This window comes from Amborella trichopoda, chromosome 2 (genome assembly GCF_054954075.1).
Source record: "Amborella trichopoda isolate Santa Cruz 75 chromosome 2, AtrichopodaSantaCruz75HAP2 v2.0, whole genome shotgun sequence".
Taxonomy (NCBI): domain Eukaryota; kingdom Viridiplantae; phylum Streptophyta; class Magnoliopsida; order Amborellales; family Amborellaceae; genus Amborella; species Amborella trichopoda.
Genome location: NC_142337.1, coordinates 13318997 through 13447720, shown reverse-complemented (window position 1 = coordinate 13447720; position 128724 = coordinate 13318997). Strand labels below are relative to the sequence as shown.

Genomic DNA, 128724 nt, shown 5'->3' with positions numbered 1-128724 from the left:
AAATAATTTGAATAATAAAATAACCAAATTACCCTTATGAATATTTTAGGGGTATATTTCATCATTCTATTTTTTTAATGATTATTTAGGTACGAGATGGTTAATAGCTACACATGCCCCAATTTCAAATAAATCAAATATCTAAAAAAATATTAAAAACAAAATATTTTTAGATAATCATGGTTGCCTAATAATATTTGGATGGTGATGAGCCGTGAATGAAATGCCTTCGATGGTGATGAGCCTTGAATGAAATGCCGTAGAAATTCACTTTATCTATATATATATATATATATATATATGGATGAGCCTACTAGCTCATGGAATAGTATAAGCCCAATGGCCCAGATTGAATCTGGGCTAATTTGACGAACACGGATATCTAGTTGGGTAGCTATAATGAATAGTAATATAGGTAGAATCCCAACCGTCAGATCTTTATCATATGGTTCAGAATGCATATCACTATATATATATATATATATATATATATATATATATATATATATATATATATATATATATATATAGAAAAAAGCTAGGGTTAGCCCACTAGCCAATATGAACTTATAAGCCCAACAGCCCAGAATGAATCTGGGCCGATTTGAAAATCACGGATGTCCGTTAGTGCTTGAATTTTATTTATTTTTCTACAAATCCAAATCACTTGAAATTTTAGGTGTGTATTCTTCTCATCAAGACGCACCTAATAAAAATATAAAAAAAAATTTATTTCACAAAAATAACCAAAATACCCCCCAAAACATTTCGGGGGTATTTTGATCAATTTATTTCATGTAAAATATTTTTTTGATATTTTTTGAAAGATTCACCTATTTTTGATGAACACCACCTAAACTTTCAAGTGATTTGGATTTCTAGAAAAAAATAAAATTCAAACACTACCGGATATCCGTGATCGTCAGATCGGCCTAGATTCAATCTGAGCTGTTGAGCTCATATGTTCATATGAGCTAGTGGGTTAACCCCAGCTTTTTTCAGTGTTGAAAAGATTTTTCCTATATATATATATATATATATATATATATATATATATATATATATATATATATATATATATATATATATATATATATATATGAAGATGTTAGGTGAGCCCATTAGCTCATGGAATTGTATAAGCCCAATGGCCCATATTGAATCTGGGCCGATCTGACGGTCATGACCAGTGTTCGCAAAATCGAATTGGAACGGTTCATCGAACATGGGGCTGAGAGAGGTTTGAATCGGAACCGGACTAATAGGAGCGGTTAACCGGACTAACCGGTCAAGTAGATTTTTTTTAAAAAAAATGGGTAAAACACTCTCAAAAATAAAAAATAAAAATAGAAATACTTAGATTAAGTGTATAATAACTTAAATATATTTATCTTACAAAAAACAATTTGAAACAAGTTTTTATAAATTAATATTCGAATATTATAGTCCGTACATGAAAATATCATAGAATATTTTTTGAAGATATTTTTGTCATGTAACATTTTCCAAGAATTAACATATTTATCCCAAACTTTACATGAAAAACTTTCTTTTTTTTTGTTTTTCTTTACAAAAATTGCTCACATTAGGAATGAAAGTTTATGCACTTTTTGTTTTTTTGCAAATAACAAAAGTAGCTTGATGCTATTAAATCAAATAAAAATGCCAATTAATTAAGACAAGAAATAGAAAGGACCTCTTCCACATAGTTAGATAAAGCATAATTCATACAATACTTTTTCGATGAAGTTAAATAAGGCATACTTTACAAAAAGTACATCTCATGATATGCAACAAAATGAAAAATCAATGCACATCACTCTGTTCTACTGGTCTTATATGTTCTTATATGTATCTACCATATCCATCTCAATGTGTTATGCGTCGAGTTTATCAAAAAATAAGAACAGTAGAACAAATAATTTGATCATAGAAAAACACTTTTCATATTTATCATAAAACAAAATTTTATTAAAAAACCATAATTTTATCAAAAAATAAGTTTACTAAGCAAAATGAAAAACCACTTCCCATATTCATCATAAAACATAATTTTATTAAAAACCCATAATTTGATCAAAGAAATATTTTCATTGAGCAAAATAGAAAAACGGTTCACATATTCATCAAAAAACATAATTTTGTTCGAAAGATGATTTTATTAAGCAATATAGAAAAAAACTTCCCATATTGATAAAAAACATAATTTTACTAAGCAAAATGAATTTTTTTTAGAAAAATCAATTTCTCAAATTAGGGATGATTTGAAATTAAGATCACATTTGTAAAACTCTTTATCTCTCTTTGGAATCGGGCCACATCGGGATTAGCCAGTGACTGATCTCGAGTTAGTCGGTCGATTTTTAAAAAATTGGCTGATATTTTAAAGACTCTTTCCATTACATTCTAAAAACCTTGATAGAAAATGGAAAAAAAAAAAAAAAAAAAAGAAAAAAAAAAAAGAAAAAAAAAGAGAAGAACCAAGTACATACAAGAAGGTGTAGTATTTTATTGAACATAAGGCAACCAAATTTTTTACATGCACTTAAAAAAGCAAAATATCCCATTTCCATCATTACAAATATAACTATATTAACTTAAAAAAATATATTTAAAAAAATCGAGCGACATTATCATGCACTTATCAAAAAGAAGAATCAATTTCATAAAAAAATAAATTTATCAAAAGAATAATTTTATTAAGCAAAATAGAAAAAGAATTCCCATATTCATCAAAAAACATAATCATATTAAAAAAATATAATTCTATTAAAAATAATTTTATTAAGCAAAATAGAAAAACACTTCCCAATTTCATAAAAAAACATAATTTTCTTAAACAAAATATCTTTTTAGAAAATTGAATTTTAAAGAACCCAAAAAATGAAGCAACATTTTGGGCAAGAAACGCTTAATGTTTGGATAATCGAACAAATGAACATACATACATTGTAAAGGCTTCGATCATCTTTCAAACGCATCAAATATCATAAAAAAATATTCGTTAATTTTAATTTAATTGAAGAAAAGACAGAAATTTCAGATCTACGAATTTTCATGATATGATGCAACGAAAAAATTCATATAAAAAAATTTATTCAATCATAAATAAACATGCCAATTTTTTTTGAGATATAAAGCCCCAATGATCAAAATTGACAACTGAATTTAATAAAAAAACATCAAATAAATGGACAAAAAATCTGCGTTTTTGGGTAGAACACAAGTTCTCGGAGCAGCAGCTTTTCGGGCAAGAATAAACCCTTGATTTTTTTGTTTTCTGAACAAATTAAAATTTGAATCTAGTAAATACTTTGAATATCAATCCAACCCCTCAAATTTCTTCAAAAACCATTGGGTATTGAGGAGATTATTGAAAGAATGACGGAAATTTTTAAAAACCTAAAAAATCCGCCATTTCAATCCAAAAACTTTTTTTTTTTTCAATGTTTAAATCCAAATTATTTGTTTTATATCCATTATATAGTGATTTAAACCATTAAAACACGAAAAGAAACCAAAAACATTGCCTCAAACTGAATATAAAAGGTGAAAAATTAGATTCACAGTTAACCTGCTGCTTATAACGGTCTATATTTCAAAATAATGCCATTATCTATAAATTACTGTTATTTACTCTAAAACGCCGTTATATCGATGAACCGGTCCGGTTAGCTGAAAACCGACAGGTATTGATAAAATATTACCTGTTTGACATCGAAATGACCAGTTTTGGTACCAGTTTTTTTTGGAGAGGGGCGTCTATTGAGTAGTACCACAAAACCGGCCTTAACCAGAGTCGGTATCGATTTAACCGGTCGGTTTCGGTTCGGACCGAACGGTTTTGTGAACACTGGTCAGGATTGTATGTCAGTAATATAATTTTAATATTTTTATATAAATCCAAATAGCATGAAAGTTTGAGCATAAACTCTTCTCATCAAGGTGCACCTAATAGAAATATTAAAAAAAATAATTTATATAAAATAAATTGATCAAAATACCCCTGGAATATTTCAGGGATATTTTGGTTAATTTAATTTATACGAATTATTGTTTTGATATTTTTATTAGATTTTACTATTCTTAAAGAACATACGCTCCAAATTTCAAGTAATTTGGATTTGTAGAAAAAAAAAATTAAAATTGAATTATAAAATACAATTGTGATAATTGGATCGGTCCATGATAATTGGATCGGTTTAGATTAAATCTGGGTCGTTGGGCTTACGCTGTTACATGAGCCCACGGGCTGACAGGAACTTTCCCCAAACACACACACACACACACACACATACACACACACACACACACACACACACACACACACATATATATATATATATATATATATATATATATATAAGCAATGATTTCATGCAACCGTTGTATACTAATATGATGCAACAACCTTAATAAACCATCTTTGATTTCATGCAACCGTTGTATACTAATATGATGCAACAACCTTAATAAACCATCTTATGGCCATTTGTTTAACCCAAATTTCAAAATATACACTCTTTTCATTCTAATGAACAATCACAAAAAAAGAAAAAAAAATGAAAACACAACTTAGAAAATATTTTTTTAGCTCAATTAACATAGGCCGTTCATTTTGGTGAGATGCTTAGATGTAGGCCTTAGAAGGATTTTTTCATTTCCAATTTTTTTGGATGGATTTATTATCATTAGATGAACAATGTTAAAAGAGGAAAAAATGATTTTGAGTTTATAGATGCTTAGATATTGAAATTCACACAATGAATGGTGTAGATTCGTTTTTGGAGAAGACTCATTTTGACCATATCTAGGGTTTAAATTGAACTTTTTTTTATTTAGGGTTTGATTATTGAGATGAAGAGAGAGAGTGTGTAAAATTTAAAGTCATACAAATATCACAAACATAGTTTTCTAGAAGTGTCGTTGCATTATACTATGATACAACCGTTGCATTGGATCATTGCTCATATATATATATATATATATATATGATTATGTTAGGGTGATCACACTATAGAGTAATTTGTTATTGTATTCAACAAAAATTAGATACAAATATATCCTTGTTTTGTATATAGAGTTTTTTTTTTAGTAAGGGTATTTTTGGTAATTAAGAATGGTGTGATGTCATCTACATAGGGTGTGAGCATTAAATGTATGTATATATATATATATATATATATATATATATATATATATATATATCTATATATATATATATATATATATATATATGGCAATGATCCTATGAGACCCTCCCACACCCATGTGTGTAGGACCCCAATGGATAACCATTAAATTTAGCACAGATCTCTAGAAAAGTTATCACATGGGTGTGGGATTTGACTTTTTTAGAGATCTATGTCAAATTTAATGGTGATCCTTTGGGGTCCTACACACATGAGTGTGGGAGGGTCTCACAAGGTCATTTCTTATATATATATATATATATATATATATATATATATATATATATATATATATATATATATATATATATATATATATATATAGGGAAAATAGCAGCCATCAGATCTTCATTGGGTGGTTCAAAATACATATCAAATTTTGAATTTTAATATATATTTTTTTAGAATTTGATTATAATGAAATTTTATAAGTGTATAATAAAAAAATAGGGTGCACAATAAATAAAATATAAAACAAATAATTTTCAAAATATAAAATGATCGAAATACCCCTGAAAAATGATGGGGGTAATTTGGTCATTTTAAATTATTGGAAGTTATGTTTTTATATAGTGCGCAATAGTGTTAGGTATATACACCCAAAATATCATCTTCGTATGATTTATAGAAAAAGGATTAAAATTTAAAAAGTGATTTGTATTTTGTACCATTCGATGAAGATCTGACTGTTGAGATTCTACCTATTTTGAACCATTCGATGAAGATCTAACGGCTGAAATTCTAACTATATTACTATTCATTATAGCTGCCGGTATTTGGAAGGTTTATATATATATATATATATATATATATATATATATATATATATATATATATGTATGTGGAAAAAGCTAACAATAATAGTTCGACAGTTATAATGAATAGTAATATTGGTGGAATATCAGCCGTCAGATCTTCATCGAGTGGTTCAAAATATATATTACTATCGTAATTTTAATTGTTAATTGTTTTTCTATAAATCTAACTAAGATGAAAATTTAGATGTATATACTATAACACTATAGCGCACCATACAAAAATATGAAAACATTATTTTCAATATTTTAAAATGACTAAATTACCCCCATCATTTTTTAGGGCTATTTTGGTTATTTTATATTTTGAAAAATATTTTTTATATATCTTTTAATTGTATGCCCTATATTTTAGTATGCACGTCTAAAATTTCATTATAATCCGATTTCTAGAAAAAAATATTAAAATTCATATAATGATGTAAATTTTGAACCACATGACGAAGATCTGACGGCTCGCATTCCACCTATATTACTATTCATTATAACTGCCCTGCTATTGTAAGGTTTACTCATATATATATATATATATATCTTTTGAATGCAAAAGATAAACATCTATTACCAGAACCTTCGAAATATTCCAATTTTGGATTTGTTTTTCGATATTGTCAATAATAACCTTTTCTTTCTTGCTTACTCGAAGAGTGTTAGAAGAAGTTGTCCCATTAGATAGTGTCCTAGTAAAATTTGCCATTTTGACTTTATAACCGTTAACCGAGTCAACTGGAAACAGTCCACATTTCTATAGTGGTGAACTATTGTTACTGATCCTATTTCCATAAGGATAGCTTCATAAAATTCTTGGCACTTTTATCCTTTATTTGGGTACATATGGTTTTTTAGGTATATCGATGCTATTTCAGCGGGATCTTTTGTTTTATGATCATCTTCGATCACCATAAGAGGTATAAATGTTGTTTCAATAAACTATTAGGACTTAGACTTGGGCTATAAGCCCTTAAGGAGTTTGGCTGGTGATATATATCAATATATTTGATCTGCTTTTCTATTAAAGCATTGGGCGATTTGGATGTTGTAGTCAGACTCTTATTTGGACTTAGAACTATATCCATTTGGCTTTTTAGATTCTGGTTCATTGGGCTTTTTTTTATCATGGTTCTGGCTATCATCTGCCCTCCTTGCAAAAATTCTCGAGTCAAAAAGTCCGGAAGGAAATTAAAGTCTCCGTTGATATGTTCGATAGTAAATTCAAAAGCTGAAAGTATTCCTTGCCATCGGGCAAAAATTTGTTTTGAAACGAGATTTTTTACATCTTTTTCGATAATATCTTTTGCTGATTTACAATCAGTTCATATAAGAAATTTTTGATTAAATAGATCACTTTGGAACTTGGTTACACAATGAACTAAAGCAAGAATTTATTTTTTAACTGTAGAATAATTTTGTTGTGCTGGGTTCTAAGTTTTGGAAGTAAACCTGACTATATGTTCTTTTTGATGAATTATTTGTTTAATAATACCTCCAAATCCTTGTCTTGAAGCGTCATTTTCAATAATTTTAAAACCGTCAGGATTAGAAAGTGCTAAACAAGGTAATTCTTTAGCTTTGATTTTAATTTTTCAAACGGCTTTGGTATGAACATCAGTTCAATCTAGAGGGTTCCTTTTAAGCCGTTGAAAAAAAGGTTTTGCATCTAGGGCAAAGTCTTTATAAAAATCAGAAATATAATTTAAACATTCAAGGAATCTTTGGAGCTCGTTCTTATCTTTTATGATATCAGGAAACTTATTTGCATACTGAATTGCCCTATCAATAGGGACAATTCTTCCCTGGTAGATGTTGTGGCCAAGAAATCTTATTTTTTTTTGGAAAAAGTTAAGCTTTTGTTGAGACTACTAAGCCAACATTTTTAATAGCTTTATGTAAAACCTTTAAATGCTTCCAAGGTTGTTCAATAGACTTGGAGAAGACAAGCACATCATCAATAGAGACTATCATAAACTTAGTGAAAGGATTAAATATTTCATTCATAGCGATTTGAAATTCGGATGGTGAATATATATATATATATATATATATATATATATATATATATATATATATATATATATATATATATATATATATATATATATATATATATTCATGCCAACGTTTTTTTTTTACCAATGTTCAAAACTTTATTGAAAGGTTAAAAGGAAATTACATCAAAAGAAACTAATAAGAGAATCAAACCCAACACCCCCCTTAGCCAAAGCATCAGCAACCCCATTAGCCTCGCAAAAAACATGGGAGAAGGTAATAGTTAAAGAAGCTGAAATATCCAAGATTTGTAGCCACAGAGATTAAATTTCCCAAGAAACAGACTGCTCCTTTCTACACCACTTTATAACACTTAAAAAATCCCCTTCAACAATACAATTGTTGCCCAAGTTACAATGTATGAAAATAAACAACCCTCTAAGTAAAGCTTTCATTTATGCAAGATTCGAAGTTGCCATATCAATTGGTTCTGCGTAGGAAAAAATAGTGTTCCCAAAACAATCTCAAATAACACCCCCAATACCCGCAGGACTTAGGTTACCAAATAAGCTACCATCAAAGTTAATCTTAAGACAGCCGAAAGGGGGAGCATACCACAAAGCCTTGGGCCGAGACTTTCTCACTCCAAATGAAAAAAGACTGGAAAGATTGGCCATGACGTCCACTTTTGTAATTCCCCATCCCTTCTTAGTCATAGAAAGACATGACCAAATTGACTTCTGAATTAATAGAATGACCTTTTGGTAGGGTAAAACAATACCTTCAAAAGTTCTTATATTCTTTTCTTTCCAAATTTCCCACAACAACATGCCTACTGCAATCTTCCAAACAACTCTCCTTGTCTTAGGGAGAAAGGGCAGAGAGGACTGAGAGAGCATCTCAGATAACGTTATGCGGCATTCCCATAGAAACACCAACCAAACTAAATAGCCAGTGCCAGATCCGAGAAGAGAAAGGGCAATGCATCATCAATTGTGCAACAGATTCATCGTCTTGTTTGCAAAGTAAGCAAACATTAGGCAGGATTTTGTCCCGTTTCATAAGGTTGTCAATAGTCAAGATCTTATGTTGTCCTGCTAACCAAATGAAGAGCTGAACTTTATGAGGAATCGGCCATTTCCAGATATGGACAATCTCAGGAAATGACCATCTATAGCGGCCATGGAAGAACAAATTGTAGCAAGACTTAACTGAGAAAATACCATTACTCTCAATCTCCCACACCATCTCATCTTCAGCATCTTGTGAGATATAAACTTTTTATAACAATTCCATCAAAGCACACCACTGGGAGAAAATAACATTACTAGGCTGTCTGTATCTGAGATTGATATTCCAATAAAACTGTCCCCTCTTCTCTCTACCATTTCTCCAACAAACAAATCTGGTTCATAGACTACACAGAAAAGATCAGGGAAAGCGACTTTTAGGGGAAACTCTCCAAACCACTTATGGTGCTAAAACAAGACCTGCCGACCACAACCAATATTCCATTTAAAATACCCAGAGATCATAGGCCCACAATTATAAATGGCTTTCCATGTAAAAGAAATCTCCTTCCCTCTACCTCCATTGAGCCATAAATTGTGATTGTCTACCCCATATTTTGAGAGCAGCACCTTGTACCAAAGATGATCTTTAAAATAGGCACTACACCACCATCATTTACACAGGAGAGCCTCATTAAATTTCCTAATATTTCGGATTCTAAGACCACCTTCACGTTTAGGAGTATATATCCTATCCCATCTGACCAAATGGAACTTCATATGCTCTTCTCTTGTACCCAAAAGGAAATCTCTTATCATTTTCTCCATCCTCCTCCCCACCGAGACAGAAATTTGTATCAAGGACATTTGGTATACAGGTAGGTTGGCTAAGCAAGATCGGAGCAAAGTGACCCTCCCCCTTAGAGAAAAGTATTTGTGCTTCCATAAATCTAACTTAACTTGTATTCTTTAAATTATCTTATCCCACACAACAATAGGGAATTTAGAATCCGAAATTGGTAGGCCTAAATAGAATATAGGAAAAGAACCCACTTTACAACCCACCACTCTTGCAAGGTTCTTAGCCACCCTTACCCCAGAGTTAATAGTCAGTTGTGCAGACTTGTGGATGTTTACTTTCATCCCCATAACTACTTTGTAAATTTCTAAGAATCTGGCGATATTTTCCAACTGCACTGCTTTAGCATAAAAAAAAATAAGTGTATCATTCGCATATTGAAGATGAGACACGGTGTTATCAAAATTTGCAATTTGAAATCTTGAGAAGACCCCACTCCTCTCAACATTACTCAGCATGAGACTAAAACAGTCTGCATAAGTTGTATAAAAAAAAGGCGGTAGTGGATCACCTTGGTGAAGTCCCCTAGAGACATTGAAAAAACCAATAGGACTCCCTTTGAACAGTATGGAGAAATGAGCAGAAGAGAGGCACCTATATATCCAGCTCCTCCATCGGTCACCAAAACTCATCAATTTCATAATTTCTAACAAGACCCCCCATTCCATCCTATCATAAGCCTTCTCCATGTACAATTTCAACATAGCACCTTTCATCTTGTTGAGAACCCGAGAGTGAATGTATTCATGCGCAACCAAAACACTATCATTAATCTGCCTATCTTTAATGAAAGCTGACCGAGACTTTGAGATGATGAAGGATAGAACTTCTTTAAGTCACTCACTGATATTTTATTTTTTGGGAATTAAGGCAAAAAAGGTAGAGTTGATACCCTTAAAGACTTGACTCTTAATAAAGAACTCTCGGACCAGAATGAGTAAGTCCTCTTTCAAAATATCCCAACACTTGTGAAAAAACAGCATAAGGAAAGCATCTAGACCCGGTGCATTATCCCCAGCCAAGGTAAAAGCAACATTTTTTAATTCCTCCAAACAAATAGGTCTATCCAGGTGGTGAGCTTGATCCCCTTGTAGACCCTTAAAGGGTACATTGGGAAAATTAGGACTCAAGAACACCTCCTTGAAAAAAGCCTTCTTAAAATGGTTCACAACACCCTCTTCCATGGCCAAAGTGTTCTCAGGATCTATTCCAGGGATAGTCAATCCTGAGATATCATTTTGCCTTCGTCTAAATGAGGCAATAACATGAAAAAATTTGGTATTGAGATCTCATTCTTTCAACCATTTATTCCTAGATCTTTGGTTCCAAAAGACTTTTTTATTCCTACGTAACTCCTCAAGCTCCTTCAATTTCAGACTCCGCTCAATAATTAAGGTCTCAGACATTTCACCACTATTCTGATGGTCAGACTCTAAGCCTTCAATATCCGCAATGACCACATCAATCTTAGCCTTAATATCCACCTTATTCACTCTTTTCCAGTCTAACAACTCATGTTTAACATACTGCAACTTTTTATGAATTTGAAAATCCATCTGGCCAACCATCACCGTATTCAGCTGGGTTCTTTTCATGATCTCCACAGCCTCTTTTTCCCCCAACCATTCCACCTTGTCTGAAAGGCTTTGGCTCTCCCCTCCGGCTTATTGTATTAAGAAGTTTTGGGACATGGTCTGAGGAGAGTCGTACCATAGATTTCACAGAGGCAAGTGGAAAAGCTTCTAACCAATTTGCAGGCACCAAAAATCTGTCCAATTTGAACATAGCAAGATTACTTACACTATTATTAGACCAAATAAACTTAGCAACAAGATTATGTAAGTCGAGAAAGGCATTGGCTTCAATGAAATTGTTAAACTTTCGCATAAAAACATTTATTGGGTGGCCTGCTAGACATTCATCATGCCACCTAATAAGGTTAAAATCCCCCTAATAACAACAAGATAAGGCACAGACTGAACTACATAATACATGTCACAAATAAAACCATATTTCAAGGAGGAAACATTTGGCCCATAGACATTCATAAATATTTCGGGATATTTTGGTCAATTTATTTTTTGTAAATCATTTTTTTGATATTTTTATTGGATTCTTCTAGTTTTGAAGAACACACACCTAAAATTTCAAGCTATTTAGATTTATAGAAAAAAAATTAAAATTCAAACACAAAATGAGGTTGTGACCGTCAGATCAGCCCAGATTCAATCTGGGCCATTGGGCTCATTTTTTCTTATGAGCCCACTGGCTCACATGATCATTTTCCATATATATATATATACAATGAGACCATTTATCTTTGATACAAGGTGGTCATAATTCCTTACAACTATTTGATGTAGAACTTGATAGTTTGGATGTATCACAAAGTTTGAGAAAAATTCTTTTGAAGTTTGAGCTTAGTTAGTGGAATAATTGTATCCACCCAATTTCACCTCTGCCATTGAATTTCACATCCAATGGTCAAGATTAATGTGACCATCTTGTCTCAAAGGTAAATGGTCTCTTTCTATACTTTCTATATAGAGGAATGATTTCATGCAACGGTTGTATAGTAGTACAATGCAACTATCTTCCAAAAACCATGTTAGAGACATTTGTTTGACATAAATTTATAAATGTACACTCTTTTCATTATGAAGAACAATCAAGAAAAGAAAATTTTAAAAAAATTCTCTAGAAATTTTTCATTCTAGAATTAATATAAGCCGTCCATTTTATTGAGATGGTTAGATATAGGCCTCAGAAGGATTTTTTATGCCCAAAATTTTTATATAGCGTTATCATCATTAGATTAATAATGCTAAAAAAGAAAAAAATAATTTTGAATTTGTTAAGGCCTAGATCTTGAAATTCACCAAATGGATGGTTGAGATTAATTGTTGGATGGGTACTATATTTTACCATATCTAGGGTACAAATTGAATTTTTTTTGTAAAATTAATTATGAGGAAGAAGAGAATGTGTGTGCAAAATTTGGGGTCATAAAAATGCCAAAAATATGGTTTTCTTGAGGTGTGATTACATTATACTACTACAACCGTTGCATTTCGCATATATATATATATATATATATATATATATATATATATATATATATATATATATATATCGCCTGGGCTCTAAACAATCAAATTAGAGCCTACCTTCAAATAGTATAAAAAAATGTGGTTTCAATATTTGAAATCTTTGTAATAGCCTTAAAATATATTTTCATATTTATTTATAAAGTTTAAACTTTAAAGCTTAAAAAATAGTGTAGATTGACTGATCTATGAAAACTTGAAAATTGACGGTCCAAAAACGTGTTACAAAATACACTATGTCCAAAACTTGAAATCTATTTTTTTCTCATGTCCATGCTTCTTGATGTCGTGATGATCAATTTGAGGATATTTGGGCATCAAAACAACCTCTTCTAGTGAAAGTTTTGAGGTAGGCTTGAATTTGATTGTTTAGAGCCTCGGCTCTATATAAACTTTTCCTATATATATATATATATATATATATATAGGAAAAAGTTTATATAAGGATGCTACCTTATAATGTAGAACTACGGATGACCCTCATAAATCCATCGAAAAATATAAGTTTTAATGTTGAAAAACCCTTTGATTGATCATCTCGACATCAAGATGTATGACTATAAAAAATAAAATGATTTTAACTATTAGAAATAGTGCATTTTACAACATATTATCTACACCGTCCATTTTCAATATTTTCATATGTTTATAGATCTACTTGATTTTAACCATTTTTGAAAATTTTAAAATTTTATAATTAGATATAAAAATAGATTTTGAGATAATCCTCAGAACATTTTACATCAAAATTATGTACCATGATAAAATTTGAAGGTGCACCTTACCTCTACACCTACGGAAGCGTCCGTATGCAAGCTGCACCTATATATATATATATATAAACAATCAGATTCGAGCCTACCTCAAACTTTCACTAGAAGAGGTTGTTTTGATGCCCAAATATCCTCAAATTGATCATCTCGACATCAAGATGAATGGACATGAGAAAAAAATGGATTTCCAGATTTGGAAATAGTGTATTTTGTAACCTATTTTTTTAACATCAATTTTAAAGATTTTCAAGTTTTCATAGATCTCTCGATCTACACTATTTTTTAAGTTTTAAAATTTATAAATAAATATGACAATATATTTTAAAGCTCTCAAAAAGATTTCTAGTATTGAAACCACATTCCTTGACACTGTTTGATGGTAGGCTCTAATAGGATTGTTTAGAGCCTAAGCTCTATACAAACTGCACCCCAGCTCTCTCTCTCTCTCTCTCTCTCTCTCTCTCTCTCTCTTTCTCTCTCTCTCTCTCTCTCTCTCTATATATATATATATATATATATATATATATGTGAAAAATACTGAGATTACTCCACTAACTCATATGAACATATGAGCTCAATGGCCCTGATTGAATCTGGGCCGGGCAAATAGTCGTTCAAAAGGAGAGCATCCAAACAAAATAACATAAGGCATAATATTAATGGAAAAGTTTATATAGAGCCGAGGCTCTAAACAATCAAATTTGAGTCTACCTAAAAAATTTCACTAGAAGAAGTTGTTTTGATGCCCAAATATCCTCAAATTGATCATCTCGACATTAATATACATGAATATGAAAAAAATAGATTTCAAGTTTTAGAAATAGTATATTATGTAACGCATTTTTAGACCGTCAATTTTCAAGATTTCATAGATCTGTCAATCTACACTATTTTTTAAGCTTTAAACTTTATAAATAAAGGTTAAAATACATTTTAAAGGCATCACAAAGATGTCCAATATTGAAACCACATTTCTCCATACTATTTGAAGGCATGTTCCAATTGGATTGTTTAGAGCTTAAGCTCTATACAAACTGCACCCTAATAGTAATTAAATAAACAATTGTGCAACAACTTTTGCCCAAAAAAACTTCGGAACCGAGGCTGACAAGAGAATAACTTGCGTAGTTTCTAAGATGTGGTGATTTTTGTGTTCAATAATATTTATTTTGCTCAGGAGTTTATGGACAATATTTTTTATGTTAAAATATTTTTATTATAAAGAAATTTTTGAAACATCCCACTAATATAATCCCCACCAGAATCTGATCATAGGGCTTTGATTTAGCAGAATCCAAGTTTCAATATATGAATAAAATCTTACAAATATGTCATATAGTTCACTGTAGTTATTCATAAAAAAAACCCAAATATATCTGGTGTGATCATGAATAAAATTGATATAATATTGTGACCCCCTCCTTGATGCAAAGGGAGCTGGTCCTCAGACATCAGTATGGACTAGATCAAAAAGCATAAATTGAATTGCTTCGATTGAATGGTAATGCATGCATTTTAGCGAGTTTGCACGACTTACAATCTTTAATAGTAGAGAGAGTTTTAGAAGAAATAGAACCGATAACACCACGAGAAAACAAAAATTCTAACCAAAAGGTAGAAATATGGCCCAGATGTTGATGCCGCAAAGGTCCTTTATCAGGTATTGCTGCATATGCAGAAGTTTCAATAAGATTTTTTAAATAAAGATGGTCCAGAAAGTAGAGGTCACCAACGTTATGCCCAGTCCCAACTGGTTTCCTTGATTATCGTTCCTGTATATGACATCCAAAAGGAGTGAACATTACAATTAGAATGGGTAATCTGACCAATGGAAAGCATATTCAAAGCGATGGAGGGAACATGACAAACACTAGAAACATTCAATTTACCAGAAGGATCAAATGATGTTGTAATTGAGACCACCTTAGAAATTTTCATAGCAATACCAACAACAGTACGAATAATATCAACACGTGGTTTACAATCAACAATAATAGATGCATGGGCCATCATATGGAAAGAAGCACCAGAGTCCAATAACCAAGAAGCTGGAACGATTTTACCGGAAAAAAACAGATGTCGATTTGTTGGACAATCAGGATTGTGAAAGCAACGACTAAAGTTGTTTAAGAGTGATTGATGAGGAAGCAGCACCATCTACATGTAGTGTTGCACCAATTGCTGAGTAACAAATTGATTAAGAATGCATCCCTCTTAAAAGGTAATATGACTTGACAACTTTCGAGCCAATGAATTTTTTTTTTTTTTTTTCGAAATTGGGAATCCCTTTGCTCTATTGATGAGCTCCTCAAGCAAACCAAATCATCAACACCCAAATCTCTGTCAAATCTAGACATCATAAACCTTGGTTTTGAATATTCAACGACTAAGTTTCTCGAATCAAAATGCTAATCTTTACGATCTAAACTCATTGTAACCGTGTTAGGACTGCAATATCCTCAAATAAACCTAATCTCAATTATCTACTATGACGCAAAGCTTTCCCAAATATAATCATTTCATGTCCGATATTCCCAACACACTCAAAACTTTACCATCCATCAAGCATCTCAATGCACTAGTTCCAATCAACACCAAATAAGTTGACAAAAATTCCCTGCAAAAGGTTACCCTTTAATTAAGAAACCATAAAAATATCTTAATTGGCATGGACGACCCTTAAATCATCATGAATTCAACCAATGCATGAAATTTATCAAAAAAAATTGTTTTTTTTTTTGTTTTTTGACAAACATTCCAAATTTTATTAGATCATACTAAATAAAAGAGATTACATCGTTAGAGACCACAAGAGAAGGCAAAGACGAATATGCAAGAACATTTGCTTCTCGAAAAACATGAAAGAAAGAAACAAACAGAGGGACAACATTACAAAAAAAAAAAAGGTTCTAAAAAAGAGGTGATTTAAATGTGCAGAAAATAATGTAATACACAAAAAAGAAAGAAGATATCTTCATACAACCTACATAATCAAGGAAAGATCATCCTATCTAGTAAAAAAAGAAAGAAAATAAATAAAATATATACACAGTTTCAAGTTCCTAGAATTCAGGGGCAAGCTTCATGACCCTGCCATTTAGATATTGCTGACTCCTGGCCATTTGCAGCAGTAAACTTCACCTCGTTTGTGAGGATCTAGGTGAGAGAGGTAGAGAGAGGAGGTCCATTTTGAGGAGAAGGAGCCTTACAATGGGCACTTGTTTCTCTCTGTATTTTTTTGGAACATTAACACAACATGCCCACTTGTTTCTCTCTCTTGAAGCTCTAGTGGCTCAGAAGAGCTTTTCCTCTTAGATGTTAGTGCTCCAATAGACACCAAAAAAACATATGCTTTTCTTGATCGCCATTTTCATGAGCTCTCCTCACATGGAGAAAGCATTCATAGTGGTATCTCTTGTGACAAAATACTTCTTCCAAAGGCTAGAGCTCTCTGGTTCTATAACTAAAATGAGAAGCTCTCCCTCAACCCCTCCCCTCTCCGGGGCACATGCGGTTTTAATTTTCTTTTTAATTTTTGAGAAATTTTCAAAAAATGATTGATACCCCTAGCTATATCTGTCAAAAGATTACGAATTATGCTTAAAAAAGGCATTCATGTTCGTTCTAAAACCAGTTCTGGGTAGAGGGCAACAGAAAAATGAAAAGTATATAAAGAGACTATTTACTTTTAATATAAAGAAGGAGGTCACAATCACTCTTTCACAAATGGATTTCAAATTGGGTATGTCAAAGATGAAGTTTTTATAACGCCTAGGTTTTTATGAAAACAAAATAAAGCTCCACCTCAAATCCTCAACCGAAAAGCACTTTCATCAAAGAAAATATATGTGATGGCTCTAAAATGAGTTACTAACACCGACAGCAACTTTTAAAACTCAAAAATTATTAAGTCTTGTGGATATGTGAAAACTTATATGGAGGGCGAAATGAATGGTCTAGATAATTTGTTATAATATACATTATTTTTAGATCTTGAAATCTTAAGTTTTTTTAACTAACCATAATGTTCAACCTGAGAAGATCGATGTAAACGTTTTCCAGTGCTTGAATTGCAATTTTTAATGAGTTATGAAGTAAGGCTTTACTTATTTAGATAAAGCTTTAGCCCTATCAAACTATTTCCCAAAGTTATGTTTTTTGTTTTTTTTCTTTTTTTTTCTGAAAGGTGCTTCATCATAAGCTGTCAAATTTGAAATGCCATAGCTTGCGGTGTTTGTAAATACTCGTACAAACGTAGATATGTACAATCCCAGGTGACAGGAAGTATACAGTGGAAAAAGAGGGTAAAGAGAGAGAGAGAAAAAAAAAATCTAGAGTGAGAGGAAGTGGGTTAAAAAGAGTGAGATGATTTGATGGTGAGAAAAGGGGAGGCAGGTGACAATTTGACATTGCCATTGTCGTAGCTTGCTTCACAAGTCCCAGAGAAAGCAGGGAGAAGTCATCTGCTCATAAAGTCTCAAACAAAAAATGGAAAAATAAAAGACAAAAGGAAGAAATTCTCCCTTCAAAATGTCTAAATTCTAAAAGCAAAAAAGAAGAACAAAAGAAAGAAACTCGATCATGGATAGCCTGCTTCTATTTATTTCTTCCTTCTTTGGCTGCCTTTCTTTCTGCCCTCCGTTTTCGGGAGCTGAGTGATGACCTGAATTCCGACGATTCGTCTTCCGACTCCTCTAAATTTCTGAAAGATTTCTGTAGAACGAACCATGGAAATTTAAGAGTCAGAGAGAGAGAGAGGGGTATTCCGAAAAAAAAAATGGAAATTTGAGAGAGAGAGAGAGAGAGGTATTCTGCAAAAAAAAAAAAAAAAAGGAAATTGTAGAGAGAGAGAGAGAGGGGGGACAATAGTACCTCTCTGATTTCAGAGAAGCTGACAGCGTAGAAGGTAACAGCAGCGGCTCCAAGGATACCCAGGATAGGAAGGGCAGCTTGCATGGCCTCCATTTTCCCCCCCTTTTTTTTTTTTTTATCCTTTTTCTTTCTTTTTTTTTTCTTCCTTAATAGCATTAGTATTTCTCGCTCTTGCTCTTGATTCTTGAATAAATAGTGATAAATAGTAGGGGGGTAAGAGCCATTGGATTTCTCCTTTGATCGTGGGGTGGGAGTATGGTTCCTCAAACGAGTGGCACACAATGCATATCCAATCTCTCTCTTCATATATATTCGATCGTCGGGTGCGGTTTCTGTAAGGTAGCAACCTCAAACAACCCAAGGGCGCCTACAAATTTTATCAAAACATATAATTTTGGTATAAAAAATTCTTATGATTATTTGTTTTCATATCTAATTATAAAATTTTAAACTTCAAAAATAGTTATAATCCAATAGATCTATAAATATATGAAAATATTGAAAATGGATGGTTTAGATAATGTGCTGCAAGATACACTATTTATGGGACTCAAAATCTTTTCGTTTTTATATTCATACTTCTCGATGTCGAGATGATCAATTAGAAAAGTTTTCAACGTTAAAACAACATTTTTTTTATGGATTTTATATATATATATATATATATATATATATATATATATATATATAGATAGATATGGGTGCCGTTTGTATGGAGCCTAGGCTCTAAACAATCAAATTAGAGCCTACCTTCAAATAGTATCAAGAAATGTAGTTTCAATATTGGAAATCTTTGTAATAGCCTTAAAATATATTTTTTATATTTATTTAGAAAGTTTAAAGCTTCAAAAATAGTGTAGATCCACAGATCTATGAAAGTCTTGAAATTTGACAATCAAAAAATTCATTACAAAATATACTATTTCCTGCACTTGAAATCCATTTTTTTCTCATATCCATGCATATTGATGTCGAGATGATCAATTTGAGGACATGGACCTAGTTTTTATGCGGCCAAGCCTGCATATGTAGAAATGCGGGCCTCTAAATAATCTATTTTTGAGATGGATTTTAGGACTAAATTTTTAAAGGCATGTAATATCTAACATAGAGATCATGAATATGAAAAATAAATGAATTTTAAAAACTAGAAATAATAATTCTAGTAAGAAAACATTTGGACCATTAGTTTCTATTGTTTTTAAATGGAACACCTACTTGCATCCATCTTTAAGATGGATGCTTTACACTTTTTGGACTTCATATGTAGAAATGTGATCTAGTCCGCATGAAACAATTTTCACACATACACACACACACACATACATACACACACACACACACACACACACACCTATATATATATATATATATATATATATATATATATATATATATATATAAAAGAAAATATTTCACACGCGTGCACCACATTTCTATATAGTCCATGAGGCATAAATCATCCAGTTTAAAGATGGATGCAAGTAGATAGTCTATCTAAAACAAGTTGAATCTAATGGTCTAAATGTTTTTTAACAAAAAAATATATTATTTTAATATTTATTTCTTTTTTCATATTCATGATCCCCATATTAGAGATTATATGCCCTTAAAAATTAGGTTAAAAAATCCATCTTAAGAATAGATTTTTAGGTGGTGACTCATTTCTACATGGACTCACAGAAATCATGTTTATATATATAAAGTAATGATCCTATGAGACTTTTCCACACCTATGTGTGTAGAAATTTAAAAGATCATCATTAAATTTGGTATTTGGCATAAATTTTTAGAAAAATCAAGTACCATATCCATATGATAATTTTTTTAAAGATCTATACCAAATTTAACAGTGATCCTTTTGGATCTTACACGCGTAGGTATAGAAGAATCTCATAGGATCATTACTCATTCATATATATATATATATATATATATATATATATATATATATATATATATATATATATATATATATATATAATTGAGGCTTTTAATAAAAATTTTCCTTTTAAGTATATATGGCAGTTTAAAGTCACCCTCCACTGACAACTGTACCCCTTTACTCACCAAAATGACAAGACTGTCCTTTCAACGTGGTTATTCATGTCAGTTTTTTAAAACGCCCATCAATGCCGTGGCCCATTCACCATATATATATATATATATATATATATATATATATATATATATGAAAAATATATATATATAAAAAGATTATATAAGATATAGACGTAAGTGAAAACGTAAAGAAAAATTACAAAAATCCCTCAATATATATTATTTATTCAATTTACCCCATCCAATTTTATACTCTCATTTTTTTTTCCATTAAAAACTTATCTTCATAAACACTCCCCCAACCCAAAAAGAACTAAAACAAAGTCTAAAATACCTTTTTTCATACTCATTTTCTCTCTATCTTTTCGGCAATGAAGACACCGTGTTTCGGCGATACGAAAACATGCTCCGGCAGTAGACTTTATGGAAGCAGGGCACTCCGGCGGTTGATTACATCGCTCTGGTGGTACAAAAATGCCCTCCGGTAATACAGACATTCGCTCTGACAGTACACCTTTTGGAGCCACAGCGCTCCGGTAGAGTGGTACTTCGCTCCGACAGTAGATGAATTTGCTCTCGCATTACGTCATCTCGCTCCGATAGTACACCTTTTGGAGACATTTCGCTCCGACACTCTATGAATAGGCTCTGGTGGTAGGGTCGCTGGAGCCACAACGCTCCGACAATAGATGAAGGCGCTCCTGCGGTGCACCTTCTGGAGCCACAACGCTCCGGCAGTACCTATTTCGATCCGGCAATCATTACAAAGCACTTTGGCAGTGTTATTCTACGCTCTAACAATACGTAACTTGAGACTATCAGTTGAATTTTTTTGTATGAGAAGGGCATTTTCGTCCAAAAAATAATAACTTTTTGAAGGGGTTTTGCGAGAAAAAGTTGTTGTGGGGAAAAAAATGAGAGGAAAAGTTAGCTGGGTGTAAGTTATGTAAATAATATGTTTTGGGGGGTTTTTTGTAATTTTTACAAAATAAAGTGCCTCACTTCCGAAAAGCACTTTCGACAATATGTGCATCTATTAATTAAAGTCCATATTAGAGATGGATGTAAAAAAAGAGGTGCTTTTAATATACATCAAAATAGATGATGGAAAACATATTAAAAATAGATTTTTAGTTTTCAAAAATACATTTCTATATACAAAATCACCGCAATAATTAACATCAACAAATCTAAAAATTTTGGATCTAAAGTCCATCTTTAAAATGGAATTTTAAAGCGCCCTGCACATTTATATGTGACTCGGCAAACTCAAGAAATACGTGTTTTTAAGGGGCCAGTATCTGAAATTCTATTACATGACAATAGATTACAAGGAAATATAACATTAGTATACTTTAATATTTTGAAATGAGTGTGGTATGTATAGAGCCGAGGCTCTAAACAATCAAAGTAGCACACTCACAAACAAATAGTGTCGAAAAATACGGTTTCAATACTAGAAATCTTTGTGATAATCTTAAAATATATTTTTATATTTAATTAAAAAATTTCAACCTTAAAAAGTAAGTAGGTTGAACAAATCTAGAAAATTTACAAGATGCATTATTTCCAAAACTTGAAATCGATTTGTTTTCTCATGTTCATGCATTGTGAGGTCGAGATGATCAATTTGAGCATCAAAGCAAATATTCTAATGAAATTTTCTTGTGAAAATTTTGAGGTGCGCTCTAATTTGATTGTTTAGAGCCTCGGACTTATATAAACTTTCTCCTTTTGAAATTCATCTTCCTAGAATCGCTTATGTGTAAGTCGACGTTTGAGTAAGCCCGAGAGGAAGAATTTGGTCCAGGAGCGGGAGAGGAAAGCATGGCCTATCTCTCTCTCCAACTTTCCCTGCAGCTTGCCCCCAAGACAAACTTCTCACTCAGGGCCATCAACTACACTCAAAACGGTCTCTCTCTCTCTCTCTCTCACTAGCTGCAATGGGTTTGATTGTGCGGATACCAATTCACTCATTTGGGTTTTGCTTTTTACTTTTGGGTGTTAAAATGTGGTGTGTGTCTTATATGTTTGGGGAATATGTATGTAGGAGCGCCATATCAAAATACCAAGTCTGGAGGTCCTCTGATACTTGAAATTCCACTGGAGAAGATACGTAGACCTCTGTCGAGGACGCGTGCCAATGACCCTGTAAAAGTGAAGGATCTCATGGAAAGTATTCAGGAAATTGGACTCCAAGAACCGGTCAGTGTGTTGATATCTGGCCCTGTTAATTTTGATAGAAAAGTCGCTGCTAAATTAGGGTATCATGCTACGAGTGTGATCCAAAATTGGAAAGATAATTATGGTAAAAAAAGAAGAAGAAATGTTTAACATCATTGCCTGAGTGTGGTATATATAATTTGATGATATGAAATTGGTACAACTCAGAAATGTAATTTAGAATTGAAGTAAGTCATTCTGCAGAAGAAGAAAAGGGACAATGAAGATGCATATATGAAGATAGTCTTTTGGAAGAAGAAAATGCATAGGCTTTATGGTTTGTGCTCTCTATGGCCTTTGGTTCTCAAAAGCATCACTAAAACTTGGAAACTAATGAGTATATGCATGTGTTTTCTCTTGGTTGGAACAATTGTCTCTTAAAGTTCCTTTAACCCATATAAAGGAACATAACTCTCTTGTAGTAAACAATTATATAAGTTCCTATGATTTCGAGGAACAAAGATGCGTGAGTGGTTTCCTATTTGTGTGTTTATTTTTTCTCCTGCAATGTTTTGTTGAGGTGTATAATGGGTTGATAAATCTTCATCAAAGGAAAAAAGGGCTGAGATATATTATTTTGAAGAAACTTGCTTTTGCAATGATTGGTGAGAGTCTCTTCTAGGTTTTAGGGCGTCTCAAGCTCTGCAATAATTGGGGTTGAAGGGAACTCTAACTCAGTGTACATGCATGGGATATCTGTTTCTCATGTTAAGGTGATAGAAAAGCTGCTAGTCTGAACAATGGTAGACTGACTCCGAGGGCAAGTCAACCATGGGTTGTGAGAAGAAAAGGGGCAAGTAATGGCTCCGAGTGGGAAACATTGAGTTGAGATTGAGTTAGAGAAGAAAACAGTTGGGTAGTACCTAGAGAGAGAAAGAGAGGAAAGAAAATAAAGATGAAGAAGAAGAAAGGAGAGAGAGATAGAGAGCGAAAGAGAGTGGGGTGGAGGTGTCATGATCTCTACCCCTCTTATTAATATTCAGCAATAATCTAATTACAACTTACGAACAATACTGCCCTTATTTAGCGAAATAAGACCAATAAGGACTAAACAAAAGATAAATGATAGTTCTTCCCATCAAATACAATAAACCCTATTCCTTTTATTTTCACACTCCGTCTTAAGCTGGTGCACAGATATCAATCATGACTAGAGTGCTTGTGATATCATGTAATTTGTCCCATCTAACGTCTTTGGTAAAGATATTTAGTAGTTGATCTTTAGAATTTGTATGAGGAGACTAAATGATCTTGGCAGCCATCTTCTCTCTGATGAACTGACAATCTCCTTTAATGTGTTTACCTTTCATGAAAAAAACGATTTTTTGCGATGTGAATGATTGCTTCATTGTTACAAAATAAAGTTATGGGAATCTTAACTTTAAACCCCAAATAAAAAATAACACTTTTGATCCGCATTACTTCGCATGTACCATGAGCCATTGCCCTCTGTATTCTGCTTCAGCACTTGATCTTGCTATGACATTTTATTTCTTACTTTTTCAAGTAACCAAGTTTTCCAAAACGAAGGTACAATGCTAGTTGTGGATCTTCTATCAATTTAGCCGTAAACATTTGTGCAAATTGTAGCATCAAGATGTCCTTGATTAGAGAAAAATATCCCTTCCTTGGTGCAGACTTGACATATGTTAATGTTCTATACATTGAATCAAGGTGTGGTTTTGCATGGTGCATGCATAAATTAGCTGACCATGCTAACCGCATAAGAGATGTCTTGTCAAGTGATTATGAGGTATATAAGCTTGCCCAATATTCATTGTTACTGATTAGGATCTTGGAGTAACTCTCCCCTTTCTCCATAAAGTTTATGATTGACTTTTATTGGAGTATTCATAAGTTTGGATCGCAACATCCTCGTTTGTTGTAACAAGTCGAACACATTTTTTCTCTGAGACTATCCCTTTCTTTAATTTCGCCGCTTCAATGCCCAAAAAATACTTAAGGGTTCTTCAATCTTTAATAGCAGACACCTTACTCGTTGCGTTATCCCCTGTCACAACAATTTCATCAACATACACTATTAGGGCAATAATTCCAACAGTATTCTTCAAGGTTTCGAAAAACCCTAGGGGTCCGGCCTGATGCTCAGAATCTTAGGCGCCCTGTAGTGCAAATTCTTTAGATATGTTCATATATTTTTTGTCTAAATGCGCATATATACATATATATATATTTGTGTCAATTCCATAATTTATTGCATTTGTATGTATTGTAACATACTTTTTCAATACAAACATATTGCATGTTAAAAATAAAGTTGTTCAAATTTCAAAATTCAAATCACATAAAATTTTAAAAAAGTTAAAAGTCTAGTCTATGTGTTAGTAATGGGATTGTATACAATGACACCATTTACCTTTGGTACAGGGAGGTCACAATTACTAACAATCATCCGATGTGAAATCTGATAGCTTGGGTGTGTCACAAAGTATGAGAAATTTTTTTTAAACTTTGAGCTTGGTCAATGAAATAAATACAGCCACCTAATTTCACATCTAATGGTGAAGATTAATTGTGACCACCTTGTACCAAAGGTAAATGGTCTAATTATATACTTTCCCATTAGTAATTGTCTCCAACTCTCCATGTTCCATAATAACATGGACTCCAACTCTCCAACCTCCAATAGTACCCTAAAAATAATTCCAATGAGAAAAGAAAAGTTCAGGATGCTTTTTCAAACCACAAAAAGTACTTTTGATTCTCACAAATAAGTATAGCTAAGAGTTTTAGGGCTTGTGGAAGTGTTCTTTTAATTTTGAGGGGTCGAAAATAACCCCTATAATCTATTTAAACTTTTTTGGGGGTCAAAATTACCCCCTTTTCTTTTGGGCATCTTTAAAAATTAAAGAAAGGCCCACGACCCTAAGTGCCCTCCCAGGTACAGCCGCCCAAAATGTGGCGCCTAGTTCTAGGCATGCAGCTCGAGGTCTCTTAGGTGCCTAGGGACTGGGCGGACCGTTTTGTGAATACCAAGTGCCCAAGCGCCAGGCGGATCGTCTTTTGAAACCTTGGTATTCTTTTTCACACGACTAGTGTATGATCAACTTGACTCGTTGTGAACCCAATTTTTAGTCGTGCATCTTATTGAATTTTTTAAACCATACTTGAAGAGATTGTTTAAGTCCATATATTGCCTTTTTTAACTTGCAAACCTTTCTTGTCTCCCCTTTAATTTGAAAACAGGCATGACCATATAGATTTTTTCTTGGATGTCTCCATGTAAGAATGCATTCTTAACATCTAGCTAATGGAGTAGCTGTGATTTATTCTCAGCTAGTGAAAGAATGATCCTCAGTGTTCAACTTGACCACATGCGTAAAATTATCTAAGTAGTCTATTCTGGGAGTCTGGGGGAAACCTTTTGCAACCAATCTTTCTTTACACCTTTCAATGGTACCATCAGCTTTATATTTTACAATGAATATCTATCAACATCCTATGACCTTCTTCCCTTTAGGAAGGTTGGTGATTTTCCATCTATTATTCTGCTCAAATACTCGCATATCGTCAACCATGGTAGCTTTCCATTGAGGTTGTGAAAGTGCTTCTACAACATTGGAAGGTATTCTAACAGAGGATAGAGCAGATATGAAGGCATGAGGACAGGTAAACACAAAATTGTGGATAAATGACGTTCTCATTGGATGCTGATTGCAAGAACATGTACCCTTGCGAATAGCACTAGTTAATTCCGAATTAGAATTCTCTGAGAGGGTGAAAGAATTACTGGGTCAAGAACAGTTCTTGATTCTGGGTTAGCATTTGAGGTATGGTCTCGTAGAACTTCAAGTTGTACCATTTTCTTTCTCCTGGTATACATCTTCAACTCCTCTAAATGTGCACCATTTCTTTTAGATAAGCCATTAGATAAACCACTTCTCTTAAGATAAACATAGTGTGGAAATATGAAGGGGAACAATTAATGTGCCCTCGTCACTAAACTGTATTTTATTCTCCCCCTGAAGAGAGCACTCATGACCTGTAATGGAAATGTATGAAACATATTCAAAGAAAATGACTTCCATGGACACATGGTGGACCTTGGTAATAAGATTATAAACACTTGTACCCTGAGATGGATACCCCATAAAAATACATTTGGCCGCTTTGGTGTCAAGCTTGTCCCTCTTTGGACCAAGGATATGGACAAACACACAACCAAACACGTTGGGAGGTATAAGGAACATGGGTGAATTAGGATTGGTGATTTAAAAAGCAGATTGCCCAGCTCCTGGGCGGCCACTAGGCAGTTCAGAAATGCCCCGGCCTAGGCAGCCAAATTAGGTGGATATCCCTAGGCATCCGGGAATCTGCCTAGGCAGCTGCCTGAACTCACCTAGGTGGCCGCTCAAGGCCTGTGCCCAGCCCAAGGGCGGAAATTCCCCTCGTTGAGGGCATTTTTTTATCATTTTTTTAATACTAAAGGGGCAAAATTGTTGGTTGTAGGTTCATTGAAACCTAAAACCCATTAGAGCCTATTTTAGAGAGAGAAAAACCCTACAATTTTTTTCTTTCTATTGGGCCGCCCAGGTTTTGGGCACGCCTTGGGCACCCGCCTTGGGCGGCCTGGACCTCCCCAGTCGCCTAGGCCCCGCCTAGCGCTTTTTGAAACACTGCTTACGATGAACAATTTCAGTGGGAGATTTTCCCTCAAGAACACAAGAAGGCATGCTATTCATTTAAAAGGCAGTAGTGAGAACTACACAGGACTAGAAATTTTTTTGGAACCTTTATTCCTAGTAAAAGATCGGGTGACTTCCAACAAGTATCTATTTTTTTCTCTTAGCTATACCATTTGGTTGAGGTGTGCATGGACGTGTTGTTTGGAACTCAATCCCTTGATCAAGAAAATATCTAAGTTGGCTTGAAACATACTCACCCCCATTGTGTGATCGCAAGACTTTAGTTTGTGCATCATATTGAGTTTTAATCATTTTGTGATAGACTTGAAATAGATTAGCAACTTCATCTTTGTGTTTAATGAGATAGACAATTGTAAATCTAGAAGAATCATCTACAAATGTAACAAAGAAATGAAATCCAAACACAAATGAAACTGGTGCGCAGGAACCCACTCATTAGTGTGTATAAGAGAGAAAGGAACATTACTATTTTTATTACTACTAATAGGAAATGAAGTTCTACAATATTTTGACAACTCATAAATTTCACATTGCAGTTGAACTTGATCCAAACACTCAAACATTTTTGGGAAATAAAGAATGCAAAGTAAAGACGATGCATGACCAAGTCGGGTGTGCCACAAATGCACCCTTTCTTTACAATTATTAACAATTGAAGATGTGGCTGCTACAGTTAAGGTGCGATCAAGAGTCTCTAAAAAGTGCAACCCTCCATTTGCACGACCATTCCCAAATGTCTTCCTCACCGTCAAGTAGTAGAATACACAATGAATAGAGAAAAAGGTTATACTGCATTTTAGGGTCTTTGTGAGATTACTAACTAATAGGAGGTTACTAGAAAGATTGGGAACATGCAAGGTGGAGGACAAGTTAATAAGAGTAATAGGTATAGTTCCCTTTCCCTTGATTGGAATAAGAGAACCACCTGTTATGTTAATTGATTCATGACTAGAAAAAGGGATATAGAAGAAGAAAAAAATCAGCTGTACCACTCATATATTCAGTTGCTCTAGGGACAATAATCTAAGGGGTTTAAGAGCTATTTACGGAGATATGATGGGTTGATGCGGATATACGTGATTGTGCAATGTGAGAAGTAGATGAGGAAAAATGGTCTCCTCGAATGGAAGCCTGCTGCTTGAGATCTAGGAGCTCTGTTTTAAGAATGGTCACCAACTTTTCTTGAGGTTCAAAGGAGATAGTTGAGTAACTGGGACAATACTTTCATTGATTGTTGCTGAATTTGCCTTTGGAAAGTTGTCTTGGGGGTCCAACCAAATCCTAACATTTTCCCTCTTGTGTCGAGTCTTCCCACAGTGGGGGTGCATTTTAATTTGTTCTTCTCATCAGATGTGACGTTTCTGCTGCCGCATCCACCACCTTGGCCTCCACCATGACTTCCAAAATGTTCTCCACTTCGATTACCACTAAAACTTGTGAATAGGACAGATCTTTCAATTTCACCCATAAACGCTGACACTATCTTGTAGCGAGTTTTTTCATGCTGAAGACGGGAGAAAATAGTACCAGGTGATGGCAAAGTCTTTCCACCAAGAACATTCTCCTTGATTGTTTCATACTCTCCATTAACTCCCTTCAAAAGATGAAAAATCTTCGTTTGTTACAATTTCTCTCTCCATTCTCTTGCACATGAACACTGTATAGGCTGATGTTAGCTTAATTCATCCCAAAAACCACATAAATGAGCATAGTAGTCTCCCAGTGACAAGTTACCATGTTTAAAGTCATTGATCTGCTGCTCCAATTCATAAACCCTTGCGATATTTTTCTTTTGGGAATAGGACTTAGAGACTGTCTCCCATAATTCCTTTAGAGGTATGGCAGTTCATAAAGGATCGACTCATATTAGGCTGCGTAGAAAATAGTATCCAATTCATAATAGGCCTATCTTTAGCCTCCCAGTCTGTATACTTAACATCCTTTAGGTCTGGTTTTTCCACACGGCCGTCAATGTATCCTAGTTTTTTCTTCCACTCAGAAATAGTCTAACTGACCTGGCCCATTCTATATAGTTCTTGCCATCAAATATGGTTGTGGTAATTTAGGGTGTAGGAGACTCCATATTTGATACCTGTAGAGACATTCTCTACTATAGTTAAGATTTGGTTATACTCATAAATTTTAATCACCAATCAGGATCAAGTTACACCCTTTGATCTCTTCAAACAAAAGCTTTTATAGATCTAGTTACAACCTTAGATCTGATCACACTCCCCTGTTTTCAAGAAAAACATCAAAAAACAACACTAACAATATTTCTTTGATTGAGGTATACAAACCCTAATCCACCCAACAACTAGGTTTTAGTGTTTTAAAATGTGGCCGCATCATGCGGTACGCGGTGGGCAACGCAGCTGCATAGACTGCATTTGCGGTTTTGAGTTATGCGGTCGCATATGCGCCACATCAGACCGCATCGCATCAGAGCCGCATCGCTTTTTACAAAAAAGAAAAGATTGTGCCCCTTGAGGAGGGGCAAAATGGTCTTTTTGACCATCAAAAATTGGGGGAAACAGTTTGGGAGGGTATTAAACCCCCTAAACGATCATTTACAGCCACTTTCGTGGCTTTTTTTGGATCAAATTGAGCAAAAAAAGAAATTTAGGCGGAAATTTTTTTTCATTCAGATCTTGGATTTGGGTAATGTTTGATACTTGGATATTGATTAGAACCTTTTGATTGTTGATTTGGGGAAGTTTAGGTGAATTTGTGACAAGAAATCGGGGGTTTCAGAGGCCGTGAAGTAATTGAGCACTAAAATTGGAGATAGTGGATATAGAATCTCTGACAGCTAATAATTTTGGAGTTAATCATTAAACTAAAATACCTACTATCACATATATCACCTCCATTTTTTTTTCTATGTATTAACCTATTTTTTTAGATTTTTTGTGCATGTATTGACCGCATCGTCGCGATGCACCTACATCCGGACTTCATCGAGCCGCATCACTGCTTTTGGCCGCATCCCGCATTTTAAAACACTGCTAGGTTTTTGAATAAATATTTGATCGGCATCCAAAATCATTAAAAAAACCTCACCTCCATTGGCACAGTTACTATTGGAGAAAAAAGGTTAGGGTTTTAGATAAATGACGACATCATCTAACCCAAAGGATGACATCAGCCGTAAACATAGTTCCTGCACATCTTTTTTGAGATCGACTCCCTTTTTTTCCTCTTCTGGCTTTGATACCAAATTGAAATAAAGTAGAAAGGAAAACAATTAGTTAGGACCTAGAGAGAGAAAGAGAGGAAAGAAAATAAAGATGAAGAAGGGGGAGAGAGAGGCGTGAGAGAGATAAAGAGATAGAAGGAAAGAGAGTGCCGTGGAGGTCTCAAGTGACATCTACCCCTCTTATTAACATTAAGTAACAACCTAATTACAACTTATGGATAATACTGTTTTATTTAGAGAAATAAGACAAATAAGAACAAAACAAAAGGTAAATGACAGTTCTGCCTGTCAAATACAATAAAGCTTATTCCCTTTATTTTCAACACATTATAGTGGGGCATACTGCTAGGGAGAATAATGCAAGACATGATGCCTTGTGTTTTTCAATATTTTCTGTTAAATTTGAAGGACGTGCTTTTGGATTTTTTTAAGTGTTTAATTTAAGGTTTTTTAAGTTTTTTAGGCATGGTTTGCAAAAGTAGTTAGGGTAAAGGGCCTCTTTATTTTATGTAGGGGTAAAACTGTCACGTTGGTGTCCAATTTTAATTAGGAGTCCAATTAATTTGAATTACTTTATTAAGACTTAAAGTTATATTAGAATTATGATTTCTTAAGGTTTAGTTTATAAATAGGTGTTCAGCTTCTAATCTTCCTTTATATTTAATTGAACTTTTAGTTTTTTTATGTCTTTCTGTGGATTCTTGATGTAGGCAGTCTTGTGAGCAGTAAGCATTCAATGATGCATAGCTTTTCACTCGTAGCTCAGAATAGGGTGTGCTACTATTCTGCAGAACCCTGCAATATTCCAACCAGCTCCATGGGTTGTAAAAACTGATTTTGTCAAAGGGGCCTCTAGGGGCCTAAAATGGCCTTCAAAGGCCAAACCATTCATTGGTGTTATTTAAAGTTTGTAATGGATGGTCTGGATTGCGCTTTGGTCAGCGAAGGATATAAATAGGTTATGATGTGATGGTAGACTCAGCTTTTGAGTCCTATCCTTAGGGTTTCCTGGTTTAGCTAGAGGTGTTGCTATGGAGTTTGGCTTGTAAACTTCCCTTACTATTTCGATCCGTTAGCATGTTTCTCTTGTTTTTCTTTGTTTGATCCTTCACAAACTGGTATCAGAGCGGGTTGACTCCCAGAGCATCTTGGATGCTGCAACTGCTCACTGACTGGTAGAGGAGCTCGTGGAGGGCTTGGCTCTGTTTGTGGTTTTGGGCCTACGGGGTAGGATTTTGTTGATCTGTGGGGCAATTTTAGGAGCTGCCTCAGGAAGTGCCAAACTTGTTCCAAATGGGGTTGGGTTAGGCTGTCCATGAGAGTGATGAACTAGAACCTGGAGAAGAGAATCCTTTCCAAAACCAAGGGAAGGATGAAGCTTCTCTTCCTAACTAGGGGAGGGACTTGCCCCTTGAGGAGCTTCTAGTTCAAGCCTTGGAATGAGTAGATAGAGGCATTTGGGTAGATGACTGAGTTCTCCGGTCAGCTACAACCAAGTGACTTCTTAGATTGGCTTGCTAGCGTCGAGACATTTTTTGAGTGGAAGGTGCTACCCGAGTAGAAGGTGAAGTTCGTAGCGACCCAAATGAAGGAGGCTTTCCCTCATCTAGTGGCAGCAATTGTAGGCAAGTCGCTTGCATAAAGGAAAAGTTTGTCCCGGTCAATTACTCCCATGCAAAGGTTCCATCACTTACTCCAGAAGGAGAAGAGCGTGTAAGAATATATAGAGGAATTTTTCTTACTAATGAGCTGAAATGAAATTCAAGGAATTGATGATCAGCTCATAGCTTTCTGAATCAGTGTCTTGAAACTCTAGATTCAAGATGAACCGATCCTACAGCTGCCTATCAATCTCATAGTTGTTAGGATGGGTATCGGAACAATACTGGGATCGGGAGTGGGGGATCGTGAAATGCTAGAAGATTCCTATGGTTGGAAATGCCATCCATACAATGCACATGTTACAGATCGAGATCCCCAAATGTTAGGAATCGAGATTCCAACCTTTTGGGGATCTTGGTGCCGACTTTTGGGGGATCTTATTGTCAACCTTAAAGCTTATGGTAATCTAGGATTATTTATACTCTTTAAAGTGGGGATCTCATTATTTATAGCGAGCAAGGAATGCAACTATAATATAAGCATGGTTGTGCTGCTGGTTGGCTGGCTATAAACAAAGAAAATTATTAGTTTGGTTGTTGTCTTGGTTTTTAAGATTGGGATCGAGATCTCTAATAATAGGAATCAGGATTCCTAACAGGGGGTCGAGCTCCCAAAATTTAAAAATCGAGATCCTTAAGAGATCTGTTCCGGGAGTTGCAGAATAACTATGATTAATCTTGGTGAGGCGTATTGGTATTCCTTAAAGGCTGAGGCAAAGCTGAAGAGAAGCGCTGATGTTCGCTTCTTTCACCTAGGGGTCCTCCTTGGCCACTAAAGGGCAGTATTAATCTACGGCAATGGGAGTCAGCTAACCCGAGTTTTTGATCGTGTGATGGGCTGAAAGTAGGTAAGAACCCTGTCATGAGCAAGGCTTCCCATGCTATGATCATATAGCATTGAGTGTTTCAAATGTGGTGAACAGGGGCACTGCACTTTCAAGTGCCCCAAGAGGCAAATAGTTACATACCTTCATGAGGTGGATGAGGACTGGAGTGGGATATTGAAATGGATCCTATCTGTAATGAGGGGCCTGATGATGAACTAGCAGGCGCAACAGAGCAATATATGGATGAGGGAGAGTTACTCATAATTAGGCAACTATTATGCTCCGTATATAGTCTCCAAGGGAGACTGTTAGCCTATTATGCTGCTATTTCATATTAAATGTTTTCAAGCATAGTCAGAGATCATTTCGCCCTTCCATAGTAAGCCACTGAATTCAGAGACTAAGATCTTACAGGTTTCGTGTAGGAGCTGGTCTCATAGAATCACTACCCTTATAGTTTAATCACTTTCTTTCTTTTTAATTGTTTATAGTTTAATCACCTTACAAGAACCAGACTTGATTTGAGTACTAGTCAGTTGGATTTATCTATGGATCAGTCTCAACAACTGTAAAACTCAGAATATCACGTCCTAGGATCAAATTGGCCATACTAGTGTAATTGACTCTTGCATTGTTGACCATGCTTTTTAGAATTCCATGGATTTAAGTTTCAAGACGTCATATCACACTAATGTCAACTTTTCTATCGTAGATTTCTGTTGTAAAATAAAAATCATATTCTCATATACGATTATTTCTTCTTCAAAAAAAAAGAAAAACATAAATTATAACTGTAAAAAGCAAATATCAAATAGCATGCAGCTATTCATTCATTATCTGTGTGTGTGTGGGATGTATAGGTTCTATTTTACCATTTTTCTTGTTGAACCGTCAATCTTAAATCTGAGTGGGTCCATGCCCCGTATCAGCTATGGGCAATACATGTTTCTTGTTTCTCTAATGATGCTCAACATACTGGGAACTTTCTTAAGATGGAAAATACTGCTAGAGCCAGGGTGTATGGCATTTGAATATCAAAAATGTGCCTCGTGTCTCTTTGAAGCTGAGTTTAGGATGTGTAGAGAGATGGAAAATACTCCTAGAACCAGGGTGCATGCCATTTGAATATCAAAAATGTGCCTCATGTCTCTTTGAAGTTGAGTTTGGGATGTTTCTGAAACTTATGAGTTGCTCTTGATTTAGTTGATATTTTCTTTCGGTAAATGATGTGAAGTATTCAAGCAAACTCTAATGGTTTTTTCTTGATTTGTTCAATGATACCATGAGTTCCTTCGTTTATGCAGCCCTTTCTTTTGAATCCATTTTTTATTTCTTACGATGTTCCGTATGATGCCCAATTGCTATAATTGATCTGTTTTCTGTTTCAGATTGATGTACTCGAGGTTGATGGAGTTTACTATGGTGTGTGCTTTCAAATCGATTTGTGACAATAGTATATTATCTTTAGAGTCGACTGATTTGAAGATTGGAGATGTTCTCAAGGGCATATCTAAATCTCCTGTTTCAGTCCATTATATTGTTTGCTTATGATAAATAACTAGATCCTGGTTTAATTTCATCAGGTTTCTCGGGTTGTCACCGGTTTGAAGCTCACCAACGGCTTGGACTTGCAAGCATACGTTGTAAAGTTCGGCGTGGCACTAAAGAAACTCTCAGGTGAAACAATTATAGCATGTTTCTTTCATTGATAAATTATGTTTATTGATGTTGTTTTGCAATTTTCTGAATTGCCTTATATAGAACCTTCAATGACATGGTGTTTCTAATATTTGTCTCACAGGCATCACCTGCGTTAACAGCAATGCAAATTCAAATTATATATCAAATTAAGGAATTGAGTCTAATACTAAGATATAGTAGACGGAAGCATGGTGATTGGATTGTAGCATGTATACTACATTTGATCCATATTGTATCATAGAAATGTCAATGTTGCGCGTATATGTCGTATTTCAAGAAAAAGAAGTAATTGTTGTGGAAAACATTTAATTAGAAATGCTGATATAAAACTTCAGATCTGTATGGGAAGAATGATAAAATTCAACTTACTCAAAAAAAAAGAATGATTTTAGAAATGTAAGAAAGATATGATTCCTTATGGGCAATAAATTGGAACAGAATATTGTCAGTGCTCGATCTTTGGCTTGCAATGGAAAGGTATAGTATCATTAGCAATATGAACCGTAAGCCGAGGTGTGAACATGGTAAGCATAGTTAAACAACTGTTGATTAATTGGCCATGTCATAGATAAGTTTTGATTTTATTGAGCTTCGTTTTGTTCAAATTCAAATAAAGCTCAATTTCCGAAGATTTGACTTTCTTTTGTACGACCAAAGAAGGTTAGGCATGCCTAGTGTTGTTTAGTGAAAAGACTCCTTTGTCAAATAATTGTAGGAAACTGCCTGTGCATGCATGCGTGTCGGACACACAGAATGCGGGCTCCTTGATCTCTTATGGAAGGACAGCTTCCATGAGTCTATGTAAAAATGAGTCAACACTTACAACTCTGTTTTTGAGATGGATTTTCTGACCAATTTTTAAGGACATGTAATATCTAACATGGAGATCATGAATATAAAAAAATAAATAAATTTTAAGAAATAAAAATAATGAAATAAATAAATTTTAAGAAAGAAAATCATTTGACATGGAGATCATGACTATAACAAATAAATAAATTTTAAGAAATAAAAATAATGAAATAAATAAATTTTAAGAAAGAAAATCATTTAACATGGAGATCATGAATATAAAAAAATAAATATATTTTAAGAAATAAAAATAATGAAATAAATAAATAAATAAATTTTAAGAAAGAAAAATAATGATTTTATGAAGAAAACATTTGGACCTTCAATTTTAATTTTTTTTAGATGGACCACCTATTTGCATCCATCATTAAAATCGATGCTTTGTACCTTGGGACCGTATATTATAGAAACGCGGTCCAGCCAACTTGAAACAATGTTCCCTAATGGAATATTTTGTATATAATCTACAATTTTTTATTTGGTTTCCCAAACTGTTTGCAGTATTACAGATATTTTTATCCATAAAAACTTTAAGATCACCATTATCGCCAAAACTTTTTCCCAAAACTTTTTTCCAAATAATTGGAGTTAGCTACCACACTGATTCCATGGAAAGTTCAAGATCAAAATAAAATGTTAAACCAGTGGGTATTATGTTAACCTTCCCATCTAAGGTCATGTATGCATAGAAAACATACAACTTTTCGGAACCACTAAATAAATAAAAAAAGCATATAACTTTTTGGCAGCTGTATTATAATGGGGAAAGCAACATGTTTTCCAAGACATCCGACATGGCGTCCAGCAGGCTGAAAGTGATCTCAATGTCTGAATAGTTGAAACATCACACCCGCATCATGAATCATTACAAGATACCAGGATGCATATTCTCGCCCATCAGATTTCATGCTGAAGGCATAGTTTGCCATTTTTCTGAAGTCAATAGCCACTTTGGGCATGATGGTAATGCATCTAACTCACTGGAAAATGAACTTTACTCATCTAAGAAGAAAACAACAAAACCACACAAAGACATGGACCCAGTGAGCTCTGCCTAAACCAGCCAAGCTAACTAGCAAACCATCATACATACATTAAGCAATTATATTAAGGGAAGAAGTGGAAAGCACACAGCCACTCATTTGTAAGATATTGGGCCTGATCTTGAAACAGCAAACCTAGGCAACGGGCTAGGGCCTGTGCTCCCTGAATTGGAGCCCTCAACAAATGTTACCTTCCGACTGGAACTATACTCCAAGGGGCCTGAATTCCTCACATGTCGGGGCCTATTCTCGGTGCTCCGTATGCTTGAAGTCTCAACTTCGTGGAGTCTTGATGATGCTTTGAAAGAGGTCGAGCTGCTCCCATTTAGCTCAAGAGTTGCACGCCCAACTCTTGGAGATGTGTACGCTAATGATAAAGGACTTGGTGAATGGCGAGGTGATGGTTGGAGTAAGGATAAAGGACCACCCATTGGATTTCTGCAGTTTCCGTAATATTGGTGGTATAGAGAGCGTAGAATAGAGTATGGCACATGGGACTCGAGTGTGGTCCTTGGAAGGTAGGGAGACATCTCACACAGGTGATCCAGGAAAATGATCTTGGATACAAGATTAGACCTATGTGCATAATAAAGAACAATTACGCAACTAACTTTCAACTTTTGAAAACACACACTACACACTCACACACATAACATATATGGGTTATTCCATAATACACAATACTAATAGTGAACTTAAAATTTTCTACTCCCAAGTTTTTTGACAACAAAATGCCCTTACAGATATAAAAATTACATTACCAATGACTTGTTTGAAAATTTTGAAGAGGATATATTTGTAATTTTAAATTGATTTTAAAATCCAATCATCATTCAAAAAGTCAAAAGGATCTGTTTTCAATTTAAGATCAATTTTTGGAGGGATTTTGAAAAGACGAAAATACTCTTTTAGAATACATTAACTATTTATAGTCAAAAGTCATTTTGAACATATAACCGGATTCTATAGTCAAAAGTTTTGGAGTAAGAAATTCTAAGTTCACCATTAACGTAGTGTGTGAATGTGTAAATACACACACATCGGGGAGATTACGGCCGATAGATTATGACTAACTATAGCTCAGGGTTATTATTATGGTTGGTTGAGGTGACTGAGTGGAGTAAAAGTGGAACCCCTGATGGGTCCCACTCATAATTCACCATCCATTTCAATTAGGTGATGACCGAATGGGACTGATTTTTCAATAGTTTGTTGGATTATAGTATACCTTTCCATATATGCAAACTAAATCAATTTGCAATTATGAATCAGTATACAATCAAGTTATCATGGTTAGTTGAGGTGGCTGAGTGAGATGGGATGAAAGTGGAACCCAATGAGGGGATTATATCCTGTTCCGATGGGTTCCACTCTCTTTATCCATTTGAATGAGGTGATGACCCAATGGATTGGTTTTTCCATAGTATGTTGGATTATAGTATACATCTTTGCATACTAAATTCGGCCATATGAATTGGTATACAATAGAACTAGGCCATAATGAAGACGTTTGCCTTCTTAGTTTCCCTTCAGAACACCTACTACTAGATGTTCCAGCTGTTATTCCATCGAGTAAGATCTATTCATATGCAGTTAGTCCCCAACTTCTCACTTTCCATGACTGTCTCCCCCTCCACTTATTAGAGCCTGATCTAATTAGGCCTTTGACCCTGCTTGCTTCTGACTCCCTTTGAACCATTTTACTACATGAATCATTTGGATTCAGAGGTTGTGGGAGTTTCAAATCGAAATTCAATTGACTTTGTCTGCATTGAATATCAGAATGGTTTACTGCAAATAGTAGACTTAATTGCTCCATGGGAGTGGGGTATGTGAAATTGGATGAAACCTAAAAGCAGTGAACCACTCACCATGCTTCAGCAGTTTGTAGGCAAACCTAATGGAGTATATAATTAGGTCTTCTCATTACCAAAACAAACCTAGATTTCATTTACTTGAGAAACAACTATAACTAACTGTTTGTACGCTAGTCACATGGATTACTGTCAAACAAAATCTGAGCTTTGATATGAACTAGTTGTGGGGGTTTTGTGGCCTTTTAACACTTGTAAGAGTATGCAAATAAAGAATTATAGTGGATTATACACTTCAGTGGGAGTGTATATGATGGTTGACTGACCTAGGGTTAGGTAGTTCATGGCCCTAGTCATGTCAAAAACCATTTACTTCTGGGCATATGGAATTATTGAATAGGGTTTTAAGAGGGCCATCCCTTGTTGAGGTTGGTAGGATGGCCTAGGATAGTTTGCGAGCCCAAAGGGCTTTGTGGTCTCCTGTGTACGGATGTAGGCCTGTGAGAGCGAAGGCTAAATTCTCAACAAACTTCCACGGCATTCATACATGACAACCGCAAAGTACCGAGAAGCAAACATAAAACGGGATATATGTACATGTGCATAGAGAGAGTCCCCCTATTACTACAGTGATGTGTGGGTGACTTGCTCTTAAGGAGAAGACCAGTAATCCACATATTGGAACTGTGGTTTCACTATTTATTTGCCAATTTTGATGAGCAAATCATAAGCCCTTGCATGAGACTATGGGCCATGGGCTTCGTTGGGCCGGCTTGAAAAGATAGTCGAGGATCACAGTTACTATGTTGGGTGGAGTGCCGTGACTTATTTTCCTTGATCCCTTGGTAGCAATCCACTTCTAGAAGTTCTAATTTCAGTTTCAAAAATGATTTTGTATTTTTTAGGAATTTTTAAAATAATTTTCAACAATTAAAAAAACTCTAAAAAGGTGTTTGTGTAATTTCCAAAAATCCCTAGGGCATTATGGAACCCGCATGAGGGGCTCACACGTTGGGGCCCCACATGAGTGTGGGACGGGGCCCACATGTCCTAGCCTAATAAGGACGCTCCATGTCTTTTCATTTTTGGTTGTTACTTTTAATAAGAATGTTTTATTATAGAAGGAAACCTCATGAAATATTTTCAAGTTTTTTTTTTTTTGAAAGTGAGAATATTTTATGTTTTGAAATTATACTTTTACATCTTTTGTTTTAGACCAAATATCATTGACTTTGAATTCCTACGATCTCTTAGTGAGAACAAAGGAAGTTCTAGTCAAGATAGGATACGTTTTGATTCGTTTTATCCTAGGTTGACTAAAAGTGGATGTACGTTAAAGATAAAAGGGATAAGGTTACTAGATTTCTCCCTAAATTATGCTGGCTGATTCATTGGATGGATGACTCAGATTTATTTCTGTCTCACCTCACATATTATTTGGGATTCTTATGGCCAAGATGAATTCTAGATCATATAGGCATGCCTAGACCCACTTGAAGGTCATAAATAGAGGGCAGACCCCCTCATTCTCAACATTTGAAATTTATCTGAATTTCCTTGCCTCTTTCCTCTCTCCTCCACGCGCCTCTTTCTCTCTCTCTCTCTCCTTGTTCTAAAAAGGGGTGGCATGCACCATTCTAGAGAACTTGGGTTGGCATGCTTAGGTTATTCTGAAAAAGGAGGTGCCACTAAGGTGGCACACCCTAAGAGTCTCAAAAGGGTCTAGAAAACTAATTGGTTTTATTCTCTCAAAACCTAGTTCTGAAAAAGCTATTGTCTAAAGGATCTTCCCGACTCAAGAAATTCAGTAGGGCCAATAGGATCAAAATGCATCATTGGTCAGGTAATTGGGTGTGGAATGTACCAAGTCCTAAGTGGGTGACAGTAGGCAAAGACAAGTAAGTCATCCTAGTTGTTTTCAGTTTATTTTCATTTATTATTGTTTAATTTATTGTAATTTTCAGGAACATTATTTGTATTAGAATTCTTTGTTAAAGCTTGTATTCAACCCTTGAATATTTATTTGGTAGTAAGAGGAAAGATCCTAGGTTGTATTTAGGGTTTTATTTCTTGTTTACTTTTATGGCAATTGTAAGTAGAATTCAGATATATTAATAAAAGAGAAGAGAATTTTCTCTTTTTTTTATTCCCTGGAACTCCAATGGCCACTTCTTTCACTAGTCCACTGAACTCTCAACACATTGCACCTTCTGGCTGGTGGTTATCGTATTTTGTTCTTTGAATAGATGAGACCAGAAAAGAATGTTACATGCTGATATGAACTATTTTGCAACTATATTTGCTGATTTTTCTTTCTCCCCCCCCCCCCCCTCGCTCCCCACCCCCCACCCCCACCCCCGCTCTCCTTCCAGTAGAGGATATGTTCAATGAATTAATTGAAAGTTAAATACCTGTTATTCTCACCCCCTGAATCAAGCATAACAGCAGTTGAGCTCTTGACAAAGAGCTGCATCATTGACTTGATGCTTGCCTCAACTGCTACTAGTCCATGAGCTTCAGCCTCAGGTGCTTCATTGGAGACTCTTTCCATTTCCCTCCTTTGAACCCGAACAAACTCACTCCCCGCAATTACTGCATTCATGCACCTGCAACAACAGCCATGTACATAAACTTAGCATGTATGTATGTATGTACTTACATAAATCTGTGTGTGCGTGGAGGGGGGGTGGCAAGGATGACAAACCAAGGGTGACCACTACAGGGTGGGTATTGACTGCTATAGCATCACTCCCCAGGCTCTCTTCCTCTTATGGTTTCGGCTTGTATAGGAAGACAATATTAATGCCAGGCAATGTGCAGTTATATAAAAAAGATAATATTAATGTCATGGCCATGTGCATGTGCTACAGTGTAGATGTGCCATTTCTTTCAAAATTAATGTAAGGTACTTATCTCTTTACTATAATAAATAAATAAATAAATACGACTATAATAAACTCTCTCTCTCTCTCTAAATAAAAGAACCACACTCTCTTTCCCAAAAATTAATAAAGGGTACTTTTTATCTAAAATTCATGAGCAAAAATACAATTACAATAAAAACTTTCTCCCTCTCTCTCACTCTAATAAAAAACCGTGATTTCCCTCTTCCCAAAATTGATAGAGGTACTTCATCTCTCCAAAATGAATGAATTAAAGTACAAATCCAATAAAAAATATCTATAAAGACCAAATTCTCTCTCCCTAAATAAAACAATTATGCTTTATTTCTTTCAAAAATAAAAAAGAGTACTTTTCTTTATCTAAAACATATGAACAAAAGTACAACTATAATAAAACCGTCTAAAGATCAACTTCTCTCTCCAAATACAAAAAATGTTTACTCCCTCTCCCCAGGCAGTTATAGTGTTTTTTTCATTTTTTTTAAGAGAATCTAAGGTGTGCAAAGGTCACCCTGGCAGGCGCAATCTCAAGGCAGGCAACTAGGCACATGGCCACCTAGGATGCCTGCCTAAGCCCATTTGCTTCAGTGGCCTGCTAGGACCTTCCTAGGCAGCCAGGTGGCCGAATTTTGACTATATATATATATATATATATATATATATATATATATATATAGAGAGAGAGAGAGAGAGAGAGAGAGAGGCGGCATGTTACCGTGCCAAGCAGTGTATATTATTGGTGAAACCACCAATATCAACGTTAAAAGTAGTCACACCCCAAAACCCAGACATCATGAATGTGGTAAATAGGTAAGGCAACAGGCTCCAAGAGCCATCTGTGGCTCCTCCCAATTCCATTAGTATTGACCTCACCCATTGTGTGTCACGCTTCCAACCCAACTCAATGCTGCTAGCTACTGCCCTCAACCTTGCAATCTCAGTTCTCTCAGGCATTTCCTCAGGCAAATTCTCAGCCACTAATGTTAACATCGAGAAGACAAGGGGCACATTCTCCTCCATAACCTCCCTTGTTGCCTCAGCTAACAAACCCCCAAATGCAAGAGCTCGACCAGCTTGCACACAAAAACCCACAGTTGTGTCCACATCGACAACTTGCTTCAAGCTCCCCTCCATTTCTCCCACTTCAAAATTGTGCATGGTCGAAGAGAAGGCCTCAAGGGAATCCTTGTTCGACTTTAGGGCAATGTCAATGCAGTTTATAAGTGCGGCCACATGCTCGCTCATCATTCGGTCAAGTTGGTCCACCCCATACATGCCAAAGAGCCTAACAAAGGCTTTAAGCTCTGTTGCATTGGTCACAGATTCTGCAAAGAATCCACCGACTGGCCTTGCGCTCTTGAAGCACTTATGCTTGGGTGCAAACAAGATGCCTGCATTGTTTATGTCTTTGACTATGTTGTCAATGTACCATTCACAGACAGTTGAAACTGCAGGGCCCACAAGTTGGTCTGATGGTTTTTCAGAGGGTTGATGTAGGTTTTGAATGGGGCCTGAGAATGTCTCGGTGAGTAGGGCTTCACGAAGGCCTTCAGTGAGGTCCATGCTCACATGCTGCTCCGTAATATGGACTATGGTCATGTGCCTGCGGACCATGGACTCGAGTACGGAAGGACGCTGAAGGTCAGTGTCTGTTTTCAGCATGGCAAGCAGTCTTCTTTTGAAGTTGCTGAGGATACAATCCCTCATATACTGCGACAAAATTTTAAGAAACAAATTCTTGTCAAATGCTGAGTCAATGGAAACATGTGGAGATTGATTCAGTAATTCAATCATATTGATAAGAGCATCCAGTCTTAACATTAGGAAAGTTTTTAGAAAACATTGCATCAGCAGTATAGAAACTAAAACCATCCAAAACATATTGAAGAAAAAAAATAACGAACACTTGAAACAGAAGACCACCTATTAAATCCTACAATCTAAAGGTTTAGGCGTTAAACTAAGCTGTTTCATAACTTTATATAAAGAGAATAATGCGCTAGTATACAACCTAGAAAAAAGAAAGGTAGATTTAGCTTCATTTGCTCTGGGACAAACTTCAAGGGTTGAACTGCAGGTGTATACCATTAGGTCCCAGGGTATAATGTGCTAGTTTACAACCACAATGCAAATTACCTCACGTAGAACAAAAACATGATTGAGAACACATATTGGTTCCATCTCATTCAAAACTGAGCAAAGATTCGTCAACCTCTGCATTGCAGCCTCTATCCTGTCAATTACATAAATTTCAGAAACAAACCAGCTCCATCAACGGAAAGGCAAGTAAGCCTCTGGTAAATCATAAGAGCTTACATTTTGATAGAATTACTGTTTTCTGGGCAACTTTCATGGCCAGGCAAGGGTAGATCAGATAATCCTTTAACCGGTCTAACTGGAGTGGCTGAGGCTCGTGAAGCATGGTTCAGACGAATTGCTGCTTGCTCTGGAAGAAGCTGACAAATTCTATGCATATGAGTTAACCATAGGCCTACACAGGGCAGATAATATCTCAGTTAAGGTGAAACAAACCTGAAGCTCTACAGAGCCAAGTCCACTGTCTGAGTCTAGAATATTGATTAATCCCTCCAATCCACCCATGATGGATTCTATAAGTGATTCAACATATGCAACTGCATCACGGCCTACTTTAGTGACCTGCATTCAGAAGAAAAGGAGTGGATTTGGTTCAAAAATGCCCCACACTTATTCTCCAAATAATAATGGCAAATATTAGAATTAAATGTATAACCAACTTTATGAATTGATTAGCGCATAGTATAACAAAAAACTTGTTTATTTGGTCTCCTTGTAGCCTGTTTATGGGGGGGGGGAGCTTCCCCATAAACATGCTTGAGTTATCTAGAAAACTATTGCCCTATAAAAATAGGAAATGGAAATTCTTGTGTCCCTCTAAATGGAAACACATTAATCCCTAAATGGGCAATTTGTTTCATTTTAAAGAGATGTGTATAGGTGTGCAGATATAGATGAACCATAAAAGTGTGCTTTCGATTTATGAGAAGAAGCTACTTGTGTTACCTTGAACATTTATCAAGGATAATTTTTGTAGTTGGGAGTTCGGTTGGAACCATAGAGAAATTTGGATACCGTATATTTTCAAAGAATAATTTGCATGCAGTTTCTGAAACCTTGTATGAAACAACAAAATATCCTGAGAATGTACATATGCATGCTGCATTTTAGTCCACAGTTATGGTCCTACATTACTACATGTACTAGAGTAAGAGAACAGAGAACCTATATTTCCTCTAGGGTTTTGGAAGTTTTCAGAAGAAAAATCTTTGGAACGTTATGCTTGGTTTACTCCACTAAACTTTAGAAACATCCTGAACTCATCCTGAGGAGATGAAGACATTAAATCATATAAAACAAGAGAACTCATGTCAATGAATCCCGGATAGATTGACATCTTTAAAAGAATCAACCCATATAGAAAAGCCGGGTTGCTACCATCCAAGCTAAACCATTTTCAATTGACAAATAAAATCATATTATTTGATTAATCACTCTGTAAAAGCATTTCTATCAAAGATAAGGTGGATAGGAATGTATTTCACAGTACCTCCTCTGGCAAACTTATACAGGCATTCTCAGGAAAACTGCTGGCCACACCAAGCCAGGCACAGCAGTGTTGTGGGCGTCCTTCAGGTCCAAACATGGTGTTCCTGAAGACCTGATTTGAAGAAGAAAATCTTGAGATGATAATCAACATCATCATCCGAGCCTTATCCCAACAATTATAATTACACCACAAAAACAATTCTCATATGGAAATATAAAACTTTATTTTGAAGGAAGATGAATGAGATGACTCTAAGATAAACTGGAATAACAATATAATGAAAATCAATAGAGTCAAGCATGTGCAGTCAGTGAGATAAAAAAGAAAATTTGGCAGAAGTCTTACTGCTGTAAGATGGTGATGATAGAAATAGAGTTTTCTAAGACTCCCATGCCTTGATAACTGAGATTCAAGTTCATCAACACATCTGCAAGCAGAAACATTCAAGATAAATGTAATAACCATGGTCGACCATCTGAGACATTCTTCAACCAAAAACAGTAAAAAAGGAGTCCAAAGGCGAATAGCCAGCATATTATACCAGACAATCAGCAAAAAGGTAAAAGAAGAATCCTTTTGTCATTGATGTACAGTGAGAAAATATTGGACCTCTAAACTATTGGCCACTATTATAAGTCATTACGTGAGTAAAGATACCATTTGGTTTGCATTGTAAGGTCACATCACTATAATGGCAACTGTAAAACACTTCATGATAACTCCAGACATTTTTTATGATATCTGCTCGGCAGTCTATTTATAATTGCAACCTACAATTGCTTCAGAATATTTGCTAGGATTACAAGTTACTATGCATTTACATGATGTAGCATCCTGAAAAAATGTGAGTCATATTTGTTTTCCTCATTGGCTATGCCATACATATCCCATAAGAAAATAGAAACCCCATGTAAATGAGGATGTGAAGAAAACTAAATTTAAAGGGAAGCACCTTGACCAACTGTAAACAGCATTTCCTTCTGATACCAGACTTTCCTTCCCTGTAGAGACTGTAGCTTTCTCCAGGTGTCTGATATTTATAGCTGACCGGGAAGAAGTGACAATCATTAAAATCGATAACCAGGTCTTACGCAATTCCTGGAAGCACAGGAGCACCAAATTCAGAAAAGATGAGCACATTGAAGACTGCTTCTGAAGTTTGAATAAATGAAACTGAGTTCCGGATATAGAATTCAGTATAAGTGCTGATAGAATTCAGTACAAGTGCTGAGCAGATGAATCATGTTCCACCAATGCTTGACATATACAAAAGTGTAGCTGGCATTCCCCCTTAAATCCCCACCCCATAAACCTCTACTTATAAATTTGAATTTTATTTCATTTATTTTTTAATTTTTTATTGATCACCGATCCAGACGATCCGAGAACGATTAGAATTGCCAATCCAGCCGATCCAGCCGATCCAGCTAACAAGGATAGTGAACGGAGGCGGATGATCCACCCCTCCAATCCGTTTTTAAAAATTGGGGAAGGCAATAAGTATATGCTTTTCCAAATCATGTCTGAGCGTGTTGAAGATCTAAATATTATTAATTATTTTAAATTTTCTTTTCTCCAGGGCTGCAAAGTGTTCCAATAGTCGTTTTCCTCATACTACAAAATAGTGTTCTTATACAAATAGGATCAACAGTTTTTTTTTTTTTTTGGGTGAGTCAGTGGGGAGAGGGCCCCTACCCTGGTAGGAAATGAGCCTAAGATGTAGCGTTGCAAATCTTCAAGAGCTAACCAATTAAGCCCAGGCTCTTTTCCTAATAGGATCAACAGTTTTCGGTCGTTAAATGCAAAATCATATCTGTTTGGATTCATCACCTTGGTTGCTTTAGCAACATGATACTGAAATCAAAACAAACTCGTATACAAGTGGACACAAATGCTTCTATTTGATTCTAATGCATATGAACTGCTGGTTTTGACTTTCGGTGAAATAACAATTTGTATCACTGTCAGTGTATGTCATAATATCACTGAACTTTTCACCGTGGCCTGTTGTTTGCCTACATATAAGTGAACTACTTTATGTTTAGTTGGGCACAGTCCAGCACCCCCATCTAATTTTATATGAATGAGAACCAGAATTCCAGGTAAGTGTCATATTCAGTTGATGAAAAATAACTCAGACACTTATTTCCATATATAAATGAATGAGACTCACAGAGTGTCCTCAATGAGGCTCTAGGAAATTGTAGGATACAAGGGAAGGATGGACACAACTGAAGCTCAAGTGCTAGACCCAGGCATCCAGAAACTTTTGTACAAATTTAATTTTCTGAGCGACAGATATGGTGCGCTCACAATACGGGTAACAACATAAATGGATCATATGCGCCGGTGATTTAGCCGATTTCGGCACTGTACCTCCCCGAGGTATCGGAAGGGCTGTATAGACAACGTGTGCAACTTGGGCTGTATACATGTGCTTATGACCACTTGGGCTTATGACCACTTGGGCTTGACTATATACACAACTTGGGCTTATGACCAGTGCTTCAAAAAGCGCTAGGCGGCTCCTGAGCGGCCTAGGGGATCCAGGTCGCCCAACGTCTAGGCGGGCACCCAAAACTTGGGCAGCCCAGTTGAATCCAAAAAGGATTTTACAGTTTAAACAGTTACATATATTGTACAAAAAATAAAAATTAGGTATTTAGAGCACATCATAATTCAAATTATACTACACATTAGCATTTAGCGCATACTCCATAAGTTGGTAACTCCATATCCAATTAAAACTCAAAATTTACCAACCAACTAAATTACCAAACCAAAGTATCAAACTAGTGAAACTACAAATCCACTATCTACAATACACCAGTATAAAACATCAAAAATTAAATCTCATATCAATGGGTGATGTTTTGATCAATTTTTGTTAACTTTGAGAAACCCTTCGATCCTAAAGAATTCACCAAAAACTAGTTTTTTGGGGCCTTTCTCTCTCTAAAATGGGTTCCAATAAGTTTTAGGTTTCAAATAAACCTAAAAACCCAACTTTTGGCCCTTTAGTACAAAAAAAACGGATAAAAAATGCCCCCACCAAACCCATTTCCGCCTCTGGGCGGGGCGTAGGTCCTGGGCTGGGCGCTGAGCGCCCACCTAGGCGGATTCCATACCGCCTAGGAACTGGGCGGTCCACTTTTTGAATCACTGCTTATGACCACTGGTGTAAAAGGTATCGGAAGGGTTGTGTACATGCAAAACCAATATTGCCAGTACGATTTGCTAAAAGAATGCCAAATTGGCCTTGGAAACTTTCTAGTGCAAGTTTAACGGTAGATTCATCTTTTTTGAGTGAAGGGTAGAAGTAAATTTTGGACTTTCTTGTTTTTTCTTTTCTTTTTCTTTCTTTTTTTTAAGGTCCAAATTTCGAGTATATAACAGTTGGTCCACGTTAGATTTAGGTCTCTAAATAATTATAATGAAAGGATGGCAGTCTTGATATTTTATGCTTTGTAATTTCTGTCTTATTGAAGCTTGGCATGTAAGCTTCCGTTATTCTTCAATCAATACTTCAGATCTTCGTTTTCTTTGTGATCTCTTTCTCCATCAATCTGGTGTCAGAGTGGGTCAAAGGTGGTTGGCTCAAGTGCCTTGGACACTAGTTGCACATGATGGCCATTAGAGGAGCCTAAGGCTGTAGTGGTATTGTTAGGGTTTGTGGCCTTTAAAGCCTATGAGAGCATGTAAATAATGATTTATATATGATTATACACTTCAGTAAAAGTATGTATGTTAATTGGCTGACCTAGGGTTAGGCGGTCTATGGCCTTGGTCATGTATAAGACCCTTTCCCCTGGGCATATGGCCCTAATGTAGAGGGGTTTTTTATGGTCATCTCTTATTGAGGTTGGAGAGACGCCCAGGGATAGTTTATAAGACATGAGAACTTCGTGGCCTCCTATGTGGGGATGTAAGCTTGTGAGAGCCAGGGCTAAATCCTCAACAAACTTCCCATCTTTTCTTCTTGCATGAAGTGGTATCAGAGCCCGCAATCTACACAGAAAGTATTGTAGCACTGTAAGAGTTACTGTAGCATCATTTTTTTGGTGCCTTAGGTCCACAACAAAGTGGGGAAGTTATAATAGGGATCTAGGGTTTGTTGATTTTGACATAAGTTTTACCAAAACAACCTAAATATTGTTGATTTCAACAATTTTTATTGATTATTTGTCTAGGATTTGTGATTTCAGCGAACTCATGGCAGCAATGAGGGGTTGTAAAAGAGGGATTTTTCTAGATCCACTTTGTGATCTCATAGATGACATAATAGAGGAACTCGAAATGCAAGTACAGCTGCAAGCGCAACAATTCGCGAGCTGCAATAATGAGTAAGAAGGTGATCTTTCAGCCCAAAAGGATCTCGAGTACAAGCCTTTTCACTTTCGCGCTCAACGCGTGGAGTCGGATGATGAGGATAGTGATAGAAGACCTAGATGTAGGGAACATCATTTTCGATTTGAGGGATGGATTTTTAATTTCTATTCAATTTTAAAGGATGTAGATTTTGATTTTAGTTTTAGCATTTTAAGTTTTTTTGAAATTTTAGGGTTTTCTTATATTTTAGTATTTACTATTCACAAGTACTATTCATAGTATTGTTCACAATTACTATTCACGAGTTACTGTTCACTGGGTGTTTTTGAAATTTTAGCAATGTTTTAGAGATATTTTAGAGTCTGAAATGTTTACTTGGATCTCAAGTTAAATTAGGGTTTCATATGCTTATAAAAGAATAGATATCATATTTTGGGATATGTTATGAGAATGAAAATTATTTTGTGAAAGAAAAAAGTTCTTCTCTTAACTTGATTTACAGCCATGTTCTTTATCCAATATTGCTGATTTTACTTAATTAAGGTTTAGAAAAAAAGTGGATTTAATTTCCTGCTTTTCCTTCCTGCATCATATTACCTAAAGAGCTTCCCAACTCAAAGAATTCAGCAGGGCCAATAGGATCAGAGTGTGCCATTGTTTATGTAAAACGGCGTGGGATGTGCCAAGTCTTAAAGGGGTGACTTTCAGCCAAGTCGAGTAAGTCTTCTTGGCTGTTCTAAGTTTAGGGGTAGATTTGTTTAGATTACAAGTCGAAAGGAAATTTTGGTTAGGATTTGGTCTATAATAGATTATAATGAAAGGATAAGGATGACGGCAGTTTTGAGAATTTATGCATTGTGATTCCTGTTCAAATCATTGGTAATCATTGAAGCTTGGCATATAAGCCTCGATTATCTTTGAATCAATACCTCAGATCTTTGTTTTCTTCTTTCTGTGGTTTCTTTCTCCATCAGCTACTTTGCAAATATATTAAACTCAAATTTCATACTAATATCACACGTAGAGGGGGTATATGACAAGCTGAATTACTGATCATGGAATGGGGAGCATGAGCAGATCCATAGATTTGAAAATAGGTTTGGAATGCATACTACAAAATTTAATTGTGCAAATCCTAGAATACACACTTGAAAAAAGGTTTGGCATGTATACTTTAAGAACGGTTTGATCTAGTTCTCTTGATAGCTAGTGCAGAGCATTTTAAATATAACGCACACCATCATCTCTTAGTAAACTATATAATCCAACATTTTAACAGCCTCATTTTTTCTTTTTCTATTCTCATGAAGAGCATCAAATGAGCTTGCAGATGGTCTAACCAGAGGACTCTCCAGATTGAACCTACTCGTTGCCCCGATAAGATAACTTGTGATATCCTTCCTTTTAATATCCAGAATTCTTGTCTGTATCACATATGTAAGCCAATTTTGTAGAACATTTATCTATGAATACAGTACAAAACAATTACGCTTAAAAAAATGATCTTTTGGTAAATGAAATTATGCATGAAGGTTGGTGTTTGAAAATCACCAGATTTATTCTGTCCTGGATTTTCAAGGGAGAAAAGTCTCCCAAAATAAAAAAACTAGACAAGTTATATGACGATTTATATACTTCATCCTATTAAAGAATATAAAGCATTTGACTATTTGATTTGGGCTAGCCATGAGGCATCTTGCATACATATAAATAAATTTTATGTTTCTTATTTTCTGCAAAGAGATCAAAGAAATACCTTGAATAGAATCTAAATTTTACTAAAAAATCGTCTAAGAAACAGACTTTGTTGTTTTTAATTCTTAGCTTCATTGATCAACAAATGGATGTATAAAATCTGTCATATCAACACACACATACACACGCAAATGAGTATCTATCACACAAAATATAGTCTGTGCATGATTTTCTGAGTATCAAACTGAGTTACTGCCAGAGATGTTTTATAGACTCCATATCTTGCTAACAAATATACAGACTCATTGACTGCCTCCATAAGCAATGAAAGGATACCCTTGGCCCACTGATTATGTGAATAGCTCCTCAAATATTTTGTGTAGTGCCATGGGCACTCCATCCTTCCACTACCCCATGCAATCACATTGGCCTTGTCCCCGTCGATGGCCACAGAGAGCCAAGTCCCTTTCTATGGCTACAGAGAGCCGACTCACTAGCAAGGCCCATACAGACAAATTTTCTATTTGGTTTTGGCCAGTAATCAGTAAACAACACTAGTATTGAGGTGTGGTAAGCTACCAAAGTACAAGATTCTTGCAACTAAAATGCAAAAGCTTCCTATGCAAACAGAGCCTTACCCACATCTCTGTTGACAGTTGGATTTATGGCCTTTCAAGGCCTTAAAGCTAAGAATTCTCTCACTCAGCGGGAGTGAGTGAGAAGGAATGATTCTGGGTGCTTGGCATACTAGGGCCCAGAAGCATATACCGAGTACATGAGGCAATGAGTGACTTCAATGAGAGAGTAATCTCTTGCGGAGGTGAGTGTCACCTCCAAGTCAGGACTATGGTTATGAGTGTGCCTCATGGTTGATGTGTTTGGCTACGGGTAGGAGAACCAAAAAGAAAATATCAAACCCAAGTACTTTTTTAGTAACGGCCCTGTATAGGATGGTCATGACTCATGGGACATGAGTTCGTACCCTAACACAAGACTATCCTATGACATGTGCATTCATAGTCGCAAAGGAAGCCACTATTCTACTGTATGATCCTATTAAAAAGAGATACAAATTAAGGACAATATATTTAACTTTCATCCCCTCCTCCATACTTCCAATATTTAACATACAATACAAGTACCAATTTGGTGAGGAGATAGTTTACTGAACATATAGGTTACTGAAGCCACAATAAATATCAGACATATAGGTTACTGAAGCTACAATAAATACGGTAGTTTGTAATTACATTCCTCGGATTGTATTACTATCAGATGTATGAGAAAATCCACAGGTGTATATAAAAAATACATAAAGAAAAGCATTCAAAACTCTTGAATTAAGTTAGCAAGAACCGACAATCAATAGATAGTTTGCTTAGATTTTCTTGAGCCAAAGGCATAGATATATCATAGATTACTGATAAGATACAAGGAGGAGGAGGAGGTAACCCTTACAGATAAGTCACATGTAACCGCAGACATGTTCTCCCGTTGGGATTTTGGTAAAGTCTCAAGGCAATGCACCATTTGCTGAAAAAGACTCCGCAAGGTTGCATCAATGTCCAGAGCCACCATTCCAGGGGTACCAAGCAAAAAACGGATCCTTTCAGCAGAAGACGCTAGATATGATAATGCATATCCCCTTATTGCTGCATATAAATCAGATTACTTTGTAAGTATTATGAGTTAGTCAAATGGAAAACCCAATAGGTACAGCTCTTTGCTTTTACTTTTTTTTTTTGGTTAAGAGAGGGGAATCCTAAGTCTCATGGACAAAACTAAAGTTGACAAAAAGGAACAAATGCAAAAAGATTACAAAGCACAGCTCAAATTAGGTCCAAGTTTGTGTAAAATCATTTTTTTATTCATATTGGTAACAAATAGCTAGCCTTCCAGAGAAGGTAATATAATCAAGGGTCTATTTGTTATAGAATGAAGTATCTAAACAAACATATTTGGATTTATGCTCACACTTGCTTAAGACCTTCTATCTGTTGTAAGTTCATTGAATCTTGCAAGTCAAATGATGAACTGACTAGCTATTTGTTACCAATATGAATAAAAAAATTACATGTTCACTTTGAACTTTAAATTTTTTTAATGAGGTATGAAAATAGATTTTAAGATAATACTAAGAATTTTTTACAATAAAATTACATGTTACGATAAAATTTTAAGGTGCGCCTTAATTGGATTGTTTAAGGTTGCAACCTTATAGAAACCGCACCCTTAAAATAAACCCACAAACCTGAAACTGTTATTAATCACTGAAACCAGACAACGAAGGTGTACTTATATTTCTGCGATAATAGACATGCATGCTTTGGTGGATTTCTCACAAGAAAAAGAGAAGAACTCTGAGTACAAGTCAGATAACGCAACCGGAAAAAACATATCAACACATCTTACAGCTGAACCCAATATAAAAAGTGAAAACTGGTAATAACTGCTAGTCATTTCCAACTGTGTATCCTATACTAGATATATATTAAAAAAAAAAAATTTGCATCCTATAAGCATCAATGTGCAACCATCTACTGAATAAATGATTTGATAGGACTGGGCAACGTTATGGATGAAATTGCAGTAAGTTCCTGACAAATCTAAGGCACAGAGTACTAATTGAAGTTGATAATATGGAGTTAATACAAGAATTTTCATGAGAATTTTGTTTGCAAGCAAAAGGAAAATGGTACATTAACTTAGGCTCACACTTCTGGTTAACGTTTTTCACTATAAGAGATTTAGAAACAAATTGGGTTTTGAATCAAATGCATAGAATATGAAAGAATCTGGAAACACCAAGCAATTCATACGAGAATCTCATTTGCTAAAGTTGGAACAATGAAACCTAGTTAAATTCAACAAATGTCAAAATTTGGCAATCATCTTCTAAGCAAAAAGCAGAATGAGAAATGAGTTCAAGTTATACTCACTGCCTAACCTGCAACATATTTCCGTACCAAGCAACAGAGCCTGTCCATTCCATCTAACAAGAAACCTAAAGTTGGATCATTTGCATCCTGCAGCCAAAACCATACATTCATGGTTAACGATTTGGCATAAATGGGAGCATGGTCCACCTCAAAAGATAAATCACAATAAATCCACATTCATATATAGCATTGTTTTAGTCATAGGATGGTGGGGAGAATGTTGCTTACTATTTCAACCGATATCACCCGTGCAGCTCTGGATTTTGAAGATGCAACTCCAATGTGTTGGAAGTACCATAGGACCTCATATTGGGCAAAAGCCATTGCAGAAAATACCATCTACAAGGAATCAACAAGAACAAATATAACAAAAAATATGATAGGAAATTCTGTTAGAAAAGGTAAGAAATTCAGATAAGCATAAACTTGCTAACCCCCCCTCATGTTAACCATATTGACATTTAAAAGATCCTTTCAACATGTTATTTAGACTGTATGAGAATTTGGCATAACGTGCACAATGCCTCAACTAAGATAATATCATAAAAAGAATCTTTAATCACTACATTTTGAGATTCAGGATAAAGTTAAATTTAAATAAATATTAGGATCAATTGAATATCAAATGGAGTAACAGTAGGTGTAGCCTTTCGTATCAATTAAGTTCCCATAAAATACACCATCTCTGGAAGGTTGGATAAGAAAAGAATTACAAGATATGACTAAGGAACCTTTGAGAGTAAGAGAGCATCAAAAGTGATTGAAGAGATGATTTGCATTAGAAATTTCCAAGGAAGAGTATGCTCTGCGAGGAAGAATGCCTGTAGAAGGTTCTTAAAACTATGGATAGGATTTCAATAGAAAAATAAGATAAACATCCCATGTGATTTGCTGGCAAAATTTCTCGTTTTGAGTGGTTTGAAATCAATGTGTGGTCATGTCCAAAAGTAGTGGTAGGAGGTGCTGAACATGTGAGGGATATATACTCTGGTCTAGGATCTCACAAAATTCAGCAAATGACTTATGCTGGCCATTGAGTATACACGATAAGCCATTGAAGTGGAACCACTACCTAACGATGAGGATGGTCTAATAAACAAATCCCACTACCTAACGATGAAGATGGTCTCTGCATATAATAATGGTAAAACTGGATTTCCCTAGGATTTCCTTCACATTCAACATAATTGGAGATATTTTATATCCAGTTATCAAATTTGTTTTTAGTCAAAGTTTTATGTTGCATGTGTAGTGCACAGTGGTGGACGATTGTTTGCTCCTCAATGGGGAATACATGTGCTCTAGGTTAGTTTTGTTTCTGTTAACTTCAGTTACGAAAAGGTCGCCCAGAAAAATACATGGCCACAGGCTCCATAATGGACTCCATCTACACAACTGAATAAAGCACAAGTTCATCGAGTCCCAGCACGATTCTCTCCTGTTCCAGCATGATGAACATTCAAAGAATCAGCTCTCTGGATTGAAAACTTCTCTAAATGTGTTCCATAAGCCGTATTAGAAGTCGCAATGAATCTTATTGAGGTAGAGGTAACCATTTTCACATTCTTGGATGTTCAGATTGATCAAAGTAGGAAAAAAATTCCTTCTTGAATTATGGCTTCATCCTCCGGGTTGCTGGGGTCTTGATAAGTGGAATATGAATTATAAATGCTTCAGTTATGCTAATGCTGCCCCCCCCCCCCCCCGCCCCCCCCCCCCCCCCACCCCCCCACCCCCCCATCACCACACCCTTAGGGCATCATGACGCAGTTGCAAGCCTCTCCTTCTGAATCATTCAACTGCAGTTTCTCAAACACCTTGAAGGATCCAGGTCATCCAATGATCGAACTGCAGTTTTTCTACACCTCCAACCATAGTTTTCTCTTGCAAGGTAATAATGGGGATGGTGCAACACAAACACATACTGGCAATTAAGCAGCAGTTCTGTTTCTTAGTATAAGGGGGATCTAGTGTTCTCATAATGCCTTCCTTGTTCCTTAATGATATATGATGCATGTACGCTTCCAAATGGGTAAAGTAACTGTCGTATACTTCAAAAATGCTGTCATATGTGGATCGTCGTTGGTAACGCCCTGGCTTCCACCAGAGATTTCTTTTAGCCTTATAGGTTTCTCTTAAGCCTAATAAGTTACAACAAGGATAACATCCAGGAATACATTTAACAGGAAGTACAAATTCAAACAAAAGTTCCAAAAAGTTGCTAGCAGGAACTTGGATGGTCTAGTCAAATGATGATATACCCATGGAGGTTATGGCAAGTGATCAAAGAAATTTTGTCTTGGCCACCAACGTAAATGGCATTCCACTGTTCACGGATGGAGTATAGTAAAGCTGCAATTTGTTTAGCTAGACAAAGCGTTTGAAGCATAGTTACCAGGACTGCCCATGTAACGGTCCACTCTCGATCCCGCACTCCGAGTGACCGGATCTCGATTCCAGATGCTTCCTTGCGTATTTGGATCTCGTACCTGGAGTTATGGGAACTTGATTCTTCTTATTTGGGAAAGAGTTCCCTAGCAAGTGGGATGCAGATCTGCATGCCCAAAATCATGGCTCCAATGTCATTCGGAACCACGATTCTATCATAACCAGATCTGATATTCTCATTACCATCCCGGAAACCTTTCATAGCCATTCCAATAAGAAGTATAACTGGCATATTCTTCCTCTCTTTCTTTTGATAGTGTCTCCAATAATTCTACTGCTTCCTCTTTGTTATATATGATACGCCAAATAATATGAAGTCAAATGTGTCCACATCTGTGATGTAGCCATTACATTTATATTATTCACTCATGGAGAAATTATAAATGATTCTTGGTGTCAGTCATCACTTGCAAACTAGAGTTTTATTATGTGTACTTGTCTCAGAACATATTTACAGAGGTTTTTGTAGCCAATAGTTCCCTTGGATTTTAGAGCCCACTCTTTAAAGAACAACCCGTTGCTCAAATTCATATTCCCACAAGTCTGGCTTTCATGCATTGCCAGACTGTCACAGAATGTCCTATCCCCTAGTCTCATTGACCTCCCACAACTAAAATAGGTCCCTCACTATACGCTTAAGTAATTTTGTTCATTCTCTTTAATTTTTTTATTTTTTTGGAAGCAGTTTCATTTTAAAGTAACACCTCTGTTCATCTTTAAATAAATTTCAACCAAATGACGGGGCATCATATTCCCCTTCTCCTATGAGCATAAGTCATCATGCACAATATAAATAGATGGTAAAAAAAACTACAAATAGGAAATTATACAAGCAATAATAGGTGCACAGAATGAATGAAAAGAAATCCATAAATGTTTAGAAGAAAGAATGCTGTTAGACCCACCTGGATATTAGGAGCAAGCAGACTGGGCAGGTCAGTAAAAAACAATACCATTCTCCCAATCTCTTGTTTCAGTAAAACTCTCCTTTCATGATGTATGGCATCGCAAGACACTAAAGCTTGGTCTTGCACATCACTGCAATCATCCAAACACATATAATGCATTTAGGAGAAAGAGAACCTATAGAGCATGTCTTTAGATTACAAATAACTTCAAGTCATGCAAACTTCCAATGAAATGTAAAATAAATCAAGGATGCGCCCACTAGAAAGTAAAAGACAGCAATAAAGAAACTGTGCTACATGCTTATAAGCAGAATGATTACAATTTCATCAATAAGTAGAAGTTTCCTTTCCATCATTGCGATGTTACCTTAGCATCTCTTTGATATCTCCTTTTCATTCTTATAATGATCTTTCAATACTAATAGAAGTACAGATACAATCATTAAAGTAGAAAAAGGCTAGAACCAAAAAATAAGATGGAACAAATTATTAAGATTCATAAGTACATTTTTCCAAGAAGAAAATCAACTGATATACAAAGGATAAGGGTAAATAAGCTTAAAAATAAAACTTACTCCAGATGAGTTCATACATGACAGAGACAGATACATAGTGATTCTTTGATGTAAGTTATGATAAGAAGCTACTTCGTTTAAAAGTTAACTCATTACTTACATAAAGGAATCATCACAAGTATCTCTAATGAGCCAAACTCCTTGATATACTTTTCTGACAAGGCTAGTGAGATGAATTTCTTGCCATGTAACATGTATGGACATGTGTCATCATTTTTCCAGGTATGAGTTACAATCTTTGAGTTACAAGATATTCTAAGGGGCCTACTTATAATGTAGTTTCCTCATCATTTTCAAAAAAGACGATTACAAAGATAGATCACATCAAAATCTATTTCATCATAAAATCAGATAAATGAAATTCTCTTGCACATTTGTGACTTGCTATTAAAGATGGCATATTACCCCTTGACGGCATTTCTGTAGATCTGAATATATTTTACATGTGATGTACTATTGAAATGTATTAGTGGTAAGAGTGAAACTTCATTTACAACCCTAAAGTGTGTAATCCTTATACAAAAGAAATATCATGAATATGTGGAGTGTGTAGCATGCATTCCTCACTTCTTCGTTTCCCTGTGTTCCTCCTTCGTGGAAGGCTTGTGGAAGGTGCTATTTCATGTTTCCTTTCATTGCATGAGAGCAGGTTCAAAGATCTTCTCAACATAATCATACCCAATCAAGATAACCCATAATCACTCCTCTTCTTCACCTCTTTATATTTCCCACTCTCTATCTCTGCTTCTCCTCTTTCTTCAAACCCTAATCTATCTGCCTACTCATCTTCTTCGCTCATTTTTTTCTCTCCATTTAAACCTGAAATATCCTAAATTGAAAATTATTTCCCCATCTCTAAACCCTATTCTCTCTATCTTAATCTCAAAATTCTTTCTTCATCCTCAACTCTATCCTGAAAAAATAAAAAAATATTTCTTTAAACCCTAATATCCTAAATTGAAATTATTTCCCCATCTCTAAACCCTATTCTCTCTATCTTAATCTCAAAATTCTTTCTTCATCCTCAACTCTATCCTGAAAAAATAAAAAAATATTTCTACTTTTCTTTAAAAAAATATCAGCTTCCTTCAGATCTTATTGCAATATCGTCCTCCTCCCGACAAACTACTCCCTCTAGTGAACCTCGCTCACTTCAATACTGCCATATATCCTAAGCATTAAACTTGACTCCTCGAATTTCCTACATGGGTCAAATTGCCCCTTTTCTTGATGGTTTGCAAGTTATGGGGCATCTTGATGGCTCCCTTTTCTTGATGGTTTACAAGCTATGGGGCACCTTCATGAGTCTGATCATGAACCTCCCAAATTTATAGAACAAAAATATGTAAAGAAGGAACTGGAGAGAAGATGTGTGTCTCAAACCCAGTATGCAAGAGTGGTATGCAGTTGATCAGGCACTTATAGATTGATTGACTGCAACTCTTACGCTAGAAGTTTGGACATAAATATTAGGCATCTCAACTGCCAAGGAGGTTGGGGACATTAAGCATTCGCTCTATGCCCAACTTTCAAGTCAATATTAATGCATCTGCGACGAGAACTGGTGAAATGAGAAATAGGTAATTTTATTTATAGCATTAGAAAACATTTCACTAAGGTAAAAGCATTTGTGATAAGTTCACGGCATAGTTGCTGGAACCTTGTAGGAAAGGTCACGGACTCACACCAGAACCTCGATTCCAAGGTTCCAGCTAGGAATCTTGGATGGAATGCGGATCCCTATATTGTGATTGGCGTTCCCAGCACGTTCAAACCGCGGTTCTCAAGTGTATGACACAATGCGTATGATTTTTTCTCTACTTGGCACTGATTCATATGCAGTGATTCAAGTTTGTGCCCACTGGTACTGTGAACCCATGCATCATTCTTGATCCCTTAGAACATACTATTGTGATTCCTTCCCCATGGAATCGTGCATCCCTATGACAAGGATCGCGCTCCCTTGATATAGGATCGTACGGATGACGATCCCAACCACAAGCTTCCAACAATCCACGGTTCAATAGACTCGAGCCCCTTCCTGCTCTCGGGAACACACCCGCACCCGACGACTATGGTTAACAGCCATTGCCCAGATAGTCTCAGATGAAGAAAGTTAGCTTATATACATTAAGGATTGGAGATGAATATAATATGTTTGTGACATCTGGTTTAGCCAAGCCACCAATCCTTTCATTCCATGAGCTTAGACCTCTTCTATTACAACATGAATCAATGTTCAAAATGAATGGAAGCAGAAGTAGAGACAAGAATGAGGACCATAGTCCTGATGTTTTGCATATTTCCTCTTCCTTCTTCAATTCAGATTGTGGCCATGGACAAGGAAGACAAAACCGTGGTCAAGAAAGGAACTTCACATTGTATGGCGAATATCAAGGTCAAAGATTTCAATGACAACAAAATGGGCAACAGGGACAATCACATGGAGATGGATGTCAGGAGGCCCAAGCGACACATATCAAGGTCAGGGCAGCAGTCCAATGACTTCTATGTTTATCAGCTTTGCAGAAAGAAGAATCACACCGTTGTTTGTTATCACCAATATACCCAAACCTTTAGAATGCAGCCCTATAACATTTTATAGCTAAAATGAACATATCACGGTCAAAAGTGACTCCCAACAATGTATCATGGATCATAGATACTAGAGCTGCCAACCACGAAACCTTAGAGGCAGGTAACTTCTCGTCTTTAATTCAATATTGCCAGAAAAGGTAAAGTTATAATAAGAGATGATAAAGCCATTTTGTCCATTCAATCAGGCTCTTTTTCTTTCCAAAACGCCTTCCTAGATCCATAAATTAAAAGGAGCCCCATTTCTATGTCTTAGTCAGCAAATTAAATACAATTTTACTTTGTTTGCGCTCCTTAAGGATATTTACTTAGTGAAAACTTGGTGAGAGAACCAGAAGTTGAAACATATACTTTATTGTGGGGTTACAATCGAAGTGTTTGAAAAGAGGTCCTCTTAGCCGAAGTCATGTCCCTGTTGAAGTCTCTTCATTTGCAGGTCTATTTGGCAAGCCAAAAACCGACTCGGATGAACGAATTGACGATCCAGATCAGTGGATCAGTCAAATTGGTTGGATTCAGCCTTGAAAATTTTCAAAATATACTAGAAGTCACTATATGGGAAAGAAAGGAAACCCTAGTTCCTTTGTAACAAGATGAGAAAAAGGAAGCTTTAGGGAAGGCTCTAAGTTTTCTTATTGGTAAAGAGAGACAACAGATTATGAGAACTTTCTTTTGTTGGACTGGTGAAGAAAGGGAAGAAAATTTTTGGGAGCTTAAGCCCATATGAAGGAGACAAAGATTTAGAGTGAGGGAAGAAATAAATTGAGAGAACGAACAAAAAAAGGTTTAACAAAAAAGAAGGGTATTCTAATTAGAGATTAACTGGCATGATAATCTCAGCCAGAATCAAGAACAAGAAGGGGAAGAGGGGTTCTCCATGTTTCAAACCTTTCAAACTAGGGAAAGATTCTTTACAGACTCCATTGAGCAACACATAAAAATGTGCAGTGGACAAGCAACTTAAAATCCACTTCATTTTACCCCAAACTCTATGAGCTTCATACCATCACCTAAAACTGCCTAATCCATTCAAACACAAGCCCCTCCAAGCCCACTTTGCATATCACTCCTGGGATCTGATGTTTGTGTTTGGAGTCTATGCAACCTTGTGCTACTAAGAAACACCGTCAAGTATTTGACTATCCTTTTGTTTTGAGTAAGTCATTGGGGGAGATACCCGCTTTTCATTAATAAATGAGAACAAGAGAACAATTATCGTACAACTCCATAGTAGGGCAGTTGCACCAGATCATGTAATAAAAGAGAAGAAAGAAAATTTGGTGGTCGACGGTGCCACACAGTAGCACCGAGGACAGCAGATGCTCTCTCGGCGAGGGCATCAGCAACCATATTTGCCTCCTGAAAAACATGTGTAATGGACCATCGATGAGTAAAAAGTTTGGTATGGCAATTATCTGCAATCGTTTGTAGCCGCCATGGAGCACGACATCAATTCTGAATGACATCCACAACTAGGGTAGAATCACTTTCTATCTGTACTGGAAAGCAATTCCTCTTATGAACCATCTGCACTCCTTCAAGGGCCTTATTAGAAGAAAAACCAAATTTCTTCGAAAAAGCAGCAACGAAACCACCCTATCTGCTCCTGATGACTCCACCACCACCTGCTACACCTGGATTTCCCAAAGAAGCACCGTTAATATTGAGCTTGTAATTCTGAGCCTCAGGAAATCACCACGCCACTGGAATAAGGGTTTCTGACTTCTGTTGATGCCAAGTTATCTGAAGATTACCGATGATGGCCTTTTCTGATAAGTAGAAAGACCACTTTTTAACAGCTGCTAATGCTTGAACATGTAAGGTAATTTGTTTCACAATGTGCTCTCTCTTGGTGGATCTTTGACTCAAAGACTCTCCTGTTGCGCTTCTCCTATAGAAACCAAATACTAGTAAAAAAGATGGAATGCCAGATATTACGGAGTCCATGAGATTTAAACTTGAAAAGCAACTACCACCTAAGTATCTCAGGGCAGAAATACCCAGGATGAACCGTTTTCTACATCTCCAAGCTAATGATCTCCATACTCCATGTGCAAAAGCACATTCAAATAATGGATGGAAGAGGCTATCATCATGGTTGCTACAAAAGGGACATAGAGAGTCCAACTATATGCCCCGTTGCTGCAATAAAAGTGAAGATCGATTGTGCAAGGCTAGCCATGAGAACCATTTCACCTGTGGGTGGCATTTAGAAGACCAAAGTGCACGGCAAATAGGTTGTAATGAACCTTGATGCATAATAAAATCCTATGCCCCGTTAATTGAGAACAAGACATCAGCAGAGTGAATCCAAACCAGTGAATTCTTTTTGGGTTGTAGTGGAAGAGTATAGTTCTCCACATCCCCCCATGTATTTCTCATAAAGGCAGATGTGGGAGGGGACAAATTCAAAGATTGAGGTACACCTCCAATAAAGTCTAAAACCCTCCTCCAAGCAGCAGCCCCCAAATCCTCCTGAATGGCATTACCATGGATCTACCCAAAAATCCACCATCTGACAATTAACAATACTCTACTATACATTGGCTTTCAAACGCGATAAGCCAAGTAGAATCCCCTTCCATGCATGAGAACATCCTCTTTTTGCTTCAGCCTCCCATATAAAAGAATTTCTAAAATATCGATGTTTGAAGAACCGGGTCAACAACGATGATCGGTTTCCTCCAGGTTAACTTCATCATTCCTACAATATTGAAGTTCGCCATTTCCCATACCCTGAGACCTCCTTCTGCCTGAGTGATACACGATGTCCTCCATTTGACAAGATGAACACCTTTTTTCTTTGCTTCACTGGTCCATAAGAAGTACCTCTGTAATCTCTCTTTCATATTATATGTTTTTTTCTTAAGAATGAAAGATAGCAACCAGAAAACCGTTGATGCACTGAGTATTGACTTAAGCAACTGAAATTGACCTGCATATGAGAGACATAAAGGCTGCCATGACCCAATCTTACCGAACACCTAACCCACCAGACTATGGTATTAAATGTGCCTCAAATGTCCACGGAATAATGGTAGGCTCAAATAACAGACTGGTAGAGATCCTTCAAGGAACACCAACACTCTCAAGATTCTCCCACGTCCTCCCCGTGGTGCATCAAAGAAGAAAGCCTTGCTTTTAGAGGAATTCAAAATCTGACCAGTAGTCCTTTCAAACTTAGAAATGAGTTCTCGCACAGCAGTGGCTGAGGAAATGGATGCCTCATAGGAAATAAGCACATCATCAGCATAAAACAAATGAGAGAGACCCTGTAATCACACCCCGAAGGAAATGCCCTAGGATTCATTCCTTGCAACCTAGCATAATCAAGCTACCTACTGAAGAAATCCATGATCAACTAGAATAAATATGGAGATAGAGGATCCCCTTGTCTCAAACCTCTTTCCTTTAAAATATCCCTTAGGTGAACCATTCCTCAAAATAGAAAAGGAAGTTGTGGAAATACACAAGCGCACCCATGAAACAAATAGATCAGGAAAGCCCAAAGCATGCAGTCTACCCACAATAAGATCTCAGGAAACCCTATCATAGGCACTGCTCAAATCAATTTGCAGACACATTTTAAACCGAACTGATTTCCTATGTCAGAGAGACATAAGCTAATTTGCCACAAGGATGTTATCTATAATAAGCCTACCTTTCAAGAATGCATTGTATAAAACATTACACAACCCAATAGGTCTAAAGTCTTTCATCACACTAGGTGCATCCACTTTAGGAATCGAACATATAAAAGTGCAGTTGATTTGCTCGAGAAGCTTACCTTAAGTGAAAAAATCCTCAAGGGTCAGAAAAAGATCCTTTTTAATGACTTGTCATCCAAACTTATAGAATTCCATTGAAAACCCATCCAGACCCATGGCACTTTCACTTTTCATGTCCCAAATGCACGCTTTGATCTCCTCCATGTTTACTGCGTCCACCAATTTGTTCTTTTGAGAAGAACTTAAAAGAGATAGCGGCAAGAACTCATCAACAATATGTAGGTCAGTATTGCTCTCCTGAGCCAATAGATCCTTGAAATAGTCAATCATATTATTTTTAATGTCAGCCTCAATAGATAGAAAATTCCCATTCTAATCTTTCAAAGAGATAATTCCATAGTTACCAGGATCTCCTACTTTTAGGCGATCGCTTCTAGGATCTCGATTATGTCACTCCCAGGACGGATCTCTCAAGGATCTCGATTTTTAAATTTTGGGATCTCGAACACCACTCATAGGGATTCTGATTCCTGTTATTAGGGATTTCGTTCTCAACCTTAAAGACCAAAACATCAACCAAACTGATGATTTTCTTTGTTTATAGTTGACTCGCAACACAACTATTGTTTGCTTGCGATCAATAATGAGATTGTTACTTTAAGGAGTAATCATAATTCTAGATTATCATACACTTTAAGGTTGCTAACAAGATCCCCCAAAAAGTTGGGATCAAGATCCCCAAAATATTGGATACTCGATCCCTAACATTTGGGAATCTCGATCCCTAACATGTGCATTGTACGGATGGCGTTCCCAACCATAGGGATCTTCTAGCATTTCACGATCCAAATCCTAGTACTGTTCCTGCTTCTGATTCCAATAACTATGGATAATTATGTCCTTCCTCCTTCTAACCACAGTAGATAGATGGAAATATTTGGACTTGGAGTCCCCATCCTTTAACCAGTTCTGCAGTTATTTTTGCCTCCAGAATCTTTCCTCATGGCCCAAAAGAGCCTGCAATTTCTGAGTACATTCTTTTTCCTCTGACATGAATGTCTCATGGGAACGATCCATGTGTAAACAATCATGCAAAGATGACAATTGATATCAAACTGCTGCAATGGATTTCCCCACATAACCAAACACATCCTTGTTCCATGAACGAAGGTCACCCCTTAGCCTCTTAAGTTAGCAACAAAACGATACATGGGTGTCCCCCCCACTTTCCCTTGCCAGGAATTAGAAATAGCATCCAAAAAATCATGATGCTGCTCCCACATAGAGAAATACTTTGAAAGGTTTTGGGCCTACCGGACCCAAATCAGCATTAAAAACGAGTAAGGGATAGTGAACCGAGGTACCTTTAGGAAGTAACTGGCCTTTGGACTCGGGAAAAGCCAAAACCCAATCAGTAGTTGCCAATGCATGCTCCAACCTCCTTCTAATGCATCTTCTGCTCAACTAGCTATTAGACCAAGAGAACCACCCCCTAACCACGCCAAGATCAGCTAAAGCACAATCCGATACTACTTGAACAAAGTCGCCTGAATCTGGGGGTAAAGAACTCCTATCCCCCACTCTCTCCAAGGAATCCAATAGAGTATTGAACTCCCCTAATACCAGCCAAGGAAGATTAATAGTTGCTCTTATAACCCTCATATGATCCCAAAGTAGAGGCCAATGGCACATAGAATTCGTATTTGACTACCCTTGGCAAATGCAGCTTGCAGTTGAGAGATTATTTCAGGTAATACGCCACAAAACCTTTGAGAAAGTACTTTTGCCAATATCTTGTAAATCCTCCCATGTAAGTTAGTGGGTCTTACGCCATTGATATCCTCTCCTCCTCTTTTTAGGAGTCAGGGCTATGACAGATGAGTTCATAGAAACATTTCCTCCACCCCCGAGATGAAACTCTTCAAACAAGAGTAGCACTTAAATCTTTTACCACATCCAAAAACTTTTGGAAGCCAAAGGGGAATCCATTGGTAGTTGCCCTGCTCATATTAAAGAACACTTCATGATCTTGTGTTCCTCAAAGGACCTCTCAACCCACAACATGCTCAACTGAGAACTTGTTCAATGGCATGTATTCGAAAAACAATTTGGATCTCCCTACACCGAAAAGCATTTGGGGGAGAATTGTACAATGGTAGATTCCACTTCCTACACATGATAATAACTCTTCCCTCCAATTGAGATTCTTAGACCAAGTTACTCCTTATTTGCAGTGACATGAAAAAAATTTAAGTATTACCATCCCTTCAACCATTTGCTCTTGACCTTTGATGCCATTAAATTTCCTCAAGCCTTAAGCAGTCTTGTACAAAAGCTGTCATCTCCACCCTCAGACCCCTCCCCTTAGTCAAGATGGAGGTCAAAGATAAACACCTGTTTCATGTAATTATGTTATGGTGTGCCTAGGTCCGTTTTGGTTTTTTCCTTGGATTACTATTGAAGCAAACATATGAAGTTATTACCCTAGGTTAAACTTAGTGTCAAGCCAGACTAAACACACACAGAGAAACAGTTACCATCCAGACTATAAGGAACTCGATAGAGCATCTTTAGTTTTTCCAATATGTGCTTCTGAAGAACAGCTGTTGTATAGACTTTTAACAGTTTTTCCCGAGGAGAAACATGGATCATGCAATCAAGCGCAGACACCCCATTAGTGGGAATCCACATTCCACGAAGTTGTTCATGAATGGTTTGAAATATTAGTATTCCATAAAGAATATCCTATTCATTTAAGGGTCTTTGTCATTTTTTTTGAGACATTGGTAATTTTGTCATTTCCGAGCAAAACATACATGTGCCAGAGAAAAGGATGTAGCGTAACCCTCAAAAATTCATGTGAGAGCTACATGCATGAGTGCTTGAACCGTTTACGATTTCATGAACGACTGATATCAATGAGAGTAACAGTTGTAGTCATCTATCAAAGGTCTCCCAATAACTTCACGATGATGCTAAATGATCCATATATTATTCTATTGCCTGGCTTATACTTTGAATCATCAAATGTTGAGAGCTGCTGGAGAGAAGTGGAGGTATAACTGGATCTCAAGAAAACCTATCTATGAGATGTTTAAAAGACAAACCGGAATTGAGATGGTGAAAAATACACATCTAACATAATATTAGCTGTCAGTTATTATTGTTGAACTGGAAAGCATCATTCCCTAATGGTTAGAATAACATATCCAATTAGAAAAAGCATACTGGATATTCTCTATCACTAGTAGAATATGAAAAGCATTTCGAACAATTTCTTTAAAAATCAAAGTGAAAAGTTCAACGAACATCACAAGTCATAATAACTTTAGAGATCCATGGAGTCTTGTGTATGCCATACCAAATCATTTTCTCAACCTGCTTTGCAATATTATACTCTAGATCAGCTTCTTTCTGTTTAGTTCGACCAGATTTTGCCATCTTTTTCGATTCCATTATCCATGGCAAAACGTATGACTGATAATCTTCATGTAACAGAATATACTGCAAATAACAATGAAATCATGTTCAATAAACACAAATGCAACATGAAGAGGGCACAACTGGACATGTAATATCTGCATCACCTCATCTTTAAACAAAGTCAGTATTAAGTTCTCCTTTAGAACAACCTGCAGATAAAAAGAAAAAACTTAAGAAAAGGTGATCTACAAAAAGGTAAAAGAAGTATCTCAACAAACCGTATGGTATAAAACAAATCAGCATATGTCAAGAAAATATCTCTACATAAATATCTCCATTTAATCATTAGTGCAAGAGACCTGCCTGGAGTTTAGTAGAGAATTTGCCATTATTCAACCATGAAAAATGAAATTGAATGGTAGGAATGAAATAGAAGTAACTACTAATTTTCCACGGGAACATATCACAACTGCATTGACGGGGTTAATAAGGAAGCTGTAAAATAGGAAGTAGATGAAGCTATTGATAAGTGTCGTTTCCCATCCATCTAAGCTTCATTAAAAATAGTTTCTGGAAAACCCAGTAAGACTGGAGTAAGAGCTATGGGAGTGACGTAGTGAAGCATGTCCAAATGTTGATTGGAAGATCAATGGAACACAGATTTTTTTAAAAAACCGATCTATATGGAAATCACCTAATCTGAATTAAGAATTGGTTGGACTGATCTAGTCCCACCATTTATAGAAAATCAGCTGGTTCTTGCTAGGAACCAGCCGCTGCTCTAACATAACTAACCCGTTCAGTCAATGAAATGGCCAATTCTGTCAGTGAACCGGCTGGATCAATCAGGAATTGGCTAGTTCCCGCCCTACTTTATTTTTTATTTTTTTCCTCAATTTTTAAGTAGTTCTCGGTCAGACCGTGGGGCTCCACCTCTTTTATTTTATTTTTAAAATTACAATCTTTATTATTTACCCACTTCTTTCTATTAGTTGCCCATCTTTTATATGAAGATGGTCCCACTCCAGCCCAATTAAATGAGGGCAACCGCCTAACTTGTGAGATTCACGATGCCCGTGTCCTTTACATAGTACCTTCTCTCCCAAAGTCTATCCCAAATCCCCAATGTGGGTAGAGTTTGGGAGAGAATTATGCAAGAGCTCATTTTTTGTTTTTGTTTTTGTTTTTTGTTTTAGTTGTAATGGATCCTCTTCTAGTATAATCTTTAGTTTTTCTTGTTGTGGATTGGGTACACTATTTCTTGTCATTGATTGTGTGAGTTATAATAATTGGAACCTAAAGGAGTTAAAATGATATTCAATTTGTCATGTACTAGCAAATCAACACTAGATTTTATAGATGGCACTTCTTGAGGGAGCAAAAAGATCGATTTACTTCCATTCAAAAATAACAGACTATGAGAGATCTTCTATTTGATAAGTTGGAATCCATTTTAAATTCATAAATACATTTCTATAAAAGAAGAGTATTTTGATTATGAAATTTCTTTAAAAAATCACAAAAAATTTTATTATGAAAATGACTTTCTCCCTCGTTTCTTCATTAGAATCAGAAAATGACTATAAATTTTTTTGTAGAAGAATTGTATCGAAATTAGTATCAAAATTAATATCAATAGACACTGAGGCAAGAAACGGTGCCTCAATATTCATATATTTTTACAAAATATTGAAAGTCTATAATGCACTAACCTATTTTCTTTTGGAAACTCAAAAGGCACTATCTATAACTATTTTCAAAACTTTTTTGAAATTTTTTTAAGGCCATATCAGGCCGATCCAGCAGATAGATCCATCCCAATAGCTGATCCACTGATCCATATCAGTTTTTCAAGATGGGCAACCCGGGTCGCCGATCCATTTTTTAAACATAATTCCTTTCAAATTTATGTTATTGACATTTTGAATTTTTTAATCTCAACGAAATTTCTAAATAAAACTTTGGCACAAATTTTGGTACAAATACTGATGAAGTAAATGCATAACTCAAGGGGTCTACTTAGATTCAAATAGTTCAATCTAGAAAGAGATTCAAATACAGATGATCGAACATCTTAGAGCACATTCAGGCTGCATGTTTCATAGATATGTCAAGATCACTTTTGCCCAACAATAATAGATTTTCATATAAAAAGTTATCTTCTCTCAAAAAAAAAAATATATTCTCATATATAAAGATTATTATGCATTTCATGTTTTCAAACCATGTAACAGTATTAAATAATAGAATCGTATGATGCCCCACAAATTCGAGAAGTTCTCAAAACATCCTAGCAATCAAATGTGTCATAAGACTATTTACATGAATAAAAGTGACAAAGTACCATTAATCTCAGTGTACAGTCTTACTTACTCTTTTCATTTCTTAAAAGAATTAGAGTATAAGAATTGAAGCGGAATACAAATTCATGATGTGATCCTTCTCTATTAACTTGTAAACATATTTGTGCTGGTTAAAGAACCGGTTGAAAACATCCATCAAATTAACAGATTTTACATTTTAACATTTTCAATAATGTGTGATGAGCTTAAGGAACAAAACCATATGGAACATGGAAACAAGATGTTGGAGTGAACCGGTAAAAAGACAAACTTGGTAAAAAGACAAACTTGGCAATGCAACGTAAAAGCCAAATCAAATTTGTCATATGCCTCCTTACTTTGTTTAAGCATGGAATAGAGAAAGCGAAGAGCAAATTAATTCAAGTCTCCAGAAAGTCCACTGGAGGATTTATATTTGCATTTACATAACTTACACAAACTTTCAAACTACAACAGAGGAAATTATCAGCAGGTTACACAAACCATCGCAATGTCAATCCCAGTTATTCGAAGCAGCTCACTAGGACAAACAAGATAACCAATAAGCACCCAATCTCGATATGTTGAAACATTAGCCAAGTCTTGGGCCCTCTGCACGGAGACAAATCATACAAAATATAAAAGAAGCAAATATAGAAGACAATATTCCGCAAGAAAAAGGCAATATTCTCTCTGAATGATACAACTTTACTTGGCCAAGTTGGTCCAAATGAATTAATAAGAAGAAAACCACTCAAGAGTTATTCTGAAAACACAAAATTTACCATGGGGTGCGCAGAATTTGTAAGTATATCAGGGTATCGAGGATGAAAGGGACTTAAGAACCCCTCATTTCTCAATTTCTTAGTATCAGTAGACAAGAAAACAATAGGGCCCACAGCCTCCAAAACCTACAGCCAAGACGAGAAAGAAAAGGAAACTTCAATCACATCCCTATATCAGGAAATTCATTTACTTAAGTTAAAGCCAATCAGTAGAAAGAAGAGTGCATCAATATGGGACATAAATTATATAAAATATACTCCTCCCTTTCGCAGTTTAAAAACTATTCATGATTATGGGTATGTATTTTTGTCATTAAGTTGATTTGATTAATAAATCATGTGACCACAGTTGTAGGGTCTAAAGTAAATCTGTTTCATGTTAGGAAAGGCTATTTTATACATACATAAATTTATCACATCATGCAAACACTTCATCCCTATTGAACGAATATAAGTAAATAGGAAAAAAAAAACTAATCATGACCTGACTGAACACAAGGAGCTAGAACATGGAAATAAGAAGGTGTCCCAAACCCAAAATCTAGAATGAAATCTCTCTTCATAGTTCATACGGTTAACCTATGGGAAAAATATTCAAAGTAGTATGCATGGTGCAGGTGTTGTCAAAGTAGAATGGTTTAGGAGAGGCTAGATGAATGCCACGGCAAGAAAAGAGGACATGAAACCATATAATCCACCTGCAAGTGTGTTGAAAAACTAAACTTCTCTGCAAGGGATTTAAGCAAAATTTCCAGCAGCTCGCTCATCTAGAATGAGAGATATCCAAAGGATTACGTGAAACCCAGTCTTGTTTCCAACAACATAATATGTCCCAAACAAATATCACTACATAGTTATTACGACATAGGTATTAAAAACAACAATACATCTTTAAAGAAAAGGGATGACATCTCTACAAGCCTAGACTAAAAACTCCTGCACTAAGAAAAGGTCCTGAAGCAGACATACCTTAAGCTTACATTTTTCAATGAGCCATACTCTTTTGAGGTCCCAAAGCAGTCTTTCCTTAAGCTCACACTTTTCAGCGAGCCATGCTCTCTCTCTCTCTCTCTCTCTCAAAAAAAAAAAAAACACTTGAGACTTCTTTTGTCAAAATCCTAGGCTTTTCATTGTCACTCTCTCCAGACTTCATTTGGAGTTTGGAGCCTAGTGCATCTTCCGCATTCCATCATATACGAGAACTATGTGTCTGCATTAAGGTTTTATATTGAATCTTCTACAGCAGATCCATCAAGTGCACAGTGCTATTTTGAGCATTACATGCAGTATGCTTTGTGCCTGATTTAAAGCCCGAATGATCTTCAAATAAATTGAGTCAAGGCCCACCAGGAGAGAGCACCTTGTGAAACGGATTACCTTACATGTTCAAGCACTAGCAGAAATTAAAAAATGGTCTTTCTATTTATCAGAAAAAGCCATGATAGGTAATCTTCAGATAAATTGGTGTCAACAGAAACCAAAATCTCGTATTCTGGTGGCATGTTCATTTCCTGAGGCTCAGAATTACAAGCTCAATATTGATGGTGCTTCCTTGAGAAATCCAAGTCTAGCAAGTTGAGGTAAGTCATCAGGAACAGTGATGGTGGTTTCGTTGCTGCTTTTGCAAAGCATTTTGGATTTGCCTCTAATAATCATGTAGAGTTCTTGGCCCTTGAAGAAGGCGTTCAGTTGGTTCATCAGAGGAATTGCTTTCAAATTCAAATAGCAAGCGATTCGGCCCTACTTGTAAATGTCATTCAGAATCGACGCCGTGCTCCATGGAGGTTACATACAATTGAAAATAACTGTCGTACTAGACTTTCTATGCAGCAATGGTCCATTGCACATATTTTCGAGAGGCAAATATGGTTGTTGATGCGCTCACTAAGAGAGCATCTGTTGGCCCTGGTGCTATTGTGTGGCGCCATAGACCACCAAATTTTCTTTCTCCACTTTTACTACATGATCTGGCTAAGTTAATTGTTTTTCTTTTTACATCTATTAATGAAAAATCAAGTAAGGGGCCTTCTCCCCCACTAACTTAACCCCAAAAAAAAAAAAAACCTGAATGATGGAAAGACTAAATTGAACCTAAGTATGCAAGAATTTGCAAATGTGAACTACAAACTGCATTCCAAGGCTTGCATGTTGTAAGTGTTTTTTGTCTTTCTATCATTTACAAAGAACAAAAACTGTCATGATTACAGAGGTAACAAGCTTCACACAATATCCTAATTTCATTAGGTTAAACAATTCATTTGAAATAGTTCACAAACAATCACCTACTTTGAAGTACACAGTAGCATCAAAATCAACATCATATCCGAAAACAAAATCAGACAGACAGGCATGCATGCACATCTGAAAGCAGATTGTACAGTATTAAGTTTGAACTTCTCATAGAAGGCAATACAAATCCAACAACAAAGGTTTCAATGGAAGCAAATCTCAAATGAATTCAATTTTTTGAAAAGAAAACCAATGAACTTGCTTATATGAAAAAAATCATTACAAAAAAAAAAACATCAAAACGACAACCTCTCCAATTCTAGGACTGACAAAATTAAGATCTTCATGCAATCCTTTTAATGGTGGATCATATGAATCAATGAATTGCACCAACCTGCAAAAGAAGTCCAACAATTATAAATTACCGACCAAAGAAGAACAAATACTTATGACTTGGCGAGAAAACAGAAAGGGCACTTGTAAGTATGCATTCTAACACATATTCAAGAACAATAAAATCAACAATGCAACCTTACATTTAGCAAGATATGAACATCACAATGAGGATACCAATGGACTTCCGTATGAAGACGCAGATTAAGAATTAGAAATGGCTTCCATAGGTAACAACAGAGTCCCCCTCATACATCCCAAAAAACTTTATGAATAATTAGGAGTACAAGGTAATGCCTATTTGGAACATACCACATATCATTAAGGTTTTCTCCCTGCCAAGCTGTCTGAAAACACGATGTGGAATGCTGTAAATGTAATTTGCTTATTCCTCAACTCATGACAATCAAAGGTATCCCATGATGTGGAATGCCTTAAGTGTTATAAGCCTATTCATCCTTCACAACAATGCAAACTTTTGACAGACTCGGCACAATAAGATAATTTACTCATCTGGTTTTCACAAATCAATAAAGGGATTTCCTCATCATTTAGATATGAAAATTCAGGACTCCACATCATATGAAACTGGAGTGATTCAACATATTGTAGAGATTTTGGATTACAAATTCAATTCTTTTGCTCTATGGATTTGTTTGGTGACAGTCAGCATAGAATTGGCGATATCCATCATTTAGATTTCTTCTTGTTCTTGGCGGATATGTTAATTTATGAAGCATCTACATTCATTTGATATGTGCATTTCCATGAATGAATAGTTAGCGCCCAATGGAATGCTGGAATAAGATATGGAGTACGAGACACTCTTCCGATGATTGGAAGAGCAACCTCAGCTTCCCCTTGCATTGTTGATTAACAACTGCAATCGTCAGTTGTGCATTTTTTTTTTCCCTCTTCTGGCCACTATCTCTAGTTCATCCTCAACTGCTCTCCAACCACGGCACAACTGTTCATGCCTAATTGTTGACTTTGAGAACTAATACACAACATATTTGGCACCAATATGGAAAACGGCTACCAAAATGCAAAGAAAATAATAATAATAAGAACTACATATCTTGTAATGCATGTAACTGTAGTAATGCAAATAAACACTTCTGCACTTGTACTGTTCTTTATTGTCAAGTGCACATCAATAACCAAAACCCAACGTGTTACATAAACTAAGTCATCATCTAAGGACTAAGGGCTTTCAACCCAACTAAAGTTAAAAACGTATACAAATGAACTCAGTCTTCATTTTTAAATTTAGTTCAAAAAAGGATGACTCTACCAAACAAAATGATTGCCCACCGATGGTAATACTCGTAGTCTCGACCACTTTTAAGCATAGAATGCAAAAGATTATAGGTTTGCAGGATCATTTTCCGCGGCATCTGCAAGGGAATCATGTAATCTTGTGTTAGCTTGGTACTATCTAAAAATCCTCTCAAAGAAGATCATAGTTATGAATTTATGACAACTATTTCGGAACTCTTTAATGATGAAAAATTAAAGACAAAGAAAATCATCAAAAGGAAAATAAATGTGCCTTTTCTGAGAACAGGTTCACACGAACAAATGAGCAGAAGAGCTCCATAAATGCATGTAGGATTAAGGAATTTTGATGGGGCTGCAAAAGCACAAGAAACTCCAATTAAAATTGGATCTAACTAAAATAAGAATAGAAAAAAAGTTAGTATAGTTGGATATGCACAAGAATCACTGCATGCCTGAAGCTCATCATTAGATGACAAACTTACCAATAAGGTGATGACTGTACTGCTAAGATCCAAAATCAGTCTCAATGCTTGTTCACGAAACACCATTAGGTCAAGAAGCAGCTGAACAAAATTAAAATGCATTCAGTAAATCTTAGAACTAATGAAGACAATGTGAATATAACAACTGCCTCACTTGACCAACTGATTAAAAAAGGACATTCATCTGCTGAGACAAATAGCATGAAGCAATCCCCCAAATCAATTATCAAAAACCTATATTTGAACACGTATAAGCAAGTTCTGGATTAGGCAGACAACTATGATAGAATTAAGTATCAAATTAGTGGAAACATTATTATGCTGTTCCCACATGCATACTTAACAAAAGATAGTACTTTACACAATGCAGAAACGAGTAAGTGAATTACTATCACACAGAAATAAATGGAAACAGTTGACACCTGAATCACTATAATTTGAAAAAGGAGGTCAGTCAAAATTGTATAATGGCTGATTCAGCCATGAGAAAAATAGCATGTTACATTAAGAAGACAGCATGAACAGGTTCTTATGATTAGCAAAGAAACTAAACATAAGAGCAAGCACCCACTGTAACCAGCGGTTCCAAGCTTTCCATATAGCTTTCCACATTCTCATGCAGTGCGTCCATTCCAATCTTATCGACCTGCAAAAAACCCAATAATCAGTTTAAACAACAGAATAAAAATTCTTTGTTATGTGAAGGATCTATTAATGATGACAAAAAGACAATCTTACCCTTTCCAGTTGCAATTTACTAGTATGCTCAGGGAATTTCTTAGCAATATGTAGACAAATTCTTGGATGGTTGGGTATCATTCCGCCTTTCCAAAATGAATCTGAAATTACATATGAAACTGGATCTGGGTAGTCCAACTTCTGGTTCAATCTGTACATTTTAGTCAGAAGTCCTTCGGCAACCTCGGAAAGCCGGAACACAGATTCCATATGCCGAGCCTTATGGAAAGTTCCTGAACTTGGTGGCGTCGTTGAAGCAGCATGATTCCAGCTGGATGATGGAGAGACCGTTTCAGGATTCAAGTATTCTGACCATCTGAATATACTATCCAAGGAGTTAGGAGATGTGTCGTGATCAAGAAAAGTTGGCCGTGGCTTAGCCATGAACTGGACTCTGCAGATATTCAGAAGAGATGATTTCTTAATCACACTATGAATGATAAGCAAACCACATAAGAGATAAATCTATTGGACCTGGGAAAAGCAACATGCACAGCCTAATAAGTAATATTTCTAATCGGTTGCTGAAAAGGAGAAGCCAAAACTAACAATTTAGAAAACAAAATGTAAAAAAAGGTTATCAAATATTTATGTTGTGCCAAAGCATGATTACTCATCTCAATAAAGAATGAACTGCGTCTGGCCAAGATAAGTAGTAGCATGAACAAATTAACATGAAAATCAGTGAGCATGAATTTTTTACAATTACCTTCAATAATATTAGGAATGCATTTTGAATAGAAAGAAAATTATTTTGTATCTCATTTTTTTTATTTTTTCCATCTTTTCTTTTATAAGAAGCAAGCATAATTCAGATGGTTCTCCTAAAGAAGCAATTCTCTTTCAGCCAACAGGATCTCACTGGCAATTTACAGCTGAGGTGCTCTTTACAAAGTGCAAGGATGGAGAATAATGAAGACGATAGGCCATTAATCCTACCCTAACATTTTGGCACATAAGTCTTGCCTTTCCAACTTAGAGAGGAAAATGGGATCTATCATCTCTCCCCCAAAAGAAATGTCCTTTAAAGGAAGGCAAATCTAGGATAGCTTTTTTATGGCACAAAAAAGTCTAGGATAGAAGGTGGAGCGCCTTTAATGAAAATATCTTGATTTATGATTTTACTTAAAAATACCAAACAATAGCACATGGATCCTGTAGTGCCTGTAGTGAAGAGACTTGGAAGAAGACTGTGTCGATTGGGGAATAGTCATCCTTTTCTAGCAGAGTCACATGGGTTTAAGGAAACTTCAGCAAGATCCCAATTTACTCCTTGCCTTTACTCCATATCCCAGCAAGGGTGGCCAAGGAGTTGGAAATAAGTCACTCAGACAATCATGAAAAGCACAAACAATACTTACTTAAATAGGAAGAGATTTACAAACTATGACATAGTCGTTTAGGCAACTGGTAGATACAGCATTTGACTTAACTCTGCTTGGCAAGTGGCATTGCATTCTGTATTAGAGTTTTTCGCCATGATGACAAGGATAAGTATGATTCTAATAGGTTATATTCGGGATCTTGAAAGGAATGCTATGGCATTCAAGGTTTGGTGACATATCACTCGTGTAGGACTTGGGTTCAGGCTGGACATTAAGTTTAAGGATAGTAATGAGGCTTGTGTATGTTTCTAGTCCAATCTGTGAGCTCTTCAATATTGCTAAGTCTTAAGCACATAAATGCAGATCCCTATGCTTGATTCATCCAATAAGTACTTTAACTACAATGGTGGTAATATCGTCCGATGCACCCAGTTTCAACCTTATCTTAAGAGAGTTTGAGATACATCATAATTTGAGGCACCCCTTGGAGAATGCGGACTGAAGAGTCAGCGTCTTGGATCTTGACGCTTAGGTCAAGGACTATTCAAGTATAACGAGGGTGGTTGCATCATTTGGTATCCCCACTTTAAACATAATTTTAGAGACTTTGAGATAAATGAGGTGGAGCACCTCTAGAGGAGTGTAGAATCATTTTTCATACTTTGAGCTCTCAGATCTGTCAATGCTTTTGTTTTATGCTTGCCTAATTTCTCAGTCTCCACCTTCAAATGGTAAACTGAAGCTTAATTTTAATGGCGTTGAATGAGAAAATTGAGAGGACATTGATCTTACAAGGTTTCGTGATGCAACAATTGCCTAGGTCTCATCTCCTTTACCAACTTTAAAGTGACCTTCTCAGTTTTTATCACCTCTATCCTCTAGTAAGGGACCCAATATTTCTCTAAATGTCAGCAGATGGGTGAACTAAAAGTTATCAAAAACAGAAGAATGGGTGAGGTAAAAAGTCTGTTTTTCTTAGAATGATGGTTAATATCATGGAGAAGGTCGAGAATTTTCTCGACAAGGAAGTCATTGTAGGAATCAATACATTTGGAAGGGCCAGTTTAAAAGCTCATTCACTCACTTATGAAGGGGTTAGCGGAGACTCTTTGTTTACAGGAATTTCCATCCCTTTTTTTTTGATTCCCCTGTGGCCTTCTGTAATCCTTTCTTGTTCACATAGCACCGGCAACTGACAAATTACCAGATTGCAGTGTCGCCTAGGCAGGATGGGCATGATAAACATCTATTCACCAGATTGTGAGGGAGTGAACATTTTAGTCTTTCTCATCTCCTTTATTTTTCCCATTTTCTTGGTAAATGTGGGATTTGAAACCTCAACCTTGGGAAAGCATGAATTTTATAAGACTAACAGTGATATATTGGCAGTCTATAACTCTATATATATTGTGTTTTGCGTAACTCCTGCTATACAATTTGCTTTATATTGATACAAAAACATGGCACTTCTCTTTCTACAATAAAAATGACATAAAAATGAAAGGAGAAAGAGAGAACCGCTTTCAGAGAGAGAGCTGTGAAATTCGAAGCAATCAGTATGGACAGTCCATATTCTAGATGTAATGCAGGTTGAATCTGGACAGATCATCACAAGGAAACGAAAAAACTCATGTACGGGCAAGCTATTGAAACCATCCTTTAGCACCACACTCACGAATCACATGGAAGTTGCAGAAAAGAACTATACAGAAAAAAAACAGCAACAAAAGCTTAAAAAATGTACCAAATTGCCGAACGCCAAGCTTTTCCAGCAGCAGCTCATGAATTCTGCTCCATTAACAACTGAAGCGCCACAGATCTGAAGCCCAACAATAGCAACAAAGAGACACAAACGTGAAAAATGAGTAAAATGCAGAATAAGTTAAGAGCTGAACCACCCAGAAGCATGTAAATGAAGTAAGATAATGCCCAGAGAAAGACAGAGAGAGAGAGAGAGAGAGATGTGAAGCAAAAAGGGGAAGAAGGTAAGACCTGAACCAAAGTAAGACCTGAACCAAGGTAAGACCTGAAGCAGACTCGGAGAAGGGGGTTTGGTGTACGATTAATGAGTTCTTTACTCTGTTTTTGAACTGAACTGCAATACTGCACTTTGACACGAGAGTTAGAGAGAGGGAGAGAGAGAGAGAAAGAGGTGAGTTTTTACTGTTTTCTTGATGAATCAGAGAGAGAGAGGGGTTTTTGCTATTTTCTTAGTGAATGGGAGAGAGAGAGATGAGGAATGTTTACTGTGTTTCGTGGTGTGGGGACAGAGATGAATTTTTACTGTTTCTCTTGGTGAATGAGAGATGAATTTTTACTGTTTTTCTGGGTGAGAGAGAGAGAGAGAGAGAGAGGTCAGTTGTATTAGAGAGTGACAGTTGTGATTTTATTATGGATTCCGACAGACTTTGCTTAGACATTACTCTTCTCCCACTATGCCCGCACCCGGCTTTTCACCCTAAAGCCGTGATGTGAATTTACTGCCTATTTATACACGCTCATTATTGAGTCTTAGCTGGTCAGCTACTAGTAAATTTGGGAAACTCAACCAATACAAACACGCCTATTTTTATATGTAGGGAAACTTAAAAAAATGGACATAAACGGTCAATTATTTAATATTTTATTAATATTTTTATTTAATTTCAAAATATATATGATCATAATTTGGGATAGTTGAAAAAGAATAAATATTTCAAATATTAAAAATTAATTTATTCTAATAAATTTCTCTGTCTTCTCAAAGAGTTGATTTTCAGTCCACGGCCCAACGATCCCACAGTTGATTTAGGAGGCCTTCGTTTTGTTTACAAAGGAAAAAAAAAAAAGGGGTATATCTTTCAAAATTAAAATAAAAAAGGTTTTTTTTTCAAAAATATATAAAGAACTAGATTATTTTTAAAAAAAATTAATATAATGAGGACTTTTTCCAAATTTTGATATACAAAGCCCACTTACATGGATGATATACTTATTAATTTATTTCAGGGCATTATTGCCAACTACCCATTTCTTGAAAAGAATGCACTTAGGATTTGAAACGCATCTTAGGTGATTTTAGGTTTATATTAAGGGATTCTTATCCATAGAGTAATTTTTTAGTGTACTTAAACATTTTTGGGCATTTATTACTATTGTTTTGTATTAGAAAAATTTCGATCAAACTCATTTTTTATCATTAGGAATAGTAAAATAGATATTTTTATAAGAAATTAACGATAATTAATGTTGTATGTAAGTGATCTCAGGTTTCATGACCTAAAAAATTATTTTCATCTATAATTATAAAATTCAAAGCTTAAAAATAGTATAGATCGAGCATATCTATGAACACTTAAACAATTGAAAATTGCTACCCAAATAATGCATTAAAAGATGCGCTATTTTCCAGACTTGAAATCTATTTTTCTTTCATGTCTATACATCTCAAGGTCAAGATTATCGATTTGAGGGTTTTTCAATATCAAGAAAACTCCTCTTATGAATTTTTTAGGTGCGCCCTAGTTTGATTGTCTAAGGCCTCAACTTTATTTAATTTTTTTCTGAGAAAAAATAAACCCTCCAAAAGTAAAAATTCAAATAGGCTAAAAATTATTATTATCTCTTCCAGATTTATGATCATGGCAGTCAACAATACCAACCCAAAAAAGTTTCAAGAAGTATAGGTCCAAAATCTAGATCTAAAATAATTTTTTAAAAGAAGACTATAAAGTCTGCAATTGAATTGGGCCCAACTTATGCATTGTAACCCAATCTTTTATAGTTTCTTTTACTCTACGTATACCTCAAACAAGAGCCTAAAGGGGAGGCTCTTACCTCTAGATATTAGGAAGTAAAAGGAAAATTAAAAAAAATTGTATTTCTAAAAGAGCAAATAGTCCATTTATTCCCTCGAGTAAAACCCAATCTAAAAAATCTTTATTAACTTTAACTATTTGGGGATGTAACTTCTTCAATAATGAAGGGGAAAAAAAAAAATCAAATCAATGTCTCAAGATTGAACAAAGACCTTCCAAATTTTGGACGGTAGATACATGGAATGTAGAAAAAACCTATATTTGTCCTAAAATAACCTTTTGGTGATTTTATGTGGATTCTAGATCTATAAAGTCCACCAAAATAGCTCTTTCACCTCATTGAGTAAATATATATTTTGCTCCCCTAGAGTATAGGATATGCACTCAAAGCCAAAATTTTTACTTAAGTTCGTGGAAATCTAGATATTATCATGAGTAATGATCTTATAGGACCCTCCCCCACCTATGTATATAGGACCCTAAAAGATCACCATTAAAGTTGGCACGGATCTTCAGAAAAGTTATCATATGGATGTGGGACTTGACTTTTCTATAAATTCGTGCCAAATTTAATGGTGATCTTTTGGGGTCCTACACACATAGGTGGGGAAGGGTCCTATAGGATCATTTCTCTATTACTATATTATCAAAGCCATGTTTCTTTAGTTCACGTTTCTAAAAGCCTCACTCTCTCTCTCTCTCCTTTTGACATAGCTACTTAACTGGAGAACAGTTGGTTCCTTAAATGGATTTGGGATGTAGAAAATATTTATCTAAGTTTCTCTAACATATTTCTCCCTTCATTCACTCTAAACACGATACGCCTTTTGTCTTTAAGTTTAGTGAAAACTAAGAACACCATCAGTATTCGGGCCAAAAGAGCTTATCACCGCTTATCTCGAACAACAAGTGAATGTATGCATCTTCTACATCCCAATGTTTCCCATCACCATTGCTTTTGCTAATGGACTCTGATGAATATACCTTTTGCACCACTATTAATGCTCATTTGACCTATTTATTATTGTCTTTGATATTTAAAATAAAAAGTAATTAACAAAACAAAATGGGCATACTTGAAGCAGTGTCACACAACTAGTGAGGTGATGAGCAGGCACCAGTTGATTATCACGTAATACTTCTGGGTTCTCTTTCTTTGCTTTAATAGTAATAAACTTATTGATGGACTAAAATTGATATGCAAGGGTCGTGACCCCCCATGCGTACCATCCCGTCTCATTGAAATCCTCAAATAGAGTCAAATATCTAATAGGCACTTCATTTCCTTACGAGTAGGAGAAAATCGTATTTTCTATTAAATGAAGTAAATATGCCCTAGTGTGCTGCTCACTTTGTAATTGTGTAGGATTATCTGGTAGACACATAAATCTTCATCTCATCGAAGTAAACCTGATCATATGAAGGATACAGTTATGCTGTATCAGGTAGTCTCCCAACCAATGTACCAGGTAATGTTCATAGGGTTTCATTTATGTGTCAATATCGGCTCACCTGCGACTTCGAGCTGAAGAATACACCACACATCAAATAAAGTTGGCATTGTGGAGAAAAACAGATGCCACAATACCAAAACAATTTTCTTTTCAATTAGTGTAATAATGTCACACAAGCCCAAGACTCACAACCCAATAAAAAGAAAAAGAAAAAGAAAAACTAAAGTGAGGTGAAAGAAAAACTTCATTCAAAGATGAAAAATGCGGTACGCAAAAGCATCACACTCTTGACACCCAAGATTAACCTTAACACATGTCACCCAAGGGTACACAAAAGAATTGCAATCCTGATACCCAAGATTAACCTTAAAAAATGTAACCCAAATTTTTCACCACATACCTCTCTTTAAAAAGATATTTTTACAATTATATTTCCTACAATAACTGCCCACTAATAACAATAACTACTAACCACCTAGTAGTTTTACAACTTCCTACTACATAAACTTACAAGTACAATCTCACAACATCACTCATAATAAAATAGCATAAAAACTGATATACTTTCTAGAAATTATACTCCTAACAATTTTAGCACTCCCTCTTAAAGTGATTTTCTAAAAAGGAGACAATGCATACGCGATCATTTCCATCATTTTCTGAAATTGAAATTCCGGCCATTTAACTGGCCACCATACATATTCTTAAATTCAACCAAGCAGGGCTGCATAGCCTACCCTTGAATAGAGGTAACATTAGGAATATATTCCATCTTTAACTCATGAATGCTAAGTCACTTCATTTGTGCCTCCAAATAGGTTATTCCAGATCAACGAGAGATCTCTAAACAAAGATTTTAGATCCTTAAAAAGAATTGGGAAATAGAAAGACCATCATAAAATGATTTTCTAGAAATGAGGCAATGTACATGTGATTATTTCCATCATTCCCCGAAATTGAAATTCCGACCATGTAGCAGGCCCACCAAAGAGATTATCAAATTCAACTAAGTAAGGTTGCGTAGCCTACCCTTTAATAGAGGTAATATTGGGAATATACTCTCTCTTTAACCTTGAATGATAAGTCACATCATTCATACCTCCGAATAGGTTCTTCTAAATGAACAAGAGATCTCCAAAGATTTTAGATCTTTAAGAAGAATTGGGAAAAAGAAAGACCGCCTTGAGTTGAATTCCCAATTCAACCTTTTATCCGAATCCATCTTAAAAAAGACAATTGATCTTCTTCACTAAGGGAGTCAAGACAACATCACCACTACCCTTGTGGCTCCGATACAATATAGAAAAAGACGGATGCCATAATATCATAACAATCTGCTTCTCAATTAGTATAACACTGTCACACTAGCTCAAGACTCACAGCCCAATAAAAAGAAGAAGAAGAGCTCCAATGAGGTGGAAGAAAAACTTCAGTCAAAGATGAAAAATACGATACACAAAGGCATTAAAATCTTGACATCCAAGATTAACCTTAACACATGTGACCCAGGGGTACGCAAAGAAATTATAATCTTGACACCCAAGATTAACCTTCAACAATGTGACCCAATTTTCACACTACACACCTCTATTTAAATAGAGTATTTTTACAACTATATTTCCTACAATTACTATCCACTTGCAACGATAACTACTAACAACCTAGTAGTTTTACCACTTCCTACTACATAAACTTATAAGTACAATTTTACTACATCACTCATAATAAAATAACATAAAAACTAGTATACGTTCTAGAAAATACAATTTAACAATTTTAACACTCCCTCTTAAAGTGATTTTCTACATCTCTCCCTCTCTCTCCCTTCTCCCTCTTCTTCTCTCTCTCTCTCTCTCTCTCTCTCTCTCTCTCTCTCTCTCTTTCTCCCTTTTTAGAACTGAACCAGCTTCAGGCTATAGGGCTTTCCATCATGATCTAAGAGAGCTTTGACAAACGCTTGAGCATGTCACGAACCCATCGTGAGGTAGATCCCAACTCACACCCCATAATTCACTCTCACTAGTTGGTACATGCCCGCACGTGCACCTCACATACTGCAGTTTTCGAGAGAGCGATCTCGAGCCAGACCCACACATATGAGTCCCTGCACAGTCTTACGATTCAATGAGATCGAGGCCCCACCAGGCACAAACCGTGCCTAGTGAGGTGCACTTTGAGTCGGAGTCTTGACCGACTCAAAACCACAATTCAGGTGTGGGGGTAAGCAACCCCCAAGAAGGTATGTAGTCAATAAACATGGAACCAAGCGGAACCCATGCCTAGTTAAACGCGCCCTGTTTTCTTTAATAATTAGAGAGAGAGTGCAGGTGACCCTGGAATTTTTTTTTTTAACCCCATTTTCTTTAATAAAAAGATAAAAAAGTCGAAAATGCCAAATTACAAGCAAATAAATGAAATAGACTTTTTTTTTTTGACAAAGTTTTTTTAAAAAAAAAAAAAGAAAAAGAAAAAGAGGGAGAGGCTTTAAAAGTGATTTTTTTTTTTTTTTTTTCAAGTGAAGATTCTTTTTTTTTTTTTAGAAAATAAGTAGCCTTAAAACAGCAACTTTTCGAGCAAAAGTGATGTCTTTTTTTTTGGAACTATAAAAGTCTTAAAAAAAAATTTCTTGTAAAGCAAATTTTCCTTTTGAAAATGAGAAAGTCCTAAAAAAGTTAAGTAAGATGGCCTTAAAAGAAATTTTATTTATCAAAAAATGATTTTTAGGATTTTTGTTTTTAAAAAAAGAAGGACTTTAAAAAGTATTATTTTTTTTAAAAAAATAAAAAGTACATGAATTTTTATTTATTTATTTATTTTAAAGTGATAAGACTTGAAAATGCAATTTTTATTAACAAGAGAGAGTACAAGATATATTTTTTTGGAGATAGAATGACCTTACAAAAACAAAAACTACTTTTTCCCAACAACGAACTTTTCTTTTTTTTTTGTACATTCTTGTGCTATATATATAACCTTTCAAGCACAAGGTGATCTAATGCCAATAATATGCAACATTATGGACTGGGTTCTCCTCTTTACTTAAGTACACCTATCTTCTAGGCCTTGGGGTACCCGCGTGGACACGTACAATTGTTTGCTCAGGCCGCAATATTTTAAAATGCTCAACTACCTAGGACTGCACCAACATACATATACAATAGTTAGATATTCATATACATACATGGAACCTACAAAATATATTTGATTATTCTTTAAGGAAAACAATACTTGAGATTACATAGAGAATATATATTAATAGGGAAATAATGAAATGATTTTGTGGTTTTGTTACTGATCATGATTTAGGGTTTATTGTTTTGTACTAGAATTCAATGACTTTGAATCATTGTTTAGAATGAATTTATTGTTGGGGTACCCAAGCCCAACATTTATTGTTATAGAAATATCATTTTTTGAAATTTTACTCTCACATGTCTCTACGTCATCCAAAGTCCAAAATCCAAAATCCAAATCTCCTAATATAATTTGAAATCTCATGAAGCCACTTTCTAATTTGTATGACGTCAGCTACTTGTATGACGTCAGCTACAACCACATGGTCTTTGCTGCTTTTTAAAATTCCAATAGCTTATCAAATATATAAACAAAAACATATGCACCCGCATGGAGTTGTGAATATATCTTGCATCATTTAAAGACACATCTTCAATCATCATTTTGTCAATTTGTTATTTTGCAATTATATTATGTCGATCTGTGTTTCGGTTGACTAGCCTTGGTACATATATGCCATTGAACTTTCCATTTTACTAAAAATAATAAAGAGAAAAGGATAGGGTTTTGGGGCATGAGAGAGGAGAGGAAGGTTACCACATGCTAAGTATGAGTTTTAATTACAGCTAAATGACTTCTTAATGAGTTGTTGTAGAGTAAAAGTTGGCAGGTGAGTTAGAGACATAAAAATAATCCAGTAGAGATAAAAATAATTCAATAAAATCGAAGTATAGAGGGAACCAGTATTTAGGGGGACATTTGTTAAAGGTAAGTACCTGCTAAAGGAGTAGCCACTTAAAGGACTGGTTGTCGAGATCCACCAAAGAGCAAAGAGGTAGTTGTGGTGCCAAAGACCAAAGAGATAATTATAGATATACAAAGGAAAATAAGGCTCTTTTGTTTTGAGGCATGTCTTAATGAGGTTATTTCAAAATACTATTAAGAAGGAATTGTATTCTATTCTAACATCAAATAAATAGTGTAGTATACAATTTATGACCATACACATGCAGTACGTAGGTATACATATAACTATATAATATCTTAACTTTCTATACCAATTCACAATATCTTGATAATATATAATACCTTCTATATGTTTCCACACTCCCCTGAAACTCAAGATGGTAAAAAAAGAATCATGGAGAGTTTGGAGATGAGCTGTATAATTGATTTGTAAATGAGAATTGGCAAAAAAAAGTCGTTGCATATGCCGAAGAGGACACATATGGGAGAGAGATTAGGCCTGCCAAATATTATTGCCGAAGTAAATGGTATTCAACTTCAAGATGTTTGTTGCATTCATGAAGTTCGGGTTCTTTGAAAGATCTATGGTACTCTTATGATATAATACAATGGCATGGGAGTGGTAATACCCACACCCATATTTGCTAGTAACCAATGAAGACAAATAATTTCAGTGGTAGCTTGTATTATGGCATTGTATTCAACTTCAATGTTTAATTATGCAATATTTACATTTTGATTTTCAAAGAGAGAAGAGAATCTACTAGAAAATGCATAACCGTATAGTGGATTTGCACTCAATTAGATTCCCTGTAAAATCTAAGTCAATATATGCATAATGCTCAAGTGAGGAAGAAGAAGTGAATGATAAAGATTGTTGCAGAGTGTCCCAAACATAATGAATCATGTGTAACAATGTAGCCAGGTGGACATACTCATAAAGTAGCTGACTAAATGACCTGCATAAGAAATTTTTGGGCATGAAATTATGAGTTATATCAGTTTTATAACCAGTTATCTACAAAATGTTAAGTCAATGAGAAGTTCACCATTTGTAGCCCAAAGTTTGATTTGATTTAGAAGGGACACCCTCGCTTGGTTTAATTAACTAGTCGCGCTTGGAAAACAATTTATGCCCCATATTTAAATTGAGAGAGAAGATACTGCGAGGGAAAATAAGTAACACCTTACCCAAGGAAATAGCTTAAGAGCCGTAAGTCTTTCATTACAAGTATTTGAATGAGTTTTTGTCTAATCTTGTGAATGATGCACATATCATCACTATAGATAATATATCATCCACATAGAGCAATATAAGTTCTCATCCTTGAGTAGCTTCATCCATACATATGACTAGATCATGATTGCTTTGTTGAAATCATGTTGACACTATTGCACTTTGAAAATTTTCAAACCAAGACTGGTAAGTTTGTTTGAGTCCATTGAGGTTTAGCAGATGCCTAGGTACTATGTTTTTAGGATATATACAACTCCAGGAAGCACCTTCATATAGACTGCTTCATCAAGATCACCATTGATAAATTCATTTTTAATATATTATTAATACAAAAGACATTTTCAGACATATGTATAGAATGGGGTCCAACCAGTAGTCATATGCTATTGGGGGCCAAAATTTTTTGCAAAGTCAATTCCATTGGCTAGTTGTATCCTTTTGCCACAAGATAAGCTTTATATCATTCAATGCTTGCATCTACGTTTGTTTTGATATTGTATACCCGTCGACATCCAACAATTCTATTTCCTTATGGAAGAGGCACAAGATCTCAAACATGCATTCCATTGAGAGTCTTCGACTCATCTACCATTGTTTGTTCCTTCTCAAGATAACTTGTAACTTTAAGATCCCAAGCATGCATTCCATTAAGAGTCTTCGAGTCATCTACCATTGCTTGTTCCTTCTCAAGATAAGTTGTAACTTCTTTTTAAACCTTAGGTTCAAAATATGAATGAATGAAAGCAAGAAAAGCTTTGTGTTGAGGTAGGTGTAGACACCCAGTGAACTTGACTTTCTCCTAAATTTCTAGATCCTAAGGCATACAAAATGAGCCATAAACCATGGGAAATCAGCCTAGAATGACACATTTAATCTCCAAATAGCACAATGGTCCAATAGTCCTTAGGCTACAGTGATCCATAGTCCACATCTAGTCTTAGTTTAACTAAATATTCTTAAATATTCCCAAAATCCCATTAAGTACTAACCCTAGGAAACTTAATCACTCAGACAAGGTAGGTCTAGCAATAAGAAAGAAAATAAATATCATAAAAACCGCCAAATCGTATGGCTGAGATTCAAAAATGTCAAATGATTAACTCTAGAATCCAAATCCCAAGGACATATGCGAAACCCAATTTGATTAGTAGTCTACACCGCAAAGTACGGTGTGAGAATAAGAATCCAGTGCTGCAAGTCCTGCGCAGTCACATGTCAGCTCAGGACTTGCTCAAATTAACGGCCTTTCAATTTTAGGTAATCCTTTGCCTATGAAAGACCTTTTTCTTGACCCTTACAGGGGATGAATAATTTGAATCTAAGATAGCCACTCACAAGACCTCAAAACCCTAGCTAACCCTAAAGCCTTAGAAACCCTATATATCCATCATTATTAGGAAACCTAAACTTGTTCAGGAGCCTCAGCAAATATCCTAATTTCTCCTACAAAGATCATGACCATTAATCTCTATTAAGTCTAGGATTTTTATATCACTTCCATGACATCAACCCTAGTTTTTTCGGCAACTTCCCTATATTTCAAATCCTAAAGTTCGGAAAAAAAAGAAAAAAGAAAAAAAAAAGAAGTCATTTTCTAATAACCAAAGAGGGATTTAATCATTCAATTTGCTCTAATCGAGGCTTCTACTTTGGGTGCCAGGCCGGCAAGCCCAGCAATCTGTAACTTTATCTTGCTTTTATCTATTTGTTCGATTGTGTTCTATGCATTTTATACCATCAAGAGTAGCTTGTTTGATTTTCTTCTTGATTTTGGAGTAATCTATAGGCGATGCCAACGGCTCATAGAAAGTTTGATCTCACCATGGGATGTGATCATCTTTGAGCCGCAATTCAACATGATCCTTTTAACTAAGTTTAAAGAGGATTTTTTGTCTGATTTGTAATAATCAGGCCCATCTATGGCTGTAAATAGTAAAAAAGTTTCATAATCAACAAAACATGTATATGGGATAGAGACCCAATTGTTTCTTCTCATAATAGGAAATGATATAACATCAGCAGGTGAGGGTGCCTTATCAGGACTTCAACAATTGTTGATTCATCCTTATAGTATAAGGATAATATTTGAGATTCCAGACAAGGTTAGAAAAATATCAAAAAATGGGACAAGAAAAGAAAGGTGAAAGGACAAACTATGAATTGCACTTTTGGAAAGAGTGTGATATGTTCAAAAAACAAAATATGTTTCTATATTTGAAGTCTTTTGGGCTCTAGATCATAGCATCTATATCATTTAAAACAACATTTTATAGTTTTGTTAGACAATTTGTCTCACTTAATTGCTTGTAACAACACAAAAAAAATGCAACCAAACAGATGAATAAGGGATTAGGTAGGTGGTCAAGTGAATAATTTCTCAATGGGTGAAAGAGGATAGCACAATGTTGAAAATATAATAGCACTATGAACAACTTCTACCCATAAATATTGTCACACCCCGAGATGTGACAGACAAAACATATATACATCTATTGATAGGACAAATTTACAGTGGCGAGGTCTTACAAAGTAACAAAAGAAAGTTTAAGCAAAACTACAATATCTTCCCAAAGTTGATCTTGACGAGGACACAAATGAAATCGCAGTTATCCTGAAAAATGTTTACCATAGTTTGATGAGTTTGGCTACTCAGTAAGTGATCATCATAATCCTAAAAATAATCATGGTTGAAAGATATCAATATTTTCAAAAAGAAGATCTATTAACAGAAATGCATCAACAGTTTCACTTTCAATAAATGCATAATTAAGTATAATTCGAATAATTGAAATGCACATAACACTTTAACGCGTCAATGCATAATTCAAAGGATTTCACAAAATACCCTACTAGCGTCCCAAGTAGGTCACCTATATACCCCATCAGCGTCCTGATGGGTCCACTTAATCCCTATCGGCGTCCCAGATAGGTCCACTTAATCCCTGCAGGTCCACTTATACCTCACCGGCGTACCGGATGAGTCCACTTAATCCCTACCGGCATCCCAGATAGGTCCACTTATACCTCACCGGCGAACCGGATGAGTCCACTTGCATACTTAAATTATTTATAAATCTCTTTAAACATTCAAAAGCAGCAATATCATGTACTCAACATATCACTGAAATCATTAATATGAATTTCACTTAAACCATTAATAATAGTCACTCTCTATAACATTTCAAAAATAACCAATCAAATATTTTGGGCTTAAATTTAGAAAGGTAGCAGTTTGTAAAAGCATTCTAGCATAATTGCCAATTTAATATGTATAGAAAAACTCTTATAGAAATTAAAGAATACGGAATTATCACAATTTATGGGATATCAATCCACAAATAAACATTTCACAACAATACTATAATCAATTGCAAAAATATCAATTTTTAAATAATAAGGCAGTCATTTGCACATGAATTTTTCAATGTCTAAATATTCAAAACAGTAGAAGGAAATATCACAATTTTTTTTTTTTTACTAAAAGCAGAAATATCACATTTATTTCTAACAATAAACAAGAAAAATAAATAAATTTATTTTTCTAATTTACAGCATTCAAAATTTCTAACATAGATAAAATATCACAATTTTTATCAAAAAGATTATTTTCAAGATAATGAGGTCACGTGCGCATAAAATTTATCGCGCCTAAAATTCATGATAATAAGCAGAAATAATTATTTCATTTTATTTTTAAAAAGAATGAATTATTTTTCGAGACAATGAGGTCACTTACACACAAAACTGATAAAATAAAGATCCTAGACGGAAATATCATTATTTATTAAAAATAGACTATTTTTCAGAAAGACGATGTCACTTACCCACAAATACTTGAGAAGGAGCTTCCGATAAAAATTCGGCTAGAGAAAGGAGTTCACTGTGTTTCGACCAGAGAGAAAAATCTCATAAGTTTTATAAGGTAGGAGTCCTCCTCTCTCTAAATTTAAATTCTACCAATATATTATTTTATTCTTTTATTACGTTACAGATGTGAGCGTTAGCTTACGCTTTAAACGACTAAAGCTTTTATTACGTTACGGGTGTGAGCGTTAGTTTACGCTTTAAACACCTAAAGCCCACGTCCTTTAGTGGACGTGGCAAGAGCAAGGAAGCAACAAAGCTTTTAAACAAAAAGCTTTGAAAAGTAGAGATGGTCCCTAAGGACCATCATATTCAAACAAATCATCATGTATTAAAAGTTTATTTTTTTTTTCTTCTGTTTTTTTTTTTCTTTTTTTTTCAAAAGTTTAGGATTGTTACAAATATTTAGGAATATTGGTGCATAGAAGAAGTGCCCTCTTGATTTCTAAAATACTTTGTAATTCCATTTTACTCTAGAGTGTAGGACAAGTCTTAAGGTGCTGAATATTTTTGTCAGAAATAAAATATTAAAGCATCCCATTAACATATTCCCCAGGATAGACTCGTTAACTATCATATGACAAGAAGCTCTTGAGCTAATTAACCAAGAAGTGATAATAGATTTACCCAAAAAGGATCTAGTTATTTTAGAAGACAATTTGAAATTTTGAGAGCCTAGATTGCAATTGCACTAGGGTTAGTATCATTATCTGTGGGTCAATACTAGCAGCTTGAGTTGTCATAGATAAATGTGAAATACATCCATCCGATGGTTGGCTTTTGTTAGCAGCATCAACAATGATGGGTTTTCTTTCTTTGGGCATGTGAACTTCATATATCTGAGCTCCATATAATAAATCTATAGATGCCATATTTTGTCGAGGTACATAGGTGGGGTTGTTCTGTTTAAATTGATTATGTCCTTCGAGGTCAAGTTTTGGCAGATACTATCTCTCCCTGAAAGCAGAATTAAAGGGACTTAATCCTAGTTTCTTTTGCTAGTAACTCAAAAAGACCTTGTGTGGGAGTGGGGATACTGCTTCTGTAGAACATGGCATTTTGGGCACCCTCAAATTTTGCACGAAGTGTTAAAAACTCAATAACCCAAGATGGATCTTGCAACACATTATCTAGACCATCCATCTTCAAGATTTTCGAGTGTTTGTAGATATGCCCCATCTACATGGTTTTTCAAATTTTAATATTTATAATTAGAGGTGAAAATAGATTTTTTGATCATCCTAAGAATTACATCTTTCGATAAAGTTTGGAGGCGTGCCTAATGCCCTCTTTAAAAATATCATTTACGAAAAATAAAAAGAAGGGTTTATTACTTGTTCCTCCATAACATTCACGTTGTACTTGTGAGAAATGCCCTCATCTTTTTTACACAAAGTCTATTATGTTCTTTTATGTGAAGATGATGTTGAAGTTAACTCAAGCCAGCATCAACTTTCTTATCATTCAATTTTTAGTAATCTTTCGAAGAGGAGAGTAATTTTTGTTTTTGTTTTTTTTTTTTTTTTTTTTTGACCAATAAGAGGAGAGTAAGTTGTTAATAATAGTTCCCACTTGGATATGCCTCTAATTCTTCTCAGATCGTTTACATTCATTATAAGTTGCAAGTCATATGGCTGATTGAGTATAAACTTATTTTTTGTGCATTTAAAATCCAAGTAATTTGAGAGAAAAAAATCCTCGTCGTACATGATTCCTCCACTTGATACTTGGCCTCCAACTGGTTCCAAAGTTCTATTGCTAAAGTAAGCAAAGAATACACATCATAGATTGGATTAATTACCATATTAAAACCATTTTTGAAGTGTGGTGGCGACTCCAATGTTAATAAGAAAAGGCATGGTTCACCTTAAGTATTTTCAACAAGATATTTGCGTATGTATATCTATATTGAAATACATCATTATGAATACATATTGAGATATGTATATGTATGGGTATATATCTCTTAAGTGTCTCTTGATTATGATAAGATTAGTTAGTAGTTATCTATAACCGTTGGTATTTATCTTTAATTATTACTGGCCGTATACTTATATGGGTATTGTATATTATTTATGAATCAATCAATAAAGACAGAGTTCTCTGCAGTATTCTAAAATAATTTTTCATGGGGGCCTAATTCCTAAATATACATAAATACAGTTTTTAACATGGTATCAAAGCATTGATATGTCTTCAATTTGTTTTCTACTTCTACAAGAAGCCTAGTTTATCTCTCTAGAAAGGAACTCATGAAGTTGGGTTTCTTTATTTTTATTTCTTTGGCAGCTACACCTTTTATTTTATTTTTTTATTTCTTCATATCAAACTCCGCCACTAGAGGAAACAAGATCGAGATACTCCATGCCACTTGAGCCCTTATATCATCCTTTTGGGCTTGAGACCCATCTATGCAGAACAATTTTGGAAACTTATCTTTCGTTTTTGTTTTGCTGTGGATTTTGATTTGATGATAGAGGAAAGCTGGTGCCAATTTTTGCTTGCAAATCTCCTTCAATGTTTTTTTTAAGAAAATCTCCTTGCAAGCAATTCAATAGCTCATGCCTACTTTTTACGAGCAATTCTCCATCAATTATTTTTTGCAAGCAAATCTCTGCACAGTTCAAAATGATTTGTGTGCGTCTCAGCAAAGGCTTTCTATTGACAATCTCAGTCAACAAACTGCTGTACCAATTTGTATGCACCTTTGTCAAAGCAGCTATGTGAATTCTTAGCTGGCTGCAGATGTATTTGCTGCCCACAGTCTTCATCCACCTCTAAAAATGGCCTCTAATAATGGTTGATTTGCACTCTTTGTCGAGTCATTCTTTGACTCTCTGTCGAGTCTTTTTTCGACTCTATGCAAAACAACATTTGTCTTTGTTCTAAACTGTGAGTTTCTAAATATATCTCAGATCTACATCGAGTTCTGTTGGCTATTCCAAGTATCATTCTATGCTTGTTCTTCAAGCATGACTACTACTTCCACTGCTTCTATTGGTCATGCCATGCACGTGAAGACTTATAGATCTAACTCGTTCGTTTATGCAACTTATTGTTCAAACTCTAGCTGCTTTGTGTAAAAGTATATTGAGTTTGAAGGGGAGTATTAGCGTATGTATATCCATATTGATATACATCATTATGAATACATATTGAGATATATATATGCATGGGTACAAATCTCTTAGGTGTCCCTTGATTATGATAAGATTAGTTAGTAGTTATCCATAACCGTTGGTATTTGTCTTTAATTGTTACTATCCATATATTTATATGGGTCTTGTATATTCTTTATAAATGAATCAATAAAGAGAGAGTTCTCTGCAGTATTCTGAAATAATCTTCCATGGGAGCCTAAGGCCCAAATATACAGAAATACAGTTTTTAATATAAGAAAACCAATTTATGTTCACATATTTTGAAGTTGATATTGTCAACTGATCAAATTTCATCAATGAAATCTAATTACCCAAAAAAAAGGAGGATGAGGATCTATGAGTCAGCTGACTCATATGTACACATGTGGCGCCCCTCTAAAATTCACCTTGAAGGTGGATTTTTTATCCAAAATTTTAGGGATTCATCATCTAAGCCAAGCTGATCATAAATATAAGCAATAAAAATAAAATAAAAAGATTGAACTTTAAAATGTGTGTGTTTCGGGGATGTTTTTGGCACCATCCATATTTGATTTCACCCCATGAATTTTACACAATGTTCATCTTAAAGATGGATGTTGAAGAGTCAGTGGGCTCTTGCACCCACTGACTCATGAAGCAATTTTCCAAAAAAGCATCCAATAAATTCCATATTGAGGGTTGAAACCCAACTTACCTACCAAATAAAAAGTTATGGGGATCATGTTTCTACATACTCATTGGCAATGTATATACATGGTCCGGATGCTCCGTGGATGCTTGAGTGGGACATGCAATTAAATGAGTGATACATTGGGCTGGCGTCGAGGATCTCTATTCGTTTCCGTCATCCATGATTGGATGGTGATGACCCTTATGGAGATAGTTAATGCAGTCATGACCACATATTTCATGGGTCATGTGGCTCCTAGTATAAAAGATGTACTGCATTTGGAGGACATTGAAGAGAAAATATGTTCCCACAGGAAAAACAAAAAAAAGAGGTCGTTAGCCCAAGTCGGGTACTACTGAAATATGACCACAAATATTACCGAATGAAAAATATCCAATAGCAAATTTATCGATTAATTCCCATAGCTGAGCTACACGATGCTTCATTTGTGGGAGAAATAGGTAGAGAAAGTGCCACTCCCACCGTAGCTGAGCCACAACATGCTTCATGATGGGCCCAATGACTGAAATCTCACCTCTTCGATTGCTGGTCCATGCTTAACTCTGTCAATGGAAGTTGGGCCCATTATCACTTTTTCTATTTCTTGGGTAGGTTTGGCAGTATTCCAAACTTAGATCGATGACGTTGAGGTTCTTTTGTTAACTTTGAACTTGTGGTTTCAACGAGAAAGAGAGACAGTAAGATTGGCTCTGGAGCAGCATGAAAAAGCATCAAAATGGAAATAAAACAAAAACAATTGTTTTTTTTAGAAAAGGTTAAATTAAGACATAAAAATAAATAAAATCTCACTTCAAAACCTACTGAAAATTGGCTTCAGATATTAAAAAACTTTCAAATCGATCATCTCGACCTTGACCATTGTAGTTGTAAAAAACTTAGGATTGTAAACCCTAAAAATAGTGTATATTATAACATATTATCTAGACGGCCTTTTTTTTAAGTGCTCATGGCTACAAGATTCATAATTGGTAATAGAAATAATTTTTAGAGCTACTATGAGGATTTCTTATGACAAAAGTGTATTCTAGATGAAATTTCAAAATGAGGATTTACTTCTTTTTTTTTTATAAGACTTGGGCTTTGCAAAAACTGCATCCTTTTGTTTTTGTGGCCAAGTTCTCATAGTCATGGGATACGGGGCACCAACATCATAAAGAGTACCCTTGTTGCAACAGCATAAATTGTGAAGCAAAAGGAGTGAAAGAGCCCCACACCACCTACACGTAGAGTACATGGCTATTCCTGTTGGCGCATTTGGTTACTTGGAAATAGATCTCTTCGCACCTACGTACGTGCGATTTCGTGTACTACGTTTTTTTCATAGCTAACACACCTTGTAGTTATTTTTGCGCTTCTAAAACGAGGGCTTTTATATTACAAACAAAGCCCCTTACGATTGAAAGTCTTCCTAGCTTCGCTAGTCGGTGTAACGTGTAAAGCCTCCAAAGGGAACAAGCAAAACCCCAAGCACGTTGAGCATAGCGAAAACCAAGCAATAGAAGAGGGCGCTAGTGCGAAAGCCATTACGCGGTAACGCAGATGTTTTTTTGCTGCGACGGAGGAAGCGTCAGTTTATTTTAAACATTTTTTGAAGAAATGTCAGTTCCACCAAAACCAAATTAGATAGAATTAACATTTCCAGGAACTAGAAAGAGAGCCATGGGACCCAAAAATTGGGATCAGATTATTTTAAACATTTTTTGAAGAAATGTCAGTTCCACTGAAACGAAAATAGATAGAATTAACATTTCCAGGAACTAGAAAGAGAGCTATGGGACCCAAAACTTGGGATAAGTCATATTTTATAAAATGGGTTAAGGTTGCTATATATATTATATTGTATATAAATAACTTCTGGGAGACATCCTCCGGGCAATCCAAACAGTGACAAGCATCTTTCAAATCACTTACTAGATGTTATCCAAATAGTAGACACCTATGTTCTAAGAAATGAGAATTCTAAAAGATGTCAATCCCAGAAGATGCATCCCCCAGGAATATCCATTTTCAAGGAACCAAATGGGCAAACATCAGTGGTAATATTAAGAGGCAAGACGGCTTTGTTGACACAGCTTTTTGGTGGGAATTACAAAGCAAGAGGGATAAAATCTATATCCACAATTCTAAAATTCCCTAAGAAGCCCAAAAAGACCTACAAGAAGGTGATGCTCGATTTGGGATGAAAAACATACGAGAAAGCTCCTGAAGGCCACGATGCAATGTCCCTAGTAACAATTATACATTAGAACAATTACATACAAAACTTTCTTCTGTTGCAAAATTATTATAGAACAGATTGATAAAAGAGCATATAAAGGGCATATAAATAGTTGCGAGTGTTCTTGATCTGACCAGGGTCAGACAGAAGCAGAACATACAACCAGGTTCAAAGAGTCACTCATTAAGAAAAAGTCCTCACCTTATTCCAAACTCTACATTATAGCATGTCACCATATGCCCATACAAAACTCAACAAAAAGTTCACACAAGTCCTCAACCAAAAATCCAACAGAATCAGAACCAAAAACATAAGGGGGAGGGAGAAAAAGTTTCTTCCCTCACGCATCGTCAAGAGCCAAAACCCCAGGAAGAGGCTTTCCTTCCAACAACTCCAAGCTGGCGCCACCCCCTGTTGAAATGTGGCTCATCTTATCTGCCAACCCCGCTTGCTCCACAGCTGCAACCGAGTCTCCCCCACCAATGATCGTGGTCACGCCTTTTTCACTAAGTTCAGCCAACTTCTTGGCAATAGCCTGAGTACAATTTCAAGTTTCTCGAATTACTTCAATTTTCTGTTGTCCAAATTCTTAAAGATCGACAAAGAAAACACAAGCATTGAAAATAGAATTGGAGTTTAAACCAATGAAGAGTTGGCGATTCTGGTCCCCGCCAGTTTAAACCAGTATCAAAATTGAATTTGAAAAGGGAAAATAATGTATTTTGTTGGGTTTTGTTTTTTGGCTAAGCAAGCCCTTAGTTCATTAGATCTGCTGGGTTCAATCCCTTAGCTCAATATGAGGACACCTATTATTATCAAGACAACGAAGCTGTAGGTTTGAACTCAGCTTAGCTACTGCAACTCCCCGCCATAAAAAATTATTCAGGGTTTCATCTGCATTGTTCAACAAATGGTGCCCAGCAGTTTCAAACGAGTTCGAGCCTGGTTCAACCACTGTCAATTTTACTAGTTTTAGGTCAATCAGACTAGATGACAGGCTGGTTCCAGGCCAAACAGGTCAAACTAGACAGTTGAGTCCACTTTCGAAGGCATTGAAGAAACTCATGTATGTTTTCTCTGTCTTTTTTATTGGCAAGTAAAACATTGTGTTTTTTACATTTATACTCCTTTTCCCTCTTGATAATTTCGTAAAATATGTGATCAATGACAAACAGAAGAAAACGATCTGTCACAAATGTATACTGTGGCCCTTTCAGGGAGCCCCATTTTTGTAAATACCTCCTGAAAATTTCGGGTTGCAATTTAGTACTCTCTCTTTTCTTCAATACAAAATTAACGTTCTCAAAAAAGAAAAAAAAGAAGTGATGTTATGTACCTTTGTTCCAGCTGCAAATTTTTCAAACTCAAAAACTCCCATAGGACCGTTCCAAATGATCGTCTTTGCGGGCTCCAAAGCATCATTGAATGTCTTGATGGAGTCAGGTCCGATATCCAATCCCATCCAACCTTCAGGAATTTCAGATGCTGGAACAACCTGCACCCAAACCATCATTTCCATAAATTCAAAGGCAATCTTACATGATTATGTGGTCTTTCCCCTTTCTAGCTTTCTGATAGATTATATTTATGTACTTGTTATTTTGCTTCTCATTTTCCTGTCAGGGTGTTTTAATGTTTGAAAGTGCAAGAAAAGCTGACCTTGCTTTCTGCATCAGGTGCGAATTTGTCAGCAACAACAACATCAGTGGGCAGAAGTAGTGCGACACCCTTGGCCTTGGCCTTCTCAAGAAGAGAAGTGGCAAGGTCAAGCTTATCCTCCTCCACAAGTGATGAACCCACCGAAAACCCTTGAGCCTCGTAGAATGTGAAGATCATCCCTCCACCCATCAAAAGGATATCACACTTCTCCAGCAAAGATTCAATCACCCCAATCTTGGTTGAGACCTTTGAGCCTCCCACTATGGCAGCAAATGGCCTCTTAGGGTTTGAAACAGCCCCAACAAGATAATCAAGCTCCTGCAATAAGCACAGATGTTTCACAAGAAAGAGTTCAGAAAAATGGAAACACTCACCATAAACAAAAGCTTTTTAACGCGATTTTTTCCAATTTTCAAATTGAATAGAAACAATGTGTTGGTGACCCAGCTTTAGACACAATCTAGCAAAATACCAATAAAAGAAATAGACATGCTGGAAGAAAGTAAGAGAGGAAACAAAGCAACGAAAAAGCTTTGAAAATTATGAAATTCAACTAGCTTTTGTGTTATAGGTAAAGAATTGAAGCCCCATAAAGGGTACCTTCTGCATAAGGAAACCAGCAACAGCAGGCCTGAGGAATTTGGCGATACCCTCTGTGGAAGCATGTGCTCGGTGTGCAGTCCCAAATGCATCATTGACATAAAGGTCTGCCAATGCGGCAAGCTTCTTTGAAAACTCGGGGTCATTCTTCTCTTCTTCCTTGTAAAACCTCACATTTTCAAGAAGGAGGACACCCCCTTCAGTAAGTGAAGCCACCAATTTCTCAACTGCTTCTCCAATACAGTCATCAGCCGTCAGGACCTAGACATTGATTCCATATGTGGGTATCATGGAAGCAAATAACCAATTGCACAAAATATGTTGAAAGCATCAGCTGAACTCAACAGAACAAGAAGGAACATACCGGGACACCAAGAAGTTCAGATAGTCTAGGAACAAGAGGCTTCAAACTGTACTTTGGAGTTACACCCTTGGGGCGTCCCTGAAAACAAAGAATAAAATATTTTAGATAAAAAACTTCCATTTCTAATAAAACTTTCATTTCTAATCAAATACCATTGGAACTCAAAGAGAAACCAAAATAGAACAAGTGAAAATGAACAGGTTATGAGGCCATTGGAAGCTCTGGTTATTGGTTAAAATTCAAGCCATATTCACTCTAGAAATTCTGAAACCAGAGAAATATTAAGAATTCATGTAAATCTAGAGAATTACAATATAAATTCTGTACTCATTTCCAATGTAAGTGGCATTTTCTACTAGACAAACGAAGAATGAACCTTGGTAAAATATTGTGGAAAAGAAAAATGAAAAGAGTTTCATGTTGAAAGTCTGTAAAGATATGTATAATTTGCAGTTTTGCAGCAGTCAAATGGATACAAAAGGTACTTCATATACAAATTTGTTGCTCAACTGGGCTTTGGTCCTAACTATAAGATAAATTCTATGTGCAAGCGACAGTTAACAATTTCAAAAAAATTATCTGTGCAAGGGAGTAAAAAGGGTTTGAGACCAAAATTTGTTCCAAAAACCAAACCAAGCTGACCTACCTTTTGTATTACTTCATTTAAAAAATATAATATTACCCTATTCATAATACAATGAATGGCAAGGTGTAAATAATCAAACGATGTAGACGCATTTGCGATTACCAAAGCTTGATGAAGATAACTGGCAAATGCATAAAAATAGCAAACTACAGGCACTTAATATGAACAGAAAGAAAAAGAAAGTGAAACAATATATCGAGAAAAATCTACCCATTCATTAGCACTTCTCACAACAGTCAATCCCCCCTCACCCCATATCATTTTTCGTACAGGAGAAAAAGAACAAAAAAACAAGAATATCAATTAATTAACTGGCAACTGGTATCGCAACCAAGGAAGTAATGAAAATGCTGTGAAATCAATTTTTTTTTAAAAAAACTCAAAACTGAATTCTTTTGGATAGATAAGCTAATCCATCTGATCATCTCACAGTAAAAAAAAAAACTAATAAAAATGAAAACAAGGTAACAAAAAAAGAAAGAAGAAGAAAAATTGCAAGAGAAACCCATCAAACGGCAAATATACAATACGAAAACAAGATCTACACAACAAAAGCCCATTTCAAATGCCATCAAAACCAAACAGAAAAACCAACCTCAAATAAATAAACAAAACCCAAAAGAAAATCAAAACCCTATCTACCACCGCTCCATTACCAAACTACGATTTCCAAACAACCAAGCCTTCAAGCAATCATCGCATGCAGGGAACTCAACCTCAATCACTCCCATAAAATAAAATAAAAAATGATTTAAAATAAAAAAATAAAACAAAAAACTCACATACCAAATGACTGGCCAGGATAACCTTTGCCCCATTCTCCATCAAGTACTTAATGGTGGGGACGGCCGCCCTAATCCTAGTATCATCAGTGATCTTCTGGTTATCATCAAGGGGAACGTTCAGATCAACCCTAACAAAGACCCTCTTCCCCTTCAAATCAGAGGGAGAGAGATCACCAACACTCTTCTTCCTCGCCATAGATTGCAGAGTAACAGTTAGAGAGAGAGAGTGAAAAAAGTCTGGGGGCGATCTAGAGAGAGAGGGGTTCTTTTGATGGTTCCGAAGTTGGGGTTGGCTTAAAGGACAGGGACCATTAAAGGGTTAAAAACCGGTATTAACTATAAAGTACATACCATGATATCATTTACTATACTGTTCTCAACGTAAATAAGATATCAATTGTTCGCTAATGAAATCAGACGGTTGTGGTTGCATTTTACTATTTTAAGTCTAGCATTGCATGCTAACCTATTATTAATGAGGTATTAAATCATCATAAGATTTGTCATGGTGCTGAGTTACTTGGATTAGAAACAAAGCTAAATAATTCCAATGGCCACTGCCCATGGTAAACCGACCACGGGAAATTCATTCTCATTTAATTAAAGTTATACTCCTGTAATCAAGGTTCTAAAAACCGGAATGACGAACCGGATCACCTTTCGGGATTTCCAATTCAGTTTGGCTTATCTTCGGATCAGCCATCCTGTCTACTAGACATTAAAAAAATTTTAAAAAAAAAAATTTGAATTTCAAATAGTTTTTATCAAACATCGATACAACAATCTTGAATTTCAAATAGTTTTTATCAAAGGATAAAGTTTACATAAGGTTGCAACCTTAAAATGTAGAATTAAAGGTGTACCTCAAAAATCTATCCTAAAAAGTTGCTTAGATATTGAAAAACCTTCTAATTGATCATTTTAACATCGAGATGTATGAAAATAATAATAATAAAAAATTTTGTGTCGGTCAGATGGTGTATCGTGATACACATTATCTAGAGTGTCCATTTTTTAGATATTCATATGTTTATAAATCTACTTGATTTAAATCATTTTTAGAGTTTACAATTTTATAATTAGATACGAAAATAAATTCTCAAACTATCCTATAAATTTTTGATATCAAGATTACATTATTATATATTTAAAGGAGCTGCGCCTTAATTAAACTATTTAAGGTTGCAACTTCATGCAAACCACACTCTTTATCAAACACGTGATATTCCACTAACAAGCATCCAAATTTCCAGGTTCCGAGATCCAAAACTTCAAACCCTCTAGAAAGTTCCCGTTACCAAACTCCTCCACTAGAGCATTATTACATATTAAGAGTGCTTCACCCAAAAAGAATGCAAAACCATTATAGGAAAATTGTCTCACGTGGGCAGGGACCGCATGACTGCATATGCAGTCCTTTAAGTGTAAAGTATCCATGTTAAAAGATGAATGCAAGTAGGTAGCCCATCTAAAAATAATGGAAACTAACGGTTCAAATGTTTTTTTAATAGAACGATTATTTTTAGTTTTTAAAATTTAATTATTTTTTCATATTCATGATATTTATGTTAAAGATTATATGTCCTTAAAAATTAAGTGTAAAAATTCATCTAAAAAATAGATTTATTGATAGGCTCGCATTTCTGCATATGCGAGCTTGGCCACAGAGAAACTGGGTCCACAATTATAACTCGTGGGGTACCGTTCCGAGTCTCAAGGACTGTGGCCTCCAAGTTTTTTACTTGTTCCCACAGCTGTTTTCCTCTTTTTATTTTTATTTTTTTATTTCAATCGAAAAATATGGAGAACAGGCCATGTGGCTTGGAACAATAAGTCTCTAGTTCAACCCATTAGTCAAATATTAAAAACATGCAAAAGTATGCAATGAGACCATTTAAAATTGATATAAGATGGTCACAATTGCTATTGACTATTGGCTACATTTATTGTATTGATTAAGTTCAAAATTCAAAAGAAATTTTTTCAAACTTTACGATACATCCAAGCTATCAGATTTCACATCAAATGAGTATAAGTAATTGTGACCTTTTTGTATGAAAGATAAATAATCTCACTGTAGACAATCCCTTAAAACATTGTTCAATTCCCTGAAGAGTTGAAGAGAAGTTCAAGCATACTTGGCCACATCATATTAGGAATACTATAAACATAGGTAATAATTAGAATCAGCATTTGAAAACCTATCAATTCAGATGAAGTATCGTCTATCTGGATCAAGAATCAGCATAGGACAAACTAGATCCCAGCAAGTATCAGGAACCCGTTTGAGTCTACGCTAGATTGCAAGTTCATGCCAGAGAATCGGTAATTCTGTTATATGGACTGGTCAAATCACTTGGATCCCACGCTTTATATTTTTTTATTTTTTTATGGACCTATTCTCACCCTAAAGAATCAATAAGATCACCAATCCAAATCAATTTCTCAGATGACCGGTTCACCTAGTCGATCTGGGTTTTAAAACATTGCTTAGAACAAATGGGATGGTCAGTGTTCAATTCACTAACGAGTTGAGAAGAAGAAGTGTCATATATCTATGCTTAACTACTGGCCTTAATTAGAATTATGAGAATTATGGGCTGGACGGCTCGGTCTTTAAAAACTAGGCCAAAGCCATAATATTTGTCCTCAGGGTGGAGCTTATGCTATTTTAGCCGAGGGTGGGTTCTGGACCAAGTGCCATGGCTTGTCGGCCTAGCTTGATCTTGTTTTTTCTTATATTTGTATCTATTCATTGGTTTATTTATTTTCACTGGGCCGAGTTGAGGCACCTTGCTAAGTGCCACAGTTAGGCTTGGGCTAGGGCTTCTTTGGCTTGGTCTAGGCTTGGCCATTCCAAAGCTTGGCCAAAAGACTTGGCTCTTTTGGCCAAGCCGGCTCAACCTATTAGCAGCTATGTACAGCATGAGCTAGTATTATCCTTCTTATTAGACACAAGTGGATTTGTAGTAGGGTTGAGAATGGTCGGATCGGGTCAGGATCCACTAGGATCCAAATTCGGATTCAGAAAGTGTACATGAGATTTGGATCTGGATTCTATTGGATCCAAAATATTTAGATTTGGATCTAGATCCAGATCCAGACCCAACCAGAACCACAAAATTATGTTATATATATTTTCACATATGTAAAATAATATATAACAAAAATACTATATATATATATATATATAATAATATAAAATATTTTGATAACTTGGTCAGATCCAGATTGGATCCACTATTTGAATCCAAAATTTGGATCTCGAACCCAATTATTGGATCAATTCCCATATCGAAATGGGTCCGAAATTCCTATTCGATGCAAACCACGTAAAATCTCAGCCCTAAGTTGTAGTGTCCTAGTATTACTCTTGAATCATTATCAACACTATCATCTGCCATTAGTAGCCAACTATTATTCCTAAGATTGTTAACTAAATCACATGGGAAGAGTCGGAGTTCGCATGCAAAGAATATCCTTTCAAGGTTCCTCATGTGATAGAAATTAGAAAGGTCGCACGTCAGCCACGCATTTCTACAATCTTAATTTTTCTGCCTCTCACATGCCCCCCATGACTTCGCAAAAGCATGCGTGAGAGAGAGGGCAGTATGTTAGCTTTGCATGTTGTCAGATTCGTTTCAGTGTTTTTTTTGGTTCGGTGAGAAAAATAAAGCAATTTGGTGTTTCGGCCAATTAGGTGAAAGATTTCAGTTTTTTTTATAAAAAAAGTAATATAAAAAATTAGATATTTACGTATAAAATAATGTAAACAATTTAAAATTTTAAAAAATTTAAAAATATTTATATATATATATTTATTTATTGACTGAAGCTAGATCCGAAGCAGACAAGCAAGCCAAAGCGGACCGAATCTAATCGAAATGACAGCACCACACTTCTCTTCGCTTCGATTGAAGCAGCAGCACCATGCTTCTCTTCGCTGCGATTTATGCTTAAAATCCGAAGGCTTCAGCCTCTTCGACCAAAACAAAACGAATTTAATGACATTGAGCCTTGCATCATAAACACTGTTTTTTTTTTTTATCGTTATCATAAGTATAAACACAACGTTAGCACGTATATGTTCATATTCATTCCAAGAAGAAAGAAAAAAACAAAAGCCAAAATTATATGAAATAGTTGATTAATGAAATGATGCACTTTCCATAAGACCTAGGCTATGTGGAAACAAAATAAAGCCTCGCCTTGGATATTAAAAACTAGTACAGACCTTGTGGATCTGTGAACACTTATTTTTAGGCAGAAATCAACGGTCTAGATAATGTGGCATAAATCAACGGTCTAGATAATGTGTTATAATATAAACTACTTATAGGGCTCAAAATCCTAATTTTTTTTCCACAATCATAATAGTCCAGGTCGAGATGATCAATTTGAAAGTTTTCCAATACTAAACTATAATTTTCAGTGAGTTTTAAGATAAGGTTTTACTTAGTTTGATAGGGCTCCAATCCAATCAAAACAGTTTTCTTAATTAAATTATTAATGGAAGTGTTACATTTACACTTTTTCTATTATTTCATTAGAAATATCCAAACTACATGTACTCATGGTTGGGAGTTTTGAACAAGTGAGGGTATTTTGATCATTTAGCATCTTAAGCTACTTGAGCCAAATGATCCAACTACCGACCATTATTTTGAGTTCCACACATGAAATATGTTTTGTGCTAAAAATCTTTTACGAGTTTGGGTCTCAGAACAAGTTGGCCAAATTATCAAAATGTCTTAATGTGATCAAGGTTCCAAATAAAAAACAACGGTCTTTTACAGCATTTTCGTGTGAAAGCTGTGTCTTACAAAACTGTGGCAATTCCATGGTTGTTACGTGGAAGCGTGACCCTGTTTTGGAAGTTGTTGCTTCCAAAACAACATTAAATTACATAGATTGGGCAGGTTTGATAATAAGAAGTTAGAAGAAGGAGAAGGAACTTCTCCTGTTCTAAGTTTCGTGTTTGATAAAAAAAAAAAGGAACTTTTAACGAGAACCCCACAATATTGTTCATCTTCCTATTCTCCTGTGTAAAAAAAGTTCCGACCCAAAGGTCGAAACTTAAAATAAGAACTTGGTTGTAGACTTAACGCCTGAAACTTTTTCGTTTAGCCCCCGATAACCCTAGCCCTCTTCGTTTCCTTCTTCCCATCTTCGCCGTTGAGTACCCCTTTCTTCCCATATTCGTCGTCGAGCACTCCTCTCTTCGCAGCACGACCCCTCTTCTCTGATCTTCGAGTTCAGCCCTGAGCCAGCCCTTTGTTCGCAGCACACCACTATCTCAGGCAAACCCCTCTCTTCGCAGGCAGCCCTCGCTAGGGTTTAGTCAGCTGTCATTGAGCTCTGATTCTTGCTATTGGTCTTGAGGTATGCTATTGACTTTATTCTCTCTGTGTTATTGATCTTTGTGTTTGTTATTGATCTATGTATTTGTTATTGAGCTCTTCAGCTCTGTGTTATTGTCCTTGCTATTGATCTCTGTGTTTATTCTCTCTCTAAAAACCTTAATTTTTTCCAATAAAAACCCCTTTTTTCCCCTTGTTTGTCAATTTTTTTTCAATTGCTCGGGTCTTTTGGGTATCTATAGATCACAGAGAGTGTCACTCTCTCTGTGTTCTTGTCCTTCGCATTCAGGTTGTTTATCACAGGGATTCTGTAGGGATTTTTTTGGGCATTTTCACTTATTGGTCTGTAACTGTTATCAAACACAAAACACTTGCTATTGATCTATGTGTTTATTCTCTTTAAGAACCCCAATTCTCTCCTGTAAAAACTCTTTTTTCCCCCATTGTTTGTCCTTTTTTCCATTTGATTCAAATTTACATGTAAATTTGGTTTTTTCATTAGATAATTTCTCATCTTGGGATAATTTTTCAGGTAGGTAATTTTTCCTTCAAGCAGTAACCTTTTTTATTCTATTGAATAGTGTCTTTTTCCTTGTGCATATCAATATTTCTACATGCCACTATTTATAGGTATTTTTGTGTGATTTGGTTTAAAGAATTTTTGTCATCCCCAAAATTTCACGAATGTGAGTCCAACACTGAAAGTGTGAAATTGAGGTTAAGTTTTCACGAGTATTTCATAATACAATATTTTTAATGTCGATTTCTCTCCCCCGAGATCTCTTAAGTGGTTTTAATTGTCACTATTGGGTTGAGGTTGAATGTGGTTAACTTGTAATGGACTTTGTTGAACATTATATTGGTTTTTTTATTTGCTTCTTGCCCTACATTGGATTTTCATTTCCGTTGAAGTTGATATTATGAGTTTGTTAAGGTTTTGGTCCAATTTTCATCTCTCTGCTAGTATAGACTAGAGAATTGGTCAAAAATTGTATGAGTTGACTCTGAAGTTGACAAAGTCGATTTGGCTTGGGTGGTCTTCGTCAAGTATGGGTCTTTTATGTTATTTTTTTTAGGCACATGGAATCTTATAAAACCTTGTAGGATCATATACCAAGTTGACTCACCTTGATACCAAGCGTTGACTCATGTAAATAAGAAATGCATAAATTACCAACAATTTCATTTTCTTCACTCAATGGTTTCATTTGTTCCAAGTATTTATTAAAATTGCTTTGATATACAACTATGATATGGGTTCATGAAATCTGATATATTTTTTCTATGATACACAACTATGATGTGGGTTCGTTTATATCTTTTTATGCAAAATGCATGAATTACCAACATTTTCATTTTCTTCACTCTATGGTTTCATTTGTTCCAAGTATTTATTGAAATTGCTTTGCTATTTTTTTTTTGAACTTGCTTTGATATACAGCTATGATGTGGGTTCATGAAATATGATATATTTTTTCTATGTTACACAACTATGATGTGGGTTTCTTTATTTCTTTTTATGCAAAGAAGAAATGCATGAATTACCAACATTTTTATTTTCTTCACTCCATGCTTTCATTTGTTCCAAGTATTTATTGACATTGCTTTGCTATTTTTTTTTTTGAAATTGCTTGGCAATGGATGTGTGGTGTTCAATAGGATGGACCCATACACATCATCAAGCGCGGCTAATGAGAATATGGGAGGCAAGAGAAGCACCCAATGGACACAGTCAGAAGATGATTATTTGATTGAACTAATGGAGAAGGAGATTAGGGCTACGGGCCGGGGGGGGGGGGGGAGGGATAGACGCCATGACAGTTAAATATGGGTCAAGAAACAATGTAACTAGGCTGAAAAGCAAACATAAGTTCTTTAGGAACATTTACAATGATATCAAAAAACTTAAGGATGTATCTGGTTTCGGATGGGGTGAAAGTAGGAGAATAGTAACCGCCGAGGTTGCTGTTTGGAATGGCGTACTAGCAGTATGTAATTACTCATGTGTATAGACTTTTAAAATGTTGACTATGTTTCCATACGAATATCGATAAAAATAATTTATAGTCTTCTATATATAGAGAATGAATGGGCAAACAAATACTAAAACAAGACTTTGCCCAAGTGTTCGCTGCTAAGTAAGGAACAACAGATGGGACGTACAAATCTATTAGGGGTAGCATTAGAATTGAGCCAGAAAGGCCCAACAGTGCATTCTCTGATAATCCCCCATTAGAAGTCCAGAATGAATCTAGCTCATCCTCATCTGATGAGCTAGTATCGATGAGCTAGATTCATCTGGATCAAAAAGACGACGGTCCCATACTCCAATAGGAGTACAACAACGATCAAAGCAATCCACCCACATTGAGTCCATGTCTTTAGCCATGACAAAGATGGCCCATAGCATTGAGATGCTGGCATGTGACACCATAGGTAACAACAGTACTCCTATGGTGGATGGTCCGTCCAAGGCTAGAAGAGATGCCTATAAAATTGTTGAAGGCATGTGGAAAGCAGGCGAAGTTGGTGATACTGTCCTTTTAATGGCGGCAAGGATCTTCCAAGATTCTACCAAGCGGAGATGTTACTAAATTTGGAGGATCCAAGGATACAAAAGATTTACTTGGATGAAGAGATGAAACGCCTCCAATAACGCCTCCAATAGAGTTCTGATTGACTATGTTTAATTTTAACATCAAAGACTGCTTCTTTCATTTGTATGTGCGTGGCTTATGTCATTTTAATGTCAAATATTGCTTCATGGTTTGCTTTGTGGATGATGGTTTCTTTCATTTGTATGAAAGAGATGACTTCTTTCATTTGTATGTGGATGACTTCTTTCATTTTACTTTCAAAGATTGCTTCATGGTTTGCTTTATGGATGATGGTTTCTTTTATTTGTATGATGGTTTGCTTTATGGATGATGAAAGAGATGGCTTCTTTCGTTTTTATGTGGATAGCTTCTTTCATTTTAATGTCAAATATTGCTTCATGGTTTGCTTTATTGTTGTGGATGGCTTCTTTCATATGTAGTTCCCGACGGCGTCGGTTGGTGGTAATATTATGTGCTACATATACAGCGTGTTGCATTGCATATTGGTATATCACTACCCAAATGAGGAGGGGGGCATGTTCATACTTCAAGTTTTACTCGGGCCAATTATATCCAATACTTGTTGTCAGGCCACCCTCGTAAGTGCTTCGACAAGTTCGCATGGAGAAAAGTGCTTTTATTAGTTTATGTAATTTGTTAAAGGAGAGGACAAATATTACAGATATAAGATATTTGGCAATTGATGAACAAGTAGCCATATTTTTAAGCACTGTCACACGATTAGCGGAATAGTGTGGTCCAGGAATCGTTCCAATATTCAAGGCAAACCATAAATTACTTCTTCAATAGAGTTTTAAAAGCGATCTTAGAATTGGAACACTTATTCTTGCAACCACCAAGCAATGAAACACCTACCCACATTGCTAGTGATACACTATGCTTTTACCTATATTTCAAGGTATGCGAGTCTCAAGTTTCCACATTGTCCTTCTCCACATCTTACTAATATATAAATAATGGTGATTTGTTTGTCTTAATAGGATTGTGTTGGAGCTATTGATGAGACACATATCTCTGCTCGAGTTCGTACTCGATTGCATAATCGTTTTCAAAACATAAAAGGTTTTCTAAGCCAGAATATTATGGTTGCTGTTGGTTTCGACATGCGCTTCCATTATATACTTGCAGGTTGGGAATGATCCGCATCAGATTCTAAAATCCTATACGATGCAATTAGTAATGGACGCAGTAGGCTTGCAGTGCCTGAGGGTAACTACATTACATTATTTTCGTTGCTTCGGTTTGTACAATATTTAGTAGTGTAATATCTGGCTTTATAATATACTCATTGCACAAACATGGAACGGGAAAATACTACCTTGTAGATGGTGGCTATCCTACTATGCATGGTTTCATAGGACCATATTGAAGAGTCCGTTATCATCTAAATGAATTTACTTCAGGCCTACGAGCTCCTCAAAATCACAAAAAGTTATTAAACAAGCGGCATTCGACGTTTAGAAATGTGGTGGAGAGGACATTTGGGCTGTGGAAGGCCAGATTTCCTATACTCAGGAATCAAATGCACTATCCTTTAGGAACATAGGTTGATGTAGTTGTTGCATGTGCAATATTATACAACTACATCATTATGACACGTGGAGCCGATAGCAGAAGAAAGCTGCGTTTTCGAAGGAGGGTTGAGAGTGAACTGGTAATTGACGGAGATGATGGTTTCTCGTAATTGATTCAGGGGCAAGTTGATCATGATGATGGTGTTAGTCTATGAGACGCCATGGCTATGCAGTTGTGGGAGTCCTACTTAAGTCACTAGGAGTTATTTGGCCCATTTAGTATGTTGAAATAGCACAATATATCTTTTTCTTACGAAGTATATTTGTATTAAACTGGCCTTTTATTGATTTTCAATTATGTATGTTTAAATTATTACAGATTATTGTTGAACTGTTGTGTTCATTCAATTGCATTTTTAATTATGTATGTTTAAACTATTACAGGTTATTGTTGAACATCAGTGGTGAATGTAAGTAGTGCTCGAGTTATTACAGGTGATTATTAAATGGACTGATTTATTATTGTTTGTATTGTGCATGTGCGTTTGAATGGGCTGATTTCTTAGTCTTTGCATTTTCAATTATGTATATTTAAACTATTACAGGTTATTATTAAATGGGTTCGTTTTGAATATGGTTATATATGGATGCATAAATTGTGAATGTTGCTTGACATGCATCACAAATAGCTTAATAGATAACATATAAATGTTGTGTACCATTATAATCTTAGTGAGAGAACACACAAATGTTTTAAGAGACAAACAACAATGTTGGTTTATTGTTGAACGTATATTTTTTAGGTTGGGATATAGATGCATCAGTGGTGAATGTAAGTAGTGCTCAAGTTATTATTGGTGATTGTTGAATGAGCTGATTTCTTACTGTTTACATTTTGCATATGTGTTTGAATGGGTTGATTTCTTAGTGCGTGCATTTTCAATTATGTATGTTTAAACTATTATAGGTAATTGTTGAATGATGTAGATTTTTGAATTGTGCATGATCTATATTTTTTAGGTTGGGATATGGATGCATCAGTGGTGAATATAAGTAGTGCTCAAGTTATTACAGAAAAATAATATTGTACATACCTTTCAATCGATATTGTATTCCAAAAAATAATATTTTATAAATTAAAATAAATAAATAATATCTATGTCTTAATTTTAACATTTACATCTTGCCTATTACTTAATCCAATATAGATACCCGATTCTTCTTCAACTTCCCAGGAGGTTATCAAATACAGAAATCACGAATTTCTTAACTTATCAATCATAGAAACTAAGAACTTCTTAACTTTTCAGGGATGTTATCAAACTCATAAACCACTAACTTCTTCAAGAACTATTAATTTATAATTCTTCGGTAACTTCCAATTTTCAATTCTTGTTCTTGCTTCTAGTTATCAAACAGGCCCTTGGGGAAGGCACAACTTCCATGCTACCCGTTAGTACCGAATTACTCGGGTTGGTATCAAAAATAGTTCGGTACTATGAATACCAAACTTTATTTTGCAAGAAAATGAAGCAAGAAACTAGTTCGACACGACTAGTACGAACTAGTTTTTGATAAATAAATAAATAAATAAAAATTTGTTCGGTACTCAAGAGTACTGGACAAAACATTGGGCCAAGACAATATCCGTTACTCCCAAAATCGAATATAATTTTTGCATAGCAAGATTACAACTTTAGTTCAGTACTCCGAGTTCCAAACTTAAAGGGCATTTCGGAGAACAACAAGTTCAGAAAAAAAGAATGTTTGCATAAAAATTAAAAATACGAGGACATGGTTAAGATATCCCTCAAAATAAAAAATGGTACGTTAATTTTCATATTATAAATACTAAATAAGAAAATAAAACTGCTTTTTTGTTTCGAGATTACCCATTTCCTTGATAGTAATGCGGAGCTTCCAAGCTATGCGTCAAATTGCTCGAGCCTACATACTACTAGACACGTTATAAGATACTCTACGTTAGTCAGTCGCATGAGTGCGTGAGTTTGGTGCTGGGCAGTGTTCAACTACTCAGGCCAACCTGCCTGGACCGACCAAAGTAACTTGAGCCGCCACCCCGGCAAGCCTGAGTAACTCAGGCTCGTTATGTTGCAAGAGTTATCCGGGCTCGCCAGGGTGACGAGCCTGAGTATCCCGAATTTGGTGGTCTAGTTAGGTGATATTAAAATTTCAAAAAAATTCAAAAATTCAAGAAAATATGAAATTTGTTTGCAATGTGTTTTTTAATGTTCTCTATCATTTTGGCAAATATTGGAAAGTGTTTTGGCCTTGAATATTTATTTTATATTTCCCTTATGTTTGGATTATTTTTAAAATACTTCTGGTGAGTGATTTTATTTTAAGTATATTATTTACTACTTTTTTTTAACACCATTTAGATGTATTTTGTTTGCTTTTACTTTAAATATAATTTTTATATTTGTGATATTTTTATTTATGCTTCTTTTATTTATTAACACTTTTTGACCTGGCCAGGCCTTGCCTGACTCGACTCAGTCGAGCAACTCAAAACTCGGCCCAAGTTACTTGACTACTTGGACTCGGCCCATGGCTGAGTTCCATCCCCAGGCCGTGGTTTCCAAAACTAGTGCTATGCTCAGCCAGTAACGTGAGTACGCTTAAAGTAGGAATATCCCCAATTTGTGGTCTAACAATAATTATTTAAGGCTAATATTATCTACAATTTAAGTGAGTCGATTATCTAGGATTGAGATAAGGATTAGGGATAATCATCTCCCCCACTCTCTCTCAAAGATAACTTCTTATGATGGGTTACACAAGGTGACGGTCCTAACTCTTGCTCATTCTCCATAAGGAAGTTTCACATCAAGCGTGGAGGAGAAAAGAGGTGAAGGCCGATCCACTCCTTCAGATATTAGAACAATAATATATTTTCTTTTATTATTGGATCATGAAAGGTATGTTTACGTCCATTATTTTATTCTCATTTTTCGATAATAATAAACAATGATCCAATAAAGATTTACATGTTTTTTTTCATGAACACTGTTTTAGTTTTGCTCTCTCTCTACGTTTTTGGTGCATATAATAGAGGGATTGTCGACCGTGGAATTTTACAGCAGTTCGGATGTTCTTGTGTCGCAAAGTCTACCTGTTTATTTGTATTGGATGAGCATCAATGGAATGGACTTATAATATCATCAAAAGTTTGATAAATATGAAAAAACATTTATATATGGATGAGCAATAAGTTCTATATATTCATCTTGCGTTATCATTTATCAAGCCTGGTATATTAACAGGTAGGTAGAACTTACTTCTTGTATTTTGTTTGATAAATTTTGGCGCTATAATTTAAATTTACAAAAAAAAGGGAAAATAAATATTGAAAATAAGTTTTCTTCTTCACCGGTATATATAAGGTCTTGAGGGCACGAACTGTAAGGAAGGTCATGCGTTTCCGCTTATGCATTTAGTACTTGTTTTGAGCATTTTTGGTGGCGCGACTTAAAGTATATTTTATTGCTCATGTTGGGTTGGGAAACACTAGTCCCATGATCAAGATCATGCAACTAAGCTTCTCGTGTAATTTTTATTTTTTATTTTTTTTCCTTTTAAAGGATTCATGTATAAAATTTGGTTTCCTTAGTCATGAGATATCAATTAGTATTTGGGCAATACTAATATAAGGTGCCTTACGTGGGATGTCTTGTCTTAATATTTAAAAAATTTATATTTCTATTTTAAATATGGATTGCAAATATATCTATGTTATTATTTATTGTGCAATCCCTTATCTTGTAGCGAACTGAAATTTTCTTCTAGTAAAAAAAAAAAAAAAAAGGCAAGTTGAATTGGTTTGGGCTCTTAAGGGTGGGTGATCCTTATTTTAAATCAACTAAGTTGGAATGATTGTGTAACTGCCAAAGTGGTCTAATCATGAGAACTGGAATTGTATTAAAATATTTGATGATTCCAAATAATAATTTTTATTTTGAAAAAAAAATATGAATCATCAAGGAGCCCACAAATTAGCGTTGAGGCGTTACAGATAAAAATCAAACCCAAAGGTGCTTTTTTATTTGTATGACTTGGCGGAATAGTGTGGTTGGTGTGAAGATTGTAGACTTAGATGATGTTAAACCCAAATGAGTAACGTCTTCATTATCTATAATGTTTATGATCAACCAGCCATATATATAGTGGACATAAGGATTGATTTTTACTGACAATAGACCATTTACGTGTTATAATCTCGGCCCAAATGAGGGATTGTGATGATGCATCGGTTTACTAAATGTATTTGATTTTAAAATAATATAATGTTAATTATTCATTTTTATGGGTAAACACGGTGTTGAGAGCATAAACATTTTAAAACTATGACAACTTTAAATCGCTCTGCACTTACTGATTACTTAGCCTGGAATGAACTCTAAATGGATCTAATTTCTCTGATTGGAAGCAAAAGATTAACATCACTCTAAGCATTTTGGATCTTGATTTAGCCTTGCGTGAAAATGAACCTCCCAAGCCCAACAATGAGAGCACTACGAAAGCAAAATATGCAAAATAGGAAAAGTCTAACAGAATGAGCCTCATGATTATGAAGGGGTCTATTGGTAAGACTATACGAGGTGCTATTCCTGATGAGGATATTGCTAAGAGTTTCACGAGCAAGGTACATGAACAATTTGTGGGTCCAACCAAAGCCCTAGCGAGCACCCTTATGACGAAGTTACTAACCATGAGGTGTGATGGTCACAACTCTATCATGGACTATATTATATAAATGATTGATATTACAAATCAGTTGAAGTCTATGGATATGGATATTTCAGAAGGTTTTTTGGTGCAGTTCATTCTCTACTCTTTGCTAGCGCAATATGATTAGTTCAAGCTTACTTATAATACTCAAAAAGAAAAGTGGAATTTGAATGAGGTTCAAATTATGTTTGTTCAAGAAAAAGAAAGATAAAATCAAAATAAGCTTGAAGTTGCCCATTTAGCAAAGACTAGCTCAGGCAGAAAAGAAATCTTTAGAGCATAAGAAAATAAAGGTTATAGGACACATGCAAATTATCAATCAAAAGGGATTATACCTCATATTCAGAAACAAAATGACCAAAATGAAAGAAATTCGTTTGCAGAAAGAAGGGGCATTTGAAGAGAGACTGCTTTAAATATAAGAAATGGTCGGAAAAATAAAAGAGACTCATTGATGGAGAATGAAGGCTTATGATGACAAATAGAATTGAAGAAGGAATAAATGTGATATGAGTAGTTAGGTAATAAATACGATATGAGTAGTTAGGTTAATTCTAAATGGTAGTTTTGTAGTAGACCCGAGAGACTCTTATAAACTTTTTCCTTCCAAGAAAGTCGGAATCCTCATTTTTTATTTTTTTTTACAAATTTACCCCGGTCCCGTGATTCAACCATCGGGCTTATCTTTAGTTTAAAAACCCCCAATTTTTCAGCAGTCTGTCATCTCGCTCTCGCATCTAACTCTCTCTCTCTCTCTCTAAATTTACTTCCCACTGTCTTTAAATTTTCATCTCTCTCCGTCACTTTGCCACTGTAAATCCCCCCGCTCTCTCTCCCCTCGTCCCCGCAAGATCTTTTTCTCTCCATAGCCACAGTTTTAGTTGGGATTGGATTGCATCTCTTAATCAGGTAAGAATCAACATCCTTTTTGTACCACTTTCTCACTCTCTCTATGATTTGATATAACTTTTATTTGTGGTGTTTTTTAGTTTTGTTTTTTTTAGAAAATTATCACAAATATATCTTAATTTTTATCTATTTAGAAAAAAAAAAATCTTAACTTTCATAAACTTCGTCGACACCTTTTTTTTCAATTTTGGTGACCAAAATAACCATAGTTGTATTACCGTAATAACTTGAATTACTATTATCAAATAACCATAGTTGTATTACCGTAATAACTTGAATTAATATTGTCGTACTTTAAATACGGTAAAACCTATGCCATATTATACGTCATTTTAAATTTATGCATTTTAACTACTAATGGTATTTCTTTAACTATTTATCCAATGTTATTGGCAGATAAATACATTAGATAAATATCAAATCTTATCATAATCAAAAGATATGAACACCAATAACCTTATTAATATATATAGATATTGATATATATATATATATATATATATATATATATATATATATATATATATATATAAAATGTATATCTACTAGTTAAAATGATGTGGCTTAGATTTTATGGTGTTTAAAAGTACTTTAATTTAAAATTCAAAGTACCGTAATTTAAAGCGGTATAATATGGGTTTTATGGTATTTAAAGTACCATAATATTAATTCAAACCGTAACGCTTTTAAATTACAGTACTTTAAATTTTAAATTACGGTACTTTCATATCTTTTTATTATGATAAGATTTGGTATTTATATAATGTGTGAATTGAAGAAAAAAAGTGCGGACAAGGTTTATGAAAGTTGGTTTTCGTGATACTAGGGTTTTGGTGTTGCATAATGAAATTATTTGTTTTCATCATGGTCATGGAAGTAAATGGGTAACATAAAAGGAGAGAGAGATGAGCATAGGATGATGTATACGTGTACAAACAAGTGATCGTTAGATAATTTTTTATTATTTAGTGTAGGCTAATTTTGATCCAATTTCAACAGGGTTTGTGATCATATGAATTTTAGTTCACATATAAATCAAGAATATTTACTTTCCATTTCATATTTTTTGTACAATTTTTTTGCATGAATGTACCACATATGTTAGGGTTCTGTTATTGCAATTAGTTCTTCCTCAAATTTGAATCAAAGGTACATATTTTTTGCATGATTGTACCACAAATTTGGATTAAGGGGTTTTATTTTTTCATTCTCTTAAATTTTCAATTTTTATTGTTTATTAATAATGAATGGATATAGTCTCGATGGTTCTATTTTGTTTATATATTATGTCCCATTTATGTTGTGAGTTGTTATTGCTATCCCATAGTATGGGTTGAATATAAAAAAAAAAAAAAGTTTGTTTATTTGATTTTTTTTTTTTATTGCATTTAGTTTGGTTGATTAAAGTCTTAATTCTTTATATAGTGAACATACAAGTTCAAGTCGGTATGCTTCAATTTCATGGTTTGTGACGTGAGGTTTCTATGAGTTAAGGCCCTTATAAAATTGTTATAGGTTTCTTATGACACTACTACTATTGTTTGAATATGTATATGTAGGCATAAAAAGCAACTATGTGATAATGTGATACTCCATTTTTTTCTTTTTTGATTGGTTGATATTTCTATATACTTTGAAGCATCTATTGTGTTCTAAGTCTAACTTATCCATATCTCCTTTGAGGTGCATAATAAAAATAATATTCTGATGGGTTGACGTGAGTACGGGAAAGTAGTTGGTTTTAAGGGTTAAAAGCCTTGTGCCTACCCATTCTTGCATCCTTTAACCATATATACGTCTTGTTTGTGTTTAACATTTAAGGGAAAATAGTTGTAACTCATAACTTTGTACGAGATTTGTATTAGTTGTAGTTGCTTAGTCGATGTCTCTCATTAATGAATGTCGTGTCTTAAAGCAATGAATTTTGACTATTAGATATCCAAAATCATATTGTATGTCTTGTTCTCTCCTATATAAGTTTTTGTTTGAAATTTAATAATGTGATTGATGAAACAAAGATACAATGTAAAAAGCAATGGCAATGAAGCTAAGAACAATGGGGAAATGATGATAACTTATCTTATGTAGATGATATTATCAACTCGCTAATTTATTCTAATGATAATGAATTTGTAGCATGGTCATTTTATAGAATTTGATGGTATTTATTAATATCTATATAAATGGGTCTCCATATTATATGAGTGCAATATAAGTTCTTTCACAAAATATGCTTACTAAAAAAATATTAGTACAGTTTGAAACATATATTATGTTGTACGCAGCAGCAGACTAAGGAGCTGAGCATGAGTTCCAACAATTGCAGAGGCGGCACATATCTGAGGATGTTTTGAAAGGAGAGGTAAATAAATTTACAATAACTTGAGATTACCTACCTACTTGATCAATACTATCTTAATAAATGACTATTCAATGACTTTTTGAAATCTTGACATGAGAGAAATGATATTTTTGTTGACGAGAGATGGAGTAATGTTTGAAAATGATCTAGAGTATTGACAATGGCACAAAGGGCCATTGTTACTAGAGTAGGGTTATTGCCCTTGTAAATCTACACCCACAGAGGGTCGACCACAAACTAGTCATTACAATGGTGGAAAGATGGCGGCCCGAGACCAATTAAATACATTTTGATAATCATATCAGTGAGATGATGCCTACGCTATATGATGTTTGGATGATATTACAGCTGAATGTGATTGGGGACACCATCATTACAAAGGAATTTTTTGGGTGATATTACGGCTCAATGTGATTGGGGACCCCATCACTATAGAGGATTTTTTCGGGTAAGTATCACTGCAGAGGATTACCGACTCTATCATATGTATTTGCATAGATGGATTAAAGCTTCTCTTGGAGGTTGGTTTGATAAGTTAGTGACTATCAAATTTAGTTGGTTGAAGGAAAGATTCATGATATTGCTACCAAATGCTTCCAATGATGTGGTTGAGAGGCACATGATGGCTTATCTGGTGTATCTTGTTGGGAGCACAATTTTTACAGGCTCAACGAGCAACGAGGTGCTCACAAGGTATCTTAAGCTCTTCGAGGATATTGACAGAGCAGAGCGATATGCATGGGGAGCTGCGGTGCTAGCCTTTTTATTCCGCTCTCTTCATAAGTTTGTTAACACCAAGACCCAGCACTTTAGTGGGTCGACAACGCTTTTCAGGTAATTGTATACGGTTAGTTGTGCATCAGTGTGACAATGTTTTTATGTGATTTTAATTTCTAAAACTTGTTAGGTCGATAAACTGAATATATTTTCTATCATTAAGTCATTCGGCAAAGTTGGGCATTTGAGTATTGCAGCCTAATGATAATAAGAGAATGGTTACAGTGGGTGAGCCACAAGCGAAGTGATGGAGACATCATTGAATATAAAAGCCTTTCACAGAATGTTGCCTACTACCGTCAAGAGATCGACCTCTTTGATTTCAATAAGGTTACCACAACCACAAGTACTTTGTTACAAATTTTAATTTCATTGAATAAATCTAATGTCATAATTTGATCATTTTACTTATAAAATGAAGCTTATTATTCTCAAATTGTAGGTTCAATGGCAATCATATATCATGGAACCAAATACGAGCCAAATGGATCAGGATGAGTGGAAAGCATCTACCAATGCTTTCACCTCCGCAATGAGCAATTCCTTTCTTATTGTTGATAACATTGCAAAGCGCTATATGCCAGAGCAAGTGCTACGACAGTTTGGCTTCAAGCAGGGAATTCCTCTGAATCCAGAGAGATGGGTACGAGGAGAGAGGCATGGTAGGTTGGTGGATTCATAGGCACTGGAGTTACCCCGCAAATCCAAATATGGGAGGAACGATACAATTACTGGGCTGGGGATGTTCATATAACAGCAGACACAAAGGATAGGGTGCCCTCCGTAGAGTATTGCAATGGTCCTCAAGGGTATCTAGACCAATGATTTGGGACCCTACATATATAAAAAACATAATATACACCCCAAGAGGATATACTGACAAATCAAGCATGGTAAAAAAATGATGCTTATTTATTTTTCTTTATTTTACAATTAAAATTTTATGTCATATGTCATACATATTTTATAATATTTGTGTGCTTTGCAGATTAGCAAGGTGCAACGCACACTGCAACACCTCAGTTCTGTGTTGGATCCAGATGACATGGGACCCATCGCTCGAGAGCATGTAATAGCTGCCTGTCGGCAGCTGTCCATCAAAGAGGTGCACACAGTCGAGGAGGCAGATGAGGACAAGGATGTAGAGGACGAGGAGGCGGAGGAGGGAGTCCCTTTGCTTGGGCTTGACAAGGCAGTAGAGGTGGAACCCTTCCTTGAGCGACAATTCAATCTTTGACCGTGACTAGGCCAAAGTATTATAATAAGGCAGCAGGACAAGGGGCCTAGCCAGGTTGATCAGGGGATTCAAATTGGTAGAGCAAGAATAAAACAGTATAAGGCGAGGCATAGAAGATCATAAGACTTCTTTCAAAAATCTTTTTCTTATATAGGTCTTTCATGAATCAAGATTTTGTCATATGGATTCTTTTCTAATTTTTTCCTTATCTGTATTCTTTCCTAGACAAATTTTTTTGATATGGGTATATGGGTTCATTCTGAATCAAGATTTTGTGATATGGGTTTTTTTCTAATCTTTTCTTTATCTACATTCTTTTTGAATCAATTTATTTGGATATGGGTACATGGGTTGCTTTCTGAATCAAGATTTTGTGATATGAGTTCTTTTCAAATCTTTTCCTAATCTTTCTGAGTCAAATTTTCTTGATAAGGGTATATGGGTTCTTTCTGAGTCAAGAGTTTGTGATATGGGTTATTTTCTTATCTTTTCCTTATCTGTGTTCTTTCTTAATCAAATTTTTTTGATATGGGTTCTTTTTTAATCAAGATTTTGTGATATAGGTTCTTTTTTGGTCTTTTCCTTATTTGAGTTGTTTGTGAATCAAATTTTTTTTGATACGGGTTCTCTTCTAATAAAAATATTTCGATATGGGTTTTTTCTCGAATCGAAGTTTCATGGTTTTGGGGTTTTGCAGGTTTCATTGATAGTGATGAGATGAGTTTTTCTTTAGTTGCGTTATTTCTTAATCAATTTTTTTTGATATGTCTATATGGGTTCTTTCTGAATCAAGATTTTGTGATATGGATTATTTTCTCATCTTTTCTTTATCTGCGTTCTTTCTGAATCATAATTCTTTGATATGTGTTCTTTTGTGATTAAAGTATTGTTACATGGGTATTTCTCGAATCGAAGTTACATAGTTTTGGGTTTTTGCATATTTCACTGATACTAATGAGATGAGTTTGAAAGATGAATGAGATGAGAAAATAAGGTTGCAGACGAGAAAGAAAGAGCACAACAAAGGAAACAACGAAGCATAACCAACAAGAACTAGTGTATGATGTGTGCAAGAAGAGCTTTCCATTGATGAAGTCTCTGTTTGGCCACATGAGGTGCCATCCATAGAGAGATTGGAGAGGGATCCAGCCACCGGGGAAGTTTGGACTCGCCAGAAAGATTGAGAGGAAGTTGCATGTCAAAAATTCCAACAATGGCGCACAGATGAAGTCAGCATAAAGTTTGTCATATCACATCAATTGCACCACATTACAGAAGAGAGCTCTCGAAAGAACATGATCCTCTCTCTCCCCTCTCAAATTGGTCTGTCACTGGATCTTGAAGAAGAAGGAACAAAATTGTCAGCTCTAAAGTAAATATTTGCAGAGACAAAGGTTTGAGGGAGGTCCAAAAAGTATAAAGAAAACCGAGCATCACTTACTCATAGTTTCTTGATCTCAAATAAGTTTGGAGGAATTGGATTTTCTTGGGAAAACAAGAAATTGATAAGGAAGGCCTGAAATCGGATCCCGAAAAGGGTAAAATCCTCTATGAAATCTTCTCAGTTTACAAGCCGGACCAATGGAAGAAGAAGAGGGAGGTGAGAGCTATCGACACAACGCCTAATTCTAGCAAACACCAAGAAGGTGAAATCAATTCAACCTGCCATGATTCAAAGATGAGGAAGCTTCTCATTGGAGTCGCTGCAACTAATAGCTCAGAGGAGGAGGAAGTAGCACAAGAGGATGCTCAATATTCGGGAATTGAGTTTGAGATTTCGGTGGGCTTCTTTGAAAGAATCTGGCAATAAAAGACCAAAAACTAACATAATTCCTATCAATTTCTCGTCAGAAAGACAGGAAGAGCCATATATGTGCTAAGTGTAACAAAAGATTCAATTCAAGTCAGGCTTTAGGTGGCCATACGAGGAAACATTAACATCTAGCCAAGTTGAAAGCTCATTATTCTTCAGAGAGGTTGATATTGGATTCACAATTGAATTGGAAGGAGAGAGAAGGAATGGGGGAGGCAAGAGAAGGAATGGAGAGAGAATGGAGTATATGGATCTTAATGGGATTGATGCCTGTTAAAAATAAGGATTTGAGTTTTGTTTTGAGTATATTAGAGGTGGTGCCTGCTTATGCTAGTTATGTGAGATCTAAACTTTAATAATCAATTAGGTATAATTCAAGAGTTGGGAAGGCCAGAAAGAGGATTTTGGGTCCACAATTGAGTGGTTTGGAGACTAGTGAACATTATTTGGGCAATACTTCAATGGTTTGCATGGCTAGATAGAATATTTTTACCATAATTTAGTGGTTTTTGAGTGGAAAAATTATTGTACAGAGTTATGAAGTCATCAATTGTTTTGGAAAAATCTTCAATGCTTTTGATAGATATTTAAGCTGACAAATAGTTGAATGTAATTATGTTTATGGAGCTGTAGATAGTTATTTAAGTTGAAAATTGTTGAATGTAATTAAGTTTATGGAAGTGGACCCCGTTAGCCTCAATTTTTTTTCTTTGTGGTTTTTAATTTGGGATTTTTTTTGGGTTTTACATATGGATTATCAGCCATTTTGTAATGTCGAGCAGAGGAATAATCTCTCTTTTTGCAAGTTATTTTGGTTTTGGAAGTTCATGTATATTGATATTCTTATTTACATGAAGCCTATTTTGGTGTTACAATAGAGCTTTTTTGGTTGTTCAATCTCCACACTCAAATGGTCAAAGTATGGGTTAGAATGTTGCCCTTCATACGTAGAAGGTCGGTCTACTATTGGAGCTCTTTTCCATGCTAGTACCCAAACAAATTCTTGCACTCTATGTGGGATAGTGAAAGACCAAGCCTTAGAAGCTTCCATGTTCCCAAGAACATGTCCTACATTAGAAGATAGTATAGAAATTTAGTAGTGAAAGACATGGTTGAGAATAGATTGGATTGGGTTTGGATTCATCGGGATTTGGATTCTGAGTATACATGGGATCTAGATCCAGATCCAACCAGATCAGATCCAAAATATTCAGATCCAAATATAGATTCAGATCCAAAAAATGTACATGGGATCTAGATTCGGATTTTACTCGATCGAATCTAAAAAAATTATTTTATTGTTACACACACACACACACACACACACACACACACACACACACACACACATATATATATATATATATATATAGGAAAAATATGAGATTAGCTCACTAGCTCATATGAACATATAAGCCCAACATTCCAGATTGATTCTTGGCCGATCTGAGGATCACGGATGTCCGGTAGTGTTTGAATTTTAGTTTTTCTTCTACAAATCTAAATCACTTAAAATTTTAGGTGTGTGTTTATAGAAAATAGTTGAATTTTTGAAAAATTCAAAAAAATATTTTACATGAAATAAAATGACCAAAATACCCCCAAAAATTTTTAGGGGGTATTTTGGTCATTTTAAGTGAATACTTTTTTTATATTTTTATTAGGTGTGCATTGATGAGAAAAACACATACCTAAAATTTAATGTTATTTGAATCTGTGTAAAAAAAAAAAAAATTAAGCACGACTGGACATCTATGATTGTCAGATCAGTCCAGATTCAATCTGAGCCGTTAGGCTCATATGTTCATATGAGCTAGTGGGCTAATCCTATCTTTTCCCATATATATATATATATATATATATATATATATATATATATATATAAGGATCCACTTATACTCAAATCCGATATAAAGTACTATCTGGATCAAATCCAAATCTTGGATCCATACCTCGATCCATATAAGGTCCAAAATTTGGGTTCAAATCCATACTGGGTAAATTATCAGCCTTAGTGAAAGAGCCATATGAGTTCAACGGCCAAATCATTTCATCCTTCTTGCTGGGGTTAAAAAACAAACTGTTTTGGATCAATATGAGTTGAAGTCATTTCATTGTTGTAAGTCTAACCTATTATTTTGAAGATATGGACTATCTTTCGATCGGGAATTCATTCGAAGACTAGTTCTGCCAATTTCAATATATTTGATATGAGATGCACCAATTTTAATAGGAAAAGTATATAATAAGATCATTTATATTTGGTACGAGTTAGTCACAAGTAATCTTGACCATTAGATGTGAAATTGGGTGGCTACATTTATTGCATTGACCAAGCTCAAAGTTCAAAAGAAAATTCACAAACTTTGTGACAAATCCAAGCTATCTGATTTCACATCAGATGGCTATAAGTAATTGTGACCTCCTTGTATAAAAAATAAATGGTCATGTTATATACAATCTCATTTCAATAATATGATGTGAGATGTATGTAAACGTAAATTGGAATAAAAAACACAGAAATGTTGGACCTCCCTGTAAAATTTATAAAAATATGGACCAAATATTTTTGCAATAGAATTATCGACTATATACAAATTTTTCTCATTGTAATAATACATTGCCTTTATATGTAAAAATAAATCCAAAAAAATACTTAAACTTGTTCTATTCTTATATTAAAGGAAAAAGCTACTCACCAAAAATATATATATTTATATAGGGTGGCAACCTTGCTTGTAGATGGTTCCACTAATCTACACTATCCAACTTGGTTTGATGGTTTAGATTTGTTATTGTCTTCAAAAATATGTCAAATCTACACCCTCTAACTAAATACACACTGCAAAACGCTATAACCATGCTTCTATAATACGGCAGAATTAAGGTTGGCCCCTATAACTATATCTTATATGAAATATTAACCCACCTCTAAGCCAACAAATAGCATCCATAAAGTAATACATGATAACACAAAGAACCGACTCGTGAATTCTTGCATGAAGTTACATGGTCCGCATAAAGTTGATGTTCTAAAATGTAGATCGGCTGGCTTGATTGGATATCTGCTGGGCCAAACAAGATTAATGAACTAAGCCGGATCAGACCAACTATTCAAAGTAGGAATCGGTCCAAAAAAAATAAATAAATTTGAAAATAATAAAAATAGAAAATTACAATAATAACAAAATGGATGGGAACCAAGAGATTTAGTTCCAAAACTTCGAGGCATTGGTTAGTTGTTGCCAGCTCACCTTGATTATGCGTAGTAGTTTTCAATTAGAAATGTGGACTTAAAAAGAATTTATAAAGAAAATTCTGGATAATTGAATTGGAAAAAGTTTATAGAGGTGCGAGGCATTAAACAATCAAATTAGGGTGCACCTCAAAAATTTCACTAAAAGAGGTTGTTTTTATGCCCAAATATCCTCAAATTGGTCATCTCAACCTCAAGATGTATGGATATGAGAAAAAAATAGATTTCAAGTTTTGAAAGTAGTGCATCTTGTAATGCATTTTTGCATCATCGATTTTCAAGTTTTCATAGGTCTACTCGATCTACACTATTTTTGAAGCTTTAAAATGTATAATTCGAGATAAAAATATATTTTAAAGCTATCATAAAGATTTCCAGTATTGAAACCACATTTCTCAACACTCTTTGAAGGTGTGTTTTATTTTGATTGTTTAGACATATCTTTGGCTTTCCATCATATCTTTGGCTTTTAGAGCTTAGGTAGGTTATGAAGGGAAGGCTTTAACTTGATGGTTATTTTTGCTTTTCGTCGGCTTTTTTTGCTCTTATTCATTTTTGATCGACTTCTAGTTTCGGCAATCCTCTAATATTATGAATTTAGACTTCTTATGATACGAGATAGTGTATTATTTATGAGGCCCAATTCAACTTTTTATTTTAGATAATTCTTAAAAATTTTAAAAAGAGGGGAGATTTTTTGAAAGGGATTGATGGCAGTTTTTAAAAACAACTAAAGTTTTGACAGACCGCTCGCTTAAATTTTAAAGTTCCAAATAAAGGCTGACCCGGAATAGTTTAAAACTAAAGATTTAGGAAACTTTGAAAAGAAAATTGAATATTTTTTTAGAAAAAAAGGGTTTGAATTTTTTTTTGGAGAAGGCAAGTCTCACGGTTTAACTACATGTGACCCGTAGGTAGGGAATTGTTTTTCTCTTTATTTATTTATTTATTTATTTATTTATTTATTTATTTTTATGGTTTGTTTTAGTATTTTTTTTATTTATTTAGGAGCCTCTTATCTACCCGCGTCTATCTTGAAGCTAAATTCAGGAAAAACAGCCTTGCCCCTTATGTATTATTTAAGAGGAATTTTAGGATTAAGTTGGCTAATTTATGAGTTGAGCTAGACCTTGCCACGACTTTGGGGACCACAAATATTTGAGTATTCTCTAGTTCTCTTTCAGTACTCATGTCGTAATACCATGCTTAGGAGAATGTCGATGCCACCCCTCATGCACAGGATTTCCTTGGATTTCTAAATTTCACTCCTCCACTACCAACTGTCGAGGTTTGGATGACCTAAGTCCTTTGGTTCACTCGGAAATACTTTTGATAGTAGATCTAGCTAATGCCCCTTAATTTGCTTTTATGGGCACGACCAGATGTTTGACTGTGGAGATTTAGGTGTATTTGTATTTTATATTGAAATTTGGATTACTTATTCCCTACTCTCTCTTCTTTTTTTCCATCAAGGGAGGTTCTTTTCAGATTTTCAACCCGATATTTTCTTTTTTGTTTCATTTTCTACCATTTAAGATTCCCTTTAGATTTTCAGCCTGATAGATTTTTTTTGTCATTCTGTTTTTTGGAACATGGCAGTGCTTTGTTGGGACACTTTGTCAGAGCCTACATTCGGTTAGATTTTCACAGAGGTTTGGGTTTGAGTTCACCTTGGGTTTGCTATGTTCGAACTAAGGACGCTAGGACTAGGTTTGTTTTTGTTCTAGAAGCAATCCCTCAAAATCACTAGAAGGGGCTTATATATTGGCAAAACACCCATAAATCAAGAGATTAGTTGCCTGGATCAAATCTAAACCATCCATGCCTCATCTACATGGTGTGAATCACTGTTCTCTATAGCCTCCATATTTTGCCACATGTTGGTAATTCCCTTTTGGTAGCTCTTCCGCCTGATTTTAGGTCTTACGTCTATCAAGTAATATTTTCTTAGAAGTATTGGGATTTGTCCTATCTTTTGTTTCCATTCTCCTAAAAATAGGTTTTAGGGAATATTTTGTGGTTTATAGTCCACAATCTATCTTAATATTTATGAATCTAATATGGTCCCTAAAGTTTAAGTTATTAACATCGACCTAAATTGAATCTGAACTGATTTGACGATCACGAATATCCGATAGCGTCTGATTGAGAGAGAGCAAAAGAAAGTGGTAATAAAGGATTCATTCTTCCTTCCTAACATAGGCGACCGGAAAGGGTGGGAAACAAGGTATCCCAACAACAAACAGAACCAGAATGCCCTTCAGTTAGAAGCTTCCAAAGATCTAGAACCACATGTATCTCAAATGAAGACACTTCCATAGAATCAAAAGCAAGAATCTAAG

At 35.3% G+C, this 128724-nt stretch overlaps 4 protein-coding genes across 7 annotated transcripts; 1 reads left to right on the top strand and 3 right to left on the bottom strand.

The window, feature by feature from the left end:
• Nucleotides 1-18132: 18132 nt before the first annotated feature.
• LOC148783116 (uncharacterized) lies at nucleotides 18133-21416 on the bottom strand. The gene is made up of 3 exons (XM_088858097.1): nucleotides 21010-21416; nucleotides 18615-18981; nucleotides 18133-18455 (listed from the first exon to the last, which is right to left on the bottom strand). The coding sequence occupies exons 2-3, from the start codon at nucleotides 18918-18920 to the stop codon at nucleotides 18339-18341; spliced, it is 423 nt and encodes a 140-aa protein (XP_088714223.1). The 5' UTR covers nucleotides 18921-18981; nucleotides 21010-21416; the 3' UTR covers nucleotides 18133-18338.
• Nucleotides 21417-22442: 1026 nt separating this feature from the next.
• On the top strand, nucleotides 22443-35952 carry SRX (sulfiredoxin). Its single transcript, XM_011630174.2, has 5 exons — nucleotides 22443-22587; nucleotides 22726-22880; nucleotides 34641-34674; nucleotides 34836-34929; nucleotides 35054-35952. Exons 1-5 carry the CDS (start codon nucleotides 22503-22505, stop codon nucleotides 35067-35069), a joined length of 384 nt encoding a protein of 127 aa, XP_011628476.1. The 5' UTR covers nucleotides 22443-22502; the 3' UTR covers nucleotides 35070-35952.
• Nucleotides 35953-36523: 571 nt separating this feature from the next.
• GRL (transcription activator) lies at nucleotides 36524-76411 on the bottom strand. Of its 4 annotated transcripts, none has more exons than XM_088858096.1 (23): nucleotides 76021-76411; nucleotides 75854-75928; nucleotides 75283-75363; nucleotides 75072-75152; nucleotides 74814-74916; nucleotides 73436-73520; nucleotides 70898-71023; nucleotides 70617-70724; nucleotides 67956-68000; nucleotides 67730-67872; nucleotides 57468-57600; nucleotides 54343-54453; nucleotides 54115-54201; nucleotides 52634-52827; nucleotides 46104-46249; nucleotides 45497-45578; nucleotides 45152-45262; nucleotides 44098-44223; nucleotides 43882-44021; nucleotides 43702-43798; nucleotides 42281-43275; nucleotides 41074-41268; nucleotides 36524-37424 (listed from the first exon to the last, which is right to left on the bottom strand). In XM_088858096.1, the coding sequence occupies exons 14-23, from the start codon at nucleotides 52751-52753 to the stop codon at nucleotides 36944-36946; spliced, it is 2493 nt and encodes an 830-aa protein (XP_088714222.1). In that variant the 5' UTR covers nucleotides 52754-52827; nucleotides 54115-54201; nucleotides 54343-54453; nucleotides 57468-57600; nucleotides 67730-67872; nucleotides 67956-68000; nucleotides 70617-70724; nucleotides 70898-71023; nucleotides 73436-73520; nucleotides 74814-74916; nucleotides 75072-75152; nucleotides 75283-75363; nucleotides 75854-75928; nucleotides 76021-76411; the 3' UTR covers nucleotides 36524-36943. The 4 variants fall into 4 exon arrangements, with proteins under 4 accessions (XP_088714222.1, XP_088714220.1, XP_088714221.1 ...); XM_088858094.1 differs by having other exon boundaries at nucleotides 54123-54201; XM_088858095.1 differs by having other exon boundaries at nucleotides 74834-74916.
• Nucleotides 76412-97776: 21365 nt separating this feature from the next.
• LOC18448095 (phosphoglycerate kinase, cytosolic) lies at nucleotides 97777-102068 on the bottom strand. The gene is made up of 6 exons (XM_006858171.4): nucleotides 101786-102068; nucleotides 100354-100431; nucleotides 99990-100250; nucleotides 99390-99707; nucleotides 99067-99225; nucleotides 97777-98265 (listed from the first exon to the last, which is right to left on the bottom strand). Exons 1-6 carry the CDS (start codon nucleotides 101978-101980, stop codon nucleotides 98071-98073), a joined length of 1206 nt encoding a protein of 401 aa, XP_006858233.1. The 5' UTR covers nucleotides 101981-102068; the 3' UTR covers nucleotides 97777-98070.
• Between the last annotated feature and the right edge of the window lie 26656 nt (nucleotides 102069-128724).

Excerpts from the sequence above, each read along its gene's own strand:
- LOC148783116 (XM_088858097.1), bottom strand. The coding sequence starts at position 18,920 with ATGAAGAGAGAGATTGGATATGCATTGTGTGCCACTCGTTTGAGGAAC. Across the intron at positions 18,456-18,614 it reads GCTTCTCTGAAATCAGAGAG|AAATCTTTCAGAAATTTAGA; the intron begins GTACTATTGTCC and ends TTCGTTCTACAG.
- SRX (XM_011630174.2), top strand. The coding sequence starts at position 22,503 with ATGGCCTATCTCTCTCTCCAACTTTCCCTGCAGCTTGCCCCCAAGACA. Across the intron at positions 22,588-22,725 it reads CATCAACTACACTCAAAACG|GAGCGCCATATCAAAATACC; the intron begins GTCTCTCTCTCT and ends ATATGTATGTAG. Across the intron at positions 34,675-34,835 it reads GGTTGATGGAGTTTACTATG|GTTTCTCGGGTTGTCACCGG; the intron begins GTGTGTGCTTTC and ends TAATTTCATCAG.
- GRL (XM_088858093.1), bottom strand. The coding sequence starts at position 76,404 with ATGGCTAAGCCACGGCCAACTTTTCTTGATCACGACACATCTCCTAAC. Across the intron at positions 73,521-74,833 it reads GACTACGAGTATTACCATCG|GTTGGTGCAATTCATTGATT; the intron begins GTGGGCAATCAT and ends CTTCTTTTGCAG. Across the intron at positions 43,799-43,881 it reads AACAGTAATTCTATCAAAAT|GATAGAGGCTGCAATGCAGA; the intron begins GTAAGCTCTTAT and ends TGTAATTGACAG.
- LOC18448095 (XM_006858171.4), bottom strand. The coding sequence starts at position 101,980 with ATGGCGAGGAAGAAGAGTGTTGGTGATCTCTCTCCCTCTGATTTGAAG. Across the intron at positions 99,708-99,989 it reads CTGGTTTCCTTATGCAGAAG|GAGCTTGATTATCTTGTTGG; the intron begins GTACCCTTTATG and ends TGCTTATTGCAG. Across the intron at positions 98,266-99,066 it reads AATTTGCAGCTGGAACAAAG|GCTATTGCCAAGAAGTTGGC; the intron begins GTACATAACATC and ends AATTGTACTCAG.